At 33.7% G+C, this 144,179-nt stretch overlaps 8 protein-coding genes, 1 long non-coding RNA gene, 1 other non-coding gene and 1 pseudogene across 14 annotated transcripts; 7 read left to right on the top strand and 4 right to left on the bottom strand.

The window, feature by feature from the left end:
• LOC122291076 overlaps positions 1-2,891 on the bottom strand; it is an 8,224-nt pseudogene extending 5,333 nt beyond the window's left edge.
• An 8,377-nt stretch (positions 2,892-11,268) lies between these two features.
• On the top strand, positions 11,269-12,641 carry LOC122290721 (NAC domain-containing protein 90-like). The gene is made up of 3 exons (XM_043098330.1): positions 11,269-11,475; positions 11,640-11,932; positions 12,033-12,641. Exons 1-3 carry the CDS (start codon positions 11,322-11,324, stop codon positions 12,330-12,332), a joined length of 747 nt encoding a protein of 248 aa, XP_042954264.1. The 5' UTR covers positions 11,269-11,321; the 3' UTR covers positions 12,333-12,641.
• Positions 12,642-33,259: 20,618 nt separating this feature from the next.
• Positions 33,260-39,022, top strand: LOC122291920 (vesicle-associated membrane protein 714). Its single transcript, XM_043099968.1, has 5 exons — positions 33,260-33,394; positions 33,504-33,811; positions 35,693-35,883; positions 36,364-36,527; positions 38,612-39,022. Exons 2-5 carry the CDS (start codon positions 33,595-33,597, stop codon positions 38,700-38,702), a joined length of 663 nt encoding a protein of 220 aa, XP_042955902.1. The 5' UTR covers positions 33,260-33,394; positions 33,504-33,594; the 3' UTR covers positions 38,703-39,022.
• A 3,751-nt stretch (positions 39,023-42,773) lies between these two features.
• LOC122291919 (capsanthin/capsorubin synthase, chromoplastic-like) lies at positions 42,774-45,277 on the top strand. Its single transcript, XM_043099967.1, has one exon. It carries the CDS (start codon positions 43,648-43,650, stop codon positions 45,142-45,144), a length of 1,497 nt encoding a protein of 498 aa, XP_042955901.1. The 5' UTR covers positions 42,774-43,647; the 3' UTR covers positions 45,145-45,277.
• A 639-nt stretch (positions 45,278-45,916) lies between these two features.
• Positions 45,917-47,406, top strand: LOC122292738. The gene is made up of 2 exons (XR_006237000.1): positions 45,917-46,918; positions 47,005-47,406. It is a non-coding gene; the product is annotated as an uncharacterized LOC122292738 (long non-coding RNA).
• A 4,821-nt stretch (positions 47,407-52,227) lies between these two features.
• On the bottom strand, positions 52,228-72,582 carry LOC122291675 (translation initiation factor eIF-2B subunit epsilon). 4 transcript variants are annotated; one of them, XM_043099530.1, is made up of 16 exons: positions 72,478-72,581; positions 72,173-72,349; positions 71,250-71,480; positions 70,796-71,110; positions 69,868-69,975; positions 68,318-68,507; positions 67,941-68,203; positions 66,735-66,864; positions 65,826-65,905; positions 65,303-65,557; positions 65,140-65,216; positions 62,540-62,631; positions 56,025-56,107; positions 53,983-54,054; positions 52,852-52,977; positions 52,228-52,543 (listed from the first exon to the last, which is right to left on the bottom strand). In XM_043099530.1, the coding sequence occupies exons 2-16, from the start codon at positions 72,302-72,304 to the stop codon at positions 52,469-52,471; spliced, it is 2,229 nt and encodes a 742-aa protein (XP_042955464.1). In that variant the 5' UTR covers positions 72,305-72,349; positions 72,478-72,581; the 3' UTR covers positions 52,228-52,468. The 4 variants fall into 4 exon arrangements, with proteins under 4 accessions (XP_042955464.1, XP_042955465.1, XP_042955467.1 ...); XM_043099531.1 differs by having other exon boundaries at positions 72,469-72,570; XM_043099533.1 differs by having other exon boundaries at positions 65,826-65,896; positions 72,173-72,582.
• Positions 72,583-77,829: 5,247 nt separating this feature from the next.
• LOC122291075 (glutathione gamma-glutamylcysteinyltransferase 1-like) lies at positions 77,830-81,138 on the bottom strand. Its single transcript, XM_043098724.1, has 5 exons — positions 81,112-81,138; positions 79,763-79,948; positions 79,170-79,333; positions 78,432-78,482; positions 77,830-78,085 (listed from the first exon to the last, which is right to left on the bottom strand). Exons 1-5 carry the CDS (start codon positions 81,136-81,138, stop codon positions 77,830-77,832), a joined length of 684 nt encoding a protein of 227 aa, XP_042954658.1.
• Positions 81,139-95,724: 14,586 nt separating this feature from the next.
• LOC122292408 (mRNA-decapping enzyme-like protein) lies at positions 95,725-104,833 on the top strand. Its single transcript, XM_043100749.1, has 8 exons — positions 95,725-96,064; positions 96,267-96,307; positions 96,440-96,489; positions 96,734-96,878; positions 99,824-99,880; positions 100,721-100,847; positions 102,490-102,969; positions 104,558-104,833. Exons 1-8 carry the CDS (start codon positions 95,906-95,908, stop codon positions 104,612-104,614), a joined length of 1,116 nt encoding a protein of 371 aa, XP_042956683.1. The 5' UTR covers positions 95,725-95,905; the 3' UTR covers positions 104,615-104,833.
• Positions 104,834-109,897: 5,064 nt separating this feature from the next.
• LOC122291272 (small RNA-binding protein 11, chloroplastic-like) lies at positions 109,898-112,965 on the top strand. 2 transcript variants are annotated; one of them, XM_043098939.1, is made up of 5 exons: positions 109,971-110,079; positions 111,212-111,644; positions 112,023-112,091; positions 112,177-112,283; positions 112,447-112,965. In XM_043098939.1, exons 2-5 carry the CDS (start codon positions 111,611-111,613, stop codon positions 112,552-112,554), a joined length of 318 nt encoding a protein of 105 aa, XP_042954873.1. In that variant the 5' UTR covers positions 109,971-110,079; positions 111,212-111,610; the 3' UTR covers positions 112,555-112,965. The 2 variants fall into 2 exon arrangements, with proteins under 2 accessions (XP_042954872.1, XP_042954873.1); XM_043098938.1 differs by lacking the exon at positions 111,212-111,644 and having other exon boundaries at positions 109,898-110,079.
• A 14,772-nt stretch (positions 112,966-127,737) lies between these two features.
• Positions 127,738-128,984, top strand: LOC122292452 (F-box protein At2g27310-like). Its single transcript, XM_043100813.1, has one exon. It carries the CDS (start codon positions 127,788-127,790, stop codon positions 128,820-128,822), a length of 1,035 nt encoding a protein of 344 aa, XP_042956747.1. The 5' UTR covers positions 127,738-127,787; the 3' UTR covers positions 128,823-128,984.
• A 7,649-nt stretch (positions 128,985-136,633) lies between these two features.
• Positions 136,634-136,705, bottom strand: TRNAQ-CUG. The gene has a single exon. It is a non-coding gene; the product is annotated as a tRNA-Gln (tRNA).
• Between the last annotated feature and the right edge of the window lie 7,474 nt (positions 136,706-144,179).

Genomic DNA, 144,179 nt, shown 5'->3' with positions numbered 1-144,179 from the left:
AGAATGTGTTTGAGAATGGTAAAATTGGCCAGTTTACTCAAGCTAGAGGTACTCCCCTTATTTCCCACCTTATATATGCGGATGATATTGTTATTTTTACTAATGGTGGGAAGAATTCTATGAGAGGGTTGATGGAGGTCCTTAATCTTTACGAGCATTGGACGGGTCAAATTATTAATAAAAATAAAAGTGCTATCCTTTTCTCTAAAAAGATCACTGATCCAAGAAAGTCCTATATTCTCTGTATGACTGGTTTTTCAGAATGATCTTTTCCTTTTAAATATTTGGGTGGTCCTATTGTGGTGGGTCGTCTCTAGGTCTATGACTTTGGTGAGTTGATTGGGAAATTTAATAAGAAACTTGCAAGGTGGAAAATGAAAATGCTCTCTACTGGTGGCCATGTGATTCCTTTACGTCATGTTTTATTGAGCATGGCCACTCATCTCATGGTCTTCCTACATGTTCCTAATGGGGTGTATACGGTGTTGAACAGGATTATGAGTTCCTTTTTTTGGAGAGATTTTGAAGGGAAAGGTAAGCAGAAGTGGGTGGCCTGGAAACATATATGTCATCCTACTGAGGAAGGCGGTTTGGGTATTCGGGACTTTGAGGATGTTCAGAGGGCTTTAAATATAAAATTTGCTTGGCACCTTTCTCAGGGTCAGTCTTTGTGGGTAGATTTCTTTAGAGGCAAGTATGTGCAAGGTAGTCATTTATCCCTCTTGAACCCTAATAAGGAACTTCGTTTTGGAAAGCTATTGTGCATTGTATCCCGGAGGTGTTAAGTAATTCTAAGTGGCTAGGGAAAGAGGGAAATGTCTCTTTCTGGCATGATGATTGGGCGGATGGTGGTCCTATTAGTGACCATTATCCGGTCCTTGAGAGACCTTTGCTTAGAATCAAAGGGTGTTGGCTTGATAATGGGTGGGATATTCCCCTCTTGGAAAGACTAGTCGGTCAACTAAAAGCCCTTGAGTTATATCAGTTTTTGGCTACAAGGAAGGATGAGCAGGATATCCTTATTTGGCTAAGGGACAACAATGGAAATTTTTACTACTAAGAGTGCTTGGGATTGTATCCATGTGAAAGCTCCTTCGTTACCCTGGGCCCATTGGATTTGGCATACTCATATTCCCAAGAAAATTTCTATCATGATGTGGAAGGCTTATCATAATTGTTTGAGTGTTGATGATAAGATCAAGAATATTGGCATTCCCATTGTTTCTAAATGTAATTGTTGTGCCAGGGAACATATGGAGGATACGTGCTTTGTACTGGAGAATTTGCTAGACAAATTTGGCGTTTGGGTGCAACCCATTTAGGTGTTCATATGGGTGTTTTTCAAATGTGGAAGGAGCAAATTAATTAATTTCTAGTTCCTTCGTGCTGGTAAGTCTTCTCAGTTACGGATTATCTTGGTATTCTCCCTTCTATCATATCTTGGCAGCTTTGGGATAGGCGTTGTAAAGCTCGAGTTGAGGATACGGTGGATTTAACTTAGTCAGTTTGGCATGTTATTAAGCTGGGGATTCATAGGATTATGTCTTTATTTATGAAAGTATCTAGAATCTCTAAAAACGATGTTGCTATTTTGCATAGGTTGGATATTCCAATTTTAGCTCCTAAGCCCAGGCAAGCTCGTGTGGTCAGATGGAATCGGCCTCCTCAGGATTGGATAAAACTTAATTCTGATGGTAGTAGCTTAGGGAATCCAAGGCCAGCTAGTGCTGGGGGGGTTATTCGTGATAGTCTTGGTAGGTTGCACTTTACTTATTCGGTGTTCTTGGGTCAGGGGAGCTGGAGGTTTAAATATGGATTGGTCTTCTAGTGATATTTTACCTGGCCAGCTCCGAGGTCTACTTTGTATAGATAGAATTGGTCTCCCATATTTTCACATTTCGTAGTCCCTGGTACATTTCTCACTTTATCTGCTCTTGATCTTATTATGTTTGCTTGTTCTATTTGCCGGTGCTTAGTGGCTTTGTTTTCTTGGCTTTGGTCTTGGTTTTTGCCTTGTGCATTAAGTTGGTTTGTCGATTTAGGCTTGTTAGAAGTAGTTTTTCTAATGTTTTTGGTTGGTTTGACACTTGGTTTTGGGTTAGTTCTTAGCGCTTATCTTGTAAACTCCCAAGTGTTATGATGTTATCACAGTATTCCTCCACTATAAGTGAGGGCTTATTAATAAAATTGGGACGGCGCCGCTACGTGAGTAGCTACCAGCTCTTCTTAAATAAAAAATAAAAAACCCCATAAACGTTGTATTAAAAATAATACCTTTAGCTAATTGGAGTTGTTCTACAAGGCGAAGAAATAATTTGTACCATTCACCTTTTTGGTCTTGAATTGGGTCCATTAGATCTCTATTGTTAATAAGTATGCATACAAAAAAATTTCTAAGGTTCTGGGAGGTCTCTGTACTCGCATGAGCCTATCTTGTCCAGCTTTGGCAAATGCAAGAGCAATGACAACGCCATAGCATTTGAGGGGAAGAAAATGTATGGAGGGACCTTGAGTTCCTTGGCAATATTCAGTGCATCTCTAGCAGAATGATCTAGGATAACAATAACCAAACGAGTAGTTTTAGCTAAGAACTTCGACACTTGGCGAACATAGGCTAGAAAACGAGTCATGGTGAGGGAGACTTGGATTCCGGGCAGCACTCCGGAGACGTCTTCCAAGCTCACTGGACAAAGAAAGACACGGTCTATGCTGGCGGGGAGACCCTCGATCAGGACGCCTTTAATGGCATTGGATGGAATCCCAGTTGTGGGTATGAAGCCTGTGACACGAACATTATGGTGAAAAGCAAGTCGCTTGGCAAGCTGAACTATGGGGATAAGGTGACGCATCCTTGGGCTTGGTAGAATAGCTATGTGCGATTCTTGTTCCATGGAGAATAACTCCTTGTTTTGAAGAGATGGTGTTATGAAGAGACTGACTTATTGTAGGGAAGAGCTCGGAGTTCTTTCTGTGTTGGGTGTTTTCTATTTTCTTGTGGAATATATATATATATGCTTGCATAGTACCAAGGATAGAAAGGTAGACGTGTACTGATAATTGTTTCCAATTGTTTTCTTGAGGTCCAAGCTTGAAGATGGTCTAGAGGAAAAACATGTTAGAGAAAGATTGAAAAAGCTAGCTCGTGAGAAGACAATACGATGATTTTAGTTTATAAAATGTCTACATACGTTGATACTAATGGTAATGACTTTTTCTTTCCTTTTAAATTTCCGAGTAAGATGGCAATAATGATTCTAGCTTAGGGATTGATTCTGAGCGATTATTGTCCCATCAATTTTTAATGCTTCATCACAAGTTCTCGATGAAAAATGCAAAGATCAACTAATATTCGTTAGAGTTTTATTACATATAAACATAGTGACGTATTAATCTGTATATTAATACTTATTTATTCATACTTAAAATTTAAATTAATACTGTTTTTAATAAAATCTACTTTTTGACTAATCACATCACATTAGTACACGAATTAATATACAATTATACTTGCAACTATATTTTTTTTATTGAATATCTTAGACAAACTATACAACAAAAGAAAGGACGGTGCTACTCCCATATAGGGAGTCCACCAAAAGATTTACCGAACAGGTAAATGGGTTTTTATCCCTTTTGTTTCAAATATTTTTTTTAAATTCACTAAAAGATTTTAAAAAATAAATAAAATTCATAAATTCATAAAAAAGATTTACTTAACTATTAAGTTAAAAAATTAAAAAAAAAAAAAAGAATAGGTTGCCACCATTTGTGTACCAAGCAATTCCCTAAAAGAAATAATTAATAGGAGATATTATTTTTTTATATTTATTTCTATTTCAGATTTTGTTTATATTTTATATTATATATTTAATTTTTAATTTATAATTTTTAATTTTTAAATACAATCTAATTCACTCAATCTTATATTAACCATCTGGACAACAATATAAATTTTATTCATTGATTCATGTAAATTTTGGTTTATTTTGTTCTGCATATGATAAAAGTAGTTTTATACGTAATTAATATGTGAGCTATAAGTAGGCCTTGGAACAGAATATTGCAGATCGAAAGCCATTAAATATGTTGTCTTTGAATCTTTCAATTGTAATATTATTTATAACAATATTCGTTAAAAAATTGTACGGCCGTTGTTTTGCAAAGATCCGTCCAAAATACGTGCAAGCTAAGCATATTTAATGGACCTTCGATCTCATTCGGTCAACCTCAGTCCCCCCATTACAAGGGATGGAATGAGTCTAAGATAATGAGTATGTACGTCAAGTCTTATACCACATGAATATATATGACATTATATATCTTTTCGAAAGTAACACGTAATCTTTCAAACTCATGAAAAGTAGTATTACCAGATCTATAATACAAACGAAAAATGCTACATATCATCCTACACTACATACTTTATATATTAAAATATTATTTTTTATTATTTTTTATTTTTTATTTTATTTTATTCTTATTAAACTAATTAAATTATTTTATTTATCATCCACACACTACATATTTATTATAGAAAAAATGAAAAAAAAAATTAAAATAAGTGTAGTGTGTGAAGTGTGAGGATGACAAATAGATTTTTTCAATACAATAATAGCACCAACCAAGAGTGGGAAAAATGCCTCTTTTTGTTTTATGGGAAAATGGTTGGCTAACCGTTGGTTTCTACCGCTGTGAGTTTCTTATTTTTTTATTGTTATTTTTTTACTTAATGATTAAGTAAGTATTTTTTAATAATATTATGAATTTTTTTATTTTTTTAAAATATTTAAATATATTAAAAAATATTAACAGCACTAACAAGAGTCCAATGAAAGTTCCAAGTGGTGGGAGTCGCACCGCCCTTTTTTAATACTTGAGAATATAAATGCACAACAACTGTATGTTTTATGATACTGCGAATTTTCTTTTAGAAATAATTCATGGGTCATATATTTATACGCATACATATTAATTAGAATTTGAGAGCATTCACATCACATTTTTTATAAAATTTCTTATAATTTAATTAAAAAATACATTTCTTAAAATTTTTTCTTAATTTTTACTCATCTTTCAAAAGCCTGCTGCATCTCATTCCTATCATTTCTCTATTATATTAAAATAAAATTGTTCTATTCTTTCTTTATTACTTTTTTCTCTTACTTTCATTTACAAACTTAACTACTCAATATTTTCGTTTATGTTTTGAACTATTAATCTAGTGAATATTTTAAACAAAAATTTAAATTATTTTTTTGTGGATATGATAATATTTTTAAATTTTTTATTTTTGTAATTAATTAAATTATTATTTAAAATTATAATAAATATGAGTATGAAAAAAAGTATAGATGATTGAAAAAATATTTATTTTATATATTAAAATAAAATATTAAGTAAAATATGGAAACTCACTTTTATTTCTTAAATTTTTTCTCTAAAATAAGAATTGTGAAGAATATTTTGATCAAAATCTTATAATAAATCTTAAATTATAGAAATCCGATTTTCGGGGCACCGAATGCTCCGACAACGTATAGAAAAAGAGAGTGCAAAGGTTAAAAAGAGAAAGCACGATGTTACCGTGTCGGAGGATTTGTACCAAAAGTTGTGACCGAGAGTGACTTTTTGCGGTATAAATGTTATAAAACAACAACAAAAACATAACAAAAAACTATCATTGATGACAACTGTCGGTACAAAATTTCGAACAGCGTAACATTATTAAAAGAAAAAGTATAATTTATAAACTAAAAAAATACTTTTTTTATAGAAAAATTTAGTTATAAGTATAATTATGTATTAATTTTTAGATTAATTTAATATAATTGATCAAAAAATATATTATATTTTATTAAAAATAATATTAATTTAAATTTTAAATATAAAAAAATTAAAATTAATACGTAAATTTAGTTATATATAATAAATTCTATTTTTTTATTATTGTTTAAAAAGAACTTTAAATAAAAAAGGTAAAAGGAAACAAAAACTAAAAGAACTTGACAAAAGAGGAGGAGGGTCACAAAAAGAAAAAATATAGTTATAAGTATAATTGTGCATTACTCTGTATATCAATGTGATGTGATTGGTTAAAAAGTAAATTTTATTAAAAATAATATTAATTTAAAATTTAAATATGAAATACGCAACTGTATTTATATATAACAAAAATCTTTTTTATAATACATAACACAATCTTGTTTTAAAATAAAAAATATTTTTATAAAAATGATATTATTTTATAAAAATATTATTATTTTAAAATATATTGTAACTTGCAGGCCTAGAGTACTCTTACTTTTTGGTAGCCGTGTTGAGAAAAGATCTAAGATAAAGTCAGTGCCAGTCTGCCAGATGGGGTTTTTGTGGGGTACGTTTGGGAAAGCACGTGCTATGACTTGTCACTTGCCGACGTAAGCAGTGAGCAATATTTTAGGGGATGGTTGAAGAGGAAGACCGGACGTTGCTGGAGCCTGGGGGCAACTCAAGCGTCATGTTTGGGTTTTATATAGCGTGAAATCGACATTAGACATGAGTTGTTTCCACTTTGTATCACAACAGTGAAAGGAATCAAAAAGTCTTCTCCCTTGCTACTTCCTATAAAAAATAACGGGTGATTGAGGTTTTTTTAATAAAACATTTTATGTATAATTACTTTTATATAATTTTTATGTATTACATTAATATAATTAACTGCTAGCATAGGACATATTTTAACTTGAGAAAATGCCTTATAAATTATTTCTTTTATTATAAGATAGAGTTGAAAGATCACATTAAAATCTAATATTTTCTTGAGTCTATTAAGAATATTGTTTGGATATTGAGAATATTTTAATATTTTTTAACATACTCTACTATTATTTATTATTTTATTATTATTTTGTACTTATTTATTATTATTATTTATTATTTTTTTATTATTATTTATTATTTTATTATTATTTTTTACTTATTTTTTCATTAATATTTATAACATATTTCAACACTTTTCAACTTTCAAATTCAATATTCCCGACGACTTGGTCATGACGTTGGTATGGAACACACGCATGCCTAACTACTACTGGTGATTATGAAATGCCACATGAGATAAATAGGCAGAAAATATAAAGAAATAAAGCAAGAAAGAAAAAGACTACGTGGCATTCGAGTATTCCACATAATTGTTTAACTTTTAAACTCGTTTTGTTTTCAGAAAATAGTGAGTGTGATGTTTATCTAATTTTTCTCATCTTACATTACGTCTCTTGCATTTTCAACAACTTCATAATTCTTATAAATGCATAGACTTTTAGTGGGGGTTTAAAGACTTCTTCAAACTTCTTAGTATTGGACCAAGGTCTTCGACTTTTTGGATCTTAAATGTGAGAGAAATGGATAGAAAAATCTAGTTATAAATATAACTACACACTAATATATATATATATATATATCAATCTAATATGATTGATAAAAAAATAAATTTTATTAAAAATAGTACTAATTTAAATTTTAAATATGAAAAAATCAGTATTGATATGTAGATTAGTACGCAACTTTATTTGTACGTAACAAAACTCGAAATAGATATACAAAGTAAATTGTAGAACTTTTGGACGTTGTTTGGCTGTAAGACTTAACTAAAATTAACTCAGTTTAGTCTAATTTTAAACTAAGTCTAATATCTAAATACATAACTCTCAAATTACTAAACTCAAATCTCTTTACATATGAGACTCACAATTTTTTTTAACTCAATACTTCTTTATATGTGAAATCCACAACTTTTTTTTAACTTTTTATAAATAGTACTAAACTCATATTAACATCTAAACACATCTAAACTAATTTTAGATGAGCTTTACATAATTAACTACAACAAATCAACTCACTATTATTTATATAAAACTCAACTCAGTTCAATATTTAAACGCAGTTTGTCTATATTGTAGTACTGCACAAAATATTTATATCTACACTAATAAATATTGTAGGTCCTGTTTTATGCATCTATCTTTCTTCCGCTAGAAACCCTCAAATTCCAATATCTTGAAAGAAATATTTTAGCGTCACTTAGCATGTACATGAGGTTTATATCATTGCATAGCACATTAATTAATTAATTAAGAGCTGCAGTTTGTTTAATTATGAATATTGCCATATATAATTATTTCAAATGAAATGTTGTCTTTAAAGGTAAGAGGAATAATCCTCAAAACAATTTCAAAGGAACTTCTTAATATGGATTAATTAATTAAGGACGAAATGTGGATTATTTGTTAAAGGAGGCCAAGGCATAAATAAGAGAATATATTAATGTTTTTTCTCATCAATCTAGCTTTCTTGATTGCTATTAATTACTTTTTATAAATGGATTATAAATATTATTTAATTATTTAATAAAACAATTATAAATTTAAGTGGGGCCTTGTCACTCCGATTCTTTTTCTCTGTACTTATTAAAAAGAAAATGATACAGATATAACTATTTTTATAATTATTTATATAATTATATTTTAAATGACGAGTATTTTTATAAAATAGTATAGAAAATAATATCATTATTTTTTTAAAAAAAATCCCTTAATAAAAATGACAGAAACAAAAATAATATAATAATTAAAGCCAAAAGCACGATAACCTAAGCAATCAATTACTTTCTCAACTTTGTAACAAATTAGATCTTGATAAAAGGGCATTGATGGAAAGTAGTGTCGACGTTTTACAAAGACCAGAGAATTTCTTTCCTACGTGAGAAAGTCTGGGCTTAAGTTGGTTCTTCTGCATACACCACACGTCGTGATATGGTGAATTTGGTTTGACCACCATGTCACGGTTCCTCACTTAAGTCGGCTCAAAACTCATCTCTCTCCCCTCAACACGAAATCGTGCCTGAGAGCCATTCTCTCTTTTTTGAAACCAGACCCATTCTCCTTCTTTATTCACGTTTCCTCTCTTCCGATAGCCCATTTTGGGTTTTGCAACTATGGTATGGATTTATGGATGTGGTGATAATTGATAGTTTCGCTTCTGCAACTATGTTTTTCTTCCATGGAAAAAATTTTACTTTTCAAGTTATTGTCATTTTTAGAAATAAATTTAACAAAAAACTGGATAGACGACAGATTTCGACATGAAGAAATGCTTTCAGCAGGTATCTTCTCCAGGAGCCCTTCTTCACACAGTACCTATTTGCAAAACCTTGAACTATGGAGGTTAACTTGGAGGGATGGAAGCGTGAACTGAAAATGTATTTGAAAAGAGAAACTGAGATGCGACGCGGACAGGACAGGGAAAAGGGAGAAAGGGAAATGAAATCTGAAAAGAGAAAAAAAATTTACTATACACGAAAAAATAAATAAATAAATAAATAAAAGCCACGTGAGTGGTATGTGGTGTGGGCGGAAGTGGGTTTAAGTGTAGACTTACTCTTCCTACTTATCGACTTTTCACTAGACAATTCACCATGCCTTAGAAAAAAGTATTAAAATCATGTGATACATGAAAGATTCATTTTAGGCACATTTTTCCTTTCCTAAACGTTTTAAATTTTAATTAAATATCTCATACATATGGTCTTAGCAGTTGTCTTAAATGCATGTGGGGATTATGAACTATTTTCCTACCGTATTAGAGTTTTCTTTAGGCATTAGACAATGGGTAGGCTTACATCCCCCGAAAACTCACCGAAAAAAGGTTAAAAGAAAAAATTATTTTTATTATTTTTTATATTCTTAAATATTTTTTTAAAAATAAAAAATTTACAATATCATTAAAAAATACTTTCTTAATCACTAAGGTAAAAAAAAATATATCCGGTACACAAATTCGAATCCCAAATTTGGGACCCAAAACATTTTTATTAGAAAATAGACATGCCAACATTTTCGTAATATATTTAGGATTATGTCCCGAATTGGACGGAGTTAATGCAGTCTTATAAATAAATAAATCTATATGCTATATAATTTTTAATGTTTTTTTTTTCATAAAAGTCACATTACCATGATACCATCCTCCAATTGTGTTATCTTTTAATAAAAAAAAATAATATTTTCAATTAAGTGAAACAACTTAAACTAATCAAATAAAAAAATAATATGTCTAATTAAATCAGTTAAAAAATAAAACTATTAAATGAAAAATAATATATTTAATCATGTTATTGTTTTTTTAATTAAAAATTAGCAATCTTTTAGTTTTCAAGATGCATTTCTTTTAAAGATGAGAATAAACTTGAGAAAGAGTATAGAAACATGACTAGATTTGGTTTGGGAACACATCTCATCTCATTTTATTTCATCTTAAAATTTATAATAATTCTCTTTTTAAACATTAATCAAACACAAATACTTTTTAATTTCATTTTAACTTTTTCATCTAATTAATACAACTTTCTCAAACTTTCAAACAAAATAAAAAAAAAAACGAATCAACTTTTTCATATTCGAACAAAAATAATATTAAAAAATAATATTATAATAATAGTTTAATTTTATAATATTTTTATTCAACTTAACTCAAACTATTTGGCTATTAATCATAAATCATATCACTACTATCTACAGATTTCTTATCTTATCTCATCTTATTTCCTGGCCTAACTCTTTTATTACCGGGTTACTCAATTCTTTTCTTGTACAAAGTGAATCTAACTAAACATTTTTATACATCTTTAAAACATCTAAATATATTTAAAGTGCTTTAAAAATTAAAAAAAAAAAATTATTTTAATTAAACATCTTACCTCATTCTGTCGTATTTGCGGGGTTTGCGGCTAGTTTAACTTAAATTTAGACGACATTTTAGTTTTATGTACACTTTTGTGTGCAATCTTCACACACTTTTAAAAAAAAAAAAAAAAAATTATAGCTAACTTTAAAATATAATTTTTTTTATATAAATCTCAAATTTATATATTTTTATTTTTTAAAGAGTTCGCAGAAACTGCACACTCCAACTATCATTTCTAAGTTTATTGGTTATCAACTATTCGAGCATGAAGTAGAATTAAATATTCAGTTCCACTTAAAGAAGCCTGAATTGGGGGAATCACAGGGAATATTGAGAAGGCTGACTGGTTCAAAAGAGGATATTATTTGTTTGCAATTTTCTATCACTAATAGGGAAGAACAATAGAGGACAATAATACAATTTTCTACGCTAACCGCGTGGAAGTTTCTCACCAGCCAATCTGAAACATCCAGAGCTCTTTTTCTCAACCCACTAGGCAAGTCTCTCTACCCCACGCATTCATTCTGCCCCGGCTCTATATATATACAAGCTCATTCCAATTACAGAGACAGTGTCAGAAAGAAAACTAGAAGCTGTGAAGAATGGAGACGCCTTATCCAGGTTTTAGATTCTACCCAACTGAAGAAGAGCTGGTTTCCTTCTACCTTCGCAACAAGCTTGAAGGGAAGGGACCAGATGTGCACCGGGTTATTCCGGTCATCGACATTTGCGACGTGGAACCTTGGCACCTTCCAAGTAGATATCTCTTCCAGCAATTCTTTCAACATTGTATTCATTTTTTTTATTCAGTTTTGATTGATCATTTGAGGTTTTTAATCGAAGTGGGTGGTTAAAAGTGTGTTCTATGTTTGAGCAATTCTGTTATAAGTCTGCTCATTTCTTTCTGTTATGTGATGCAGAGCTTGCAGGTGAGCTGTGTCAAGCAGATACAGAGCAATGGTTTTTCTTCACGCCAAGACAGGAGAGGGAAGCTAGGGGAGGAAGACCCAGCAGAACTACAGATTCTGGGTACTGGAAGGCAACAGGCTCTCCTGGCTACGTGTATTCATCGGAAAACAGGGTGATTGGTGTGAAGAAAACCATGGTTTTCTATAAGGGGAAGGCTCCTACAGGAAGGAAAACCAAGTGGAAGATGAATGAATACAGAGCCATTGAAGAAGAGATCAACCCAGATAGCAGAGCCATTCCCAAGGTATACATAACACCTATCAACAGTTTGTTGGGCTTCTTTCTTCAATTACCAGCACAATTTCCAAATATTGTATCTTATTCCAATATTTATTTTCCTGTAGTTGAGGCACGAATTCACTTTGTGCCGAGTGTATGTGATCTCGGGAAGCTTCCGTGCATTTGATCGGCGCCCGGAAGTGTCAACAATAAAGACACAGCATGTCAGTGGTGGGGTTGGGGCTGGCACTGGGGCTGCAAGTACATCTCAGAAAGCCACAATGGAGGAAAGAACAAGTTCATCTGAAACTTCTTATTCAGGAGGAGACCTTCCTGATCTCCCAGAGGTTGCAGGAAGTATTAACTGGGATATAAATGATGGTTTAGAATCTCTATTGGAATGGGACCAAATAGATTGGCTCTGACCCAAGCCATGTGAAGATCTGCAGCCCTGTTGAGCAACACTAATATTGTCCTAGAAGTTGAGTACACAATTAGCACTAGAAAAGCTTACTTTAGATCTAATAAATTCTTTTTTTCTTTTATTCATGAAGTGACAGAAGCGTATGTAGGAGTGTAAATTTTATAACATGAGAATTAAAAATATCTGTAAGAAAACTGAAGCTAGAAATGAGAAGCAGGGTGAAGCAAGTTTAGGAGTAGCAGAGCTAAGTTGTCAATTACATTCAGCTTTAATTAGTCTCAAGATTGCTCATTGACAACCTTTTCTCATTCCTGTTGATATTGTCCCTTTAACTTTCCAAGCACAACTTCTGAACCTGGAATAAGCAAATAAGATGTCGTCATATTCAAAACCAACTAAACGGTGTGTTTATATATGTACATATACACACCAAAACAGAAAGGAAAATAACCTGGAGTAAGCAATAAGATTTCATATTCATAATAAGAACGATTTATCTCACGTGTAAGTATCTAAAGAAATATCGCATCTAATGCTTTCAAATGTAACTGTTGGATCAAATGATACAGGTGTATATTTCTCTTTTTAAAACATATTGTAGACCAAGTCAACTAACTAAATCACAAACCATTCCTAGGTAGTCGTGCTTGAGCAGAGTAAAATGAATCAAAACTTCATCATTCAGGCATAGATCTCAAGATTGCTTTTGCCGTCAACATCTTAATTCACCTGCATCCCTTGTTTGCTTCTGTGAAAATGATTGTCATCTTCAGTTGCATCAATTAAAACTTAACTTGGCCAATGTACAAGCATGCGATCTGCAGCTACTTTCATCTTAGAAAATTCATTATATCTGTCTTCATGGTTGGCATGGTAAAAGCAGAAGAGAATAAGATTTGCGCAAGATTCAAAAGGACATCAAGCAATAAAACTATAGTTAAACTGCCCACCTGTTGGAAAAATATAGTTGCAAGCATAATCTGTGCACCAATGTGATGTGATTAGTTAAAAAGTAGATTTTATTGAAAACAGTATTAATTTAAATTTTAAGTATGAATGAATCAGTATTGGTACACAGATTAGTACGCGACTGTGTTTGTATATAGCAAAACTCCTTTGACTTTGCAAACTGAATTACCAACAATTCCAATTTGCATCATAAATAGCCTATATCATTTATTTGCACATTCAGTTAAAATTTGGCCATTTAAAAGGAACAAAAATTAGCCATAAGAAACAATCTTACTGGCAAGATCTAAACTGATGATGCAAATTAAAAAATATTGGTAGTTTAGGGTGCAAATGGAAATTTGGTATCTTGAAATGTGAAAAATAGGAGGTAGATTATGAATAAAAAGGTTGATTCCCCCCCCCCCCCCCCCCCAAAAAAACAAAAAAAAAACACAAAAAAAAAAAAAAAAATTAGATAAAATATAAACGAAGCCTCTGTGCTGTAGTTTGATACAAAGAAAACTACTTACTATCTGATTTAGATGGACAAAAGGGTAATGACTGGGTCCACAGAATAGTTCTCCAAGTTTTGGGATTCATATACTTATTTTTCCTCTCAATCTATATAACTAAGGGTAAGACAATATCATAATTAGTTATGCCATATGTTGGGATAGTAGGCATCAGAAGAGTAGATCTAGACATATGTCCCCATATTGTTTTCACATTTAAGTTTCTGCAGGGAGAAAGCCGTCTTGTTTGCAGGAAAACATAAAACACTGATTACGATTCCTGAGAAAGTGAAAATACAAATCAATAAGCTTCTTTCTTTATTGAAGAATTCAAATCTCAACAGTTGCGGCATTGTATAAATAGCACCAGTGTTCTATTACATTTCCAACTAACGGTTTGGTAGTCAATTCTCTTTCAGTAATAACAATATGAGCCTTTTTTTCAAAAGAAAAAATGGTACCTAGAAAAGTGAATGCATGTTCCAATGGAAATAACAATTTCATTGGAGAAGCAGCAAAAACTGGATATACAATTTTCTCACGCACTGAACATACCTGAGCATAAAGAAATGGCAGCGACAGAAAGCTGCCTTTTGCTGGAAAACATAAAACATCGATTATGGTTCTGAGAAAGTGGAAATTCAAATGAACAAGCTTCTTTCTTTATTGAAGAATTCAAAACTCGACAGTAACAGCACCATACGAATAGCACCAGTGTTCTATTACATCTCAAGCTAATGGTTTGTTAGTCAATTCTCTTTCATTAACGGAGTTAGGTATAATAATAACAGTGCGATCCTTTTTTTCAAAGGAAAAAATGGTAAGTAGAAAAGAGGAGATGTTTCCAATGGAAACAACAATTTCATTGGAGAAGCAGCAACAACTGGATATACAATTTTCGCATGCATTGAACATACTTGAGCATAAAGAAGAAGAGCCAATAACATAATTGCAAACTGAAACTGCAAGAGATTTAGGGAATAGAGTACATCCTCAAATCTTTGTTTGCATTCACACGCAGAATTCGACGACATAGGTAGTGTATGCGACTGGTTTTAACTCAAACTCTGGGTAAAAATGATAATATCATGTTACTCATGATATCCATACATAGAGCAAATTAACTCAAGAAGCTAGAATTGCTGAGGTAGCAAAGTCAAGCTGCTTATCACATTAAACAATGCCAAATTGTTAATTAATCTTAGCAAGTCTCAAGCAACTGCAAAGTCAAGAGAAGAGTAAAAGGAATTCTAATTGAAATACAAGCAAGGAAGGGATTTTTTTTTTTTCTTTATTGAGTAAAGGTAGTGACATGTTTAAATGATGTCTAAACCAACAAATTTATACATAGACCATTCGGATACAAACTTCAATGAATTAAGTTTTTGTCATAATTAAAAATGAAGTCAGAATTGATGATTGGTGGTGTATTAGGATCAAAACAAATCCTGCAGATGTAAATGAAGCAAACGCCTTGTGAATAGGAATGTAAGACCTCACATTGGACATGAACAGTGAATTATATGAGTTAGTTAGTGATTACTTACAATAAAAAAAAAAAGTCATCATGGTTTATATTTCTTTGTCCATGCAACAAGAATCTATTATATTGACCAGGGGAAACTAATGAGTGGATTACCTCTTTTGCCATCCATATAAACTGTATATCACTATGAACTCATGGTGACATACAGTTGATATTGCAATTGCCCATGGTGGATTAGTTGTTGAGGCTGTGTTGTGTTTCAGGGACACCCGTGGCTCATCACAAGGTCAATTACTCCATACAGCCTTTAAAGCTCCAACTCCAACATTAGTCCTACCCCTAATACATTGGCTTTTAATAAATCTAAACTCATGCCTAACAATTAGCACCAAGCCTTATCCACCTCAAACAATGACTCAAATTTCTGGAAGTTGAGATATGCTCTTTTTCTTTTTCTTTTTTATAAGTAAAAGATAAATATTATTGCTCAGAATATAATGGGCATGACCCGTGTACACAGGAAGTATACATAAGATATACCTAGATACATTCTATGCTCGAGGAATTAAAGATAAAAAATCATGAACATTGTCCCCATTTAGTACAATAGCAGAGAACCAAAGCATTAAAGTTTGAAAACAGAAGTTCTTTAGCTCCTCCATGTTGCGTTCCTTGTTTTCAAAGAAACGCACATCTCTTTCCGACCAAACACACCACATGATACATAGTGGAATCATCTTCCATACTGCTGCTACTTGTTGGCTACCTTGTAACTTCCTCCAACACCCCAACAGATCCACCACCCTCAAAGGCATAACCCATGCAACATTGACCCTTTGGAAAATCTCGTCCCATATCTCCCTTGTGACCTCACAATGTAATAGAAGGTGGTCCACAGATTCTCCATTCTTTTGCACATATAACACCAATCCATCACTACACACCCCCTCTTCCTCAAATTATCAGTGGTCAAGATCTTCCCAAGAGCCGGAGGTATGCTCTTTTACCAAATTATGAAGTCTTCATTGAAATTTAAATCCCAGGAGTGTACTGCCTAAGTTCACAAATGGTATTACAACATGGAAAATATTCTTGACCATTAAAAGAGCATATAAAGAGTCGGAGAGAGTTCTTAGCATTAGCCACAAGGAAGCATAGTCTAGCAATTTTTTAAGCTCGTTAATTTTTTGGTTCTTATTGCAGTTCTTTTTTAAAAGAAAAACATGTGCCGCTTCTAACGATCTATTCTTTAAGTAACTGATCCATGCTGCATGTACTAATATGTCATTGATCAAGTTTTGTTATTCGTGATTCACCAGTTCTATTGCACTAAAATAATTAGTAATACGTTTACATTATCTACATTATAATAGTTATCTACTTATCAAAAAACATTTTAATAGTTATCTATTATTCTACATTCATAAATATAATACATTAATTATTTTGCAACAGAAAATTAGCTGAATGTTCGTGCATCATTGAGGCTAATACCTCACCTCACAACATAATAAAAGCCTTCTCATACTTTCTCCATCTAATACACTAAAATCACATTCTGTAGACAGTAAACTACCAAGAGTTCTCTTGGCTGACCTGTAGTAGCCTCCAGCAAATCCCAAGAATAAAACCTCTCTCTTTGGATCAATTTACATTGAAGTCATTTTGGATTTAGTTTCAGTATTGGTATGCATATTCATTCCACGATAGTTCCACTTACCAGCTCAGCATTTGCCTAATATTATTGGGTTCTTCTGCGGGACAGCTTGCTCCATTATTAATTTCACAACCATATAGGTATGTTCGCTACTAAAAGACCACTTGTGTGTAATGAATTTAGCTACCTTGTATAAAAATCTATAGCTATTTACACAGAAAGGATTTTATCATTTTCCATACTGTAGCGGACAACCAAACCACGTTCCTTATCTACCTAGTGTTGGGACCCATAGCTTATTTCTAACAAATGCATTCTAATTCCAATTGAACTCTGATATAAGTAGTTAATGAATATAAGTTTCTTGTTCAAGCAATAGCACCTTATGGACCAATTAGCAGCGCAAATCCCTGAAATATAAGCACCAGGTGAAAAATTGGTGGAGCATTTAAGAATGACGGCATGTCTAACTAATTAGACAACTATTGCCTTCCGGTCTTCCCCTCCGTGCACTTTCAGTGCATTCATAGTTCCAAAAGTCCCTTTTTTCTCGAAATCTCCATTGGTTCAAAACCAAAATGTAGAAATTTAAAGGGGAAAAAACAAAAAATGGAGAAAGGAAACGAAGCTTTCCCAGCGTTATCATTGAGCACTTTCGTTTCGATTTTGCCTCACACAATTCAAGAATCAAATGCATTCAGAAAGGCAGATGTAAGATAAAGAATAACAAGCCAATGCGTTGAGAGTTGGAAGTAGCGAGATAAATTTATGCGGAATAACGACGAACCTTTGATCTCTTGTCGCCATTTCTGCAACTTCGAATCTTGTATTTACCGAGGTGGGGGCAGAAGGGAAAAGGGACAGAGAGATACGGCATTTATCATTATTCTTCAAGAATGAGATTGATGTGGCTGCAGAAATTTCGTTTGGTTAGCTAGTTCAGTCCAGCTGACGAGTCGAGTTGAGGAGGAGATACATATTTTGAATAGTAATAAATAAATATTATTATAATATAATTTTTTAAAATTATTTTTATATTAAAATTAAAAAAATTAAATTATTTATTATATTTTATATTTTATATAAAAATTTAAAAAAATTATAATAAATTAAATTAGATGAGTTAAGATTTTTTAATTTTTGATAACCAATTCGAATCATTTCAACTCATTTTGATAATCAATTCAAGTGATTAAATCAATTCAGTTTAATTTATTTCATTTAATCATTATAATTTTTTTAAATTTTAATATAAAATATAATAAATAATTTAATATTTTTAATTTCAATATAAAGTTAATATTAACTTATCTCCCATGGCCGGCCGGCTTGACGCTAACAGCACTGCTTCTCTACTGCAAAATAATTAATAATATGTCAAAATTAAGGCTTAGATTTGGATTATGTAAAATACTAAAATCAACGTAAATATCAAGAACTTAAATTTAATTGAGATCAATTTAATTTAATTTAATTTAATTTTAAATTGAATCTAATATTTAAACAACAATTCTCAAATTATTAAACTTATCTCGACTCAAAATCTCTTTATACATGAGATTCATAACTTTTTTTTAACTCAACACCTCTATATGAGGGACCCATAACTTTTTTTAACTTTTTATAAATATATCTAAACTCATTTTAACATTTAAGTATATCTAAATTCATCTTAGATGAGTTTCATAAAACTCATTTTACCATCTCAACTTATTACTATTCATAAAGAATTTAACTCATCTCAATTCAACTCAACATCTAAACGAGACATAAAATATATGCTTCTGTATATTTAATGAAAAAATTGATTTATAATTTCTACACATCACATATCATATTTTTTTCTTATCAAATATGTGATATATAGATGATAAATAGAAAATTTTGATTAGTTTAAAAAAAATAAAATCAGAAAAATAAAAATAAGTGTAGTTGTGGAAATGATGAATAGAAAAAATCATATTTAATATACACTATTAAACATTTTCTATTATTTCTTTCTTTTTCCTAATATTTCTTTATACTTCATACATTTTTTAACTTGAAAATTTTATAATATTATTAGAACATCTTATTTTATTAAAAGAAAAATAATCGTATTAAAAACTTTTCAAAACATGTTAAAAGATAAAAAGTTCACAAAAGTCAAAACATAAGATGAATGAGTTCTTTTCATCTTTTTTTTTTTTTTTTTTTTTTTTTATTGAGTTACTGTATCATTTTGGAAACATAAAGATATTTTGTTTACCTTAATATATAAAAAATACTGAAAATTTTGAGAATATTATAAATATACCGATAATTAGAAAAGTATTTAAAATGAATAAATAATATTTAAATGATATAAAAAAATTAGATAAGTTGATATATCATATATTATAAAAATACATTAGTTAAAATAAAATAAAAATAAGTTTTAATAATATATTTTTAAAAGAACAATATAAAAATCATTAAGAGTTTCCCTTGTTGATACAAGGCTCCAAAACTGTGAAAGTTATAATTAAAAATTGAGTTATTATATTTTTTAAGTTTTTGTAGAACACATCATTTATATCACTTAAATAATAATATGTGATTTATAAGATTTAAAATTTAAAATTATCTTTTTAAATTAAATTATAACAAATAAAAATTTAATTACATGTGTTGTATTTTTCTTAAAAATAACAGTAAATAAAAAGAAAGAATGATATAGCGGGGGAGAAATGCAGCAATTAGGGAAATGCTAGTCCTCTAGATGGGATTTCCCATAGGTTTTTTTATATTAATACTAATGATTAAATAAATATTTTTTAATAATATTGTGAGTTTTTTTATATATATTTTTTTAAAAATATTTAAAAGTATTAACAAATATTTAAAATAAAATAGTGACGAAACCCCATGTGAAAAACCACTCAAATAAGAAAGTGGCTTAAGAAATAGAAAAATATAAATGTAAAAAACAATTTGTCAATGAGAAATGATATTTGCAGTCGTGGTTGTATAAGAATCGTCGGTCTTTTTGAAAAAAAATGAATTAATACGGGACCCGCATGGAAAAAAATTAACTTTTTTAATCGTGAACTCCACTCTTTTTCAAAGCGATTGCGCGGTGTTTACACACTCCACAACTGTATGTAACATTACTCTTTATCAATATATCATAGTGTTCATGAGAAACAAGGTTAATAATGTAAGGAGATGTTTAAGAATGAGATAAGATGAAAAATCTGTGAATAATAGTGAAATTTTTTGTGAATATTATTGAAATAACTTGAATTGTTATATTTTATGGGATTTTAAAAAATGAGAGCGAAAAAGTTGAAGAAAATTATTATAAAATTAAAATATTGTTATAGTATAAGTTTTTAATATTATTTTTGTTTTAATATTTGAAAATGTTGAATTATTTTTTGTGTTTTGTTTAAACGTTTGAAAAAGTTGTAATAATTAAATAAATAAATTAAAAATTTGAAATTGAAAAGTATATGTATTTAAATAATGTTTGGAAATGAAATAAGATGAGATAAAATAAAACAATCTCATCTTCCAAACAACCCCAAGTTTTACCTCCTCGACACATGACTTTAGATTTATAACCTTACCTAAGGCCTTGTTTGATTATACAAATCATTTTATCTTATCTATTTATTATAATTTTCTCAAATTCTCACATAAAATATAATAAACAATTCAGTTTTTTCAAATCTCAAAATAAAAATAATATTAAAAAATTATATTCTAACAATATTTTATTCAACATTCATTTCATCTCATATTTGTTGTCTTCCACACTTCATCTTTCATTCTTTCTACTGCTTAGAGCATTAGTAGTGACCTAACCAAAATTTAGCCAAAATTTAACTAGAAAATTCACTTATATAAATTTAGCTAGTCACTTTTTAACAACACCAAATAATAAACTTTCCAAATCTATCACTATTCTATTAAAATATTAGTTTTGACATTTTCATTTATTTTAATTATAATTATAATTTGATTACTTATTCATTATTAAAAAAAGTATACATTAATTTTCTAACTTTCATATTATTCCAACAGATATAATTTTTTAACAATCTTTTATTTACAACAGTCATATTCTTTCAACTAATATATTTTTTCAACTGTCATATTTTTCCAACGGATATATTTTTTTAGCCTTATTTTTTCGAACGGCTATATTTTTAACAACTATATTTTTCCAACGAATATATTTTTTTAATGACTATATTTCTCCAACGGTTATATTCTTCCACTATAAAACATAACATTTTTTCAACAATTTCATTCACTCTAACTCAAATGTTTTTGTGAAACTTTGTTTTTCATTTTCTCCTAATGGACTGTTCACTTTTTCACAAAATGGCACTTATAGATTCAGATTCTGATTAAAAATTTGAGATAACGAGATAACTTTCTTTGAAAGAAGTAAGATCAAGCTCATGTAGTTCTTCTAAAAAATCACATAGGTACATTAGGTGCAAGTGATTGCAAGCCCACGAAAATTCTTTTCGTGACTATTTTGTTAATCCTCCAATCTATTCCCACAAATCCTTTTGAAAGATTATTCGAGTGAGTCGTTCTCTATTTTTTCGTATCTAAGTTTTGGTAGAAGCCCATGAACTTTATTCTGTCTAAAGACGAGATGGTTTTAGAAGACTTGGTTTTTCTTCCCTTCAAAAAATAACAACTGTTCTGAAAATGCTTGCATATGGTGTCACGACTGATTTTATGAATGAATATTTAAAGATTGGAGAGACTACATAAGTAAGAAGCTTAAAATTGTTTGTCGAAACAATTATTTTAATTTTTTCTGAAAAGTACTTAAGAAAACTCAACAATGATGACATTGTTAAATTATTTGTAATTTGTGAGAAACGTGGATTTCCAGGTATGTTAGATAGCATTGATTGTACACATTGGAAATGGAAAAACTGCCTAACTGTTTGATATGGTATGAACTCTAGTCATATTCACAAATCAACAATTATTTTAAAAGCAATGACTTCTTACAATTTATGGATTTGCCATGCTCTTTTTGGATTACCAGAATCTCATAATAATATAAATTTACTTGATAGATCATTTATATTTTTTGACTTTACTCAAAGGCATACTTAGACTGTTAATTATACTATTAATGGTTATAACTATGCAATGGAGTACTATCTTACTAATGACATTTATCTACAATGTGAAACATTTGTTAAAACTATCTCAGCTCTCCAATTAAAAAGAAAAAATATTTTGTTGTAGCCCAAGAATTCGTAATGAAGGATGTGGAGTATGCTTTTAGTGTGCTTCAAGCACGATTTGTTATAATTTGTGAACTTGCATGATTTTTTCACATTGAAACACTTTTATGAAGGCATGCGCAATTTTATATAATATAATCATTGAAGATGAACAAGCGAACGATGGATCAAAATAAGAGTTCAGATAAGAATAATTGATAGAAAGCAGACATCATCCAATATCAACTAACCCTGCACCTGAGTTTAGAAAGTTCATTCAATACCATCCTACTTTAAGGATAGAAAAATCAGTTGTTCAATTTTTCATTTATATCATAGATTAAAAGCAATTTGAAAAGTTTAAGGTTTACTATTTGATTGATTTGACTTGTCTAGATACTTAAGTCTTAATCGTAACTATTGAGTAAGTTTTTACAACTATGAACATTGTTAAAATAAGATATTGAAATAAAATGAGAATGATTGTTTTGGAGATTATTTTGTAGTGAATATTACAATTGATGGATTTTTACTCAATCAAAGAATCACAACTTGAATTAGCATACTATTTTACCTTTTTAATACATCCAAACTTGTTCACAACATATAAAGTGCCACCTCATTTTTCTTTTTTTTAAAAAGTGAACAGTCGACGCTTGACACTCCTTGTTCTACATCCATCCCCTTTTTACTCTTGGCCAACGTCCTCTTCTTCACCAATCCAACACCCCTGCAAGCTATAATCAAGATGGAAAATCTTGTACCTCTCCCTCTCTCTCTCTCCAACTTTTCCACTTCTATTCTCTATTTGCTGTTAATTTATATTAATTTTTTACAGGTACGAAAATGAAAGTTTTTTTTTATTTTTTATTTTTTAATGTTGGATTAGAATATTACATCATATCATTGGACGAGATTATTCAGTTTACTTAACCCAATACTCAGTTTATTCTTGCTTTATTGATTGATGGTTGTCTCTGTTTGATTGATGAAGATGTGTATTACTGTAGGGTTGATGAGAAAGAGTATGCATGAAAAGAAAAGAGACTGATTTTAAATTGGGGTTAAGCTTTGGTTATTTAATGCAAAAATGTCAAAACTGCACGAATTTGTGGGGCCTTGTATCAAACACTTTGTTTGCCACCCTTGTATTCTTGCTTCCATCGACCATTGTTATCCTCTTTAGCCAACATGTTACAATCAGCACAACATAGATCAGTTCTACCAATTCATCAATCATCCTCGTTTCAATCACGACACATAATTAACTTTCTTACAAATGGCGACGACGACGGGGGTTGGAAAAGAAAGGGAGGAGGGAGATGGGAAGAGGGGGAGCAGCAGGGATAGGAGAAAAATAAATTAAAACTATCGGAGGAAGAGAGAGAGCAAGAGAGGGACAAATAAAAATGGACTTGCCACTTCAATTTATAGAATTCCTTTGTGGCTCTAATATTTTCTTATAAGAAATGATCCACCTTAAACACTTACTCCATTTCCTATTTCTATTATTAATGAGAAATTATATAAGAAAGTATTACACTATATATACTCACTTAATTAACAACTTATATTTCATTTTTACCATTTTATTTACGTACACATATTTAAGAATTAAAATAGAAAGGCAAAAATAACAAATCACCTATTGTTGATTAATTGGAATTGTGTGAGGTAAGACTTGCATGTAAAATTTCTCATTATTAAAACTATAATATTAGCTTCCTTTGGAGGAAAAAATAATAATAATAACAACTTTTTAAGAATCATGCGAGAGCCAATTGAAAATTCAAACTTGATCCTTTTATGTGAAGAAAATGAAGACAATTCTTTGTTTAGTTAACATTTTTTCAAAAAGTTTCAATATATTTTTGAAAAAACCTTTGCAAAAACCAATGCAAAACTTATTTTAAAAAATTATTATTCAAACAAATTTTCAACTATATCAATTAACTTTTATAAATTTCAATACAAAATATTTAACATAAATTTATTTTAATTATCTTATTTGCTTCCATAAAATTCAATAAATATTACAAATATATATTTTTTTAAATTCTCAAATATTTTGAACAGAGAAATTATAATTATAGTTTTAGTCTCTTAGGGTGTATAAGTTACGTACTCTCTTTGAAAAAATTGAATAAATCTAAGAAACTTATGTCAAGACCACAAAGACTTTTATACATTTTTTTATTGAATAGTGTAAACTTTATTTTTTTCTATTTTTTTTTAAAAAATTTAAATTTACAAATTTATTAAAAAAATACTTCATTAATCATTAAATAAAAATAAAAAATAATAATAATAAGAGAATTTGGTGCAAAATATCGGTTGAAATCCTTGATGAATCTACCATTTCTCCATCTTAAGAGCACATACAAATTTATTTTCCTAATAATAAATTCTAATTATTTTTTAAAAGAAATTACACAAAACTTATTTACTCTAAAATTATATCTGGTGTTACTTTTTTGAGCACTTCTCTATATACCCCATATGTACGAGCGCAAATGCTAATATTTTCAAGAGTTCTATTATAAACAAAATTTTGCGTATTTTTTATTATTAGAAAACACAGCGGAAAGTACCTCAAGCTCAGTTTATAAAGTTGCTCCATAAATTTCTCCAGATCGACAAATCTCAAGAGTTTCCACTTAGTGGTAAAGTGTATCACGTAGTTTAAAACTAGAGTAACACTTTAACAAATCCACAGCCTAAATACTATTTTAAAAGAGAACAAAAGAGAGATTTTCACTAACTCAAATGATTACCAAGAACCAAAAGAGGGGGGCTATATATAGCCCCTACACGGCTGGCCTTAAAGGCCAGCGTTTAAACTGCCAATAAATGGCAGTAACACATGGCCTTTAAGCCATGCATTATACAGAGTGAAGGAGGGGTCTGCCCCACGTGGGCGCCCCTCCATTTAACATCTCTCACTTGCACACAGTGGGCATAATTTCAGGTCAATATCTCTCTAATGTTCTCAATCTTATTCATACAAGTAAATAGGTCGTGCGACCATCAAGCACATTTGTAGAAAAGTGGGAGTACATACACTAAATCTCTCCCAGAGAAGACTAGCATAGTAACATCTCTAAAGTGTCTGGTTATGTCCTAGACTCATTCGATCGTATCAGATCAAACATTTTCGAAACCCTCTTGAGTTCAGAAAACTCAGAACAATGCTTGACTACCTCCAAATCATTTCAGTATGTTCACAACCTTAGTCGCTACCAGTATGTAGTGTCATAGTTTGACGTCAGCAAACACTATCGAAGATGCGATATCGAATAATCTTCTCTTTGTACTCATATTATTCAACTTTAGTCGAACCACTTTCCCAGCAATGCCTCTTTAGACAGTATTAATCATGACCATAGACAATATGCCAAAGTAGCAGATATCATAACCTCCATTTCGTGACATAGTCAAAAGTAAAGGACACTTAAAAGAAAAAAGGACTCACACAGTGAGAAAGAGGGGAACCATGTACTCACTTACTCATTTGGTCGAATAAGCACATGTAGTATGTGCTACGGTGGATTTCTCTTTCTCAAAGAGCATATGTCTATATCAATACCATACAGATCTTAGTCTAGCCGCTCTTTAAGCGTCTAACCCGAGTTCCTTCATTTGTTCGCCTTCAAGGCGTCAAAAAAGATCTCACATCTGGCTAACCACAGGCTACATAGGTTGTGGGGTAACCCATGCATAGTCCTCTCATTGGACCTCATCTTAGTTCCCACTAAAACGACATATCTTTGTGTCAACTAACTTATCTATTTGGACAAGTATCTAAGAACACAATGTCTCATCTCTACTCGCTTCTCAAGCACTAGAGTTGATCGCTAATGTGAGTGAGTCGATTTAAGCCTGTTGACATATCTTGTGTGTGAATAAGAAAAAACAATACGATAAAGATAATAACTAAATCATATTGTATTAATATCCCAAAGGAAATGTTACATTTCAATATCATTTGAAACACAAAATACATTTACAGTCTACGTAATCCTAGATTCCTAACATGAGCCTCAAAGACATCTCTTGCTATGGACTTCGTTAAGGGATCAGCAACCATGCGACTTGTAGAGAGATGTTTTAGAACCACTTCCTTTTGTATTACCATGTCTCTGATGTAGTGATATCTAATATCTATGTGTTTGGTTATTCCATGGTACTTAGAGTCCTTAGCATATGCGAGAGCAGCCGTGCTATCGCAGAATATTGTCACCGGATCTAAAGTATCCGTACCAATGTCTAAATGCTTAAGGAATCTCCGTAACCAAACAGCTTCTTGAACTGCTACATAGCAATCTATGTATTTTGCCTCCATGGTGGATAAAGCTATACATGGTTGTTTCTTGCTACTCCATATAATGGCACCATAGTTGAGTAGAAAGGCATACCTAGTGGTTGATTTACGCTCATCTAGGTCACTGCCCCAGTCGGCATCGCTGTAACCTTTTAGCTGGAAATCTGAACTTTGATAGCACAACACATAGTCTGTAGTTCCCTTGAGATATTGCATAATCCTCTTGACTGTTTTCCAGTGAGCTAGTCCGGGGTTAGATTGGAATCTACTCAATAAGTCAACTGCATAGCATATGTCAGGTCGAGTATACATCATTGCGTACATCAAACTACCCACAACATTAGCATAAGGGACACAGACCATCTTTTCTTTTTCTATTTGAGTCTTAAAACACAAATCTTTAGATAAGTTCTCGCTTTTTGCAACAGGGGTGTCAATGGATTTACATCCGTTCATTAGGAAACGTTCGAGGACTTTCTTTATGTAATTTTGTTGGGACAAACACAAAAGTTTCTTTGAGCGATCTCTGTAGATCTTAACTCCCAGAATGTATTATGTCTCACCCATATCCTTCATCTCAAAATTGAAGGATAACCACTCTTTTGTGGTGACTATCAACCATTTATCATTTCCAGCTAGTAGTATGTCGTCCACATATAATGACAACATAATGAAACTCTTCTTGGACCTTTTGACATAGACACAATGTTCCTCTGTGATTATCATAAATCCATTCGAAAGAACAGCTCGATGAAATCTGAGGTACCATTGCCTAGATGATTGTTTTAGGCCATATATTGATCGTTTGAGCTTGCACACTTTGCGCTCTTGACCTTTGACCACAAAAGCCGTTGGTTGATCCATATAGATCTCCTCATCTAGTTCTCCATTGAGAAATGTTGTCTTAACATCCATCTGGTAGAGTTCCAAATCCATGTTTGCTACTATAGCTAGAATCGGGCGAATTGAAGCAAAGCTCACCACTGGTGAAAAAGTTTCCTCATAGTCTATACCCTCATGTTGGGTATATCCTTTCGCCACTAAGCGAGTTTTGCACTTATCTATCAATCCATCCGACTTGCGTCTGACTTTAAGAACCCATTTGATCCTAATAGTCTTACGCCCTGTCGGTAGATCAACCAAATCCCAGACTTTGTTAGTCTTCATAGACTCAATCTCATCATTAAGAGTTTTCATCCAATCATCTTTAGTAGAAGATGAAAGAGCCTCATGAATTGTCTTAGGCTCATCATCATCATGCGGAGCTACCATAAAAGCTTCCCCTTCAATCTCAAAACGACGATGGGGAATACTTTCACGTGTGCTTCTACGTGGCTGAGGTTGTTGTGATTGATTGATAAGTAGTGTGCTCCCACTAGGATTTAAGTCCTTTTTATTTGTAGGAGCTTGAAGAATTTCTTCCTCATTCTCAACTAAATTCCTTGGAGCACTTTTTTCTTGTTCCACAATCTCATGAAGTTCTAAATTCCTATCAACCTCACCTCTACTTGGAAATTCATTTTCAATGAAGTCTACATCTCATGATTCAATCTCATTTACACTTCCATCAGTTTGTTCACCTATTAACACATACCCTTTAAAGTGTTCTGAGTACCTTATAAAGATATACTTCTTCCCTCTAGGGCCTAATTTCCCATACTTATGAGAAAGATCATGAACAAAACCCATTGAACCCCATGGCTGCAAGTTACTTAAATTTGGTTTCTCGCCGGTCCATAGTTCATATGGGGTGGAAGTTACTGATTTGGAGGGCACTCAGTTAAAAATGTAGGCATCAGTCAAAAGTGCATCCCCCAAAAAGAAATTGGTAGGTTTGCTTGTGCCATCATTGACCTAACCATCTTAAGTAGTGTTCGATTTCTCCTTTCCGCCACTCCATTTTACTGCGGCGTACTCGGCATCGTTAACTGTCTTTTGATTCATTTTTCACCACAGAGCCTTTTAAATTGCTCAGAGAGATATTCTCGTCCTCAGTCAGTTCTTAGAGTTTTTAAACTCTTGTCTAGCTGATTCTCAACCATTCTTAGATATCGCCTAAAACATTCCAATGCTTTAGACTTATGGGAGATTAAGTAGACATGACCGTAACGTGAAAAATCATCTATAAAAGTGATGAAGTAGACACTTCCGTGTCTTACCCTCACACTCATTGGACCATAGATGTCTGAGTGGACTAATTGCAAACGGTTTTCTCTTAACTTTTTCCATTAGACAATGTTCACACGTGGGCAAGATGACCTTAGTGAGATTGCCTATTAGGCCTTCTCTAGCTAACCGAGTCATTCTATCTTGCCCTATATGACCAAGCCTAACATGCCATGTATATGAATCCAAATTATCAGCAGATGAAGAAAAAAAAGCAATAGATTCATTTATATTAAAATAAACCAAATCTAATATCATAAAACCGTCTTGCAGAAAAGCATTGCCATAAAACACATGGCCCAAATAAAAGGAAACATACTTATTTTCAAAAACAATCCTAAAACCAAGTTTTATTAGAGTAACAACTGAAAGTAAGTTTCGTCGGATTTCGGGAGTGTATAACACATTATGAAGGAAAAGAGTGCAGCCACCCCGCAAGTCCAGCTTGTAGGTACCAAGTCCCAGTACCTCCCCGCTAGCTCCATTCCTCACCTTGATATCACGGCTTTCAGTTGGAATCCGGCGATACTCCACAAATCTGACTCTATCTAGCGCTATGTGTTCGGTCGCTCTTGAATCAACAGTCCACAAAGGATAGGAGTGAGCAACCATCACATGACTAGTCACAAAAACAATGCGAGAAAAGTCAGAGTATACCTTCTTCGGCTTAATGCAGTCACGAGCAAAATGGACAATCTTTCCGTAGTTGAAGCACTCTAATTTTGGCTTATTTTTCCCGCGCTTGCCCCTTTTGGTGCGCTGAGAAGTTCCTGACCCCTTTTTAATTTGTCCAGCAACTACCCCATTCTTGGACTTCTTGCGCTTAGGCCTTGATGCCTTGCGTGAACCAGCATTAGTCACATAGGCTGTATGATTGGGCTTAACAGCCTCTAGACGCTCAGCCTCCAATTCCAAGTGACGCGAGACATTATCAAAGTCTTTGATATTCTCGTTATGCATTAGGTTCTCGCTCATATTCTCCCAAGAATTCGGTAGTGATCTTATCACTGCCTAGACTTGATGTTCATCTGTCAGGTTGTTTTCTGCCGACCTAAGTTCGCGGATCATAGTTGACATAGCCCTAAGATGCTGCTTCATCGTGTGGTCAGAGCGCATCTTATAGGAGTCAAACCTCATGGTTAATCCACGCAACCTAGTGTCTGAAGTTCCACCAAACTTCAATTTCAAAGCCTCCCACATGCTTTGGGCAGTGTCATAGACCTCGAACTCACGCATTAGATCATTGTGCATGCTGCTTAATATTATTATGCGCGCACACCGATTTTTCTTAGCCCATTGAGTATAGGCTTGTTGATCTATCTTGTGTTGTTCCGAGTTCCCTTCCCTGGGCACAGTAAGGGGTGTGAGATAAGACCTCCAAGACCTCTTGTTCATCTAAGACATATTGGATCTTTCGATGCCATATGTCATAGTTTTCCTCATCTAATTTCTCCCATTTATTTAAGTCGGCAATAATACTCTTAGATGCTATTTCACTACAATATACAAAGAAGAGATATTATTCACACACTTAAGAAATCTGCCGCGTCCTTTCAGGTTAGAAAAAGAATAATTTAGATATGTCACAAGATCGAAAAATCACTAGACTTCAGAATCATCTCTTGCGCCACAATATCCAATTATTAAATTTCTATTCTAATTCCCGCGCAAATTTAAAACCCAAATATGGGAGAATTTATCATCATAAATTTCAACCATACTCCCACTATCTTAAGTAGTCATCTAACTCTAGTCACATGTAAAGACATAACCTACTAAAACCGCAGTAACCTTTTGGGCCAGTCTACAAGGACAGCTACCCAGACCATAGCAACATGTTGGGCCAGTCTACAAAGACAGCCATACTACAGCAACATGTTGGGCCAGTCTACAAAAATGGTTCATATAAGACCATTATAGTTTATTTTTCTTGTTCCATCAGTGCATTTACAGATCTTACTGGGGTCACTGTAGTCTTTTTAGCTATACAATATATTTACAATTCTTACTTGGGTCACCATGGTCTTTTGGCTATACAGTGCATTTATAGTTCTTACTGAGGTCACTGCAATTCTTTCAGCCTATCATTCACACTGACAATTCTAACTAAGATTACTTAGTGGGATTTTCTATTTTATCACTAAAAGAAATAAAGACTAATGTCTAAATATTTAAGTCTAACATTCATAGATGATAAAATATTACATTTCCACATATTCAATACACACATACATGTTATTGCATTTAATCTAAAAATTAAATAAAAGATCACATGTAATATAACATTATGGAAAAAAAAAAAGCATGAAAATAACTAAATATTCACATGTAATCACATTTAATCTAAAACATTAAATAAAAGATCACATGTAATATAACAATATATCTAAGCATATACTAAATCATGCCAATTTTTTTTTAACAAAAAAAATATTATAAAAACATTTAAAAAATCTCACCTAAACCAAAGGATATTCGCAGCCCAGTGGTGCGCCCATCTCCTTAGTTTAGTAGGAGGTCTTGGGTTCAAAACCCATTGTGCCACTTCATTTTTTTTATTTTAGTTTTAAAAAGACATAACTTAAAAAACAGAAAAAACACTGAGCTGAAAGGCCCAGCCCCCCCCTTTTTTTTTTCTTTCTTTCTTTTTAAACCCAAAACATAGTGAGCCGAAGGGCCCAAGCCCATGCAAAAAAAAGATGACTTAAGTCATCTTCTTCCTCCAGCAGTTACTGTTCGCGTGAACAGTAACTACAAAACCAGCAAAAAATAGCCACCATTTAAGGAGGTCACTGGCGCCCCTGTTCGTCGGAAACAGCTTCTAGAGGAAGTTGGGTGTCACCGTAGTACCAAGCGGTGCTTGCCGCACCAATATGGTGCCCCACGATGCACGAAGCACCGTGGGCCCCTTATGGTGTGCGCGGCACCGTGGTGCACGCAGCACCATTACGGGGGTGTCGCGCGGCCCCCTTGGTGCATGCTGCACCTCCACTAACAGGTGGTGCGCGCTGTACCACTGTGTGTGGGTGGTGAGCGCAGCACCTTTTGGTGCGCGTTGCACCTCCAAGCACAGGTGGTGCGCGCAGCACCGCTGCACAGCAGCTTAGCCCACTTTTTTTTTTTAATTTATTTATTTAAAAAAACATTACAGCACCACATGTGCACGAATCACATGAAAAAAAAACACAATCACAGTTTACATGAATATGCAAAAAAGAAACTGGAAACAATTATTAAAGCTCTGATACCAATGTTAGAAAGCACAACGGAAAGTACCTCAAGCTCAGTTTATAAAGTTGCTTCACAAGTTTCTCTAGATCGACAAATCTCAAGAGTTTCCACTTAGTGGTAAAGCGTACTACGTGGTTTAAAACTAGAGTAACACTTTAACAAATTCACAGCTTAAATACTATTTTAAGAGAGAACAAAAGAGAGAGATTTTCACTAATTCAGATGATTACCAAGAACCAAAAGAGAGGGGCTATATATAACCCCCTACATGGCTAGCCTTAAAGGCCAGCGTTTAAACTGCCAATAAATGGCAGTAACGCATGGCTTAAAGCCATGCGTTATATAGAGTCAAGGAGGGGTCTACTCCACGTGGGCGTCCCTCCATTTAACATTTATATATTTTACTGATGTGATTAGTCAAAATAATTATTTTATATTAAAAAAAGTGACATAACTAGGGCTGGATTCGATCGATTTCAACTAGAGAAACCGATTGGACTGAAGTTCAGTCCAGTCTAATTTTTATAAGATCAAATTCATTCGGTCCGATCCCGGTTCAGGAGTTTTTCATCCTGGATCGGACCGAATGAAAATAAAAAAATATATATATTTTATTACTTATAAATATTATTTATATAAATAATTGTATATAGTTAATTATTGATATATCACAATATTACATAAGTATTATATTCTTTAATGTATAACTATAATATATAGTACTATTATAATATATACAATAAAAAAATTATAATATATAGTACTAGTATATATTAATATATTAACATATTATAAGAGTTATAGCATAAATTATAGTATATGCATAAATTTATAATAGTATTGATATAGTTAACCTAATATGTTAGTATTAAATTACTATAATATCACCAATTTATCACTAACCTATAATATATTAGTAATACTACTAGTATAGTAACTATAGTTATTAGTTATAGTATTGGTACAAGTCTATAACTATTTATATTTAGATCAATGTATTATTATATTCTTTAATATATAACTATAATATATAATACTAATATATATTAAAAATTGTACAATTTATTATATAATTTTCATTTAATAAATTACTTAATTTTAATTTAGTCTTTTAAATAATTTTTTTATTAATCAATTTTAACAAAAAAAATGTTGGACCCGACTGGACCGGACCCTAGGGATGTTTAGTTTGATCTAATTCAAAGAAAAAAATAGACCAAAAATTTCAATCCATCACCCCCAAATCGAATCGAACTGTTCTCATTCCTAAACATAACTAATCATGTTAATAAAATGAGTTAGAAATACATAAAATAAATACACGAAATTTTTATATTTTCAAACAATAATGACAGTGTATTCAACCCGGTTGGTTTTTTTTAAGTTTGTAAAAAACAAAACAAGACAAGACAAGACAAAAACCTCGAAAGCAAGATCACATTAGCACGCGTCCAATGTTCTCTCCGACAGCCAATCAAAATCCACGTTCCTAAACTAAGCACACAATGGACTCTCCGGTAACATCAGAGCTTCCCTGCTCCTCACCTTCAAGTTTCAACTGAAAATTAAAAATAATTAATTCGAAAACACAAAATTGCCCATTTATTGATCATTAGCTATCCACAGGTCGAATTCTTTTTGGTTTTTTGAGACCAAAATTATAGAGAGGGATTCGGATCGCCCTCTGAATCTCGAGGAGCCGCTGAGATAGAGAGGGATGGCTATACTCTACGCGGTGGTCGCTCGGGGAACGGTGGTGCTGTCGGAGTTCAGCGCTGTTACGGGTAACACGGGTGCGGTGGCGAGGCGGATCCTCGAGAAGCTTCCGTCGGAAGTCGATTCCAGGCTCTGCTTCTCCCAGGACACCTACATCTTCCACATACTTCGATCCGATGGCCTCACCTTCCTCTGTATGGCCAACAACACCTTCGGCAGTGCGTTTCTACTTCACCTCCTCTTTTTCTTTTAATCTTTCAAATATCGAAACAATTCTTGATTTTCGATTGTGGTTTTGGCTGATGGATTTTAGGATGCGGAGGGGGCTTTGGGTTTATCGATTTTTATGCTTGAAATGATAATGATATTTGATTTATCCAATTGTGTTCCAAAAAATATTTTGATCATGCAAGAATCTAATCTAAGCTTCAATAATTAACTTTACTTCCCTTATTAAAAAAAAATTAAACTAAACTTAGTTGCATTTGCTCGGGAGTCAGACCAATTAAAACTAGGCTCCGGTTTGATTCATTATGCGTTAGGAACTATTGCTTATATCTAGATTGAGCAGAATTTCTACTAAGCTCCTGTTGATTTCGAAGGAAACGGGGGGAAACAATGCAGAGTATTAGTTGTTAGATCAATTTCAGTCTTAGGGGAATGATAACATACTTTTTTTTTATAGGTAAAATAAAATTTTGTTGATAGAAGTAAGTAGGCATAGCCCAAGGACACAAGAGGTATAGAAAAATAACACCTAGATACAATTATAGAAGCCCATAAAAACAACGCGTTGAAGAAGAATCTCTTAAGTTATTGGCACCAGGTGTCCAAGAACAAAGTCTCAACTAATTCCGGGGGTGCATAGGCCCTCAGTAAGGAGTTTTCTGCAAGTACACCTCAAGTAATTCAAGGGAAAGTTCCTCAATATTGTTTGCATCCAAGAGGATTCAAATCTTAGGCCTGAAGGGAGCATACCACTCAGACCAAGGCCTTTAACACTTGAGCTAGCCCCTATAATGTGCTGTTGAAAATGCCCCCCATAATGTGTTGGCCACTACACAATGCAATAATAAGTGATCCACGATTTCATCACTTTTTTTATAGATATGACACCAATCACTAACAATAAGCCCACATTTCCTCAAAGAGAGCTACCTTGAGAGGCACCTTATATCTCCAAATGCACTTCCCAGGAAAAGTGTTGTGGTTTGAAGTTCAAACTTTGAACTATCAAAGCCTTGTACAAGGACTGAACTGTGAATCTCCTACTCCCCACATGAATCCCGATCATCCTATTCGCCTCAACGTTACCAATGTTTGCATCATACAGCAAGCTGAAAAAATCAGTGATGGCTCCTACTAGAGCTATTCATCAAGTCTGCCACCAAAGCTTCCTTATCAGTACAGGGAATAAAATCTTGAGGGTCCTATCTCCAAACCAAGGATGCTACAGGACTAGCCTGTTGAATTTTCATTTTTTGGTTTATAATTTTGAGGGATTTGAATATGCTCATTAAATAATACTAACACCTAACACCTACCACTTGCCTTTTATCAAGCTTATGTGACAAGCCAAACTGGTTCATTCTCCCTTAATGTCTTTACCATAGCCGCCCTTTCTCCACCCCATCATCTAGATCTGTAGGAACTCTCCTCTTTCAAATATCTTGGAAAATTTTCGATATTGGTCAGAGAATATCTCTTCGTGTTATGATCTACAAGTTGTTTTCAATCCAGATTTAAACAATTCATTTTATTTTTATGGATTTTCTCCTAGATTATCTCTCCATTTGATATCTTTTGTGGTATATTTGCTTCCTGCCTCTTTAAGTATTTATCATATCATCTACTTATTTATCATAGTCATCTCATTATGAGTACATTTATACTTCTCTTTTGTGTGATAAGTAATCCTGCAAGTTCCAACTTTTAAATCTCATTATCATTTAGATTTTCACATGAGAAAGATGTCAATCTATCAATTTTTTTTTAATGGTTTTTATCCCCCAACAAAAAAAAAGCTGCATACCCATGTTCCCTCTTTCCATGTTTGTCTTTTAACCATCATTTTGTGACTTATTTGTGCCTTGGTCCAGGGAGGATCCCTTTTTCTTACTTGGAGGATATTCAAATGAGGTTCATGAAAAACTATGGCAGAGTGGCCAACTATGCACCAGCTTATGCAATGAACGATGAGTTTTCCAGAGTCTTGCATCAGCAAATGGAGTTTTTTTCTAGTAATCCTACTGCAGATACCCTAAACCGTGTAAGAGGTGAAGTTGGTGAGGTAAGTATCTTCAGTTGTTTTGCAAATTGCTTTCTGTTTCTTCTTCTTATTTATGTATTCCTTTAATGATGTGTATACGGCTGCCTTTATATGATTTTCAATTACAGTGCTTCCCCAGGTTATCTACATGTAATTCAGGGTCCAATATTAATCATTTAAAGTTAGCTATTTCAACTAGTGCCTGCTTGCGACTTACAATAAAACATTGTCAACTGTAGAGCATTTGGTCAAATTGTGTTTGCAAGTTATATAAAGAAGAGAGCTTACACTTTTTACCCACAAATTACCACCTATTTTTCACTTTACACCCCCAAACTACTAAAATTTCAATTTTCACCATATAGAACTTTTTTGATTTGCACCCAAAACTACCAAAATTATGATATTGTACCCTCAGTTCTTACTTTTGTATCTGTAGTATCTATCATTTTCCTGTGGCATTTGTTTTTGTCTCACAAGCTCCAAAAATCTGGTGTCCAGATACGTACTATCATGGTGGAGAACATAGAGAAGATATTGGAGCGAGGTGATCGGATTGAACTTCTTGTTGATAAAACTGCGACCATGCAAGATGGTGCATTTCACTTCAAGAAACAATCCAAGCGCCTTCGTCGAGCTCTTTGGATGAAAAATGCCAAGCTATTGTGAGTTTCTTATACCCTCTTATCAGTTTGGATTTATGAATGCATTCATGTTCATTCTGCCTGTTGTTAGTAAAGATTAAGATCTCATTTGGTTACATAGATGAGATGAGATGAGATGAAAGTTTAAAGTTGAATAAAATATTGTTAGAATATAATTATTTTAATATTATTTTCGTTTTGAGATTTGAGAAAGTTGAATTGTTTTTTGTATTTTGTTTGGAAGTTTGGAAAAGTTATAGTGATTAGATGAGATAAGATGAGATGGTTTGTGAAAACAAACCAGGCCTAATTATATATTTATAATAGTGCACAAAATAAAAATGTTTTTCCTGTCTTTCTTTTGTCGGGTGGTTTTTTATTTGTTGTTTTTTTTTGGGGGGGGGTTGGGGGGGGGGGGGGCGCTTTAGGGGCATTATGATTTTTTTTTTTGATAAAATATAATTATATCAATACTAGAAATAGCATAGCCCAAGTATACAAGGCATATAGAAGAAAACACCTAGTAAGGAGTGAGAGATAGATACAAGGAAGTCATGTAAACTAAGACTATTGGAGTCCAAAGCAATGGTCCAAATAGAAAGGGTGTTGAAAAAGAAACTTGTAAGATCATCCAATGAGTCTACCTGATCTTTGAAGTTCAGGTCATTCCTTTCTGATCATATGCAACACGAAATGCAAATAGGCCTCATTGTCCAGAATGCTGCGATTTGAGGATTTCCATAAAGAGCTCTCTAGCTTGCAAGAAGATCAACCACCCTCTTGGGTATAACCCATCTAACTCGATGAGGTTTTGTGAAATTACAAACAATGATTCCCTGTTTCTCCGCATCTATTCTTTCTGGTGTATGTGGAGAGTAGAATCATTATTGCTGTGGCCTTATGCCTTTTCATCTTGGACTTTTGAAGCAAATCTTGGGAGCTTTTTAAGAGATTAGGCTTATATCTGCCTTGTGACAATCGTATTTTCCATTTTTTTGTTTTATATTTCTTAAAATTGTTTTGTCCTAGGAGTTGGTTGCTGTTTTTTCACATCAGAACTCTCTGTACTTATGTGTAAATACTCTAAAACAATGATTCATTGTACCTCTCCTAAGGTATTCAGTGACATGTCTATGAGCTTAGACTTGTTGAATAAGGAAGTTGAGACTTGGAGATTAGCTGGCTAAACAAATGACAATAGATTTTGTTAGGTTTTAATCATGTTCTATTATGCTCTATCTTTTATTTTACTCAGCCTTGATTTTGTGATTGAAGACATCGGAATCCGTTAGGATTAGGATTCAGTATAAGAGTCAAATTTTTATTTTTAAAGAATTTAAAAGTCCTGATTATTTTGGGATATCCTTTAGTCTATCTAAACGTCTTCTGTACTCCAAGGAGATAGATTTTGATGGAATAAAATTCTGAGAAAGCGATATTCTCTCTTTTTTCTCTGGACCATGGACTTGTCCCCTCTCTCTGGTTTGTTTTCTGCACTCCATAGCTTTCTTCTTCTTCTTTTCTCTCTGTGTTTTTGTCTTTTCACTTGCATCTTCTGGTTTGTTTATCCTTTGTTCTGCATCGTAATACATTTTAGAGAATTAACAATTAAGGACCATGCCCATAATGATCCATCATTTCTATTTTTGTTGGTGATTTAGTGCTTCCAGTCATAAAGATCACTTTTTCTAGTCAGAAGCTAGTTTAGATCCCCGAGTGTAGGTGTCGTATTTGTGTAGGACTATGGACTGTGCATCAAGAGCTAAATAAGTACATGGTGATTTTTCTAATCGTGCCTTAGACATGCCACAAATGTTATGTATTGTGTAAGAAACACTAATAACTGTTTTGTGTGCAAGAGGTTTTCCGTTTCTATTTAATAATGAGTTGTCAGCTTTTACCTGCTGCAAGTTTATTCATCAAAGAAGAATTTCTTTTATAGAATGAAGAGTTTGATTCTATTTTACTAATTGAATGCATCAAACCAGATTCGGACCATACAATGGAATTGTTGAAAGTACTTGTACACATTAATAGTTTTTGCTGCTTATAGCCTTTGGGAATTGTAGTTTTCATCATATAAACTTTTCTCTTGTTCATGACAGGGCACTGTTGACATTCTTGATTGTTCTGTTGTTGTACTTTATAATTGCTGCTTGCTGTGGAGGCATCACCCTACCTTCCTGCAGATCTTGATTTCCATTCTTGCTGGTTTCAAAGTTCAGCTGAGGTATGCGACTGATGGCTGTTTAAACGATGTCTATTCGTTTCTTTTTATAGAGGGTTGGAAGGCTTCACGGTCCTCCTTCGTAAAGGGTATTTCGAAATATAGTATCTTGGTCTGTATAGGCTTCCAGAATTATCCTGTAGCTTCTCCTGCTGTTGTTGGGCATGATGTAAATAACCAGCATTTATCTTTGGAAGCCTGATAAGTGCTGTTGAATTGTTATGCTTCGTATTTGTAATTTTTTAACAAAATGTATGAGTTGATGGTTAATTCATTATTTAGTACAAAATGTTGATCTGTTCTTTCACACACATATTCCTGTCAATCAACTAATCTTGGTCTACTCTTTAACATAACTATCCTGTCAATTAACTTATTTTGTTTAATTGCATGGTCAGTTTTGATTTCTCATTCTATTAGTTCTTTTCATTTGTGAAATGGCTATATTATACTATAGTCTCAAGACCAAGCCATTCTGGTCTTATACCTTTTGTCAAAGCTGCTTTGCTGTTACTTTCCCACTTCTATCCTTTGCATATTGTCTTAAAACGAATTAAAAAATGTTGAGATATACACGTGGTGAGATAATTCTTATGAATTATATTATAAGAGAATATGGTGGCATAAAGTCAGATTCTGCATGGGCTTTTAGGTCCCACCCCCCTCCCTTTCTTTTCTTCCCACTTCTAAATGTATGATAAATTTAGAGCATTGTTTGTGTATTTAAGTATATGCATATCTTTGTAAAGACCTAGGTTCTAGTTATGCTTATAAAAAATGAGTTAGGTTCAAGTTATACTTCATATCTCTTTTACAATGTTATGCCACTTGGAAACCTCCCCTATGATCTATCTTGTCGAACTGACCATCGGATCATATGATTTAGCATGCTGATTATGCTTGCCAAATATCAAGATTATCTAAGAATGTACAAAGTATGACTTATTCAAAAACAAATGTATGAAGTATGTGTTTCTTTGTCCATATTTAAAAATTTACTAAACAAATTAGTTTTGGTTTGGATAGCAAATGACTTGTCAAATTAAGCATGTATGATAACTGTATGAAGGACATATAATCTAATTGTAGATTTGACAAAGTATTAGCTTATCAAAATTATTTTAAGAATGTGAAGAGTTAAACCAAACACAACTTGAATCCAACCCACACCCATAGGCACACGGACACGCACACATAGAGAATAAACAAAATAGTTAATGAACAGCTCAAGGAATTATGCTGAACATTCTTGTGCCTTCTGTCCATGATTTTCTTGCACGTCATCTGAACTTTTTGTTCATAGTTGGATTTATGATTGCATAAGTTATCGGATAGCATCATATTTGAAACTTGTCATAATCATTTGATGGGGGAAAATCTGTTCTGAAATTGGATGTCGAAATTCTAATCTACATCCCTTTTGGACTGCATTTATTAAGTGAAAGTATAAGCTATCAAAATATTTCAAGTAAACAATATAACTGAAACTAGGAAAAAGAAAACAACTGTCCTAGTACTGTCATTTATTGACTTAAAAGCTATCTGTGTTCTGAAATGCATTTCTGAGAACACAAAACTTTCTAATCCTGGGATTGGCTAGCTTTGTAATTCAATAACCAATCAAATATCACAGAATAACAAAGCCTCTGTACTTTTTCCTTGTCTGAGCTTCGGCATACTTGTGTGATGATCTGGAAATTATGTCTGGAGCAATATATTGAGAATAACAGTTCACCAAAAAATTTGGGCATTGACTTGCTGAACCAAATTGCTATCTGCTTCTAGCTTAGAATTCCAAAATATTCAGTAGTGGGCTGTTTGCTTCTCAGAGTGCTATTTTCTTGAACTTCATATTAGATGGCCACTGTGAAAAGGGTTATAGATTGTAAAGATTTTGATTTTCAATTATTTTTCCACTTATAAGAATAGCTGGTATACCTTTATAAAGGTAGCATTGGACCATTTCATCTGTGTTTTAAAATTTTGATATATGCACTTGCAGTGTTTCTGTTCTAGTTCCAGTGCATACAAATATCTTAAGCGACAAGAGCTCATCATTCTTATATTGTCAGCAAATACTCCAGGGTCTTTTACTTTGCATGAATTAGGTGGGTCTACTAGAAGTTGTAATGGAATGGGGATGGTGTGGATAAGAAGAAAGATGCAATCTTCAAAATCCTAAGTTTCCACTATAATATAAAAGGGTTTAGACTGTAACTGCAAAAGAAGAGAGCTCATCAATGTTTGTTATTAGATGTTACCAAGTTTTGAGTCACTGCATGGACGGCAGGCAGTGCAGATAGACACTACTTCTCTAATAGTTTATACTATAATTCCATTATTGAAACTTTTAGTTTTACTAGATGGTGCTGGATCTTGTTGTAGTCTTGCACTTACTTCCTGGCCACTGAATTTAATATCAACTGGCATAGACTGATGCTTCTTGTTTTCGAAAAAAGCTTGTGTAGAAGTTCTAGGTCTACAAAAGGATACTACAAAAGTGAACTTACAAGTTAACGTGGCTTGATGTGAAATGTTAGATCTACTTTACAATTAAAAAAGTTTTACAATTTGATGTCTTACATCAAACTCTGTCAGTTTGTAAGCTCATTTGTGTACGATCTCTGTGTAGACCAAGCATTTCTATAAAGAGTGTCAAAACAATGCATCCATCCATTCCCACCCTCAATAAATGTTAACGTACTTCTTTTTTCAAGGTCTTCGAATTTAAATTGGACTGGGGGTTCAAGAAACTTGTGCATGAAGTTTAGGAATCCTATGCATTGGGTAGTTGAGGTGTGCGCAGTTTGAGTCCTATGCTCAGTTGGTTAGGCCTTGGGTTTGCTCTCCAATTTCACCAATTTGAGTCCCCTCAAGGCCACTGGAGGTTTACATGACCGTTAACTTCAAGGCCCCGTGGGATTAGTCGAGGTGCGCGCAAGTATACTTTTTTTTTTTATAGGTAAAATCTTTTTAATTAGTTAATATGAAATATCAAGGATACTGATTCAAGCTAAATTATCTGGAGGCATTTTCTTGATCAGAAGAAAATTAACAAAAATCAAATTGCTGAAAGACGATTTTATTCTTGTGGGAGTTTCTTTTAGTTGGTGATCTTTAGCATGCAAATGCTTACATGACAGAGTCAAGTTGTCAAATCAATAGGTTATGAGTCTTTTCTTCCTCGCCCCTCCTATCTTTGCATGTGATTGTGCTTTTGACTCTTTTGTTCTGTTTGGCATGGAGATGCTTATACAGTGAAGCCCGACTTGTCAAACAGGTTTCATGGAGATAACACAATATTGGTAAGTCTTTCCCCCTTCCCCTCGTTCTATGTTTTTTTCCTCCTCTTCAGCAGTTTAGAATCTTGAGAGAGCATAGTCAAGGCAAAATGATCTCCTCCTTTTTCTACTTGTATTCTATTCTTGATTTTCTTTCTCCACTAATGGAGGTGAATTTGAGGGAAAATCATGAACTGCTGCTAACAAGATTCAGAAAATTTGGGAAATGTTGTGAGAAGTTATAGTTCATGTAGACTTGAACGGTCCCAGTGAACTCACATCGTCTTATTATATCTCTTGCATGAGACTAGATGGACTTGTGTCCTTGCAATTGCAAGAATTTCTTTCTCTATTCTTGTCCTTTATATTCTACAGGATGTATAACTTTAAGGTAAGATGCTGCATGTTTTCTAAGATTTCAGATGTGTTAGATCTTGTGATTGTGCCGAAGTTTAAAGTGGCATAATATTTGGCTTGTTTTAATATTTTGTTTTTGGTAGGAAAGTTAACACAAAAAGCAGATTTTGTAAATTAATTCTTTGGTATTAATTTTGTCAAATAGAAAATGGGAACGAACTCGGTTTATGTTCCCACTTCCCCTGGTGTTGCCTGCAATCTTTCAAAACATGGGCATAGGAGTATTTGATACAAATACTCCAAAGTATCAAATACTCCAATGTGCAGGCCAGTTCAAGTCACATACCGGGTCTCAATAATTACCTTGTATTGTGCAGGTCGAACGGAATAGGATCTTCTCTATTTCAAGTTTGATCATGTAAAATATGGACTATTTTGGTCACTAGAATACCACTTTTTTTTTCTTTTTTTTCAATGAAATTGATCACTTGAAATCAAGAGGATCTTGCTCCAGGTCCTAGAGTTTGAAATTCATGTACCTGAGATGGAGAGATTGGATGTGTCCGAAGATCAGTCGAGACAACAACAATTAAAAGAAGGAAAAAAGACCAACTCAAACATATTCTGAACTTTTCTATTTAGTTAACAGTGGATTGGAAATTTAACCCTATTGTGAACGAGGCAAGTCCATGGATAAAAAGCTTGCAGATTTAGCTCCTTTCAAGCAAACATGGTGGTGGAGCTCAGCGGAACCTAAATGACGTGACTGTGTAAATGAACGAAGTGCCACTCCAACAATACTAAGTGGGACGGCTTCTAATCTAGTATAAAAGGCACAAGCTGTGGGGTCATGCATGCCTAAAGTGGGACAAAGATTTAAAAGTGCCCCACCCAACTACACAAAGTGGGGTGGGGAGGGGCTTCTGATGGTGGGAACATACTCAATGGGAAAGAAACTTGAACCCACAAACAATTAATCAAACCGGCCATGTTATTAGTGGTTGCTTTCGTCTGTGGACAACTGTGTAGGTAGGACAGTGATGAACATCCACATGGAGCGATATAATTTACAGTTTGTTGGACCCTCTTCACATTACAAGTATTTCCCACTATTTAATGCTTGCTCCACAAAGAGTATCGATTTTTTGGTATTGCTGAAGGATTCCTTTTTGTCCATATCGCCATTTGGTTTCTTTCATAAAATATTAAACAAATTCGCACTCTGTATTCCTTCATCTCTCTCCTTACTCCTTCACATCCTCCTTTTCTTCTTACCATGGAGACCTTTATCAGGGTGTTTTCACCACCACCTGCATTAATCAGCAGCAGCAAGTTCTTGCTGCCGCCTACCCTTTTAGTTTCTTCTCCAAGAGCTTATAAAACGTCTTCAAGAAAGTGTCGTCATGTGATCCGAAGCAGCAAGTTTGGGAACTTTCTTGACTTGAAGCCGGAGTTACAACCCGAGTACTTGAACTTTGATCTCCCATGGTTCGAACCAGCATCTGATCGGTCTCGCTTTGACGTGATCATCATTGGCACCGGCCCGGCTGGTCTTCGTCTTGCGGAGCAACTGTCATGCTATGGAATTAAGGTATGTTGTGTTGACCCTTCGCCACTTTCTATGTGGCCTAATAACTATGGGGTTTGGGTGGACGAGTTCGAGAGCTTGGGGCTTGAGGATTGCTTTGACAAACTATGGCCTATGAGTTGCGTGTACATCAATGAAAACAAGACCAAATATTTGGACCGTCGCTATGGTCGAGTTAGTAGGAAAAAACTGAAAACGAAACTAATGGAAGGATGTCTCTCCAATGGAATCATTAAGTTTCACAAGGCCAAGGTCTGGAAAATTGAGCACCAGGAGTTTGAGTCTTCCATTTTGTGTGATGATGGGAATGAATTGAAGGCAAGCTTAGTGGTTGATGCAAGTGGCTTTGCAAGCCCTTTCGTAGAATATGATAAGAGAAGGAATCATGGGTATCAAATTGCCCATGGCATTTTAGTTGAAGTGGATGACCACCCTTTTGATTTGGATAAGATGGTTCTCATGGATTGGAGAGATTCCCATCTAGGAAATGAGCCTGATTTGCGAGTTAGCAATTCAAGGTTTCCTACTTTTCTCTATGCAATGCCATTCGATTCAAACTTGATATTCTTAGAGGAGACTTCTTTGGTTTCTCGGCCGGCGTTATCATATATGGAGGTGAAGAGAAGGATGGTGGCAAGATTAAGGCATTTAGGAATTAGAGTGAGAAAAGTACTGGAGGATGAGAAGTGTTTGATCCCAATGGGAGGCCCTCTTCCCCAAATCCCTCAGAATGTGATGGCCATTGGTGGGACTTCCGGGGTCGTGCACCCTTCAACTGGGTACATGGTGGCTCGGACAATGGCTCTAGCCCCTGGCTTAGCCAATGCTATTGCTGAGTGCCTTGGATCAACCCGGATGATTAGAGGGCAACCACTTTATCATAGAGTGTGGAATGGCCTGTGGCCACTTGAGAGGAGATATACAAGGGAATTTTACTCTTTCGGAATGGAGACTCTTTTGAAGCTTGATCTGAAAGGGACTAGAAGGTTCTTTGATGCTTTCTTTGATTTGGATTCCTATCAATGGCAAGGGTTCCTTTCCTCAAGGTTGTCTTTCCAAGAGCTTGTTCTGCTAAGCTTATCCTTGTTCGGGCATGCCTCAATTCCGTCCAGGGTTGACCTTGTTACAAAGTGCCCTGTGCCCCTAGCTAAAATGGTGGGCAATCTAGCACTGGAAGCTATTTAATGACCATTTAAGTATGGAATGTTGCAGCATGTGTCTTGAATCTTGATATGTAAAAGGTTCAAATATTGTGGCTTCTTGAGTCTAAGAACAAGTTTTAAAGGCTTTGTTAATTGATGCATCTGTTATAGAAACATATATATATATATATATATATATGGAAATATATATATTTATATATATTTATGTGTGTGTTTATTAAATATTTCTGTTTCATTTCCTATCTTTTTATTTTAAATCTCCACCACACAAAATCAAGAAATCTGTATGTTTCTTTTTCTTTTTTTCTTTTAATCTGGTACTTCATGTGTGTATAAAGTCTTAAGAAAAGAGTAATACTAGATATAGTCATAAATTGTATAAGTTACACTCATTTTGAAAAAGAGTAATGTCCACCATTAAAAAATTAATTTATATTTACTTATTTTTTAAAAAGAGTGCGCGACACTTGCACACTCTATGACTGTAAATATAATTTTTCTTATATATAATTAAAAAATCGATTAAATCCTTCTATTATTCCAAAATTAATTAGAATATATATTTAATTATATAAAAGCCAAGTTTAGACTTGCTGGCTTGGCTTTCTTACTGCATTAGTCAGTTTTAAACTTTGAAAAATAATAGTATACCCCATGAGTTTGTTCTCTCGTTTTGACTACTCATGTATTTAATTTTTTTTAAATAATTTAATGGTTAAAGAAATAACTTTTAATGTATTTGTATCTTTTTTTAAAAAAAAAAATATTTAAAGATGTTTTAAAAATGTGAAAAAGGAAAGGAAAATTTAAAAATATGCAATCTTGGGCAGGCCCAGCGGTCTGGGCAACACACCAGCAGCACCTAAAACTTTTAGATGCTTAAAAACAAAAGGTCAAGCGATGCATAAGTTTTTTGAGGAGAGGGTTGGAGTCAGTATAGAGAGCAATGCCTCGTCTTCCAAATACTACGTCGTTTCGTGTTCAAGGTAAGAACTTCTTCCCCTAATTGCCCATTACGGAAATACGATGTTCTACAGTACTTCAAGTCCCTGCATACCGTGCCATCATACATCCATATTGCACGCGAATACCACCAAGATGCAGCCACATATCACTAAATATAGTCTTCAAAGCATCCACAAGCATTATTAGACTACATCAACACAGAAGGTGACGTGATCAAAGATGGAGTATACGAGTCGACACTCGGGCGTAATCAGCATTCAACCAACGTGTAATGTGCACATGGGGCCCAGTTGTTGGTTGTTTATTATTTAATTTGTTGGTTGCTTATTAATTAATCTATTAGAGTCAGAGTCCAGTTGAGTTGTTAGTTTAATTATTTGGGTCCAATAATTGTACGTGGGCATCAGGTTAAGACTTGTTCTTAATCCGTTGATTCACAGCCAAGTATTTTGGCTTAAGAATAGGTCTTCAGGTTGGGTTATTAGCTGAATATCAGCGTCGTGGTTATGCTATTTTTATGGGTTGAGTCCGTGTAATTGGGACAGTTGTTATTTCCAATTGTATTTAAGTCTTTCAAGTTAATGAGAAAAGTATCAAAACAGTTGCAATCAGTGAGTATTGGAGGTTGTGGATTTCCTCGAATTAATCCAACTTTTCCTTTCTAAGCCTCAACCTGACACAACGACGACGTTTGGAAATAGATTCTAAGTTCATCAAACTCTACTAGCGAATTTCTTCGCAAATGCAAGGAATTACAGCCACGGGCATTCTTCCTACAACTGGCAGCATTGCAATGTACAGAAAATCATTTATGGCCTCCTAAACCAGAGGTATACATTTCCCCATTCTATGACTTTCCAAATCTACCTGATGCAGTCAATGATTGGATGATGTAAAACGTATGCTGCTTGCGCAGACCATTGAGACAAATGTCATTGATATTGGAAGGTGGGACTCGTTTGGGGAAGACTCTATGGGCGAGATCGATTGCTTCCCACAATTACTTTCATGGATGGACGGACCTCAGTAACTACTCAAATGATGCACGTTATAATGTTATCGATAACATTGAGTTCAAACACTGCAAGAATAAGAAGGAATTATTAGGCTCGAAACAAAACTGGACTGCCAACGTGAAGTACGGCAAGCCCATTAAAATTGAAGGGGGCATACCAACCATTGTTCTATGTAATCCAGATGTTATGGGCCACAGAAATGAGCCCATCATTTTGTGATTGGTTTGGTTGTAACACAATTTATGCACATATATATATATATAAGAACCTGATGACCTGATGGCATACATTTCGATTCTCCATATGGAAAATCTAGATTCAAAACCCTCAATCCTCGTTCTCTCTCTCTCTCTCTCTCTCTCTCTCTCTCTCTCTCTCTATATATATATATATATATATATATATATATATAAGTGAGCAAACAAATAGGCAAGTGGTGCAAAAGGAAACTAAAATGGCAAACAAACAGGCAAGCAGTGCAATTGTGCAAATTGGAGAAGCAAACGAAAGCGGTGCTTCTACAATATTTACTATTGTTTTGTCATTAATTTGGACTATTCAACGCATATGTTTCTTTAAAGACGTCTTGAAGAGGTTCAAATGTTCCTTGATTTACCTTTTTATAGTCATTCATTTAATTCTAACCCTGTTTTACGTTCACTCTCCAATAATATTGAGTGTTCATAATCAAGCCATGGAATATTCACCTAAGGTTATAAAGCTTGACAAAGGTTCCAACTCTCTAACCTTTTTGTAGTAGCAAGGTTTCCATAAAATCCTGTAAACAACTGCTTTCCCATCATAGTTGGATGAGAGATCCATACTGAAATATTCCAATTAGTGAAAGAGTCTAGTTCCACCTCTAGTATGGAATTCCATAGTGATGCTAACCCTCCCCCCCCCCTTCCTTTTTTTGCCCTTTTCCCTTTTCCAGCCTTCACTATTAGCCACAAAACTACTATCAAAGCCTCATTTATTTATGATATGTTCCATCATTTGGATATTGAGTTGAGATGAGATGAAAATTAGATAAATATTGTTAAAATATTATTATTGTTTTGAGATTTGAAAAAGTTGAATTATTTATTATATTGTGGGAATTAGGAAAAATTGTAATGATGAGATGAAATAAAAATACTTTTTGTATCCAAACGAGGCCTAAGTCTCTATGAGGAAGAACCAGTGTGGGGACTTTGTTCTCACTAGTCGGTGAAGATCACGAACTGTCCAATGGTTTCCTAACTCCTGACAGTTCCAACTAAATCAATTCATCCTGAGTTAGACTCCTTATAGGTGTGACCTAGGACTTTTGCTTCTTGCAAACTGGTTTCTTCAACAAGCCATCAAAGGTAGGGACCTCTGCTTTCCATTTACTCTTTTCTGGTGTGACATCTATAGGACTGTAACAGCCCGCTAGAAATTCAATTGTGAAATTTCTATTGACTTTAGGAACCTCATGAAAACTCTATAAGTTTTCACGAATCCATTAATCATATACGTTTTAGTCTAACTACATAATTAGTGTTATTACTTATTATGGTATCAGAAGTGTGTTTTTTATTATTGGAGATAGTTAGAAGTGTCTAAATGTATTATGGTTTGTGCTATTAGACTCGGTAGGTTATTTAAGGTCTTATGGCATAATAACTCTTTTTCATATTTTCGGACGAAACGTCTGTTCAAAACTGTAGATATTATTGGATAAAAATATCTTGAGCTAATTTTTGTGGATATTATTGGATAAAAATATCTTAAACTAATTTTGTGGATATTATTGGATAAAAATATTTTAAGCTAATTTCGTGGATATTATTGGGTAAAAATATCTTGAGTTGATTTTTGTAGATATTATTGGGTAAGAGAGTCTTACACTTAACTCTCACTCCAGGTAAGAGAGACCTACACTCAACTCTCACTCCAGCCTCATCTCTTCCATATCTCGTCTATAAGTATCTCCAGCCACCCCTCACGAAATTATCTTCATTTACACTTTCCATTGAAAGAATAATAAACACTCTCTCTCAGACAGCTTTTAGGTGTTCTTTTGCAAGCCCATTTCGAAGCTTTTGTCCTCGTGATCGCGCTTGAGGTTTTATAAGAAATACGAAGATCGTGGTAAGTTAGCTTTTAACTTACTAGCAGTCTACTGTATATGTGTGCTAAGTAAAGGAACTACAGTGTATGTATGTGTGTTATCATATATGCCATACCATACCAAGTTATCACATATTTGTTTGTTACACAGAATTTATTCTGTCATGAGTTTCATCTGTTACATAAGATATTCTGTCATATATTGCAAGTACATGATGTTAAATATGCCATCTATTACATGTATATCATGTCATGTTCACTATTGCAAGTATGTCATGTTAATTATGTTTCCGTTACATGTGATATCATGTTATGAAATATTATGTGTTACATGTTTAAGTCATGTCATGATATAACCCTATCTCAAGTTGGTCATGTCTTTCAAGTTATGTTCAAGTCACGTTATGTTACGTCAGGGCTTCAGTCCTTTCGTATTCCAGTCACGTTTCATCTTGAATTACATTCAGTTTCGTGGGGTCCACAACAACTGTGGCACACAAAGTATGGGGTCACAACAATTGTGACGCATACACTACGTGAGACACAGCAATTGTGATGTGTAGAATACATGGAGCCACAATAACTGTGGAGTATGTATTTAACTGCATTGTGATGTGTAGAATACATGGGGCCACAACAACTGTGGAGTATGTATTTTTCATGTTATGTCAAGTTTCAGAACAAGTTCATGTCATGTCAAGTTTCAGATCAAGTTCATGTCAAGACAAGTTTAGTTCACATTTTAATTTAAGTTATGTCAATTATGCTATGTTGTACGCCAAATTATGCTTTAATTACTTATGAATTTGATTATGCATTTATGCTTTTACTGTCATCCATGTATCATTAGCCTGTGTGGAAGTTTTTTGTTAACTTGCGTAGATTTGTAATCAAATCTCACTGTGGTAGTCCCAACTACCATTCCTCTCGAATGGTAAATCTTGTTATAGGACCTAAAGGAGAATCAGGAGCTGACCAACTAGACACAGTTGACTAAGCGACGGTGCGACGTCAATGTCAATATAGTAGTTAACGTAAATTACTACTTGTACGATGGAGTTGCATCTCCAGTACTTTTTGGATCATAACCATTTTGGACCAGTGTTGTGATCTTAGTTGTTCAATGGGTCTTTATATATGAAGTATATTTTAAGCATTTGAGATATTTTCAGTTTGGTGTATAGTATTATTAAAGAAAAAATTTATCCACTACAAATATTGCATAATGTTAGATGCATGTTAGGAACATTGCATCTTATATGTCATGAACGGGGGCAAGTAACCTTGTGTTGCATATCTCGACGCTTCAAATGTCCGTCCGATCCCAAACGGAATTTGGGGGCATCACAAGGACTCTTGGGTAAAGCAACTGAAATAACACCTCTTCCTCTAGCTATTCTTTTCCACATGGGCACTCTACTAGGCTTAGAAGGGGATGGGATTTGTTTTGGTGGAATTCCTGAGTGGCCCAATTCATCATTAACAATAAAGAAAGTTTTACTCGGGTTTGAGACAGAATCAGAATTACTGATTTCAAGATTCAAAATGGAAGCAATATCCTCCCTCATTCTCATATCAGTCATATCTTGCCTATTAATAGAGAGAGGGATTTGACTTACTTGAAATTGAGCAATATCATGATATCATCCATATAAGGCAAGTCTTCCCTTGTACTAGCCTCAAATCTTCCAATTTTTAACACATTGATATGACACATCTCATTATCTTTGCCATCTTCCTTAGACTGCGCCTCATCTTCCTCCATTAAGGTCTTATTCCCTTGATCAATGCCTCTGTTACTCTCCTCACCGGACTTCCCTTGCCAATAGGGACTTTGTACTAGAATTCGATGAGCCATCATATTTTTTTAACAAAATGCTTGAGAAGGCAATAGAACAGCTCGAAACTATTGACCATATTGTTCTTGAGTATAGAGGGCTCGAGCTCTGTTTGGTTCACTTTCTACCTTTATGAGTCAAAGTACCACATTTGAAGCAGAAGTTTGGTAGCTTTTCATACTTAAACAGAATCCACACATGCTTACGACCAAAGTTGAGGCAACATCCTCTAACCAGAGGCCTTGAAATGTTAACTTCAACTCAAATTCGCAAGAATTTATCCTATCTATTCCCTTCCTGATCCACTTCCACTTTATGAACATTCTCTAACCCCTGATCCAATGAGTTGGCCTATTTCTTCTATCATAGAAGCAAATGGGAGATTATGCAACTACACCCAAAAAGATTCAAACATGAATTGGACTTCATTTGGTGACAGACTTCCTTCAAAGTCCTAGAGGCAAACTAGATGTCTATTGAATGACCAAGGTCGGCCTTGCATCACTTTTTCTTTATCAAAGTGATTTTGAAACTTCACCAAAAACCTGATTTCGCCTACTTCACATAAAGTAACCCATCCATCTGAATCCCATACCTTTGCCAGAGTTGATCCGAAAGCCTCCTTGTTGAGATTAAAGCAAGCAAACAATTTTCACCTTTTCTTCTTCAAGGACAGCCCTTCCCACATCCTCAGCCATGTTTCCTCTCTTAAAACAATTGTCTAAGAGACCAATACTTTGTCACAGTAAACACCTATTCCTTAACCTGAAAAGAGGACTATAGAAGGCTTTCATTATTATTAGATTGTAAAGAGGACTATAGAAGGCTTTCGTTATTATTAGATTGTAACAGTTTAAGTATTCAATTTTATAGTTTGTTTGTATTATTATTAGATTAATTTGTAACATTTTAGTTCTAAACTTTATTTAGATATAGTTTTGTTTGTAATTACTAATTAGTGCAGTCTATAATTTTTTAGTTTGGGAAAAAAAAAATAAGGAACCCTGATGATTTGAATAATAGTCAAAGGAAAAAAAAAATATATATATATATATATATAAAATAATTTATTACTTTGCAGGCTCCTTTACAAAAACTGGGATCCAACAGATAAGTCCATAAACCAAGCTTGCACAGTTGCACGCTCTAAATTTGTATCTAAAACCCATTTATTACATCCATCGCCTCTAATTGCCAGCAAGGTTATTTCTTCCATTTATTTGGTTGTGATTATCCGATGTGATTTAAAGCCACTGTAGTACAAAGAGAATTTGATAGGCCATTAAACTCGAAATCAAATCTCTCTCTATAAACAAGGTAAAAGACCTTCATTTATCCCCAACTCCACAGTACCACAACCCCGAAAGATGATACAATAATTCGATATCCATGACAACATATTCCACCCCCAAAATTAGATCTATGGATTGACTCACTCCTGATTTCCTTCTTCTTCTTCTCCTCCTCCTTCTTCCTCTTCTTCTTCTTCTGATGCCTCTCTCAACCACTGCAAACCATGAAACACACGCAGGAAGATGCAAGTATTATGATAATGAAACTATATCAGGTGTTCTTCTAAGAGAAGCATGATTCGTCCATCTTGATTTTTTTTTTTATTCCAGAAAAGTTGAGAAATCCCATACTGCAAGAACTAGTAATTGATTTCATTTGTTTTTTTCTCTTCTTTTTTGCTAAGTTAATTGGGTGCTACACAAGTAACAGGCAGGAGATACACCCATCTAAGTTAGTATTTGTTTCCCCTTTTCTTTAAATAAATAAATAAATAAGTAAAGGCAAAAAGGTTAATAATAATACTTGAATGAATTTTTCTGACTGCTTAACAAAAACTTTATCTGAATCATCAGCATCTTTTTTCTCATCATCCCACTTTAGCACAGCTTCTTCATGTATAATATCTTTATCATAAAGATGCCATAGAATCTGTAAAATAAAACAAAAAGGAGTTGAATCAACAGAATAAAATAAAATCAAACTCATCGACTTCACTTGGGTTTTATGGAACAAAATGAAATATTCCTCCCCAAAATACAAGGAAAGTGAGATGCGCAAAAATAACAAAGAATGTGAAAAGGTTCCATCATTTTCCAATTACATAGGCACCCTTTTTTGCCCAGACATCCAGTTATTTAGCCAACCAATTAGAGAGTTATATAATTACAGAGCTAGATACATCTATTGAGTGAAACAGCAAGGACCCAATGACCTCATTTTAATCTTAGAGATCAATTGATAACATTTTTACTATCACCCTCCGCCATTAGAGAACCCTGGCTCCTTGCCGCAGCAATCTCCACCTTATACATGGTACCTCCCCCTCCCCCATACAGATCAAGAAATGGAAAGTAGATCTTTACGGTTTAAATGATACCTTTCTTACCCTTAAACGAAGTTAACCTTAACAAAACCAACTAGTTAGGGATATCAAATTGTGTTAATGGGTCATGTTCATATCGTGTCAAAGCATGTATATTATACTATATAGGTCAACCCTAACCCGACCTGTTAAACTTATCGTGTCAAAATCTCAAACCCTAACACGACCTATTAATATAACGGGTCTTGTCATATCAACCCATTTTGATCCATTAATGAATATTACGAAATAGGTTAACACTACACAATACAACCAGTTTCAAACTGTTTATGTATGTAAATGGGTTGAATAGGCCTAAAATTAACCCGTTTGACCTGATTAAACTTAGCATAATTTTATATAAATGTTAAAACTCATCTTCACCTGGGACCTACCCATGAAGTTGACCATTTATATAAAAACGGGTGAAGTTTGAAACTTGGCATAATTTTATATAAATGGTAAACTCATCTTATGGTAGGTCCCACTTTTTTTCAAATGACCTACACAAGGCTAAGCCTACACAAATCATTTTCCAACATTATAACCATGAAATATAGAGACAAAAATACCTTTGCGAACACCGGAAAGAATTCCTTGGCAGATTCCAAACACATCTCTTCGAATGTTAGTATTACTTCTATCTGCAGGATATTAAAGAAAAATTGTTATAAAAAAACTACTACCTATATAATATTCAAAGCAATGTATTTTGTTTCTATTGTGCCAAAAACTATTACCTATATAATATAAAGCAATGTCTTTTGTTTCTATCGTGCCACCTCAATATTTTTTTAATTAATTTGATTATAATTTATTCAAACAATTTTAATTTCCTACATGCAATTTTTCTTTTTCATTGAATTGTATTTGAATGAGCCTTTAATACACAAAAGACTCTTAGGTTCCTATTCCCAAAAGACCCTTCAATTTCTACTTTCCAAAAGAACTGACCATAAATTTAAATAATTTTAAAGGACGAATTTAAAGGTCAAAAACACACTCTCTTCTTTTATCCATAACATTTTATCTTCTTTCGGTTGAACCACATCACCCATTCATGTGTTAAATGACTATAAATTAAAATAATTAATTTATTTGTAACATTTTGTCTATAACATATCATCTTCTTTCATTAAAATTAGTAATTGAAGGACATCATGTTTAAATAATTTCACACAAACAAATTATACACGAAATTAAAAATAGGATAAAGCTAAAAACTCCACAATTTTTCCCACACATTGCAATGGTATGTGACTAGTTACCTATATAATTTTCGAAGCAAGTTCTTTTATTCCTATTAAGCAACCAGATTTTATCTAATTAATTTTATTGTTTTCTTATTTCCCTTAGATTTTTATTACCTATTACACGTTTAATTTTGAAAGCATTAACCCATCATTATTATCAATCATTTTGTTTTATTTACCCATCTTCACCATGCTTAAGAAACAAAGCCCTTCATTTCACATTTTAACCATTTCTTCTTCCCTTTCATGCATTCTTTTCATATTCTCATGTGTCCCATTTTCACCCTTGGTGTGTTTTGTGTCATACAAGTTATTAATTCATGCATTTATCAATATGAATGAGTTATAATTTTTAACAAAACACAAGATAGATTACTTAAGTTTACTGATAATCGTGAATTCTACTGCTGCAAAGAAAATAAATGAAGCAATATTGGTAGAAAAATCAATAGACATCATTGTATGTCTTCACAATGACTTGTTATTTGTTGAAGCACTCACCAAAATAAGCATATACAGCTATAAGAGAACTTTCACATCTCAAATAATAGTTATTTGGAATAATTAACACTCTATTTTGCATATAACTACCAATAACCATCACATCTACAATTCGCATTCTTGAAACTATAACTATTCCTGCGCATCATGCGGGTATACAACTAGTTTACTATAAAATATTGAGATTTTTATTCGAAACCATCAAAACTTAGGGCACTTGGTGCGCTATATCAAACGACACTACATAACCAAGTTCACCCTATTCCATGTGTTAACATATCTAAAATTCAGCTGCAAAGAGATACATGTCTCTGATGTAAGATTAACACATACAAGTTTCACCAGTGAGAAATTAGTCTTGGGAACTTAAGAAACCTACAGGAACAACTATTAAACATAGTGTAATTGGCACACAGGTAAACGGCGGTGTAATGCCCAACACCTTAATTAATTGCAGATGAGGATAGAAAGGAATTACTGGAAAGAACCTAAAAGTATTTTCAAAAGCTATTTCTATAAAGACTCTTTTCTCTATAAGGAAGAAAAAGAAAACACCAAGGAAGAAATGGACACTAATTTGAGATTGTATAACAAAATGATGATGCACACCACTTTATTTACTGAAAGAAAAAGGCAAGGCTTTACAGCAAGATATAAGAACAAGAAGATGTAGAGTCCAAAAATATCCTTTCATTTTGCCCAATGAATTGACATGGGACAACAGAATAATTGAATTAATCTACAAGCAATGATCCTACAAAGGGCTCATTACAAAACAATTTTATTACAAAAGAAAATTGGATAAGTTTACTCGTCAAAGAAACACCCACAATTATTTAAAATCATTATTTTACACAAACCTGCTCATCAATGTCATTCAGGTAAGACTTCAGAAGTTTTTTCCATTTTGTAATTATGCTCACAGCATTATTACATAATTCACCTGAAAAGTAGATTAAGAATAACAGAATTGTTCATTTCATGGATCAAAAGGTAAGAACATTAACTTTTCCTACATAGATGACATCTGTTTACACAGAAGTATATCTGTAGCATTAGTAAGTATAAATGTCCAAAAAAGATAATGAGAATCATGAGCCAATTTATAATGTTAAGCAGAATAATGGCAATCATAAGGCCAACATAGCATCGGCAGTATTGAACATGGGTAGAATGTCAAAACATGCCAATATGGAAAACAGCAAAAAGAAGAGAATAGGATCTAACAAGAGTTTCCTTGAAAGTGCTAATACTTATAACCACTTTATTTTGGGCCTAAAAGGGAATTTTTTTTACACGTATAAATAAAGGGAAAAATCAAGGATCAAGATATAAATAATACACAATTGTCATGATGAAACCAAAAGAAAGATGGAAGAATTCCAACAACATAATATATTAAAAGTTCACACAGATGATAAACATTTTGGGTGGTACTAATAATATAATATGATCACTACAATGGGTTTCAAGATATATACATTAGAGATGATTGAGCATGCATACACTTTAAATTCAGAGAGGTTATTGCATTTACCCTCCATGAATCACCCTATCTACTTAGCCAAAAACTATCACCCTATTCTCACTTAACACCCATGACATTCAACCTGGTATAAAACACCCATGACATTCAACCCGGTATAACCCACACCCTATTTTAAACTTTCAGTATCAATTACACCCTCTGTAAAAACCACCCTAAATTTTAATGGAAAGACATTCTTTTTTGAGAAAAGTAAGAAGGTATATTAAAAAAGAATAGGCAAAATGCCACGTTCAGTACAAAGAATGTCCTACACTATGTAGGGTCAAAAGAAATAAGAAACTCATGTAAATTTTGACCATTAAAACTAACAGAATAGCCCAAGTACAGAGAGTTCTAAAAAAGAAGACTTTCAGCTCCTCCATTGATCTCTCTTTATCCTCGAATGTCCGTTCATTGCGCTCTTGCCACACGCACCACATAATACATATCGGGATCATCTTCCAAATTGCCTTAATCTGGTTGTTACCCCTTAGACCTGTCCAGCTAGCAAGAACCGCCACAACTATTTCCGGCATAACCCAACCCAAGTCTAGTCTACAAAAAACCCCGTTCCATAACCCTCGAGCTACCTCACAATGTAATAAAAGATGGTCAACGGATTCTCCCCCCTTCCTGCACATACAACACCAATCTACGATGATCACCCTTCGTTTTCTCAAATTATCCATTGTGAGAATCTTGCCCAGTGAAGTGGACCACACAAAGAAAGCCTCTTTAAGAGGCGCCTTGTGTTTCCAAAGCTTTTTCCATGGAAACTGAGAGGGTTGCCCTTGTGTTAGGGCCTTGTAGAAAGCACGGACCGAGAACAAGCCTTTACCTGATGATACCCACCACAACGAATCCAGAAGCTGGTTACTTGGTTTAGTTGAATACAAGAGGCTGAAAAAGGCTTCAAAAGTGTCCATTTCCCAATCTTGAGCAGCCCTGCTAAAACTGATATTCCACTGGATTTGCTCCCCCATAACCACCATGACTTCCGCCACTGATTTCTCTGTCACTTGCAACCAAGAATAATGACGGAAATAAATCCTTAAACGTACAATTACCACACCAGGTGTCATACCAGAATTTGATCTTGTTTCCCTCTCCTAAACGAAGCCTCGTATATTGAGAGAAAACCTCCCATCCCTATCTAATATGTTTCCACAATCCCACACCATGTGCTCCTCGTACTTCCTTAGAACACCAACCACCCCATAACTCCCCATACTTACTTTTAATCACCAACTTCCAGAGAGCTTCTGGTTCTCTATGGTATCTTCATAACCACTTACCAAATAGCGCCTGATTAAAGAATCTCAGTTTTCTAATGCCCAACCCCCCATTCAAGATGGGCTTACAAACCTGTTCCCACCTGACTAGATGAAACTTGAACTCCTCTCCTATTCCACCCCACAAGAAGTCCCGTTGTAGTTTCTCAATACGGAGTGCCACCCTTGCTGGAATAGGGAACAGGGATAGATAATATGTTGGAAGGTTAGATAGAGTACTCTTTATAAGCGTAATCCGACCCCCTTTTGATAAGTATATTCTCTTCCAACCTACTAAACGTCGCTCTACTCTCTCAATCACAGTATCCCAACAGAAGGCCTAGATATGTCATGGGGAGTGTAGCAATCTTACGCCCCAGAGTATTCGCCAAGTGTCTTAGACGCTGAACACCACCAATAGGCACCATCTTTGATTTGTCCAGATTCACTTTCAAGCCTGAAGCTACCTCAAAGCAAAGTAGGAGTGCCTTCAGTACTCTAACTTGGAGTTGATTCGCCTCACAAAAAATTAGGGTGTCATCTGCAAACAACAAATGAGAAATGTTAATACTACCCCCTCCTGGGGTTCCAATCAAGTAACCAGTCATATGCCCATTTGCAACCAGGACTGAGATCATTCTGCTCAAAGCCTCCATTACAATGACAAAGAGTAATGGGGACAACGGATCTCCCTGTCTTAGGCCTCGAGTGTTGTTGAAAAAACCAGTAGGGCTTCCATTTATTAGGATTGAGAATTTCACCGTAGATATACACCATCAGATCCAAGAGCACCATCTCACCCCAAAACCACACTTCCCCAAAATGTCAATCAGAAAATCCCAGTTAACATGATCATACGCCTTCTCCTTGTCTAGCTTACATATAATCCCTGGATGACCCACTTTCAATCTATTGTCCAGGCATTCATTGGCGATGAGCACTGCATCTAGAATCTGTCTGTCCTTTACAAAAGCATTTTGGAGCTTTGAAATAATCTTTCCTACAGTCTGACTAAGGCGGTTAGCAAGTACCTTGGATAGAATCTTATAGACCCCATTGACTAGGCTAATGGGGCGAAACTCCTGTACATCCTCCGCTCCCGCCCTTTTTGGTATTAAGGCTATAAAAGTGGCATTTAAGCTTTTCTCAAACTTTCCAAACGAATAAAACTCCTAGAACACCCCCATTAGGTCATCCCTTAGGATCTCCCAACAAATTTGGAAAAAGCCCATAGAGAACCCATCAGGACCCGGAGCCTTGTCTTTAGCCATTTTCCTTACCACTTCTAGCACCTCTGCCTCTTCAAACGGCCTCTCCATACGGTTGGAGTCCAAAGCTCCAATGGACTCGAACGTCAACCCCTCTAGCTTAGGCCTCCACCCCACCTGCTCAGTAAGAAGCTGATCAAAAAAACTAACCACGTGATTGTTAATCACTTGCACATCCCTACACTCTGACCCATCAATCTTTAGCATCTCAATGTTGTTGGATCGCCTATGAGAATTAGCAACCCTGTGGAAAAACTTAATGCTACGGTCACCTTCCTTTAGCCATAAAGCTCTAGACTTCTGCCTCCACGAGATCTCTTCTAATAGGATGATCCTCTCGAGCTCTACGACCAATGCTAACTTTTGGGCTTGTTCCTCCGGATTCAAAGGCCTTGACTCTTGCAACCTTTCTAGCTCTTGTATCTCCCTTTGCTTTGTTTTCTTGAGTTCCCCAATATTACCAAAGGACTGCTTGTTCCAAAGCTTTAAATCTTGCTTTAGAGCCTTTAGCTTTCCAGCAAAAACAAAACTAGGAGTACCCTGAATCTGGTATGAAGACCACCACTGTCCGACCCTATCCACAAAGCCTTCAGTTTGCATCCACATGTTTTCAAACTTAAAATGTTGCCGCCTTCTTTGAGTCCCCCCACAGTCCAACATAATGGGCCAATGGTCCGAGCACAAGTGAGGCAATCTCTTTTGCCACACCTTTGGATGGTGAATTTTCCATTCCGGTGAGATTAGAAACCTATCTAATCTAGACCACGTTTGATTATTAGCCCACATGTATATGCCCCCCGCTAGTGGTAAGTCCACTAGGTTCAACTCAAAAATGCATTCCGAGAAGTCTACCATTGCTGGACGTATTCGTCTGTTTCCAAAACACTCACCTGAGAATCTTGTTACATTGAAATCACCGCCAATGCACCAAGGAAGATCCCACCAGCTGTGTAACCCAGCTAGTTCATCCCATAGAAGTCTTCGGTCACTGTCTGCGTTAGGTCCATAAACACCTGCAAAGGCCCACATAAACCCATCGATCACACTCCTAAAAGAACATGCCACTGAGAACAACCCCACGGCCTCCTCTACTTTCTCCACCACCCGTTGGTCCCACATCACCAACACTCCACCCGAGGCTCCCTTAGCTTCCAAAAACACCCAATCGACATGAATACAGCTCCATATACTTTGTATTATTTTTTTATTGACTATTTTCAATTTTGTCTCCTGTAAGCAAATAATGTCCGGTTTCCACCCACGCAGTAAGTTTCTTATTTAAAGCCGCTTACCTGCGTCATTTAGGCCCTGGACATTCCACGAGAGAATTTTTGGTTTCATTTATTGGAATAAGCCAGCCCCTTCCCTTTTGACCTCTCCCTGCTTGAGCTACCTTCAGAATTCATGGACCATGTTAGCCTATTGAGTTCACACTGTTTCTTGGACCCCGTTTTCCTTTGTTGTTGGTGACCCACTTCGATGGCAGTGAGTAATGCCATGAATTGCTCTTCATAACCTTCACACTTTAGTCCCACCATGTCCTTTATTTTATTCACTGTTTGGAACACCCAATCTGAAACGCTAGATGAATCCGGGTACATACATTTAAGAGGAATTGGGTTCTGCACCCTAAAATCCTTCTGCCCCTCCAAGTTCACTTCTCCAATCACTAAACCCACTTCCCCTCCATGCTCATCAATCCCCTGTAAAAGCCTTTGAAAACTCTCTTCGTCAAATAGGAAGAGATCACTAACCGAATCTTCTTCTTCTCCTCCTTCACTGTGTTCCACTACCACAAGGTCACAGATCACCCCTAAGGGTCTTGCCGGACCTCCACCTTCTTCCCCTTGCCCCGTCGGCGAGTTCTGTACAGTCCCCCTAGGAGAACAACCACTCTGTGATGGTGGTAGAGTGACCAGAGGGTCTGACGGCGTGGTCTGAAGCTCCGAAAAAGCTTCTCGACACTTCGTTGCCGTTTGATGATCCACCGGCAAGTTCTGTTGCCGTCAGGTTGAAGGAAGAGCCACCGTCGGCGTCGTCTCGGTATTTTGCACAGAGATCTGCTGCTGGTTGCTCATCGTATCAACGGGATTTATGGTGGAATCATCTTCTGGTGTCAGCTGTTGGTCGGACGGCGTCGTCGGCGTCTTCTGTTGGTCGGCCGGCCGAATCTGTGGCTGTCGTGACAATGATTCTGGTGGAGGAGAGCCTCCTAACCTGGTACATCATGGGGAGTGTAGGTACGTCATGGGGAGTGTGCTACACTCCCCATGATGTACCTATTGCTACATTCTCTGGCGGAAAGACATTCAGCAAGATGAAATTATCCTTCATGCACAGCTGATAGGCTCAACTACAACATCAAGGGTATTTTTGTCCTTTTATACATATCTCTGTCAAAATTAATGGTATATTTTTGGGAGTCAAACTGATATCAGAATTTCAAAATGGGATCTGAGTTGCCTTGAGTTGAAGTTTACAGGTGTTAAGTGTGACTTGGGTGAGAGTTCGTGAGGTAAAATGTAATTAACCCAACTTAAATAATAACTAGGTTTTCAGTCATTTAAAAACCTAACTTGTGCTTTTCACACAAATGAAGAGAGAACCAACCAGATAACTAGTTACGATATGCAACACATAAATAACATGGGCGATAGAATCTGATCACCATTAGAACAATAATTGAAGAGAAGACCAACTTTATCCAAGACAAAAGACACCTACAAACAGAAAAGCCATCTGTTTTAGGGTTTCAAGACTGATTGAGCCTTGACAATAGAAGGATATATAATTAATTAAAATGAAGTAAATTAGCCTAAAGACATTGCTTCCAGGAATTTTCTGACAGTGGCTAAATTTTAAGGGAAAGCATCCAAAAGCCTCACAAACCACCATAGAAATATACTCCCAGAGAAATAAGTCTCCTTGTATGCATGCCATGTGGCCTCCAGAAGGGATCTTTTTTCCAACCAATTATGTGCTATGCCATTGGACAATTAGAAACTGACTAAGCTTCTAACAGCATGACATAGTTGCTGGTTTAGCATTCAGGTGATATAACTCAAACATAATCAAGTGATAAACTGTTTTGGAGACAAAAACATGGAACATAATGATTGGTATTGGCTACAAAAATAAAATAACAAAAAAATAAAAAAAGTTAAAACCTTACTTAATATAATGTTTTACATTATTCACTAAAAGTCAGAAAGAGGTTAGCTTTCAATCATAAAGGGTATTATTTGAAATCAAATCAGAAACAACCTCTACCTGACTGTATACATTAAAATCATGACACAAAAACTTACTAGCTGAAGTATGCGGAGTTTCTAATGCCAATTTCATCATTGAATAGAATATAGCTCCAGCACATTCGGCGAATAACTTATTGTACGACAACCTGCCATTTAAATTTGCAACAAAGTTACATAATCAGCAAAAAATCCACACTGGACACAAAAGCATTCTATCCTCAATTCAACCCAACTAAATCCACATCTAATCCACACTGTCAGTGTATAACAAACTTATCTTATTTCCATGTACAGTTTTGCAAACATAAGATTTTAGGGTTTCAATATCTTGTGAAGTAGCTCGAGATTGGCAGATTAGGTTTTAGAGATCTTTGTGAGATTGACATCTTTAGTCACTCCACATTTTCATGGAGATGTTGAACTCTAAAATACTAGTAGTTGGAGGCTTTCTAAAAAGGTTTGAGGTTTGCCTCTTTTTTTTTTTATTGGCAGTAGGTGTTTGGAAGAAAGTCCTGAAAAATCCTTGGGGGCACACAGACCCTGGGCAAGGAGTTTCTCACAAGTACACTTTGGATAATTCAAGAAGCAATTCTTCTAGTCCGATGGCCCTTAGAAATTTTTTGCGCTCAAACGTTCGAACTTTAGACTTGGAGGAAGCATACCACCAAGACCAAAGCTCTTACCACTTGAGCCCTAGGGGTGAGGTTTGTACTTTTATTGAGAAACACTAAGAGAACTTGGCCTATGAGCTTCCTTGGAAGAGTATAAGAGTGTCAACTTACCAAAAAACCTAGCATTCCTTGGATACTCCACTGCGTTGGAAAAACCATTGGCAATTGATTCTTTCTTTATAAATAATAAGACTTCATTAAAAAAAGCAATCCAAGTACACAAGAAGCATACAAGAAATACATTAATCTAGTAGGAAAACAAAGAAGATACAAGAAAATCATATAAGTGCCCATGAAAGACTATCAAATCTATCCAAACAAAGAGATGCCAAGGAAGTTTTGTGCTCTTCCAGTGCTTGTTCGCAATCCTAAAAAATGATAGCATTTTCCTCCTCCAAATACATCACATGAGACAAGCAGGGACTATTTTCCTCATTGGTTTGATTTGTGGCCTGACACCTAGCCCTTTCCAAGAATAAACAAGTTCAATAATCTTTTTGGCATAACCCAATCCAAACCAACCTGTCAGAAGAAGTTACTTCATAGTGCAATGGCAATTGCAATAGAGTAAACAATGATCTACAGACCCCCAACTACTCTTACACATGCAGCACCAATCAGCCACTATGATGGCTATTTTTCTTAGGCTACCAATGGTAAGAATCTTGCCTAGAAAGGCTTTCCAAGAAAAAGTGCAGCCCATTAAGGGGCCTTAGTCCTCTAGATACTCTTCCAATGAAAGGAATTGTGATTGTGAGATGTAAGCACATTATAGAGAGAATGGACATTGAACATCCACCCTCTTAGCGGGGGACCAATGAAGCTTGTCTACACCTCCTCGTCTCAACCCAGTAGAAAATAGTAGGTTAAGGTTGGCTTTAGTGGATTCCACGAAGGGAAATCACTAAATATCTCTGTATGGTCAGCCATAACATTCTTAGCACATGCAACATTGTACACATCAGACAAAGCTTCCTTGGTATACTGATCACACGAGAAAGGGAAAAATTTGTCATAGACAGATGTTGCATGGGTAAGTTCAGTAGTGAGACTGTAAATCAGTGTCAAAAGCATTATGGTCATGTTGTATCTCTATTTGGAGTGTCAGGTGATACCTTGAACTGTAGTATAGGTTTTTGCAAGTTGCAAAAGTAGGACTCTATCATGAGAGAAAAGTGAGACTTGGTGGGGCAGTTTCTCTTTGCATCATGCAGACAACTTGGTAGGAGAGGAATAACATACATCCAATCAGGTATATCTGAACGGGAACTTGCTTAAATCCCAGCAGTAGCTGAACCCAGATTGTTGTTTGTTCTTCCATTCTATTTAGTGGGTGGTGCAACATTTGTATCATTTGACTCAGTTTGGTTTTTAAGCATAATTCTCAGATCTTAAATAAAAACAAAGTTCTTAGATCTGCCTTTTACATTATGCCTATGAGAATGCCTGAGTTGATTCCCAATTCCCTTATAAACTTGAAACATGGAGACCACAAAAAGTGAACATGCAAACAACAATAACAAAATCAATAATTTCTTTTATAGGTAAATAAAAATATTATTGAATCAATAGAATAGGCATAGCCCGAGTACATAGGAAGTATACAAGAGGAAACACCTAAATGAAGTGTTAGGTACTAGAAATTGAAATAAGAAAGTCATGAAAACTAGCTCCATTGAAATCCATAACAGATGCCCATAAGAATAATGGACTAAATGTGAACTCACCAAATGAATAAGAAAATAGGGAAGGAGGGAGAGGATAGTTTGACGAGCACATTAGGAAAATAAATTAGTGAACCATGTTAAGATGAGAAACCTGTTTTTATATAAGTAACTGAGATGAGAAACATTAAAGTGGGAGGAATGAAGTGTAACCTTGTGGGTTTAAAATCCATAAGTTGCATAACTTACAAATTGAAAAAAAAAAAAAATGAATGATTCATATAAACAGGTGAAAAAATTACGAATAAAAGTAACATACCGCAATGAGTTCACTTCTAAGATTACATTGTCTTCTTTAATATTTTCATGCACAGCCCGTAGAAAAGTTGCTTCAACCTGCAAATGAAAATGGATCAATAAATGCTCATCCTGTGCAAAGGTGTATCTCCACTACCATCATCATTTCTGGTTGACATAATCACCTCTTTCTCAAAGTCGATAGAGTCATCTCTAGAATCTTCATTATCATCATCATCTGAATCGATGCAGTCAGGTTTCAACTCTCCTGAAGCTGGGAGAACACTACCATCTTGAGTGATCAACTCTAGATCATCTTCTGTAGTTTGCATTGCCTCAGCAAGTTTATCTGCAGGAATTGGTGCAATTGAATGCCTCCATTCTTCTTCGTGGCTTCCTTCACATATTGACCAAACATATCCAACTCCACCAGTACCAAGCTGATCAATAATAGTAAATGGTATGAGTAAATGATAAAACATATCATGCCTCGAAAGGGCCAATCCTTTTTGGGTTTTATTTGATAATTAAAAAAAGAGAAAGAGAGGGGGGGGTTGAACAAAATGATATTCATTATCATATCATGATTCATGTACCGATTAGTGACAGATCTATCACCTAAGTGATAGAAATAAGTCCAGATATAATTTAACAGTATCAGGCTAGTCCATGATCCAGAGAAAAATAAAAAGCAGTCTGACAGCTAACCTCGTCTGTAGGCTGACTTTGTTCCTCGGATAATTGGGATGACATCACCCCATTTGACTTATCCACCGTACCTGCAATTGCTGCACATAAAACAACTTACAATAATGCAAAATAGCATTTCAATAACTGTATAGTCAGCAACTAGTACAGAGCAGAAGAATTATGAGGAAATTAAACAATACATATAAGGAAGCATTTGAATAAAAAGGATCCTGCACCATCTACCATAACAAACCTGACGTTTCAGAATCCATTTGTAGTTTATTAGCAGCAAAGAATACAAATAGTTCTAATACTTCAGTCTTCAGAAAAACAAAATAAAAGTCAATTTACACACCCAGACACAGATAACTAATGATGGGAAAGCATCCCATCAAGTTTATTGTGTCTCACTTATTTTCATATTCGATGGTGACATTTTTATAGATCCAAATATTTCAAACATGTCTACAATCTTTGAAGGTGTAACTTCTAAATTTTGCTTAAATTCATGAAGTGTAAGTATCGATTTCTGTAAATATTGCAAATTTGATTCCATTCATGAATCTATTTTAGACGGGCATTAATCAATAAAGAAAGTTCCTTTTCATTTTTATTTCTTTGATAGATAGAAGTATTTATTCATCTATTCTAAATATAAATTCTTCTTTTTTTTGTGCGCATGTGTTTATAGATCACCCTCAACAAAAAAGCTATTTCCATCCAAATGTTTAATAAGCCAAGCCAACCATTACTCATCACTTCAAGGCACACCCACTTTAAGGAAGATAATAGGCTTATATCATGAAAGAGTTCTAATATGATCAGTAAACTTAAGATCCCTACATCATAATCATATCCTCTGCAAAGGCAATTGATGAGTTCTGCTACAGAAAAGTAGGTTAAGGGATGTGATGCAGTAAAAATTACATGAAGGTTCCCCGATCCCACTGCTATTGTCGGCATACTCCAGCTCCTCGTCACTATCTTGCTTAATCGGCTGTTCATGTAAAGATACCTTTGAGTATGAAGGAACAACGAATTGGTGCCCTATTACAACCTGGAGCATAAGAAATGTCAAAACACAGTACTCAGTATAGCAAACTAAATCAGAAAAGGACCATAACTTTCAATAATTGTTCCTTGTGATTGTTATTACAAAAGATATACACTAATAATATTGAGTTTAAGCATAACTGAATAAATCAGATACAAAGTTAGGTTTTATTAATTAATTTGGTTCACAGTCAGCCAATCAAGTGGATTTTTCAGCTAAAAACAGGTGCCACAACTTTAGAGTCATGTTTGCCCCAACAGCAGATGTCCATCCTTAGGTTTTTCTTGTTCACTTCTTTACGTGCTTCTACTATATTGTAACTTTAATTACTCTCCTCTCTTGTGAAGAAAATCTCCACCTTAAATTAGCTTATTTAGCTTTCATGCAACAACAAATAAGAGAACATAAATGTGCAGAGAAGATGAGACAAAAATACAAAGTGGCATTCATAATGATCAATGCAGAATTTAACTCAATGTCTAGAAGAAGAGCAAAACTTAAAAAAGAATAATAATAGCTTAATGCCCATTTAGATGGTGAAAGTGTTTCATCCTATCTCATCTCATAATTACACCTTTCCCAAATTTTCACACAAAATATAATAAACAATTCAACTTTTTCAAATCCCAAAACAATAATAATATTAAAAAATAATATTCTAACAATATTTTATTCAACTTTCATCTCAACTCACTATACAAACGGCACATAAGAGTACTCTGCTCAATCTCATAACCAAAGATGTATCAACTAATGAATTCATATCGGTTGATATCTAATAGAAGCAGACCACTATCTTGGCTTATATAGCAGAATAGCACTTTTGAAATCCCAAATCCATAAAATATGCTATCAAACATCCAGAGGGATTTTAATCCCACAACAGTATCACTCTGTCCCATTTCAAATGAGTTTATACCCTCACAACTAAAATTTTTAGTCCGAGATATGGACCTATATCAGGGTTAGTTAAGTTGGTGGCATGTAGTTTGCGAAGCAGTCCAACAGGACAACAAACCCAAGAGAATAATAATATGGCAGTTCAAAAAGGGGGAACGCAGGGTTACATAGGCACATACCTTAAAAGACAAAACTACACCAGGTTCCAAGACTGTTCCCGACTTCATAACCACTCCATCACATACTATAGCATGCATTAGCTTACAGTCATCTTCAATAGTGACATTATTCCAAAGATAAGAACCTTCTATTGAGATGTTTGATCCTATAGTACATCCTTCCCCAACAACTGAATTTGAAATTTTAGTGTTACTCCCAATTTTGGTACCAATTCCAATGACAGTAAAAGGACCAATTTCTGCAGACCGCGATTGCACCACTTCTGGGGGCAAAAAAGCCAAACAAAATCACATTTAATGTAGAAATTATAGTGCAAAATATGAAAATTTCTAATCAACTACACAGGTTTCAACCAATTAGATCTTTTGATGGTTACCTGATGCTCGATACATCCCCTGTCTCTCCAGTTTAGTGGCAGAATTCCCACCGAATTTAACATCTGGCACGAATGGGTATGTCCACCTCTGAATTATGTCCTTACTAATAGTGTCATAGCTTCGAAAGTTATCAATTCTAGCCGCATAACTCGAGTGAATTTCATGTGTGAATATTTTGTAGCCCATAATCTAATACGGTAAACAGAATATTAGAATTTTGAAATGAAAAAGACCAAAAACAAGAGAAAACTTGTCCAATTAGCAGAACATATTTTTTACTTGATTTAAGCAATTATAAAATAAAGGAAATGTTGTTCATTGTAAAAAAGAATAGTTTATGTTTCAAGTTCATTTACAATAACCCAAAATGAAGAGAGATTCTCAATGAGAAATGATATTTGCAGTTGTGAAGTGCACAAGTGCCAAGCAATCCCTTTGAAAAAAGTGGGTAAATACAGGACCCACATGGGAAGAAAAAAAAACTAATTTTTTCAATGAACCTACCCTTTTTCAAAATGATTGCACAGCGTTTACACACTTCAAGACTGTATGTAGTCTTACTCATTCTTAATAAGAACATAACCAATAAGGAAAATAAAAGATCTAAAAGCAAAAAAAAAAAAAGCGAGAATTTATCAGGCAATGTAACAACATATTTCATCAATGAAAATGGATAAAAAAATTCTTTTTTTCATTCAATGCACAAAAAGGAATGCATAACACATGCATTCGAATGGCCACTGTTTTATCCTAGATATCTACACAAGTTTTATGGACAAATGCTGCTGCAAGAAATAGAGCTTTTGTTAACATTTTCTAATCTAACAAGTCTTCATTTACAATTAAAAACATTTAAAACTAATATAAGGAGACACCTATAATGACCCAAGGAAGGCTCAAGCCATGTCTAGGCCCATTCTCCAAAAGGAATAATCAACGTTAAAATTGGAACCCTTGGAAACATTATAAAAGGTTCGAACTTCTCCCTATGAACCCTACCAAGCAATGTGAAATTCCATTCACCACCATCCTACACACAATCCGGGGTATTACAATCTCCACCCTTTTAAACCTTGGTGTCCTCGCCAAGCCATTCCATCATATAGGCACCACAGCTCAAGTCCCATACTTTTGGTTGGGTTTAGCTCTGTTACCATTCATAACAACCCAAGGAAGGCCCAAGCCACATATGGACCCATACTCCAAAATGATTAGTCAATGTTATAATTGGAGTCCCTTGGAACCATTATAAAACACTTAAACTTCTCCCATCCACAATGTGGAATCCTATTCACCACCTTCCTATATGCAATCCAAGGTATTACAACAACAATTGGCAATGGGAGCCATTATATTCTGGCACATCTGTGCGAGTATGCGTCTCTATTTATGTCTTTGCAACATACATTAACAAATTTGAAGAAAAGTGAGTGCATGTTAGTGTACCAGCATTTTTCCTTTTTTTTTATACGCAGTATACCAGCATAATATATACACGACAGTAACTAAATTAAGCTTACAGAAGATATGTATAATAAGCAATGCATACATCATCAACAAGCAATCCCTTAACAAAATGGCGCCGTAGATGTTGATAGTCAAAATTGTCTGTAAAAAGGCTGAGCACTTCTGGTGAGCAGATATCAATATAGCAATCCTACAGTGAAAGCACTAATGGTTCAGCAAAAATAATTCAGTATAGAATTATATCACTATTCTGCTAAGAGAAGAGACATTAAATGAAGTGAAAATTAATATTAATTCCATATTTTTTTTTAATTTGGCTTTTTTCTCTCAGCAATACTAATTGAAAATAAAATGTCAATGCATCAACTGAGAAAAAACACAACAGGATGAGTGTAAACATGGTCTTAACCGGTAACAATATCCATTGCCTTCATATGCATGGCATGGAGAGCACATTAAAAGCAACCAGCCATTCCTCAAAAACAGTTCACAAAGAAAGGTAGAAGGGAAGTGGGAGGAGAAACACTCCAGAATGGGTCATTCAAAGTACAAGATGCAGACCGTGTGCATTCATTGGGTAAGCAATTGCAGATAATCTTGGATTGAGACAATCCCAAGTTGTATATAAAATCACAATACAAGGACAAAGAAACACTTTCTGTACCTGCTTACAAAATTGTTACAGACAAACGTTATGACTTCAAGTGATATTGGCCACCAATGTGAATCAGAACTCAAACTGGTTTTTTTTTTTTTTCACCACAGCATTCCTTTGTTCATCATTCTATAATAAACTCCAGTTATTATAATGAAAAAACAATAACTTACTGAAAAAGCAGTTATTTATATGGAGAAAAACTAGTATTTCTTTGAAGACCAATATACAAAAGTCATGGGGAGGACGAATTTATCTCTAACAGGGAACCAGGTATTGCAAGAATAAATATTATTTTTATTTGGTATCTGAAATTGAAACTGAAGTATTTGACAGAAGGATCGAAGGAATAAACCTGTGTGTCATTATGCAAAGAAATTGATGAATTATCAGTGAGCAGCAACTTATCAAGACATATGACCCCTTTTGAATAGTCTGCCTTGTCCTCGTAATATAAAAGCTGCTTACTATTAGGATCTATTGCCATAAACAGCTCATCAGTACCAAGTCGAGATTGGCGAGTGATTGGAGAAGACTTTGACCGTTTAATAACCATGGTCATTACAGCATTAGGATCTTTCTTTTTTCTCTCCCTGTGTTCCTGAAGCACCTGAGTAAGTGACATGTTGCTCACAGTATCCCCACTTATAAGGATAAAATCTCCTTGTATCTTCAGAAGCCACAAAGGTTAAAAATTGTTACTCTTTGAAACAGGAAGTTCTAAATGCAAACACAAGTAGACCTACATTGTTTAAGAACAAATAATTGACAAAAAGATAAAAAGATTGGGAGTTGAGATGTGGGCATACCACATTACGCTCATAAATTAAGCGCAATGCATCACCGGCACTGACAGAATTGTGGGACTCTATCGTCGTGACCGAGAAGTTTGGCTGGGAAAACCACCCAGAACTCTCCAAATAACTAATCACTTGCTTGGAATGGGCACAGCAAAAAACAATAACCTCTTCAACACCAGCAGATTCAAGCCAAGCCAAGGTGTAACTAATCATTGGGACATTTACCAAGGGTAGCAATACCTTCAACACCAAAACAGTTCCGTGAGTGTGCAAATTGGTATAGGAAGAACCAAAAAACTCCATGTCATTGCCGACAGAAAATTCCAAAATAGTCGACAGAGAGAAAAAAGAACTAATACTGAAACATATCAATTTCATCAACTAACACAAAATAAAAAAATAAATAAACGAACATATGAGCAGAGAAATTCTTGGAACGTAATGTTTTTATTCTTTTGACGCACATACGGTCAAGCTTTGTCGAGCAAAATAACTCTCTTCCAAGAATCAAAAAGCAAAAGAGGAAATCAAAATCCAAAAGCCAAAACCCCTTTTCTTGTTCTACTTAGCAACAAACAGAGCACAAAGAATCAACTTTTCGAATCGATACACCATTTTATCCAAAAACGTATCAAAACAAAGATAATTTTTTATTGGGACCGAGTGTCCAAGAACAAATTCCCAACTAATGCCGGGATGCACAGTCCCTCGGCATCAAAACAAAGATATCACCAAGCTGTGTAAACGGGTTCCATAATTCAGCATCCCACATAGACCAGTAAGCACGTACATAAACACATACATGCGTATATATATACACGCACATGTGTAGCATGTATATGTATGGGTGTGTGTGTGTGTGTGTATATATATATATATATATATATAGAGAGAGAGAGAGAGAGAGAGAGAGAGAGAGAGAGAGAGAGTACTTTGGGCCGTTCGAGGGTGATGGGACGGAACTTGGTGGCGAAGCTATCAGCCAAGAGGATGGCCTGCAAAGGGACGCGTGCAAGTTCATCGGAGTCCTCTGCCCTAGTTGCACCTTTTCTCTGAGCACCCATTCCTTCTTCTTTTTCTTCTTCTTGACTCACTCACCTTCAGAAACTCTGGAAATTATAGATGCAATAATTTCACATATATTCGCACTGAGAATTGGGATTTACCAAATACATGATTTAAAAATAATGAAAAAATCCCTAGTAAAATAAAACTCAGAGTTCAGAACTCAGAAAAACTGTTAGGAGATCTTCTGGCTGTGGATCGAAGGAAGCAAAGTTCGGAACTTTAAGGGCTGAAGAGAGAGAACACCTAAGGTTGAAGAAGACATTGAACCGAAACAAGGGATTACGAAATCTATTAAAAATGATATTTGTAGTCATAGTTGTACAAGTACCGTATAATCTTTTTAAAAAAATAAATTAATATGGATCAACATAAAAAATTAATTTTTTAATCATAAACCCTACTTTTTTCAAAGTGATTATGCGGCGTTTGCACACTCCACGACTATATGTAACATTACTCTTTTCTTCTATACAACTACCTACTATACACATAATCTCCGCACTCTGCCTATGCGGCTTTTTTTTTTATTAAATGAAAATATGCAATAGCAGCCGCTTGTTGATGCCACGTAGACTTCCCATCTAAACTATAATAGAGCCGAACTACAGCAAATTGCAAATTCTGACCCTGGCCTTATATAGATCTCCCCCTTTCTCCCTACAGCCCCTCGGTCTCCCTCTCACCCTCGCAACCCATACCAGCCGCTTGCCCGCCCCTCGCCCACCTCTCGGAGCTTTCGTCGGTGTCGACCCTCTAAGAGGGATTTAGGTTTCCATGGGAAGGGATGAATCGTCCTAGATTTAGTTCAAGACCCAATTGAGGGCCAAAAATTCCAATAATGCAACAAATAGATACGTGGTCAAAGCTAAAAACTAAGAAAAAGCGTTTAACCTATGAAAATCCACTTGGTTGTTCACCTCTGAAACCATGGCAGGCGAGGTTGTGAGCTGAAACTCTAAAAGAAAAAATGCAGCAAGTTTAGATATTAACTTCAAATGGTGACGGTGATGGACGACAGTGATAAGGGGCCTGAAATGCTCCTGCAGCAGCTTGAATGAAGGAGGGCTGCTGAAGGATCATTCCATCGGGTTAAGGGGCTCTCAATTGATTTGGTGGGCTAACTTCAACTTGCTTTGAGTAGACTTTGCTTACGTGGCTTGTTCTAATTAAGGGCTATTAAGAGCACTCCAATAAGTTTTGTAAGACTCATTTTTATGTAAAATTTGAATAAAAGTAACTTAAAATCTCTCTCAACAGATCATGTATTTGGAAATTTATTTTCTATTTTGCTACAGTGTTTAGCTACATGTAGTATGAACTGTACATAAATGTCAAAATATTTTAATTATTTTTTCTCTTTTCATGTACTTTGTTTTCCACAATAGTTTCTCCCTACCTTTTGCCAGCCTGACCCTCTACCCGCACTCTATCACTCTGAAACCATGTGGCTCCATCACTCTGGCACCCTGTAAGAAAAGTTCTCCGAAGGGTCACCATTTCCGTACGGCATCAGCCCGCTTCAATCCTCCGCTAGTATTGTGGCTGCCAAGACCCACCGTTTATTATCTTGAAAGGTAAGAAATTAAAGAAAAATGTTTTTATTTTTCTAGGTTTTGGTTTTTATTTCTCTTTTTTCGTTTCATCTCTCCATTTCTCATATTGTGTGTTTTTGTGTTTATGGATGTGAGATTTGATGTTTGTTTGATTTGTATTTTGTGGGATTTTTGGGTTGTTGATATTGTATGTAGCCACTAATTTTTTGGTTGTTGATAACATCTTAAATGAGCGAGATGCTAGGATTGGTTGGAAGGGAAAAACATAGATGATCTTACTGTAGTACTATAGTCTTCAGCGAGGGTGTATTAATTCATAAATTTGGTTGGAATGGAGAGGAAAATCATGGGCATTATTGTGAATGGGTATTGAGGGAAAAGTTATGCGGATTACATAAATAACAAGAAAGAAATACAATTTTCTCTCTATATTCTATTTCAAACCTTACTAGAGCATCTATGCTGAGTAAAATTAACCTACCCCTCTACTCCAACCTCCAACATTTACTTTGGTCTTCATTTACCCCAACATGACAAATGGTTGTTTGAAGCTGTCCTTTTACAATAACGTCATTTGATGTAAAAGCTTCTGGGCAATCCAACTGTACTGTTCTTTCTAGACCACACGTACTTGCCTTGCCCCTAACTTTTGTTTCATGTCTTTTTGCAACACATGATATCTTTTCTGCTTTGGTTGGGAGAAGTAATAATATAGGATCCTTGAGTGAACTGTGAAGCATATATAATGTGTTGTATATATTAATTTCTTGGTATAGAGGATGACTGTTTATTATCGCACGATTGTAATAAAATGTTGAATTGGAAATTGTGGTTAAATGTTGAGATGACAAATCTTAATCATTTAATTTAAACAATCCAGATGTTTATAATCAGTAGCTATGTATTTTTTGAGATGCTTTAATTCTGGGAATCTCCTAATAATTCCAAAAGGACATCCATATATATAGATGGAAAAAGTAAAAAACATGCATATATAGAGCTTTATTTTGGGGAAAAGAATGAAGAATTTAGACTTATACTTGGGTAAAAAGATCATTATGAACATTCCTCACAAACATGAATGGAAAATGATATTTTTGATGAAACTTGTTCACAAAACTTGAATATTTCTTAATTTTAATGAAAAAATAGGATTACAAGGGCCTTTCTATTTTTTTTTTCCAAATACGTAGATAGAGTTGGTAGTGTATGATAGTCCACATTACCCAACTGATCAAGGCAGAGAGAGAGAGCTAGCTAGTAATTATAAATTTCTTTCAAATGACTAATTAAATTCAAAACTAGTACAAATGTCATCACGTGAGAATACTAGTGAGGGTGGACTTGAATTGTTATAAGATTCAGTATAGTTTTCAATCAATCTCTGACATAAGATATATAGCACCATTACATGCATGCTTTGATCAATTTACTTGATAGATCTCAACTTCAAATAGCATGTCCAGTTGATCATCAAGAGCTTATAATTAATTCATATAATTATAGGACTGTAAGAATGGTGTAGGCTAATGTAGCCTATAAAATATATATAGCCTCCTAATCAAATTTAGAGTTCTTCTATACAACTACCCATGTTCACTTAACCTCCACACTCCAACCTACGTGGCTTTCTTTAAAAAAAAAAATGAAAACGTGCGTTTTGGTCAAATGTTTCATTTAAATTCCCCCCCCCCCCCCCCTCGGCATTCTTCTTCAATGCCATCTTCCTTTGATACAAAAGTCTGGCCACCCCCTTTGGTGATCTTAGGAAAATAGCAAAGCTGCAATAGAAGGTTCCCTTCCATTCCTCAGAAAACCTTGGATATTTAATCATTTAACTACCATAACATGTCATAGAACTTCACATGCATTCAACCTTATTGAGTGTTGGATGTTTTTAGGAATAGAACATTCAAAGAAATGTATGAAACATCCTCCTTAAAAAGAATCTAAAAATTGAGTTAGCAAGTTCTTGATCTGTAATTCGTTTCTGGATTGCTACATTCATGGCTGCAGATATGCAAAAAATGCTATTATCATTGCTTTTTATCATCCCTTACCCCTTGAAAGAAAAGGGTAAAAATTTACATGCTGACTTTTTTAACTTGGACTAGACGTTGTATGAGAAGGCAATCTGCTAGGTTTAAATCCCATGAGAAAGAACCCACAGAGAACTTATTTGAGATAGAGTATGCTAACTATCCTCTTAGTCAATCACTTGAAAATCCGATGCATGAAGGTCCTCTTCCATTAAAATCATCAATCAAAAAGGAAGAGGAAGTAGAAATTTCACAACCACCATGAAGATCTTCAGTTGGAAAACCATTACACAAAGCTCTTAAACAGGTGGAATCCTACAAGGAAGCTCCCATTAAAATTAAAATGCGGAGGACAGAGTGATCAGAATCTTCTCATCCAAAAAAGTGAGTGAAGCCACTGTTTATAGAGCTAAAACCACATATTTGCACATCTTTTTGTGTCTGTCTGTAAGTTTATGATATCGTTTTTTATGGTATTGTCGTATCCACATTAGTGTGATTAATCAGTCATCTCAGCATTGGTCATCTACCATTGAATTGTGGGGAGTGTAGAGAATGTTATCTCGGTGTCGAACCCATATGAAGTCAAACATAACATACCAATGTAATAGATCTTTTATTTCTTGGGATTTAGAAGCTTGCGTTCGCATCCATTGTGCTTTTTATATTTGTGAAACTCTAAATATTTGTGAAATTTTATTATATATGTGTAGGAATTTGTACGTGTTTCTGTTTGCATTTACTATCTTCTTGATCATCTTGCAGTGCACAAATGGGTGCCTTTTGATCCTAATCAACTCTCTGGAATGCATTTTGGAGGTTATGGTAGAGTATACAAAGTGTGCATTAGCCAGATTGTGCCATTTGTCATTACCGAGATTGTTATGTATTAGAAGTTGTATGGAATGTATGTATAACTACTAGATGAATTTTGGTTGTTTGTAAAGAAATTTGTATAACCACTTGATGAATTTTGAAGTTACCATAGATACAATCCAATTGAGAAATTTGTAAATAAATTTGTATATGAAGTGGAGAATACTTTGAGAGGTTTCTAGTAGTGCTTTGATTAAGGTTGTATTGCTAATGAAAATATATAAAACAAGGTCTGGAAAAATATTTAGTACTAAACATGTATTAGTACATGAATTTTTCTTATACTAATGAAAATGTATAAGGCAGGGTCTTGAAAAATATTTATTACTAAAAATATTTTAGTATATGAACTTTTCTTGTACTAATGAAAATGTGTAAGGCAGGTGCTAGAGGAATTTTCCTTGTCTTTCTCACCTGTTATGAGACTTTGGGGCTGTCAGCTAAAGATCACATAAATCCATACATGAAGAAAGTTACCCCCAAATGCTACCTCATTAAACTGATAGATTCTCTATATATCCACTTAATTTGAGAGGCAAAGCCAAATGGTGGAACTATACCAAGCATGCATGTTTCCTTTTTGATGCAAATATAATCAGCTTTGAGAAAGTGGAAACGCTAGCTTTATGTAGAAAATATATATGCATGGTTGAAGATGCAAGGTATAGCCTGGTCATGTAGTAAAAAAGCATTGATTTTGGTATTCCTTGCCACATTTCAACTCTAAAAATATTGCCAACTCCAAAAATCAGTGAAAAAATTCTTCCCAATACCAAAAATCACTCCAAAAATATGCCAACTACACATGCGGAAACATGAACTTAATATCCATAATAAGCTGTCATAATATAATTCATAGAGAATATATCATACATGTTAGGATCCGATCATTCTATTTACAGTCAAAACTAACGCGATACATCTACATTCAGAACCAACCAAAAACTATTACAAGAGATACAATTCAATATAGAGCCAACAATATACATCTACATTCAGAACCAACATAAACTGCTGAATTTATATCTGCTCATCAAAAGAAAAAGAGAAATGCTAAAGGACACGAAGCTTCTCCAACACCTTGACAGTAACCCTTGCTTTCTCCTCTGGGCTCAAGCTTTGATCACCATCCTCTCGTTTTCGAACGTTTGCAATGCACTTGATGAACTCTCCAAAATTCGATGGAAGTGATGTGACAATAAGAGAAAGAACTTTTTCAATATCTTTCACATCTGCCCACTTTAAGAGAAGAGAAACATCATCCATGAGGTATTTTGCAATACCGACCCAACTCTCATTTTTACAGCTCTGCAAGAAGTTTCCAAATGGATAAACATCAGCAAAAGCAATCCATGATTTCATAAAAGCACAATTACAATCAATAGAGAGAAATAAAATTGACTCAAGAAAAGGAGATAAGGTAAGGTAAAATCGTTCAACTAGCTTATAAGACTATCCTAAATTATCTACTAAAGTTGAGAAGAGACTTGTTTAATAACCTAGGTGATTTTTTTTTCCCCTTCCTTATAGGGATGAACGAAGGAAGCATTGCCATTAGAGATTGATCGCTAAGATAGAGAGAAAAAAAAAGTGAAAAATAAAAAAATTTAAAACCATAAATAATTAAACCTATATACTGAGGTTTGTGACATATCAGGGTATAAAGTAATCCCGGCTCCCTATGAGGCCTTGATATAAGCATGAAGTACATAAAAACATTACACGTCAGTTAAAAACACATGATTGACATGAAATGCATCTTAAGACGTAACAGAGCCAATGTAATGGAAAGGATGGGGTGTTAGATAAGACTAACACAGCTAATTTTCTAGCCTTGCCTTGGAATTATTTTTTTTCTTAAGAAAAATGATCGTTTTATTAAAAAATACTCACTTATGGCGGAGGAAAACCATGGTTACAATCATCACCTTCTAGACATTATCAATTATAACCACCTTATTGCAAAAAATGAAAAGAAACTCATTTTCAACCTAGATAAGGAATCTGTCCATTGCCAAGGCACCTCTCTTTGTTCGTGGTAGCTCATTCCAGCCTTGCCTGGGAACTTAATATGTTGAAGCCAGTTTTAAACTCCTAATGAAAATTACCAACTATGCATAGAAAACCCTGATACATTCCTTTGTTAATCACAGATAATTCAGGATTTCAGTGTTTGAGAATTGGGAGTTTCCCAGTCAGTGGCATATGTTTATTGAAAATAGTTTTGCAAAACATCTATTAAGAAGTCAGCTTCTCCTCTTAATTGAATAGAGGTAGAAGAATCCAATCAATGCAGTTTCTCCAGAAAAACTGCTTCCAACATAATACATAAAAATACTTATGGTTAATTGATGTAATAAAGTTAACTGAAGAAAATTTAAGTACATTCCTACCCTCTCTGTTGTCCTGTTGATTTGTCAACATAATCCATCACTTCCCAAAGAAGTGAGAGAGGAACCCAATTAGGAGGATATTTAAAGCGTGCAACATCCAATACTAGTGTCATGTCCCTCCTAACATGGTAACCACCAATAGGCGAAAAATGACCACTTCCTGTCTACCAAAAAATTTGATAGATATTTTCATCAATTCTTTCACATGGAAAACAGTGCACCAAAATGGGATCTGTATGAGTTACTTGAGATCCCAAATAGTCGATGAAAATTTTCATAACTCATTTTTTTTATATAATAAAAGAAAAATTTTCATAACTCTTTTGTATTGCATATCAAGAACTTGAAATGTTAAATAATAATAATAATATCATTGCAATGCCTGTTCAAAATATTTATGCAAAAACACAGATCAATTCCCTGCTTCCTGTTTTTGTACATATGTGGTAGCGGGAGGTAATGCACGATCAAATTCACAACCTAAAATTTTCACTATTCAATGCACACCAATAAATATATAGGCAATCCAATAGAGAAAAAATAAAATTATGTATGGATATAATACGTAAGTAAATAAATCTTCCAGTACTTACTTGCTGGAGAGCTAATCTATCATATGATGAGATTATGTGACAATCATCTAAAATGGAACATTTCATTACATGTTTACGAAAGTCTTCAAGGGTGCTTTGGTTTGTGCGAAAGGCTTCAACTTTTGCTCTAACACAATGAGCTAAACATACGAGCTTCCCAAATGAGAAACTTCCAGCCGCTCGGGGCTGAAGGAGAGAGAGAGAGAGAGAGAGAGAGAGAGAGAGAGAGAGAGAGAGAGAGAGAGAGAGAGAGAGTGAGTGAGTGAGTGAGAAGGGGTGAGAGAGCAAAAAAATGCAGAAACTCTAAGATAGAGACACAAAATTGAAAAAAAAAAAGTACATTTGAGGATGAATCGGTCCAGCGGCTCAGGGCTGAAGGAGAGAAGGGGTGAGAGTTCTAGTTCGAGAGGGAGAAAAGTGTCTAAGACAGAAGGGACTGATTTCTACAATTCGGGACTGAAGGGGGTTTTGGCGTTGGGGTGAGAAAGATGGGGTTTTGGGTCAAGGTGAGAAAGAAGCTTCGAGTGAGAGGGAGGAGTTGAAATAATGAGAGGTTTGAGGGAGAAGAAGGAGAATGAAGGTATCCAGTCAAGTGAGAGGTCTTCGTCGAGTAAGAGGTTTGAGAATAAGAGGGAGAATGAAGAGGGAGAATGAAGTAGCTAGGTTTTCAATTTGGGTAGAAAACCGTGACGTGGTGATGAATTGGGTTTGCCATGTCAAGAGTGTGGCGTGAGGTAAGAAAACCGGAGGTTGGGTAGATTTTCTGTTTCGTATAAGGCAGTGCAGAGTAAATGACATAGTAGGAAGGCTTTGTTTATGAATTAAACAGCACAGTTTTAATGAAGGCCAGAAATGGCACAGTTTAGTTGTTTAAATGAAATTGAGTTTGCATATGAAATGCACCGTTTAATCTATAAAAAGGGTGTGTTTTGGGTCTCAGTTTATATTTTACTTACAATAGACTTTTAGGTAATTTCAATTAAAAATAGTTAAGTATCATGTCAAGGTGGGTTTGTCCATCCTTCTGGAGCTTTTCATCTATTAACTGCATATTTTTTTATAGAGGAATTGGGGACCTCAAATACCCCAAGTCGTATGAATCATTCAGGTATTTTCATCAACACTATATCATCCTCTTATTATTCATGTTTAGTACTTTCGCATACAATCTGGAAAACTAAGAGAATCCTAACAAAAACCCCAATGTGCAAGAGGGAAAGGTAGTGCTAAGCAGACCACCGTTATAGTATAGAAAAAGGAAAATTCTTCTAACACCCTGCACACCCTACAACTCACCTACGTGAATTGTCCATTTTACCCTTATTTTTAGAATAATTACATTCTTGTACCTTCTCCAACAGCTCACGAGTGGACATTTTTTCTCGTAGATCTGGATTCTAGAGATATCATTATGGATAGCTATCTTTGGGCCATTTTCAAGCCTTCATAAGTGGCCCTTGCATTTCTAGGCATATAATATCATTTGAAATTATTTCTAGATTCATTTATTATCATTTCCTCATTTGTCGAGCATACTTGTTGAGTGTGAATGGTTGATGCTGATCTTTGGCGATCATCATTCCACATTTCTTTTCATTGGATGCGTCCCATTGTCTAGGGGTTGTGCCACATCAATTGTCATGTTATGCCTTCACACTTTGATTTGTTTATCTGTCCAATAAAGCTCCACTTTTCCCATGGCCTCTAATCCATGTTTGGTTTCAATGGAAACAATATTGTCATTCTTCAAGCTCCACTTTTCTTCTTTCTTTCGGGTTTCAAGTTTATTTTTCAAAGATATTGTTAGTTCTTTGGAGTTTGATAACATTTTTTTTTTTTTTTGGGTTTTGGCTCTCATTCTCTTTCCTTTTCTCATTTTTGTTAAAAGAAGTTCTTATTTTTACTAATGGGTTTATTTCACTAGATTTGAGACACATATCTTTGGATCGTGAGGAGATTGTTGGTGTTATAACTAGAAGGATGTGTCCTAGATATGTATGCCAAGAAATTTTGCAACAATTTTGATACATGTTGTCAAGTTATTGGGAGAGATTTTGGTGGGTTTATTAAGGCCAAGGAGTTAGCCGTGCATGACCCGACAGATTTTGTTCTCTTACCATCATGCTAAGACATTCCTACTACCACCTAGGAGTGTAATCGGTTCGACCTGATTAGTTCATAGGGAGATTTTTGGATTGGACAAAAATTTCGATTCACCATTGTTTAGATCAAGACAAGATGGATTATCTCTATAGACTAGATTGGACCATTAGCTATCAGTTCGATCGACCCATTCAATCTAAATTGGCCTAGGCTAGTGTAAAATGAGTCAAATATATAAAAAATCTTAAATCACTTCTAATGTGTAGTTTTTGCCCAACTATATAAAAAAGTCCACAATTTTTATATTTTTTATATCAACTATTTAACTTTATTTGCACATTTTGTTCTTGAAAATAGCCTTAAATAGTTGAGAAAATTATCAAAATTATCTTTATCCATCCATGAGAATTAGCAGTCATCATAATAAAGTTAAAAATAAAAAATAGAGAAATTGAAATTGAAAAATGCAATATCATCCAAACTCCAAATACATAGGATCAATGATGTTAGGTTAGATGAAAATTACATAATTAACATATAAAACTACTATATAAAATAATATATATAACTATTTTTAAAAACTATAAATATACTTCGGTCTAGTCTGTTCTGGTTAAAAAAAACATACCTTAGACCAAATAGAAAATCAATATTCCATGGTTATATGGACCTAAACCAACCAATATGCTTATCAGTCTGGTCTAAACATAACCATTCAATCTGGTCAAGTTTTTGGTCCTAACCAATAAATTTACACTCATACTGTCGCCCCTTAGTTGCTTATGTTAGATCCAATCCAACTTTTTCAGATCTTACAAACCTTACTAGTCCACCTCTTTTGGAACTCTGTCACCTAATTTGAGTAGGATTGTTAACTATCATTCACTTTTTTTTGTCTATTTTTTATGGTTGTGTTTAAATGGTTGTATCATTCGGCCAGTGATATTCCAAGTAATGACAATGTACTTTGATACTCATTTTGTTTGTGGGTATATTGTTTGGATAGGGTTATCTGCTTTTGCAATTTGTCAATTTTTTATTTTTTCCTCTTCTCTTTCTTTTTCATTTTTTTGGTGCTAGTTAGGGTTCATCTCTTGAGGTTCCTTGTCAATGTTATTCTTTTTTGAAGTATTGTCCAAGGCCTTCTGTTGACGTGCTTGGGTTGTTTTTATCACCTTTAAAGGGTCAGCCAAGGTCCTTTAACAAGATGCATAGTTTTTTAGGTGCTAAACGAGGTCCTATGTTGAGAAGTCTAAACAATTTTAATAGTTGTCAAATAATTGACTAGACTCCTCTATCGCGATGCTATGCCAATCCTTATTATGTGCCAACTAGGGTTTATTGTTATGGTTTTTGGCTAGTCCTTTTTGTACGCTGACTAGGGTACTCTTTTAAAGAGTTTATTTAGTTTTTTATTTTCTTTAGGTGTCAACCAGGGTTCTTTATCGGGGTGCCTAGTTAATTTTCATAACTTTTGAGGCGCCAATCAAGATCCCTTGTCGAGGAGGAGCATGGTCAATCTTTGTCCTCTTCAAGAAAATATAGATATAATTTGAGAAGTTGAGAAAAGAAAATATATTCTTATTTAAAATTCTGACTTTTCATTATAGAAACTGCATGTTACATTAGTTTTAACTAATATTATCTCCTTAGGAGTTGGGTGTGCCACAAGTGAGGTAGCCAGATTAGGTTGTTACATCTATAGAGTTTTATTTATATTTGTTTTTTACTTATTTTTTTCTCTACTAGGTTGGGAAATACAACATTTATCGCTTTCTGGCTATCAAATTCATACACGCGCTATATCATCGCACTCCCTAGATGCCAATCTACAAGATGGACTGATGAGTGTGCGAAAGTGCACTCTATATACCCTATTATTGGACTAAAATACTAAAATGTGAATAGAAATTATAGGAATTAATGTGTATTCTTAAATTGAATTTCTATTTACGTTGGGATAATCCTAAGTAGTTTTTTTATGTCTAATTTCAGAGTTTATAAAAGAGCAAGTCAAGCCCAGTCAAATTCAAAGGAGGACATTCATGGGGTTTGAGAGCAATTTGGAAGAAAAGAAAAAGAAAAAAAAAATCACAAAATGAAACCACAAGAAGTCCAAGTCCGAAATTCGCTAGGAGACAGTCTGGATATACTTTAGTGTTTTGACTGTATCTTTTTATTCATATATCAGATTGATGCGATTCTTAATGCATTGGAAAGCTATCTTAAAGGGCTATAACTTTGTCTCTAATAAGGATTTCCAAATTCGAAATCCTGAAGGCTGTACATGGCTGCCAAGATAAGTACTAAAATTTAGGCGATTTTTTTATGCGGAAATCAAGAGGACATTAGGGTTTCTTTCTTACCCTATATAAGCAAATCATTAGCACGAAATGGAGGGGGGGAAGAGGCACAAGAGGCAGATCTGAAGAGAGGAGAAAATCACTTTCATGGTCACCGTTCGCTTCAGTTTTCTCTAGAAATTTTTGTTGTCCATTATATTTATGGGTAACTAAATTCTCAAGTAGGGTTAGGGATGAACTTGCACATTAGATGGTATTTCTAATTTATTCTTAATTCATGTATTTGATTTTCAATTGCTAAAACTCTTTTGTTTTATCATTCTCAATTCATCGTTGATGTTTTCTTCTCCGAATAATCATAGAATTTATTGTGTTTATGGATTCAGTCATGCTTTTTCTATTGAATGAATTAGTTCTTTGATTATGTTTGGATCAATTATTTATCTATATTGATTTAGTTTTTTGCTGCAATATCGCTTCCTGAGTATATTGTCGTCATTGGATTTTATCAATAGGGGTAGTAATTCACGTTTTTTAAAAGTGGTGAATGTTTTTTCAAAGGGTTACATTTGATTTAAGTCTGGTTTATAAATCTATACCTTCCGATTGGGAATTGCGGGAATTGAGTTCCTAATTGAGTTATCCAATGAATTAAGAATAATTAAAATACCAGATTTGTGCAAGGGATTCCCGACGCTCTACTGTTTGTTAAATTTGAGTACTTTTTCTGTTAATCACTTTGCTTCACTTGAATTTACATTTAAAATTAATCTTTGTTCTCTATTACTTATTTAATATTTTTTCTTTAGTTTCTTTGTTCCTCTTGCTATTCTTTTAATTTGTCTCCCTGTGGAATCGACACCCCAAAGCTGTACTACAACTACCGCGTTATTTTTTGGGCGTAATCATGGACCAAGAAATACCGCAATATAACTAGCTTGCATATCTCATTTGGTACCTAATCTACATGTGAGCTCCATGCATTGTTACAATTATGTTACTTCAATAACTATATGTGCAGAATTGATGAACTCCTTGGCCTCAAATATTTAAAATGCCCAACTCAACTCTAGTCCTACCATGCCCATTCCTGCTAGTGTGTAGGCCTTACACGTTGATATAGTGATTGGTGCTCATTGGGTGTTGTCGGCAATAAGGTTTTTTCATCTCTAATTATTCCACTATATTCTTACTTTTCCTAAATGAGAACGTGGAGGTAGTGAAAGTGGAATTCTATTATGAAATTCACTATAATAGTTGATTGCAGTACTTATTTTTCTATTAGTTGCAGTTTGAAACTAAAGTAATTGATCAACTTTGGTGGTCGTTCTCTTGACTGCTCAGCCAAGGAACACGGGCCGAACCTATAATTCATTGCTATTTTTTTTTTTTTACCTTCTTTCCATCCAAGTAGTACATTTACGATAATGAGACTTTTGTATAAAGCACCTTTACTCCATCCTCTTGTATCTTGAATTTTTGTATGGAGCACTACAGTCATTAGAAAAATAGCTTTGAACTATACTATCTTTTATTGAAAGGGATCCTACTTCCCTTCAAAGCTCAAACTCTTTATTCTCTTGTACACTTTGGTATCTTCTCATATTTTGCTCTATTTTTTAAATGTTGGAAGCTATATCCACCACTATATATCTGACACAACTAAACCATTTGCTTGTTCCCTCCTATCCTTATTACATAACCCTAAATGCCTCTATTTTATCACAGCCCAAGTTTTATGTCTTCACTTTTCAATTTCAATCTCTTTTTAGCTTGTTGTCACTTTTGATACGTGTTTCATCATTTTTTCCTTTCTTTCTTTTTTTTCTTCTTCCTCTTTGTCCCCATAAAAACCTCTTATATGTTGCCACCGCGAGCCTACCTACTAGCGTCGTCTCATGCTCTTCTGTTGATATAAGTGTTCACTAATCTAACAACCCTACCGTGAGACTTCCACAACAACTAGCAAGTGAGATTCATGCATAACCTAAATTACATTTCACAGTTTTTACTTTTCATTATGGGAGGAAAAATACTATTCTTACCGCTAGTGGTTACTGCTGAGAGTTATTACTAGGACTTTTTTATTTTTTTATTATAATTTTTTATTTAATAATTAAGTAAGTATTTTTTTAATAATATTGTCAATTTTTTTTATTTTTTTAAAAAATATTTAAATATATTAAAAAATATATGTAAAAAAATGAAAAAAGATACCCAAAACAAATAGCTCCCAACGGTGGGAGTAGCACCACCCTTATGAGAGATAGGCGAATACTATATTTTTTTGTCGAAATAAAATACTAATTCTTGCTTCCTTTAAAAAGTTTTGGAGTATAAGAGTGACGAAAACTCTATTGAGCGAACTGACATAGTCAAGTATATTTTGTCTTTACTCGTTGCAGTTTTCAACTATTGTAAGAACATCCATATTGGTTTTATCAAAATCATCTTTAAAACATTGTAAGACACATGTTTTTCAGAAATCCAAAATCTTTCTATCCATAACCCCACATTGGATTCATTAAAATAATAAAATAATATATATATTTTAATAATAATATTTTTAATTTTTTTTTCATATTTTGCAATTAAATTAATCATATGCATATTAATAATTTAAGTTGATATTTAAATTATTATTTCCTACCTAATTTTTTTCCTCAATCTAATTACACAACAAACACATTTTGCTACTCTTTCTTCTACCCAACAATCATGTATACAATTTATGAAGCCAACAAACACATCTACAATTTGTTCATCCAATAAACATATTATGCCATTTTTTCTTCTAACCAACACTCACATCTACAATTATTGAAACCAACAAACATTTCCACAAACCCTTCTCCTCTACCCAAACTTCACATATACAATTTTAAAAACTAACAAATACATTCATTCCACCATGCACAATAACCAATATTCATATTTATAATTTTTCAAACCAACATGTAGATGTAGCCAACCATTCTTTTTTTACCAAGATTTTTAATTGTAGCTAATAGTCTTGGATTAAACCTTATATATAAATCTATCCTTTAACTACTTCCTACTTATAAAAAATTAATCTTTCTTCTTCCAATTCTTCAAATCTTCTTCTCTCAATTCCCTATGGATCCCTTTTGAAATATTGATCATATGTTATATGAAGATTATTTTGATGATGAGGATATTATGATAGAAGCAATGGCCTTACATAGAGAACGACATGCAGTCGAGGGAGCATGTACTTCACATCGTCCTAATTTTCAACCTAATATGTTCATCCTACATGATCCATTGAAAGGTCATGAATGTCTTTAGAATGATTACTTTGCTCAGCCGCCAATATATTCTCCAAACATTTTTAGGAGGAGGTTTCAAATAACTTATGATCTTTTTTTACGCATACATTATGTAGTTGAGACTCATGATAATTATTTTGTTCAAATAAGAGATGCCAATGGGAGGCTTAGATTGTCTTTCCTTCAAAAAAGGACTACAACAATTAGGATGCTTGCATTGCATATAGGGTAACAATAGATATTATGAATGAGTATATAAGAATTAGAAAAAGCACTGCACAGTTGAGTATGAAGAAATTTGTAAAGGTGATTGTGTCAATCTTTGGGAATGAGTACTTGAGGTCTCCAACCAACAGTAATATAGCGAGGTTACTAGAAGTCAGACAAAGGCGTGGATTTTCAAGAATGTTGGGAAGCATTGATTGCATGCATTAGAAATGAAAGAATTGTCTTAGTACTTTAAAAGGTATGCACTCTGGTCACGTAAATGAACCAACTATTATTTTGGAGGCTATTGCGTCTTACGATCTTTGGATATGACATACTTTTTTTTTTTTTTGCCTAAGTCTCATAACAACATCAACGTACTTAATCGATCTTCTGTTTTTGCTGCGTTGGCCGAAGTTGTGCTCTTCCGTGCAATTACACAATCAATGGTCATGAATACAAAATGAGATATAATCTTGCTGATGGTATATATATTCTTCATAGGCAATATTAGTGAAAGTAATTCTTACTCCACATGGGGAAAAGAAAATATTTTACTACTTGCCAGGAGTTTGCAAGGAAAGATGTGGAATGTGCATTCGGAGTACTCCAAGATAGATTTACAATTGTGCGTGAACTTACTAAGTATTTCTAGCCTGAAATTCTAAAAGATATTATGTATGCATGCATTATCTTGCACAATATAATCATTAAAGATAAACGTCATTTATGTCTCGGGATTGACCAGTTTAGTTACGAACCCAACAATAATACTCCATTTGAACCAATTTCATGCAATAATATACTTGAATTCATGGAGTTTGTTGTGCAACATCATTGTATTAGAGATAAAGGCAATCATTTTCAACTCCAAACCGACCTTATCGAGCATTTATAGAATATGCAGGGCCACTCATAATTTATGACCTAGAATATGGAAAGACTAAAATTGTACAAAACTTATTTGATGCATGGCCACTCGGGTGCAAGGATTCTACTTGCGCTAGAAATGCACAAAACTTATTTGTGCATTTCTGGATCATGGACCAACGATTAATCAATGACCTTACTGAATGGTTTACAATATTTGATTTTTTTATACATGTGATAAAAATTAGAAATTATTTCCCACATTTGAGTGAATTTTTTATCAGTGCCCTATATGGAATCAATGCTAATGTTGAGCCAACCGAAAAAAAGTAAGTTATCATCATCTACAGTAAAAGATGCACCTCTTTAAACTTTTATTGCCAGATTTCTCTTTTTACCCTGAATGGGATTGCTTGGACTATAATATTATAATGTTGCATGTATGTTGGAGTGCTATTACAACATTCTCCTCTACTTTGTAAGAGAGTGGTAAAGAAATGATCCTCCTCAAATCGAGTGTTCATCCTTTAATAATCATAATGTTTAAGTTGTCAGACAAAATAACACATATAAGGTAGCACAATAAAAATGATACAAGGCAACACAAGAAAATGTATATAGCATCACTTTGTTTTTCCTATAATAGATCATCCAATTTAGATAAACATTTACATACAATATCAACTCTTGCTGCATGTTGCTACACCTAAACACATACTTTTTTTCTTGTTACAGGAATGCTGTATAAGGAAGTCTAAGTTGTGAGCAAGATTTGGGATCAAATGGATCTTCAAAATAATAATTAGAAAAATAATTTACTCATCAATAAGGGTAAAAAATACATGACATTAGTTAATGTATAACCAGAGCATAATTGCTATAACATTTAGATATATGATGCATGAACAAAACTGTTTGAAATATATGATGCAAAGATATATGATGCAAATATATACTCTTAGTAGATAGTCTTTTGGACAGCTGGAGATGAAGATATGTTAAAGGTATGAGTTTCTGGACATAGGCCCGGTTTGGATTCAAGAGTAAGATAGAATCAACTCATCTCCCATTGTACAGTAAAATTATCTTCAATCCAAACGTCTTACTGCAAATCACCCCAGGTGGTTTAATAACTTTCGCTAAAGACAAATTAACAAAAAGACAAATTCAACCCTCATCTATTCGTTACTTTTCATGCACATTTTTACTTTCCTAGACATAGCACAATGAGAGAGACGAATATTTGGCAAATGTCTTTACTTCTCATCTTTTTCATAAAACCTCATTTTCGCCTGAAACCCACATCATCTCTACAGGGCATCCCTCTGCAAAGAGCATGGTTCTGTATCTTGTATTGGCAAGCAAAATTTTTCCGAGCAGATTCGGCGTTTCCCACAAAGAAAATTTTCAAAGGAGAATCGAAGCATGTGTGTTTTGTAAAATCACTACCCCATTGATGTCCAAAGACAATCACCACCTCACCTATGACCTTGCGGCAACTGCCTCTACACCACTACAGTACACAACATTCATCTTGGTGGTTGGAAACTTTGGGCATTGATCATCCCACAACTGTTGCTCTATTCATGCATTAATGGTAAGTCCTGTCTAATCTACTATTTGGTGTTTTTAAGTACTTTGTAATCTCACATTAAACTGATAACCTAGTAGAGATTCCCCTACCCTAATATCTGTAGATAACCTTGTGCAGGGAGCCGAGATTTTCAAAATCTGTTTCAGGTAATAGTCAATTTTGGCTAGTTAAACGACAATTTCAACTATAAATCCATCATGCCGAAACCAATGTAACCCACTACTCGAATTCATATCAAACACTACAGCCCAGTCACCAAATCTAAGCTTATAGGTCGTTTCTCTCAACCCGTGACCACCACAGCTCCAGGACCCACTCCTTCCATGTATGTGAGGATTGTTTTTATATGCTAAGGATTTAGGTGTGGTTGGATTTTATATGCTAAGGATTTGAGTGTGGTAATTATTTAACTATTATGTTAATATGCTATGATGTGAGTCAATGATATACCTGGAAATTCAATGAACGTATATGCTCAATAAATGTATATAATTTTATAGCTTGTTGGATATAAATGTATATGCTGAATGATTTTGCTTGCTGAGAATGTAAATTAGGGATGACATTGCCATTTCTATGTGGCAATGTATACGCCGTAGTTTCATCACGTCATCTTGACATGACTTTAAAATCAAACCGAGCCATGGCTGCAATTAGGGATGATATTGTCATTTTTATGTGGACAGATAAAAATGGTGACTGAATGGCAGCATGACATGTACGTGATAAAAAGAGTGAGTGTAAGGGCAATTTCATTATTCATATTTTTAATTTTATCGCAAGTACATTTCTTATCTATTGAAGTTTATGTAATATTTATTGCATAATTTTAGTGATATGGTGTAGTTTTATTATATAATTATTTAGTGTAGTATTCATAATTTGCTATGGAAATAATATATAAAGATTTTTTTTTGGGTTGGTAATTTATTAATTACCAAATATATTTATAAATGAAACGAAATAAACATTAGTAAATAATTATTTACAACATAAATAATTATTTGCTAACTATATAATTATTTGCTATTCTATATAATAAACATGTTTATATTTGCATATGTCCAAACAAATCGTCTCGATGACCGTCCATCGACATTTCACAGGTTGTAATTTGGAAGTCTCAGTATTTTATAAATATATAATTAATTTTGTAATTATTTTCATATCAATAAATAAATAAATTAAATATATTAAATTAATTTATTTTTATAAAAATATATTCATCTTATAAGATTATTATGAAATATATTAAAAAGAATTGGATAAGTAATTTATAAATTATTTTCCCCCATATTTATAATTATACTTATAAATAAAACAAATTATTACAAATACTATGCAATCATTTATGGAACCCACATCTATCTCCTTTCTAAAAAGTTAAAACCATCTCATCTCACTTCCAATCCAAACATATAAAATTTTTAAAAACCATCTCCTCTCATCTCAACTCAATAATCTCATTATTATTCACAAATCATTTCAACTCATCTCCTAATCCAAATGAGGTCATCTTCCTAATTGTTTTGACCTTAGTAGATAGAATCAACGAATATCATTGAGTGCAACCTCATTTTGTTATTATTATCAACACTCTCTCTCGCCTTTAATAATATTTCTCACATTGCTTATTTTATAAAATATTTCTTTGTGAAAATAAAATTTATGGCCAAACAAAAATAAGATATAAATGTTCTATTTTTGTACTCTTGACAATACTAAAGCTTCAAGAATTCATTAGTAAGAAATCACATCAGTATTCAGGCTCTGTGCAAATCAAAATAGGTTTTCATGGATATAACTTACAGAATAGAGAATAAAGCATAAATAAAAAATTCATTTCATGTTTGAAAACATATGAGCACTGAATATATATGTTAAAGGTATGAGTTTTCGGACATAGTCTTCTAACATGGCTAGATCATGCTTGCTAGTTGTTTTGACCTTGGAGATAGAATTAAAGAATATCATTGAATGCAACCTCATTCTCGTTAATATTACTAACACTTGCCCCTTTAGTAAGATTTTTCACATTGCTAGTTTTGTAAAATCTATTTATAATATCTATATATATGTATATATATAATGGCCTTACAAGAATTAGATATATCTGCTTTGTTTTGTACTCTTGATGATAGAAAACCTTCCAGAATGCATTATTATGAAATCACATCAGTATCCTGGTATAAGTGCACATCAAGACAATTTTTCATGGATATAGCTTAACAGAAAAGAGAATAGAACATATATAAAAGACGTTTTTGAAAACATGTGAGCATTGAGTTTCCTCATTACCTTTGTCATTTTCTTGATGATTTTGGCACCCAGATAAAAAATGTGACCCAAAAAATCCTCATACCAGATAAGTAAAAAGTGTAGGTGCTTTGTGAATACCACACCAAGAAAAAAAATATGTAGGTGCATGCTTTCTTTCATCATTGAAAGATGACTAAATTTAATATTTTTCAAATCTTTTTTACTAGTAAATTTTCCATACATTTGATTCAAGAGATATATAGTGAGTCATCTAATCCAATTCCTTTGCTCACAGAGAACCAAAAAAAGAGAAGATTTTCCACCATATCATGTATATATGCACATGATTTACGTGATCTAGGGAGATACAAAATAAATTCCATACTCTTGAAAAACTTCACATGAAAAGATAAAAGAAAAATATAGCATTACCAAGAAAAGGAGAAATAAAATAAGAAGGTCATGAAGGACTATTAATGTAAATGTTAAGATGATTTGGATTGTCTAGAAAGATCAGCCCTCGACTAAGCCTTGGAGAAATGCAATATGGGACCCTAGACATTGAGTGATTATCATGCAATTCTAACAAAAACTAAAAGCTAATAAAAATAGACATATACCAACCAATAGATGCAAATTTGGAAAACAATTTTTGATGAAATACAGAATATGCACAGCAAGAAAGAAATAAACACTGGGGATGCCTGAGAAAGACCTAGGATTATAGAGCTTGACCATACATTATAGTAAGAAAAAACACAATACCTTTTTCCAAGTGGTTGCTTGACAATCCGCAAGATTGAGGGCACCTGAGAAAATCAGCAAAAAAAGAAAAAGAAAACCAAACTTAGTTCTATGCATGTTGGGTTGAAGCACAATAAAAACCAGTCGTTCACTGAGAGTAAAAGCCCTAATTGAGCTTGAAGTTCCATTTCTTAATTTAGGGTTGCAAGAGAAAAGAAAGGAAAAGAATCTATAGAGAAGAAAGTCATGCGAGAAAGCCAGAGCACAAAAACTCAAACTATTGTGGAGTGATCTTTGATTTTGTGTGAAGCCCAATCGGTCACGAAGAGATAAAAGAATAAAGAAAACACCCCGGGAGGAAAATAAAGTGAGAGCGAGAAATGAAAAAAGTGTCATTGTGGGATTAAATGGGAATTAAAAAAAATACATTTGGTTGGTAAACAGTAATCCTTCAAATTTGAAGGAACCCATAGTTTTACTATAGCTTAAAACCTTCCATTTATCCCTTTAGCTAATCCAATGCAGCTGTGTTTTGATGAAATAACTCATATTTCTCATTCGACTGGGCTTTTGACAAAGCTAATGCCCATGCTCTAATCCTTATGTGATATTGAATAAAAGTCTCCATTGTGGCGATTCTCATTAGGGGTGTAGTGGGTCTGATTTGGTTCGATTTTGAACAAAATTTGCTATTCGAATCAGTAATATCGATTTTGCATTTTTAAAATAAATTACGCACTGATTACGCCCCTAAACTGGTACATCCGATTTTACTGATTCCAGTCCGATTCAGTTTTTCAGTTTTAATATATTAAGTATATTAGTATTACTAATGTATTTATCAAAAGAAATATGTTGAGAATTTATCAGGTAATAAAATGTATTTAATATATATTTTATATTTGAAACATATGATCAAATAAATATTCATGTTTAAGATTAAAATGTTATGTTATAAATTATAATATATTATTTCATACATAATTATATATATTATATATAAAAAGTTATATATAATATAAAATATATTATATATAATATTAAAAATTAATAATATATATAATATTTGAACTGGTTCAGTCCAGTATTGAAAAATATAAAACCAATTCTGGATTTGATTTGACCATTTTTAAAATGAATGAACTAATTTCGAATTAAACTGGTCGAAAGTCAGACTGAACCAACTAGTCCAAGCCGATTTTTCAGTTTTTTAATTTAATTTTACATCCCTAATTCCCACACTCTAGTGAAGCAATAAGTGCTTTACTTTTATTGTCTTTCCCCACATTCATTTTAGGATTTATTTGTTTCGATGTAAAAGATTTGTTTTATAAAAAGCTATCTCAGCAAATTAATTTTAGTAGAAAATAAATACTTTATTATATTTGGTTGTTATATGAGAATACTTTCTTAAAGACGCTTTTCATTGTTTGGTGCCTGCAACTTTTTTTCGTAAATTTAAAATTTTTATGTGATAGATGTGACATTAATGTGCCAATTTTACTTCTCTAATAAGCTTTTTTATATACAAAATCGGGTTAAATACAAATTTAGTCTATGTAGTTTGTCTTAAACTCAAAATGCTCTTTGTGTATTTTAATTGAACTTTCTCCTTTACGTGGTTCTAAGATTGATCTAGTTAGTCATTATATTAAAAAATAAATTAATAATTATGTTGACGTGGCAAGTCACATGACATGCCATGAGTTAAAAAATTAAAAAAGCCTTAAAAATAAAAAATAAAAATTTAAAACTTAAAAAAATGTTAAAATAAAAACTTAAAAACCAAGGAAAGAAACACTAGAATGCCAAAAATATTATAACTTAGAAAAAGCTCAAAGATATAAAACTAAACATATTTTGAAACATCTAAAATAAAAGAAAAGGGAGGGATGAAAGATAGAGGGAGGAAAGGAATAGAAGAATAGGAAATCGACAAGAAGATAGTGTTACATGATATTTAAGAGCTAACTAGCAAGACTAGAAATCGGTTTTTGAGATTGTTTTGCTAGATAGTAGTGCTATATGTGTTTATAATTTTACTTACAATTTTACAAGATTTATTTTATCAACTTTATTTTAAAATTTTAAAATTTTGAATTTCAAATTTCATAATTTTTATTATCTCAATAACTGATACATGAAAAATTAAATTTTATGTGTTAGCAATTCTTTTTGCTAAAAAAAGAAATAAGATTTCGTTTAGTTGTACAAATAATATGAGATAAAAGTTAAAATTTAAATAAAATATTATTAAAATATAATTTTTAATATAATTTTTATTTTAAAATTTAAAAATTTTGAATTATTTATTATATTTTATATGAAAATTTTAAAAAAATTATAATAATAAGAGGAGTTCAACTCATCTTAATTATCAAATTTAGTGACCAAACGACACTAAAGGTGGGGAGTACTTGGAGTGCAAAATCTTCATTTTTTTTAACAATTATTTTTATCTCATATTATCTCATTTAATTATTATATATTTTTTTATATTTTTACATAAAATAAAATAATTAATTTAATTTTTTTAAATTTTAAAATAAAAATAATATTAATAAAATTCCATAATTCATTTGTTACGTTAGAAGGTTACCCGTCAATAGAGTGGAATCTTAGGAAACAAGCTGAGTGGTGGTGGTAGCGAACCGCAGCAGAGTCTGTATCTTCATCTTCTTCTTCGCGAATCTTTGTGAGCTCGCCCAATCTCTAGGGTTTGTGTTGTCTGAGACTCCCAATTCCAAAGGAAAAGAGAAAGATATAATACATAATGTCACAGAGCGGGAAGCTGATGCCAAATCTGGACCAACAGAGCACTAAGCTCCTCAACCTCACCGTTCTCCAGCGAATCGACCCCTTCGTCGAAGAGATCCTCATCACCGCTGCTCACGTCACTTTCTACGAATTCAACATCGACCTCAGCCAATGGGTTGGCCTCTCTCTCTCTCTCTCTCTCTCACACACACACACACACTGTTATGATCTGACGGTTAAAGGTTTAATCAAATTAGTATCCAACAGCAATGGTTGGGTCTTTAAAATACACACGCACACGCACAAAGCTCCCAATTTGTTATTTTGCGCTTGCTCTGATGTTTTGTTTTTATTTCTGTTTTTGGCTTCATTTACAGAGCCGCAAGGACGTCGAGGGATCTCTCTTCGTCGTGAAGAGGCAAGCCTTCATATAACTGTATAATTGTGTTTAGAAAATTTGGGGATTGATGTTTTGTATCTTTATTTTCTTTTCTTTTTTTTTTGTTTATCTTTACTGATAATCTTATTAACTTCCTTTCTGTCACTTCAGGAGCACGCAACCACGTTTTCAGTTTATTGTGATGAACCGACGCAATACGGGTTAGTTTCCTCTAGTGATCCTTTGCGATCCTTAATATTTAAGATTTTGAATACAAGTGCAATTATTTGGTGGTTCAAATTGATCATGGGATTATGCATTTAGTCATTAATGTTCTTAAGAAGGATTAAATTTCTCACCTTTCTGCAGGAGAATCGGTTTAGAGTCTTTCATTCCTTTTTATCTACCGTTCATAAATGTTTATCAGTTTATTTTATGAACTGAAGAACATGTTCATATGAATAGATAATTTGGTGGAGAATCTGTTGGGAGATTTTGAGTATGAAGTCCAGGTTCCATATTTATTATATCGAAATGCAGCACAAGAAGTGAATGGTATTTGGTTTTACAATGCACGTGAATGTGAAGAGGTTGCAAATCTTTTCAGCAGGTAAAGTTTGTTTGTTTGTTTGTTTTTTGGTTTCACATTTCCTGTGAAATTCATAATCTCGTAACTTGTTGTTAATTGCACATAAATAAAGAGCTATGTTTCACTTCTGAAGTGTGTCACTTTATTGGACCTTTCTATAATCATTGCTTAAAAGAATATCCTTGATGGAGATCTGACGTAAGCTGTTCCATCATTTTATGGTGGTTGGAAAAACTGTTGCACTTTCATTGGTGCCATCATCAGCTTGAGTGTTCTGTATGTGTGAGGATCATGGTTCGGCTGCTCATCCCAAAATATGACTTCATTGTGATCATTGATCCATTGGCCGTTGTTGGCCATGTTTCTGCATGTAATTAACTAGCATCCTTCTAGTTGGTAGAAGATCTATTTGATGTTTTATGATTTGTCTTTTTGTCTATGTTATCTATGTTCTATTTTAATTTCATATGTTTGCTAAAATCACATTCTATATTAATAGGCTATGCTTGTGGATTACATTTCATTTTGGCTTTAAAGCCATTTTCCCAATAAAGTAATGACTTAAGTCCAAAATTGCTGGGGTTTTATATCTGTGCAGCTTCATAATTTGGTATTCATTCTAGCTTCAGAACTAGGTATTATGTGCATCATATCTTATTTTCTTTGAGTTTATTATTTATTTGTGGTATTATCCAATTATCCATCTTGGATCTGTTTAGTGGAGAGAATAAAGAGGAAAAGTATGTTCACAAGTAATTTGGTGTATGTGAAGTAAGATATTTGATTATTTCTGTGTGTTCTTTGTTTAACTGCGATTGAAGGTGAAGAACACTTTTTTCCCCAATCCCTGAATGAAAATTAGACTAAAATCATTTGGTTAGTAGAGTGGTAATGCTTGTTATGGAGTGAGGGACTTTTGGGTATTGTGACATTAGGAATTATTTCGAAGTCATAAGTGGCTCAAAGTACCATGGAAATAGGTTTTTCAGTTTGCAGTAAATGGAAACTCCATATTAGGCCAAAGAAATATGGCATGAGTGCATGGGTTTTGGTATACTTGTGTGACATCTGATCAGGAGCATGGCAAGGTTGTAGGAATTTTCATGAACACAACTGCTATGGTGCATGGTGTTAGTTGGGACGCTCTTACTGGACACCCAGTGCCAATAAAAAAAAGATGTAGCATGGTGTGCGGTCAAACCTTGATGCGATTAATGAGTATTATTGAGTGGGGAGTTAGATCCTACAGATGATTCCAAATTTATTATGGCATTCTGTTTAGAGCAAGTTACAGTAATTTTGGGATTATTGCAATTTACAAAAACATAGGTTTTCTTTTGGGTCATCCCCATGTAATGTTGTTGGAAATTGGGCTACTTTTATTTTTGCATTTTATACAACAAAATTAGGACATTTAATATGCACATCCTTGATTGCACCCGATATGTAGTGGTTTTTTAATTTACTGCACAGATTCAGATTATTTCGTGCTTATTCTACTAGGAAATAAAGCTTCAGACGAAAACAAGGGTTTTATACTTTGGTGGGATGACTTTTGTCAACACATAGTGTGTTGGAATTTTATTTGGTTGATTTTTCATTAAGAAAAATGCATCAAGAAAGAAATTTGTTATGGTTTTTCACTGAAGTGAAAAAGGAGATACTTCATTTAAGAAAGATTTAGTTTTCGTCAATTTTACCCTGGTAGTTGGAATGCTGCTTTCGAAGCTGGGCCATTTTGTACCTATCATGTTAATGCACATCTGTTAGTACTTGTATGGGTTACATGAAAAAACTGCTAGTTTTATAGAGAGGATAAACTTCTGGGTGAAGCCCATTCTTGGAAACTTGTGAGTAGAAAACTGGGTGAGAAAGTTTCTGAAGTTTCATTTTCATTAACAGCTTTCTTTACCAGCCTCTGAACTGTTGATCTTGTGGCTTTCAATGAAAATGTATATCCAACATTGCTAGGAGGAGGCTAGAGGAACTAGATGGTTGACAATGCTATGCATTCAGTCCTATATATAAAGGTGCTGTATACGTCTGATTTATTCTATTAAATGGATCTCAGATAAAAGTTACTGTGGATTATTAATGAACTCAATTTAAAAGGTTCCAGTGGATTGTACATTGCTAGTAACTGTCGATGAGAGGAAAGGAATTAGCATCTCGTAATTTGGTCCTCGTGATGAGAAGTTATTGTAGCTTATCATTGTTATGACCTCTGAGAATGGTTTGAGTTCATTGATGTGCTTTCATTGCATATATTTATGAATGAGAATATAGGTATAACTATGTTGCATATATTCTGTTGTAAGTGAGTTGTATCCTTATTGTGTCTGATACTTTTTGGATGCTTCCTGATAGGTATCAAATTTTTAAAGAAAAACATAAATCATGAATACAAACATAGGAAGGGTTCATGACATGCATTTTGAATAATTTACAAAATAAGAAATATTTTTACATGATTAAGTTGATTTATCAACATTTATCAATTAAATATTTAATTGTGCATCTATTCACATATGAAGATGCACGCTCATATTTAATGAATTTATATATTATTATATATGCTCAAGTGTATTTAGTTATCATTGTATCTCTATCAACATTTTGAAGAACACAGTTGCTCAATTTAACAAGTCAGCTGAATGGCTACAGAGCCATTTGCTAGTGGCTCTGGATAACTTACTGTGACTCAGGGCCCCCGACATCATTTGCTTGGTTTCAACTGAAATATACACATTATATTTATTTCTGATAAGTAATTTAATCTCTGCACTTTTGATCTTACTAAAAAAAAGATAACATGTAGATTTCAGTTGAGACCAAGCAAATATATTGTGATGCATATTATCTATCTGACAAAGAACTTGTGATGCATAGATTTGTTTCACTATTTTAGTTTCATTCTCCTACCCTTTTATTATTCTTTTTCATAATCTTTTCTTTTATGCTTGCAGGATACTTAATGCTTACTCCAAGGTGCCTCAAAAGTCAACAGTGCCTTCAAACAAAAGGTAACAAGTAGCATTCTATTCCTTTTTTTTTTTTTTTTTCCCAAATAAGTAATGTAATTTTATTAGATGAGCTTAAGTACACATGAACTATATAGAAGGATACACCCAAATAGCGAGAAGACAATAGAAGCAAAATTATTTTTAACCTGGAATTAGAAAGCTTGACGACGTTTTAATATTTGTAAAGACGTTTTGTTTTATTGATAAAAAAAATATTTGTAAAGAATTTTTGTTGTATAAAACTTATTCATTTGACTGCCCTTTCTGGTCTCTATATCATGGCCTATGGGGCAGTCTTATAGGATCTTCCACAATGTATCATTTAATATATTTACATTGTTTAACGACTATGCCAATTGTGTTTTCAAAATTAACAAAAATGTATTATAGTAAACACTCTGGTTTTCGTTTTGAGCTTCTTTTTTTTTTTTCCCTTTGTTCTTCCCCCTATCAAAACTTCATCTTTTCATTTTGATACGTTACGTATTTCAGATTGCTGCCCAGTTTTTACATCTGTGGTTATCCTTCTAGTTTTCAAGTTTCCTAGTGGCACTTCCCGGATCGGAAATCATGTTTTATCTTCTATGAAATGTGTAATAAATGCAGGTCCAAAGAACCTTAATTTTTAAAATTCTTATATCTTTGTATGTGGGAATAATCAATGTTGTGGCCTAAAAGTCAATAAAAAATTCCACTTGTTCTTCATTTTACGCAGCATTATTTATTCTTTTCTTTGGCTGACACCCTTGACATTCATTCATGTCTACCTGTTCTCTTCTTCTATAGATTTTTGTTGTAGAAAATTCAAAAAATAAATGTTTTGATTATTTCTCACTACAGTGAATTTGAAGAACTAGAAGCAGTCCCAACTATGGCAGTTATGGACGGTCCTCTGGAGCCACCATCATCTACTGCCTTCAACGCCCCTGATGTTCCTGATGATCCTTCCTTCGTGAACTTCTTCAGTGTATGTAGCTTTAACTCTGCCATTGTAATTTATAACATATGTACAATATCGTAGTCATAGTTGGAGTCGGAGCATGGAGTTGGAGTTAGTCCGATGACACCTCAGACTCCGATAGAAAGATAAAAAAAAAAAGAAAAGAGAGTCCAATTTCAACTCCAATTTGTTGGAGTCGGAGCAGAGTCGGAGTCAGATTTTTGCTCAGCCCTAGGAGCTGGACACTATATCCTACTCTTGGCAATTTCATGTAATTGAGTTAAGGAGTTTCCTAAAATGTTTCAAGATTTTCGGCAGCCTTGTAGTGTTGAAACCCTAGGATTGTATTTTTTTATTGTCACCGGGTATTTAGTGACGAAGTCCCAACTAATCCCAGAGGTGCACAACCCTTCAACAAGGAGTTTCCTGCAAGTGCACCTCGGGTAATCAAGGGAAAATTCCCCCATTCCGATGGCCCCAAGAGTACAAATGCAGAGTTTCGAACCCAAGATGTCTGTTTTATATGGCTTGCCTTAGGACACTACACCACCCCTTAGGGTTAAACCCCTAGGATTTGTTTCTAAAACTGGCCGTGACAGTTTTCCTGAAGATTTTTAGGTAGCTTCCTATCATTAAGCTAGAGAAAACCTTCCTAAAATATTCCCAAATGTCGGCAGCTCCGTGGGGATATGATATCTAGGTTGTTTTTGTTTGTTAGCTGTGACAGATTTGGAGAACTTGCCTTTTAGGCAGATCTACGCCAAAAACAAATTCTGCTGGCCCTAAATTCAAATCTAATTAATATCCAAAGTTAATAAACATTTAACATAAAACAATAAATAGAAAATCAAATGGCCCAACTGTCCTTAGTCTTGAGATTCCACTCCAATGTTTGGATTTTTGGCCTTGGGCAAGACATCTGGACAATGGTATCCAGTTCTAGATTTTTTTTTTTTTTGTTTTGTCTGGCATTTTACTGTGTTAGAACCTGTAATAAACATTCAACATAAAACAATCAATAAAAAATCAGTTGGCCCTTGGGCCTTAATCTTGAAACCCCACTCCAACGTTCAAAGTTTGGGCCAGGTGTGACATCTGGACAATGGTATCTTGTTCTGGATTTTTGTGCCTGGCATTTTATTGTGGTATAACCTGAGATCACGTGTTACGGTTTACAGTGGTTTTATTGTCTTAAATATAATGTGCAATCTTCTTTTGAAAGCAATATAGTTTAACAAAATCATTTGATTTTGTGCATGTTTTCTCCTCCTTTTAAGTTAAACTTTTGTCTTTATTTGATAAAAAAACCTAATGGAATTCAAGCCACAGGTCGGACATAGATCCCATGTCAATACAAGGCATGACAACAATCCCCACAACGTGGGATTTGCAATCACTTTTTTGGAAGTTTATTTGGAGATATGTAGATGCATCACACTTCCCTGTTACAGCAAGAATATCCATATCGAGAATCAACTTCTACCTCCTTTAGCCAAAATGGATACCTTAATGTTTATATGGATAACATCTTTATATCCTTAACGGTTGTCATTTATTAAGTTAAGAGATTTAAAGGTCAACCTCTGTTTTATGATCCAAAAAAGGAAAATAATTTGGGTAATTTCTTTGTAGTTGAGCATGATTGAAGCTATTGAGTACCTTTTTGCAGGCAGCTATGACTATTGGGACTGTTTCAAATGCAGTGATGACTGCACAACCTTATCAGTCCCCTGCACCAGTCCCTCCAAATTCCCATCCAGTTGGTGTTGCCTCTCCTATGGTACCAACCTTGCAAATCCCATCTCCTCCTCTGTCATCTTCTACTCCTTTAATGCCTCTCCTTTATACTACTGAATCCAACAGTAACAGCAACAGGGCCACCAATATTATAAAGCCTTCTTCATTTTTTGTTCCTCCCCCTTCCTCTTCTGCAATGATGATGCTACCTGTCTCTTCACCCGTGCCTACTGCTCCTCCACTTCCTCCAGCAGTGAGCCTACAACGCTCATATGGTGCTCCATTGTTACAACCATTTCCACCACCTACTCCACCTCCACCATCTCTTACTCCTGCGCCTGTTCCAACTCCAAACTATGGACCAGCTATTAGCCGAGATAAAGTCCAAGAAGCACTACTTGTGCTTGTTCAGGTTAGTTTGTCTGGTTGCAGAAATGTTTTTTTATTACTCTAGCTACTGAAATGTCCAGAGCCTCTTCTATAGGAATCACATTCTTATGGGGTTTGCGGTTGTAATTTTTCAGATTTTTTGTGATACCCGTTATCCTCTTTGACAGGAAATTGATTGCCTATAGATCATGAAGTTGTTATTTGACTAATTTCTGGACATTTTACATGCAGAAGAATTTGGACTGTTATGGATTACTAAATAATTAGGAGTATAATATATTTATATGGACATAAAAAGAAAACTATTTTCTAGTTGTATAATATCTATTGTCACTTTCTCAGTAAGAAAAGTTATGCCCTAGCAATAGAAATGGTTATCAGTACAGGATTTTCCTTTACTGCTGCTTTTGCTAATCTGTGGGCTACCTCGTTAGCTTCTCTCCTGATATCTAGCTTGCCAAATCTCGCCTCACTGTAGTGGTATTTTTTTTGCATCCTAAATAAGGCTTCTGAAAGGACCATCATCTGATTCTCTGACCTGTAACGCTTTCACCACTTGGCTGGCATCTTCTTCTAAAATAATTTGTTGTAGTTTGCATAGTCGAGTAGCTTCAACCATTCCTCGAGCCTCAGCTATTGTAGAATCAATGCGATAAAATAAAGGTTTCCATTTGGGTTGCCAGTACATTCCCTTCACTGTCTCTTATCACCAATCGTATACCTAGTTTACCAATCTCTGCTGGGATGGCTATAGCCCAATTCACTTTGACCCGATCATCTGAAGGAGATTGCTCAGTTCAGTAATGGTCATTTCTTTACTCTGCTCAGTTTCCCGCTTGTAATTTTCCATGGACTGCATAGCATGTTCATTGAGAATGCTAGTATGTAAGAAGGTTCTTTCAGAATTGCTTTCAATGTCTATTATTTCCAACTTTTTTCTGATAAAAGGGAAAGTAATAGGTGACGATTTGCAACAGTAGGAAGTACATGGTAAAAGCATGCATGGTACATATGTTACGTGTCTGGAAAAACAAAAACAAAACGAAAAAACGCATCAATTATGGAACTATAATGACTCTGATAGACGTTTAAACTTTATTCCATACACTCAATTTTCCCAGGTTCTTACCGATCAAAAAAAAAAAAAATCCCAGGTTCTTATGTTGCCTTTTCTGGTATTTGATTTTTAATCATTGATATGCTGCATTCTTGTTTTAAAAAGGGCTGATCACTCACCACCAGTATCTAAAAATGACATGTTTATAGATGGTTTAGATTGATCAGCTGAGTTCAATCTGACCTTGGAACTCTTTTTAACAATCCCAGAGTTAACTCTTATAATTGGCATATAAAAACCTTAGCGACATGTTTCTACGGTAAGGCGATTAGCTATGCCGTTCAATATACATGATCTGGAGGATAATTTTGCATGTTCAGCAATGGAAAAACTCTTTTCTATTTGTTGAAATTTGATGGAGATTTTTGTTTTTTCCTGTCTGTCATACTTTCACATCATGATCTCTTTCAAGTAAATCGTGGTGTACAAAACTTACCTAGTCAGTTTCAGCTGCTTTTTCCATGGTATCTGATAAATTTGGCACATGTGGTAGGATAATCAATTTATCGACATGGTGTATCGAGCTATTCTGAATGCACACAACTCGTGACAAATTGGAAGAGGCACAGACGTTGCGGATGCTGGATTTTTGCTGATTATGTAGTTTTGTTTGTTTGTTTTTCTTTATTGGGTTTGTATCTTGTAGGTGGAAGGAAGTGCATGTGATATAGAGATTGTAATATTGTATAGCAATTATCTCCAATCACCTTTTCTGCTGGTAATACATTCCATTAATATAATATAGCAAGTATATGGATATTTATTGGTTTGTGAAGGTGATAAATTTATACGAACTCGAGTCTGCCGCCGTGCTTAGCTTCATTGGTGTCAGTTGCTTAGAAAGTTAGCAAGTTGTTGATATCTCTTTGACAAACATAAAGTTCGTATTGTCAATTAGTAGGCTGTTCTCAAAACCGATCAAATGTGATCAATCCCTGGGTTTTTATGTAGTTGTAAAAAGTTCATTTCTAGTTTTTGTGCAGTGCTATGAGTTTCTCAAGTCATTCCAATAATCTAATCTATTACTTATATAATAGTAATGGAATTTCTGAAGTTCCTGTTTGCTGTTTATTGAAGCCAACTTAACATTCCATCTTATTTTCTATATTTCTATTGATCCATCCAAACCTTTTGTATCCTTTAGATGAAGAATTTTACAAAAATAAATTTACAAATTAGCGTGGTTTGATGGACTACATCAAATCTAATTTACAGGATTGAAAACATTTTCTTATCTTAACATTATAAAACATTTCTAAAGCTACAATAATATATAACTTGATAAACATTCCATAACATTTCTATTCCTTGTCATTTAGTTGGGATTCTTGACCTGCCCATTCATAGATCTCGTCACATCCTAACTTTACTGTACTCTAGAGGTGGCTAGAGAAACTGAGGGCTAAGTTGGGTATTAAAATATTTTGAAAATATTTTATTATTATTTTATTATTATTTTTTATATTCTTTTCATTATTTTTTATTACTATTAACTATTATTTAATATTTTATTATTATTTTTTCGTCATTATTCACAAAATATATGAGATTACCTAACTATCTAAATGCAACTGTAGGCAGGATTCTTGACCTTATCAGACGTAGGTTTGCAACATCCAACTTTACTTACTCCAGATATGGTTGAGGAGTCTTATAAGGATGTTTTACATTTTTCAATGTACTTTTAGCCACATCCAACTTTAATCACTTTAGGGTGGTGAGAGGAATTTCATTGGAATTCTTTCTTGGTTGTGATTATTTTATTTATTGAGACCATTAAAAAATAGTATGGCATGAAACCATTTAATATAATGAAACCTTCATAGTTGTAGGGTTGTGATTATTTCCTTGGCATGAAATAATTTAATATGCAATGCAATTGGCTATAAAATTCACATCTACCTTTAAAAAGGCTTATTTAAGTAGAAGAAACAACTTACAAACTTCCTTAACAAATGAAGTAGTGCTTGCTTGTTGTCTCGTTTTCTGTAGGGTTTTTGAAATCAAGTTAGAAAGTGTTTCTATATTAAACCTTGAATTAAAACTAAATTTTTCACAATAAACTCCTTGAAAAGATTTAGTCAAAACTTCAAGGTTGGAAAGCAAAAATCCTCTCACAAGCTGCGAAAATTGTCCTCATCAGATTAGTTGCAAGTGCTATCCCTTGTTATATTATGAGCACAAATCTCCTTCTAAGATCCATCACCAACCATCTTGATTCCATCTTCCGAAAATTTTGGTGGGGTATGAACAACCTTGAAAAGAAAAAATTTTTGCCAAAATCTTGGAAAGAAATTTGCACTCCAAAATCTATGGGAGGTTTGGGTTTAAAAACAATGCATCTCTTTAATTTGGCGTTGATTTCTAAATGTGCTTGGAGCTTCATGAATGGGTCAAACAATTTGTCAAAGAACGTTCTTTCAAGAAAATATCTCAAATCTCATTCCTTTGTCAATATTACCTCAAAACCACAAGACTCTTGGTTCTGGAAATATATCCTCAAGCAAAGAGACTTTCTAATAAATAATTATTGTTTTCAAATTAATAATGGGACTACAATGAAGGTATGGTAGGATCCCTAGATACCTACTATGCCCTCTTTCAAACCCTTTCCAAATCCATACACTACTACAATATATCAGAATACCATAGTCTCGGAGCTCATTTTGGAAGAACCAAGAAGATAGAACATTTTACTTCTAAACTCTCTCTTCATTGAAGAAACCACAAGAGAAATCCAAAAAGTTCCATTAGCCATCCACAATTTTCATTCAATTCCTGATAAAACCAAATGGATTCATCATTCCTCTGGGAACTTTTCGGTCAAATCAGCTTACGCTGCTGTTGCAAATCAAAATACAAATCAATTCCACTCCTCCGACTCAACCAACTAGAAGCAATTGTGGAAAATAAAAATTCAATATCGGTTGAAACTCTTTTGGAAAATATGTAACAATATTGTTCCTACAAAGGTATTAATTCATAGAGTCATTCCACTTCAGGAAGATGAGATCCTATGCCCTCTTTGTAAAATAGAACCTGAAAGCCTCACACACTTATTCCTAAACTGTATTTATTCCAAAATTGTGTGGAGACAACCAAACTAGCCCATTGACACTACTATTTTTTCTCATCAACCAATTCATGAGTGGATCAATAACATTATCAATCCAAACATGTTCCTGAAAATCCCAGAATCTGAGTATCATTATTTTCAAGTTTTTGCTTGCATTGCTATGGATTTCCTTTGGTTCCATAGAAATAAACTCATCCATGATCAAATACAATCCACACCCCTCAAATTTGTCGAATTAGTTCAAAAAATTTATCAGGATCATATAAGTGTTTGGACAAAGAAAGAAAAAAATTTGCCTTCTGATAATTTCTTGCGAATGGAAGAAATAAAATAAGATTCTCAAGAATTCAAGATAGTGACCTTTGATGTAGCTGTGAGGAAACAGGGCTCCACAATTTCTACTTTATGCCGGGATGCTACAAGAATAATTCTCTTTGCTAAAACAGACTAGATTTACAGCCCCCATCCGAACATAGAAGAAGCCAGAGTAGCCTTAATGGCCATTCAAGAAGTTGAAAGATTGAAATTGCAAAATATAATAATTGAAGGAGATTCCAATGTGGTGATTTAAGCAATTAAAAATTCCTCAGTTGCCTAAGATTGAATTTTATATCCCATCATCAGTGATAAAAAGTATCTCTTAAAATCCTTCACAAGTTGGCAATTAAGGAAAATTCATCGATCCTCAAATCGATGCACACATAATCTAGCACAATGGGCAGCTTCAACACAAACTTATGGAAATATCCCTTTAATCCAAATTTCTCCGTGTTTATTGCAATTTCATAATGGAAAAAGATCCACCTATAGTGTAACTTGTAAAGAGCTAGACTCACTTTTTTCCCTACTATCAATATATATATCATCTATGCTTGATTTAAAAATTTAAAAAAAGAAAAAGAAAAAAGGACCTTGAATTAAGACTTCTTACTAAAATATTATCAATCCTCATAATAAAAGACTATTTACAACTGGACCCTAAACTTTTTCTAATTGCACTTTGATCCCCAAACTTTAACAATTTGCATTTTGACCCGATTTCAACCAAACTTTATACCACACATTTACGATCTGATTCTCACTCATTCAATGACTCAATTCATTTAATACACATTTTAAAGCATCAAACACCCAAATTAGCCAAAGCATGCACTTTCATGCCCTTGAATCAAAATTCCTAATTTTCCTCTTTCAATCTCATTCTACTTTATTTATAAGCCACATACTTTGGTTTTAATAAATACCAGTTGAAACAAGGTAAAATTCAAGCTCAAACACACATGAAAGATTCGGTCTTCAAGAATAAAAAAAAGCCCAACCTTTCTTTCAACCTTGCCAAACCTTCATTACACTTTTTAAGACAAGATAACCATGAGCCTAACTTAATTACTCAAGACTTGATCATTCAACTAAGGAGTATAATCGGTCCAATCCGGTTCGATCCAGTTTTGAACATATTTAAAACTAAATTGATATATATCGATTTTGAAATTTGAAGAACCGATACTGCACTAGTTACATCCATAAATTGATACTTCCAGCTTTATCGATTTCGATCTGTTTTTTTTTTTTTGAATTTTTTGGATATACTATATATCTGTTTTTTTGATATATAGTATATTATATTATATTATTATTCATAATAATATAGTTGTTGGGGGGATTTTTGTCTTAAAGCCCAAAGGGCCTCTCAAGACCTAGCTCATCAAGGGAGTTTTACTAGAGGAACAAATATGAGAAAAATGAGGGAAGATGGGAAAAGAAAAGAAAAGAAAAGAGAGCAAAGCAATATCAGAATGACAGGAAGAAAAGAACGGAAAAGACGTGAGGAAAGATAATGTGACATAAAGGAATGGAAAAAAAGAGATAACATGGAAGACACCAACTACTTGAGGGTATCTTCACTCATGAAAACTATCCTTAGGAGGAGACATTTGACTATTCTCAACGAGAGATTTAATCATATCAATAAGCATCTCTACCCTGTCAGCAATGCCATGAATGGCATGATGGTCAACCAATTGCCTTTGTAAGGCCTCCTGCTACTTCTATGAATATTCTTGCTGCATCTTCAGAGTTGCTGCCTTGATTCCTTTCTACCATAAAAGGATCAGCCTCTCTAATAGTAATTGTAATGGATTTACTTCAAGATCCTCACAAGAGCACAATAAGGACTCACAAGAACTCAACCTAGAACATAGAATCAAGATACAATCATACAAGCAAAATCCCTTGCATTTAATTATTGGAAAAGGTTTTCGAGGGACCTTCAACCTCCTAAGTAAAATCAATCATCAACCATTCAGAACGAATACCAGTATTGTAAGTCTAGTCCTTTTATACAAGACTTTACAATGAAAGTTAAAAATGACATCATAATGAAAGTAATAATGCAGGCATAGAGCCATCTGTTCCCATTCCTTCCAACTTCAAGACGTACCGTTTCACTAAAAATAATACACACTGCATTGAACTTTCACTTCTTTTAATATCATTGCCCAAATAAAAAATTTAAGATTATATAGTGTAATTTCAACCGATCCGTTAAATATACTTTACATAAAAATAATTTTATAATTTAACGAGTCTCATCAAACCGTTTCAATTTTCTAAAATTATTTTGTATAATTTCTATGTGACTAGAATATTTTCTATCAAGAGAATAAAAGGAACGAAGAGAAGATAAATATTTAAAAAAAAAAAAAAAAGAATGAAGAAAAGATTAATTACAATTCGGACCCATAGATTTTCATATTTGCAATTTCAGAAGGGGAAGAATGGGAAACTCCCATCAAAATGAGTCTTTCTGATTGACTCTGGCAACAGCTATCCTTTACTTGTTATCACGGCGACTTTAAGGGGTATGTCCCAAGCTGGTAACATTTCTCCTGCACGGATGAACTTCTTCAGAGGATTCGCTTCCAAGCTCTTCGTCAAAGGTATTACTTCTCTTTATCTGGTAAGGTTTTTTTGGGCGTTTGCTCCCTTTGGTTACAGAGAAAATGTAGGAAGAAGAAAGGGATTCAAATTTACGCAACCGAGACCTGATGAAACCCAGTACTTCACTGACAAAACAATTCGTCTCTTTTGCGTTGTTAGATCGTCTTCAAGAAGATCAGGAAAAAAGGGATTTCTCAGTCGCCAAACAGTATATTAGGATTCATTTCTTCGGCATATAAATATATGAAACCTAGTGAAAGTTTCGGTTTGGTGTATTGCCGAGTGATGGAGCTATTAAATGTTCTAAAAAGTGCACCCAATCACTTGAGAATTAATAAGGTGTTGGCAATGCATTATGTAATCCATTGCGTATAAATTATCGCCCCGTAGACGCCATTTGCGTTGATGCAGTTGTTCAAGTCTGTCTGTATTGCTAACCCGTATGATTTGTCTCGCTGCGTATATTATGAGCACATTTGTATTTAGTGTCTGGTAGTTTTGCTTTATATCTGGCTAGTGATTCAAGTTGGGTGGTAAGGTAGAATCATATAGAGCATAAAGCAGGTTGAATCTGATCATTGCTCTTTCCCATTATTAGTGCGTATGTTATTGTTAAAGCTGGAATTGTCAGTTACTTTGAAGTGAAAATCCTGTTCATCAGAGTAGGTGTGGGTCCTTTACAGCTGCAAACGGAAAATACAGAGAAGTATAGCCACTTGTTTGGATTAGAATCCTCATCAGTGACTTCCCGGTAGAGCCACATCCTAACTTACTTCGAAAAAAATTCTTTAAGTTTCTAACTCTAAATTTAGGATTTGAAGTGTTATAAGAGTAAGGTTTGAGAAACTAAACTTACAGACAGCTCTCTGGTGCTGTCTGATTACTATGGGCTTGCTACTGATGGCACCCATTTGTGTTCTCCTGGCCTTTATGTGTTCTGCCTTGTTCATTAACTGGTTGGAGGGAATAAAGTCTAATGGATAAGAAAGTTCAATGTTTTAGCTAAAAATTTATAACCATAATAATAAAGTTTCTATGGTTTTAGGATGGAGGAGAATGCCTGTATTATATTCCTGATAGAGATCATTTATTCTCTATGTTTTACATCCCTCATATATGATAGTATTCCAGGTCTTCAAAACTTCTGCTTTTGATTCATCGGTGGAGCTATTTGGTGGCTGTACCGTGCAGTTCTCCGTGTTCTTGCTAAATTTGATGAAAATAGGACTGAAATTGGATGCTGAGGTTTAAAATGGTTCAACTTCATTCAGAATTAAGCTATGTTCAAATGCTTAAGGAGTTATATATGACTGGTAGTGAGACAACCTAGTGCTACCAGCCATATAGGCAGATTCTCATTTTAGGCCTTTTCTTTGGATGTGGAATCTCATCAAGGCAGGGCCCTTGAGACTCACTCCTAAGGAATAAACCTGGATATACAACTCAACCCACCAAAACCATGTAGAAGGTAATCTAGTAGAACTCTAGTGTGGAATCGGATCCAGGGTATCTGAATCTGCAACTCATCCCATGCCCTTTGACCACTACGCTACACACCTCACAGGTAATTTTAGGCATCTCTTAATCATTAACGGATGCTTAGAGCCATCTCAAACTATATCTACGCTGGTTTTCTTAGATATCTACACTGCTATATATCCATTGTCTACACAGTATTTAACTTATTAATGATTGGATTCATCTGATGAAGTTTTTTCAATTCCTTTTTAGCTTACTTTAATCCGATAATTCCTAAAGTGATGCTATTGCATTGTTTATAGGAAAAGAGGAGTCTATGGAATATCCTGAATCCCAGAATGCATGCACACACGCACAAAAATCTGCCCCCACATGCCAATCTTTATTCCATTCAGGATTGCCGAGTTTCCTGCTTCTACTCTTGGTTCTGTATCCCTTGACATAACTCATGAATTTGTTGCAGGTATATCTTTCTCCACCACAGAGGAGAGACTAGTGGAAGCGTTTTCTAAATTTGGTCAAGTCATTGAAGGTAACTTCTGTTCCTACCATGACAAGAATCATTTTTCCAATGGTAATTAATAATCTTTAGACATCCTGCACTTCTCCTTTTCCAGGTAAAGTAATTATGGACAAAGTTAGAAACCGATCAAAAGGTTATGGGTATGTGACTTTTGCTAAAGAGGATGAAGCCCAGAAAGCCTTGATGGACATGAATGGGAAGGCAAGATTACATGATCTCCTTCAATTTGTTCCTCTCCCAACACGCACCACCACCCCCCCCCCCCCCCCCCCCCCCCCCCCCCCCCCCCCCCCCCTCCCTCCTCTTCTCTTCTTTTCCACACTAAATTGTGAATTAATAAAAATGAAAGTGAAAAATTTTGCAGTCACTTGATGGACGCGTTCTTTTTGTGGACAATGTAAGGCCCAGTAGGAATTTCAATTCTGGCGTGCCAATAGCAAGAGGATCCCCAGTGCCAGCAGCTGATAGCTGATACTAACCTTTCAACTATTTTCTTTACACATGCAATAATGTCAACAAAGTGGGTTAATTGCCAGATATTTCTTTTGTAGCTTGTATATTTGTCATGATTCAGTAAGCATTCATTCTCACCTTGCTTCCAAACACCCCTTAAAACTTTCCATCGAGTTCTCTTTAGCAATTGATGGCAGATATACAGGAATGGGATGCAAACCACAGGAAAACCTGTATGGAGTCTTGACAAAACCAATGAACCTAAAGAGTTGAATGATGTTACATGTCTATACCTAATTAGTAGGGTTAGGTTGCATTTGTGTACATAGGACAATAAATTAGCTGGTGAATAGTGTTTTCAAGTGGATAATGCCTCTGTGTTTCCTGCCAATTTTATGTAAGTTTTGCCTTTTATGGTTGTTCTATGTTACCAAGTTTCAACTGACAACAACTGCAGCTGAAGTAAGATTGAAAAGCCGAAGAAGAAGAAGAAGATGGTTAAGGCTCAGGTACATTAGAAAAGGCCATAAGATTCTCTAAACGTAGATTATCTGTCCATTTATTTCTAAACTTCCACGATCCCTTCTCGAACCAAACATGAATCTTTCAACTCATTAGGCTATCTACCCAATTACTTCAATTATTTATGAACCTCCCTGAAAAATGCTGAAGAGTGGCACAGAAAGCCACTTAATATATACCCTATCCTCGGTCTGCTTAAGGGAATTTAGGAGAAAAGCCAAGCATCTCACTCAATAGGACTACGAATATCAAAAGGCAGCGCACGCACAAATTAGTATAGGGTACTTTCAAGTTTTTCTATATGTTTTGGAGATTGGAAGACCTTCATCTCTTCCCTTTTTATCCTGAAACAAAGAGAGACAGATGAGAGCTTGGAATCATCTTTATATTGAAATTTCTACCTCAAACTACACAGTTTTTGAAAATTAATATTCTCATATTATATCTAAAATTATCTTGAAAATATTACTTTACAATTTTAATAATGAATATTCTCGTAATACACCTATGAATATCTTGGCAGTATTCTCCTAATATAAACCCATTATTTTTTTCACCTTTCAATTTTATTTTTAATTTTTGTTTAGCTTTGTTTTTTTTTCGTTTTCTATACATAGAAAGAAATTACATTGCATTATATATTGATAGATAGTGCAAATATTAAAATATAGGAGGAAATTGCAAATAAGTACATGTAAATCTCTCTCATCCTTTTATTTTATTTATTTATTTATAGAGATATTTTAGCCACAAATGAATTATACAAAAATAATTTTATAAACTGATGTAGTTTGATGTGATTTGTTAAATTATAAAGTTATTTTTATTATAAAATAGATTTAACAGATCAGATAAAATACATTAATTTATGAGATTATTCTATGTAATTATTTTGTGGGTTAGGTATTCTTATTTATAAGATATAAAGGTGACAACTGTCCCCATTTCCATTCTATATATAAAGCATAAAACGTTTTGGTATTTATTTATTTAGCTTATCAACTGAATATCCATTAAATAATAATTCAAAATATCTAATATTTGGTGCTTAATAAATTCTCTCTCTGTCTCACTGCTAATTCGTATAGGACAAAAAATCAGCACTCTCACTGGGAAGTTGGTTTTTATTGGAAACGAATGAAGTGAAAGCTCTGCATCATGTGAAAGCTCACAAACAATTCTTTAAAAATTCTTTAATTTCCTTTATTACTAAATTCCAAGGGTAATGGTGTAAATGGCCAACTCAGACTTTTGTTTTTAAATCAGATATATATATATATATATATATTGCTGAATTTTATATTTATAATTTTATAATAATGTAAAAGCATGGCTTTCCTTGGGTTGGAAAGTCTTCTCATCCTCATTTTGCTTGGACAGCTGCAACCAAAAAAAAAAGCGACTACTTGGACCCATAATTTATAGAAGAAATCTCATTTTGTGATGGTTATTGTCTTAATCCTGGTACTATTTGAATAGTAAGTTGAAATGAGTTGGAAGCTAAACGAAATATTGTTAAAATATTATTATTATTTTGAAATTTAAAAAAGTTAAATTATGTATTATATTTTAAGTGAAAATTTAAAAAAATTATAATGATTAGATTAGTTGAAATTATTTTTGATTAGATTAGATGAGATGCGAAGGAGAAATCTCATTTTTAATTAAAAAGGTTAAATAAATTTGAAAATTAGGAAATCGTGAAAAAGAAAATTTTGAAAGCAAAATTAAAGAAGATGTAGAACTATAAATTAAAGAAACTAAAAATGGAAAAAAAAATATATATATATATCATTACATAAAAATAGAATAGTTACATTTCTCTTTAAAAAAAAAAAAAAGTCAAACAATAAAACAAAACACGTCTATATGATAAGAGTATTAGAAAAATTAAATAGAGAATAATTGAAAGGGAGAGAAAGTGATTCCTTTCACATTAGGCTATAGATAAATAAGGTCACTCGGCATTATGATTTATTATTAAATATGTGATCAAACACAAATTCAGTTTGATTTGTTTATTAAATCAGCTATTTTTTTTTATATAGAAAATAGACTTCATTTTATTTAATGAAACCGAAGTTATAATTGTGACTGATAAATATAGAGAAAAATCTAGATTACAAGTCAAATTATTGGAGCTTCTCTGCATACAAATTTCTTTATGACGGGTATTGTTTTAATTTTTATAAGTTCTCTATTAACAAAACCTTCTGAAATATGAGATTCTATAAAAATAAAAATGTCAATCTCAATTTTTTTTGAGAATATAATATTCTGTAAAAATAGATATAACTATCCATCAACCTCCAAAGGAGGAGAGGGTATCCAACCTCCAAGTCTAGCAAGAATTGTTTTCACATATAGTATTAGCCTAATAACTCAATTAGGCTATAAATTAGTTTAGCCTAATTATTTTTATAGGATTATATCAATTAGGCTATAGGCTATAAATTATTAGGCTAATATATATATAGCATTATAATGAGTAGAACGACTCAATTAGTTTAATAAGAATAAAATAAAATACAAAATAAAAAATAATTTTTTAAAAATATATAAAATTTGTGGTGTAAAATAATGTGTAGTATCCTCATTTGATACGACTTTCCTAACACATGGCACACAATAGGTCCCTCGATATTTACCAGGCATGATCCTTAGCAATTGAAACTTATGGACCAAATCAAGATTTTGTCAAACTCTATGAAATTTATAAAGGTGGCTTAAATCCAGGAAACATTATTTATTTTCCTTCAAAATTTATTAGAATGAAACTTTTGTGATGAAAATAAAAGGAAGGTGTTTTCTCTCTGGCTAGGGCCAGTCAGCCATAGTCACTCTACCTAGGGGGTTGGAGCTTCGGCTCCTTCGTCCCTCCACCTGTCTAGTCACTTTCAACTGTTTTCTATAATTTTTTCTTATTTGTTTTCTAAACTTTTGCCTGTAGCACTTTGGTGTTCCAATCTACTGCTCGCTTGAAGACCGCCACGTGCCCCTCTATTAGACTCCCTAGCCGCCGATTTGTTGAACGGAAGGAGAAAACTATAGAAAAGGGTTGCGCATATTTCTCATGCACGGATGCCTATGCTCGTGGAATCCACGCGCCATCTTGTCTAGGCGAGTCCCCTGCCACTACGCGCGGCACCATTGGGGACAGCGGCATCGGATCTTTCAAATTCAACTACCTTTTTTCCGTTTAGGGTGAAGTGTGTGTCTCACACGCCACAACAGCCAATGACAGTCTTTCGTCGGTGTATCGGCACATCTTTCAATTGCTACATCCCTATATTCCTATTTTTCCTAACTAAAGATATAGATAAACTGGTCGTGAGAATCCCCTTCAACCTGACTGGATCAACAAAAAGCAGCACACATTTCTCAACTGCAGCTTTAGGTCATAGTTTAATAATTTGTTTATAAGACTTTTATAAAACCGCTTTAAGCGACATCCCTTTAGTGGGATTGGGTGATAGCCATATTTTTTACTCCGAAACTCACTTTTTTATTTTTCTTAGTATTGCTTTTATTTATTTTAAGATGATTATTAGGGACTCCAACCCTTCTAAAATCTTGTATCTTTTAAGAGCATTCTCATCTGATTCCCCATCTCCATCCCTATAATTTAACTCAAAATCACATTTTTTTAAATTTATCTCTAAATTTTATTCATCTTTTAAAAACCTCCTACATCATTCCTCATTCATATTTCTATTATATTAAATAATATTTCTCTATTATTTTTTTATTATTTTTTTCTCTCTCTTCCATTTACAATCTTAACTACTAACTCTTTTGTCTTATTATTTTGTTTTTCAAATATCAATTTCTATTAAATTTTTTTTACGGTTTTGACTATCCAATATAGTATTTTTTTAACCAAAATTCGTATTATAAAAATATTAATTTTTTTTAATAAGTGCATTTTCTAATGTGATGGCCAAATTTTATTATTTAGTACTCTTTATCCGTTTTTTTAATGATAATACCTAGTAATGTATTGAATATAAAATTTAACTCATTTTTGTAATGGTAATATTTTTTATCATTTCTACAACGGTAACATTTTTTATCTTTTCTCAAACGGTAACTTTTTTTGTCTTCTCTGAAACGGTAACATTTTTTGTCTTATATGTAACGATAACTTTTTTCCACATAAATACGTATATTACTAACATTCACATTCTCATAAACTCTTCTTTTATTTGATCTATAAAACCGAAATTCAATAGTCTCCCCTGATTTTTCACTTCCTTCATCAAATGGCTCGTACATTCTTTCGCAAATTGTTGACATACGTATCCTCTGAAGATGATAGCGATGTTGTTCTTAATGAGGAGACTGATGAACAGTCATCAAGGCATCGTGACAATCGCCAACATCGTAAGTTTATTCGGCGTGATCATATTCAAGGGCACGAACGCCTATTTCACAATTATTTTGTTGAAAATCCAGTATTCCCTCGAATATATTTCAAATGAGATTTCGGATGAGTCGTCCCCTATTTTTCCATATTCTAAATGAGGTAGAGTCTTACGAGCCGTACTTCATCCAGAGAAGAGATAATGCTGGAAGACTCAATTTATCTTCTATGCAAAAAATAACTGCAGCACTTAGAATGATGACGTATGGGGTTACTGGAGATTTTATGGATGAATACATACGTATTGGTGAAAGCACTGAAATGGAGAGCCTCAAAAAATTCTTTGAAACAATAGTAAGTGTTTTTGCAGATGAATATCTGCGGTCTCCAAATGCCAACGATATTACCCGATTGCTTGCTGTTGCTGAGCAACGAGGATTCCTTGGAATGGTGGGAAGCGTTGACTGCATGCATTGGAAGTGGAAAAATTATCCCACAACCTAGAAAGGTATGTATTCTGGCCACATCCGTGAACCTACTATTATTTTAGAAGCAGTTGTCTCATATGATCTCTGGATATAGCATGCATTTTTTGGTATGCCCGATTCACATAACGACATTAATGTTCTAGAGAGATCTTTTATTTTCACGGAACTTGTCCAAGGGCGTGCTCCTCCAGTCAATTATACAATCAATGGCAATGATTATACTATGGGGTATTACCTTGCTAAATCCCAAGTGACGAACTTTTGTGAAGACGATTTCATCACCAAGAGGGAATAAGAAGAAAAATTTTGTGAAAGTACAAGAATCCGCAATAAATGATATCAAGCGTGCATTCGGAGTACTTCAACAATGATTTTCTATCATTCGTGGACCTTCCCGAATGTTTAAAGTGAAGAAATTAACAAATATAATGAAAGCATGTATTATTCTACATAATATGATCATTGAAGACGAGCGTGATGATAGTGAGAGTCTGAACATTAAGTATGATCAACTTGATGATGATCTTCCGGAATTGTCACGCAATAATACAACTGAGCTTACGGACTTCATCCAGAGTCATCATCATATCAGAGACATCTCGGCACATCATCAATTTCAAGAAGATCTAATTGAACATCAATGGCTATTATATTCCCAACATTAGTCAAGGTCGCGTTATATTATATTATTTTCTTTTGAATATTTTAAACTATGTTTGAATTAATCTGTTTTGTATTTGTAATTCCTTAATGTTAGTAGTGACTATATTAATCATAATTAAGTTTGGCCTCGTATTTCTTTGAGTATAATAGTGGACTATATTTGAGATAATTTATAATTGTTTCTGAAATTGTTACATCCAATTTACTTGCACAAAAATATCACAAGAAACTATCATCAAAAGTACAAAAAATTATTTTAATTACTTTTTACACATATATCATTGTCGGAAACATAAAATAACAAATACAACTATATACAATCAATCTAAATCTCGGGCATTGCTGCGTCTCATCATGATTTCCCTCTGAAGTTGCTGGAAATATAGTCGCTGCAATTCTGGCATAACACTCACATCCATCATCATAATGCGCTGATCTGATTCCTTCTTCGCAAGCTCCATTTTCTCAGCCTCCAACCTCAGGCTTACGTCCTCTTGACGGATTTTACTTTACTCTTTTTCAGCTTCAATCCTCAACTTCTCTACCTCCAACATCAGTCTTTCATCTTCAATACGTAATTTTTTTCCTCTTTCTCCTTGTCATACTCTATCTTCTCGTCCTTAAGGCGATAAAACTCTTTCTCCTCAGCGCACGACTCCTCTAAAAGAGTATGCTTCATCTTTCTGAGTTGGAAATTTTTCTCTACTTGCCTACCTTGGACCTTTCGTTTTCCTTTTTCAACTTTCCTGCCCATTGGTCGGTCCAATTCGATAGCCTCATTTTCTATCACATTCTCCGTCTTGAGATAAAAAACTGAATCCTCTATAATGGCGGAACATCAAGTTGGGGTCGGGATAGGGGACGGGGACATCTTCTTCATTCGCTTTGGATCATCCTTTGTGGCGCGCCAAATCCATTTATGTTGGTCCTTCAATAGGTGCCAACAATGCTCGAACTGGAAGCTGCATTTCTCTAATGATTGGTACATAATCTTCACCTTCTCAAACTTGCATTTAAACAAATAAAATCCATGTTAAATCGAATACGGAAAAAATAAATTACTCGTAAAATAAGTAAAAGTATGGAAATTTTATCTTGTCTTACTCGGTCATACCACTTTGATTTAACCATTCAACTTGAGCTAGTTTCATACAAAATTTATTTGTGGCCTTTTGAATAACCGACCACTGATGTATTAAAAACTTTATTGTCCGCTCATTTGTGGTTTCTTTATATTGCTGAAAGTACTTAAAGATTTTTTCCCAAAGTTAAGAGTGTTTCTGACCTGTTTCCTGAACGGCATCAAGACTACAATTTAACCATGTGGAGACAAGTAACTTGTCTTCTTCGGAGGTGAAGTCGCACCCCTAATTGATTTTCCAATCCCGATTGGCTCGTTAGGGCGTAAGGGTGGAGAGTCATTAAGGGTTATAGGAGGGGTTCCACTTTGCCCACCGTAAGTGGGATCGAGTTAAGGATCTTCATTAAGGAGGTTGGTGAAGTACATATGTCCAGGGTCTTGGGAATCCATCTCTAAAATATTAATGAAATATTAGAATAAGAAACTTTGAAATTTGGGGTTTAGTCGGGGTCGCCGGCTCAGGACCAAATGGTGACATCTAGGAAATTATTGGGCACCCACTCATGGCTACAACAAGCGGTTGCCAATACTTATTGGCCGTCTGGATTACCACGCTATTAAGGAAATAGCCAACAATTTCCTGTATGCTCACTAGGCTTTGTCATCATCACACCTGAGTTCCATTAGTTTGAGACATTACTTTTATATCACAACATAACACAAAAACAACCAAATAACATGCTAAATTTAATAATGTTAAATAAGAACATCCTCATCCGATCAATTTATATCGAATATAAATATTTAGGGGAGGATTACCCCGCCATATCAATGGGGCTCTATTAACACTTATGAGTTTACCCGCACAATAACACCATCATCACAGCCTAATAATAGCCCCCTCCCCCTAAAGATACAAAACGCTACAAATGACCCAACAACAATGTGTAATTATCATTTGGAAAGAGTAAATAAAAGTGCACAAAGCTAAAATAAAATAAATGCAGTTGACCAATGTTACTAATAATAATAAATATTCAACAAATGGTTGATCAATGATAATCAAGAGAGGGGCAATCAAGAGAGGGGCAATACATGCACAAGTTTGAGAGTGTTCAGTTAGTGTTTTTAAGTTTTGGGGTCCACGACAAGGCCAAATGGCAAGTAGCAGGTAACTGCATAATCATGGTTATGTGTTAATAAAATAAAAGAGATATTTACTTTTTATTTTTCCTCAATTAATTTGTCCTCTTTAATTGAGAAAAGACATGAGATATATCATTTTTAATATAACCCAAATGCCTTTTGGTTTATTAATACAAAACTCAATAGATATAGGCATCGTGAAAATTTCCATCCGGATTCTTTGTATTTACATAGACTAGAGTTGAGATAAAAAAGGATACTAGAGTTAACACATGATAGATTTAGAGAAAATACCAGAAAAACAACACTGAAAGTAGAAAATGCATAAAAGGAATTAATCAAGGAATTATCAATACTCAGGAGGCTTGGTAAGAAAAAAAAATTCAATGAACTCCATCAAGTTTGAAAAAATAAAGTATCTATAGCATATACCAAAGCACAGATGCCTAAAAAAAAAAAAAGATAAAGATTGAGATAGCACAACAGATGTCACGAGGCCTAAAAAATCATCATGGAAATAGTTGACATTTCCATCTCTCCAAATAACAAACAGATTCCTTTGAATCAGAAAAGTAAAGCACAATAATTCGAGCATTAAGATTTCATTTCCATAGGTAGAAATTTAAGTATTTTAATGTCAGCCAACCAATGCTAAAAGGTTACAATTAACCTCATTTCAATATCTTATGCAAAGTTTCAAGAGAATCACCACAAAAACTAACCCCAAGCTATTATACAATGGCACAAAATGTAGGAGAAAACCTACCAATAACCAAAATCAGCAGTGACCAAACATCACACAAAAGCAATGGAGAAATCCCCAAATCTCAACATCGGCACAGACCCAAAATCACACAAATAATATGATAAATTTTTACATTTCTCAAACTGTACATTTGAAATGAAACTCACAGCACAAGAAAATTCATGGAAGTGGAAAATAACCAAAAGGAATGTGTGTGTGATCGTGAGAAGCAGAGAAGGAGAAAGCTCTTACCACCGTTCTTCATCATTAAACTCTACAAACGATAAGAAAAAACAACAGAGCACATTTATATATACATTAAGTCTAAAAATCCACAAGAAAATTATATAGGTGCATTTCGGATTTTGAAGCCGAAATGCTTGGTTACAGAAGTAAGAAACACTCACATCCAGCGCTGATAGAAACATAGGAATCAGATAACTACAACAGGAACGCAGATAGAAACACAGGAGGCACAAAACCATAACGCCAACGCTGAAATCAACACAGGAACCAACTGAGAGGATAAAAAAAATTTCAAATACATGCAACAATGGGAAACCAAAGATTCAAATGCAAAAACCACAAATTGGGGCAATATTTGTAGAGATTTACCTTTGATTTAGGCGAAGAGAGGTGCAGGTGTTGCGTTGCGGGGAGGGGAGGGAGAAGAAGTTGTGGGCCGAGCTCTAAAATTGTTGGGGCGAAGTGGGATGCGAATGTACAATGAATCTCCATATATGGAGATTTATTGTAGCGCCCCTAAAATTAAACTGCAATTTAGGGATTCGGATGGAGAATGGTTTTATGTAAAAACTCTAAATATTTTCTTAAAATATAGAGATGTAGGATTGATGCGGGGCTGGATGGGGAGGCTCTAAAGATATAATTTTATATATAACATCGCTTGCTTAGAAGAAAAACAAAAACAAAAAAGTATATATATTATTTTTTCTCGCCGGAGCTGTAAGGGAATTAGGGTAGTGATATACTAACAACCTATTCACAATTTAGAAATTAACCTAAATCGTCATCTCGTTTTTAGAAAGAGAAGCTCTGACTTCTCTCTAGGAAAACAAATCTTTCTGTTTGTTCTTGCCGGAGAGGAAGGTGTGAGTTTCGGCTCCACCTTCCTCTCCATCTCGTTTTGGTTTTCTTTTTCCATTCATTTTCTACTATCTATATGTGAATATGCTTATATGGTAGTGTTTTTCTACCGGTTCGGATTTTCTCAGATCTGCAGCTTTCTAGCCATGAACAGTCGACACGCGCCCCACCATCAGGTTCGCCATCCGCCGATCTTCTGGAACGACGCGGAACCGCGCCAATATTGTCTGCGCGTGGCCCTCACGCGCGGCTCGTTTTCGCGCGTGGCTCTCACGCGCCGCCGCTCTCCGACAGCTCTGCCGGCTACACGCGCCGTACCAGTAGATTCCCCGCCCTTCGATCCTTCAGATCGGCTTGTCCTCTCATCTTTTCAACGGGCGCGTGGCCTTCACGCGCCACTCCAGAGGCGCTGCTCGATTTTTCGGCGACTGCTTTTCTGCCCTTCCGATACCAGTCTATTCGGAGTTTATCTTTACCTAACCGGTGATCTTGTGAAAGAGACTAAGGACCTCACAAACAAATATTTCAAGGTTTTCAACCACAGTGCTTCCGCTTGCACCGCCTTTGGCGGTGGCTTACCTTCAAATCGTCTTTTAAGACGATACTCTCTTTGTAGGGTTTGGGTAGAGATTAAGAAATTAGTCTCAAAACTCCTTTTTTTTCTGTTTTACCACCTCTTTTGTATTGTGGTTGTTTGTTTTGGGAAATTTGTTGGGGAACCCCACCCTCTTTAACTTGTATTATCTTTTATTTCAATGCAATATGCTTGCTTAGAAAAAAAAAAAAAAAAAAAACCTATTCACAATTTATAAATAATTTTAAATATAATAATATTTTTTTATTATATTTTAACCCATCAAATCAAAAGAAAAGTCAATATAAAATTAAAAATAATATAATTTTATTAGATAGTTGTATACAAATTATTAATAAGAAATAAGTTTATCATTTTTCAAGAAAATTAACCGGTCGACATCACGGACAGGAATGTCCGGAACTCTTTCAATACCGGTGGGAGTTACTTTTCTCTTCCCAACGAGAAGAAGCAGCTTTCCCTTTTAAATACGAAATGGAATAGATACAAAATAATTATATAAAATAATATAATTTTATATGATATATTAAATCTATTTTATAATATAATATATTATATTAAAATATATTATTTTTTTAATTTATATTTATATAATAATGTTGTGTCTAAAATATTTCTTTTTTTAAATTGTTCAATTTGATAGCTACAGCTTAATGGGATATACTTTTTTGTAAAACTTTCTTCAAAATATTACTTGAATTTAAGGATTTAAAATGAAAGATAGACAGATAAATTAGATTTTACGACATTTATATGTATAATAAAAAGTGTTATAAGACCTATTTAATGTATCTATATCTTTCTTCCTTAAAATCTTTAAATTTTTCAACAACTTAAAATAACCTTAATTCAACGTCAATTACCAAATAAATGCACCAAAATTGTCAATGGAAGAAGTTCTCTTTCTTCCACCCATTAGGTACCTGTCTCAACGAGTATGATAGAGACCATTCAGGGGATCAGGACTTCTTCGATTCAAAATTCTCCTAATATTTTTAACATTTTATTACAAGTTCATCCAACCAAACAAAAAGCTCATTTAAAATAGAAATCACATGAATAAATCGTTTTTTTGTTAAGAATATAGTGTTGCCGCCCATAAAGTTCACAAGAGCATAAATAAATATTATAGGTCCATTCGTTAAGTATCAATCTCCTTTCTATTATATAATTTCTGAAGTCTTTGAAAGAAAGAGAAAGAAAGAAATAAGAAGGAATTTGATATATATACATATATTTTTATAAAACATACTACATTAATTAATAATAGACATCACAATTTTGACTTGAAACATATATTACAAACTAATTACAATATTAATAATTTTTCAGTACATAACTTCAACTGACATGGTCTAATTCATGCTGCAAATCTCTACAGACCACTATCTAAGAGACAACACAACTATGTTAAAAATAGAGTTAACAAATCATAAACTTTGTCTAAAACGGAATAAAGGATACACTTTATAGATAAAAGTTTAAGAGACTATTTTTTTAAAAATAAATAAATAAAAGACAATAACTGAAATTAAAAATACATAAAAAGAAATGAATTACATATTGAAAAGATATAGCATCTTCAACCTTGGGGGAATTTGATATATTGATTGTTGTCCTAGAACTACATCAGCCCATGTAAATATATAATTTGTTTGTTTTACCCCCTAGAAAAAAGAACTAAATTTGTATCAAGATGGTGAGTTGGGATAAAAATATCTTATTTGTTCATGACATTGTATTCATCAGAAAAAGATATTTTTTAATTTCATACTCGAATTTGAGGGTGTCAATTGGAAGTTAGAAAGATAGTCACATTAAGTGACCCTACACGTATAAATATTTTAAAAAGAAATGATATTCGTAGATATAGAGTATGTAAATACTACACAATTCTTTTGAAAAAATAAATAAATACAAAATTTATTTAACAAAATTAATTTTTTAATAATAAACCTCACTTTACTTTAAAAAAATTACACGATATTAATATACTCTATGACTATATATAATATTATTATATTTTAAATAAATAATAAATAATATAATATTTAAATATTTAATATGTCTACCTTTCTTCTACTTAAAACTCTCCTATTGGAATAAAAATCTAAGAGGAGGTTGATCATAACTGATAAGATATTTTGTTTCGTGGATATCATAATACGTGGCATATATGCCAATATATAGTTTGATCCAAAATTCTCAATCTATCATGTCATGATGACTTTGTTAGAAGATTTTAATATGAATCAATTACTGTCGACATTGGATCCACTACCTATCATCATCTTCTTAATCAGACGTCCGGACGTGTCGCTTTTGGGTGCACGAAAATCTTCAGCAATTTAAATGTGATGCAATATTATTGGCGGAGCTGACACGTGATAAATCTGATTACATATCTTCTTCGATCCTCTATTCTAATCGGTCTAATTTTTAAATAAAACATAACGTTAGATACATTCATAAATTGTATAAAAGTTATATATTCTTTTAAAAAAAAAAGAGATATATTATTAATTAAATAATATTATTTATAATCATTTTTATATATTTATTATACACTCTATTAATATAATAAATTGTATTAATTTTTTAATATATTTTAATTCTAAAAACCAATTTATATGTCATTCGAGTCCTTGGATTGTGTAAGATTTTTTTTTAAAAAAAAAAGAAGAAAAAAAAGAAATTGCAAATCCAACAAAAGTCTCATTTTTCATAAATATGCATGGATATAATCAATCCATGAAGACTAAATAGTTAAATAAAATATTGTTAAAATATTATTTTTAAATATTATTATTATTTTAATATTAAAAAAATTGAATTATTTATTATATTTTATGTAAAAATTTAAAAAAATTATAATGATAAAATGAGATGAAACACTTTGACTATCTAAACTGGGTTGACAACCGCATGCAATAAGGTCATCAAAACTAATTAGCAAGAAATTAAGAACCTACATTTCAAGCAATTTGGTCAAGATTAATCTATTTCTACTGTAAGAAATAATTACATTAATTTATTATCTAATGCTAAAATATGTTTTATTAATCCGAGCACCAAATATTTATAAGAAAATAATAATTCTCACGTTTCTTCTTCTTTAATCAATTATTTAATTATTATTTTACCGTTCATACAACATACAAGCAGCCTTAAATCACGCCTCTAGGAAGTTGTTTAAATTAATTATAAAATTGAAAATGTAGAAAATCAGTAACACTAACCTGCAATTAGCCAAGAAAAACAAATCAAAAACATCATCTTTGAATCATGCTATCATTGATTCCTATAATTTTAAACGTGCAACTTTCATTCACTTTCTTTAAAATAATACATAAAAAAAAAAGATATTATTTTTTTAATAATGAATCTAACTTTAAAAAAATAAAATGAATATGTGAAAACTACACACCGTAGAAATATATTTAGCATTCCTGACAATTTTTTTATAAGGTTGTTTTCTATATTTTCTTGAAAAATACTAATATGCATTCTACATTTTCTTCATTATTTTGACCGTTTATATATTTTAATTTTTTTTTAATTTTTCTTTAGATAATGATTAAGAAAGTGCATTTTAATATATTGATGTATTTTTTTATTTTTTAAAAATATTTGAATAAGTTAAAAAAATATAAAAATAAAAGAAGAAAAAAAATAAAAAACTAGACGGCACACCAACTCTACTCATTTTTATTTGAGAAATATTTTAACTATAAAGAAATTATAAAAATAGATTTACAAATTAATTTAACTTGATGCAGTATATCAAATTTTAAATTAATGTTATTATAAAATAATTTTAATAAATTATAAAAATTATCTGAATTTATAAATTTATTTTTATATAATTTCTTTATATTTATAATAATTTTTTTTATTTTTTTATTTTACGTTACCAATTCCCATTAGATTTTTCTTAGAATCTTGTTACTTGTAACATGGAAGCGTGGTAGCAGCCAAAACTTGACTTTCTTTATACATCTTTTTTTATTTTTCTAGGATTTCACACCATTCTAGAAGTCAGATCTCTCATATTTTATTTGAAAAGTAAAAAGATTTTGGCGTGTATTTTCAGATATCAATCAAATCTAAAGAAAGAAAGAAATTGCAACTTATGGTTTCTGTTAACGTGTTAATCCGTTTTAATTCGGATATGTTAAGAATAAACTTTAATTCGTTATTATTGTGTCGTGTTTATGTTAGATTAACGGATCATGTAACATATTGTCACTTTTATAAAAATATATTCAAAAAAAAAGAAAATGCAAAAATACGTTTTCCAAAAAATTAAAATTCCCTCTAATTTCAGTGAACTGAGTTAATCAGAGTTTAGAAGAGAAGTTCAATGGATGTTTCCTTAAATAAAAAAATAAAAGCCTGATTAAGTACTTATAATATTAGAAGCCGTTGTTGACTGCTACATGGTTAGTTTGACTTTGACACGCTCTCTTTATAAAAGCTTCCATTCACACCACTTCCTTTGACACTCTCTCTAAACAAATCCTTTTGAAACATTTGAGCCTTATGGCTTCTTCCTCCAACGGCACACCTTTTGCTACCGTCGATCATGGCGGTGACCCGAAGATATCGTCTTTACATCCAGAAATCATCCAGACCCACATCCTGACCCTACTCGACGGTCCGACTCTCGCCTCCGCCGCCTGCGCATCGTCCCAATTGCACAAGCTCTCCAACGAAGACAAGCTCTGGCGTGACATCTGCTCTGCCGAGTGGCCTTCGACTGAACATCCTCGTGTCAGCTGCGCCATCTCGTCGTTCCCAGCCGGGCACCGTTCTTTTTTCTCGGACTCATTTCCGGTCATCGATCACCACTCACAGCCCAAGAATACCAACTACTCATCTCTCCCGTCGGTGCTGCTCTCCGCCGTCGATATCCACTACAAGGACGAGCTTATTTTGTCTAAAGTCCACGAGACCGTGACCGAGTCCGAGACTGGGTGGTTTCTCTGCTCGCCTTTCCGGGTCGACCTGCTTGACATGAAAGAGTCGGTTCAGACACAGATACGACAAGTCGAAGAAGAAAATTCGTGGCTCAAGAATCTAGGGGAGAACTTGACCTTAAGCTGGATCGTGATCGACCCAAACCAAAATAGGGCGGTGAATATTTCCAGCCGGAGACCCGTTTCTGTTCAGCGGCATTGGTTGACCGGGGAGATACAGCTCCGCTACGCGACGATCATGGCTGGGGATAGTTCGTTGACTTCGGAGTTCGTGCAGTGCTCTGTTGTAGTGACGTGCGGGGGGCAGGCAGGAAAGGAGATGGACGTGAGGGAGGTGAGCATGCTGCTGGAGGACATGGAAGGGAAGCATGTGAACGGGAGGGAGAGTTTGGTAGTTCTGAAGGCAGCCATGGAATGTGGGACGAGAAAGAAGGAGACGAGAAAAGGGGAAGGGAAAGAGAGGTTCGAAGAGTATTTGGAGATGAAGAAAGAGAGGAGTGAGAGAAAGAAGAGAAGAGAGAAGGCGATGGACATGGCTTGTCTTCTTGCCGGGGCTACTATTTTCGTGACCGTTTGGTCCTTTCTTTTGTTCAGATAGATAGCTAGGGAAATCAACCGTCACTTTTGCAGTTATTATTACATGAGAAAATTGTGGGATCCAAAGAAGTACGTGAGATGGAGAAAAAGAAAGGGACCAATGCACATTATTTAATTAATGTTATTATATATTTGATGATGTATTAATATCTTTTAACTTTGAGTCATATCTTATAATATTATATATACTTAATTTCATTTCACTATTACGTATCATATTATATTAATATATATGTGACTGTCTATAAATTATTAGGTTATTTTTTAAGATTATAATTTTAAATATCACATCATGATCTTAATATGATTGTAGTAATATGGAAAATGATAGGTACATTGACAAAATCATGTACCTATCATTTTTTAAAGATTTGTGTTTGTTTATTTTCTTGTATTTTTCTAAATGCTTTAAAAAAAGAAACAAAACAAAAAAAATATTGTCCATATACAATCGCTTGGTGGGTTAAATTTCTAGGTGGCTCTAGCATTGTCCATATCATCAAAATCTTCCCATCGCAACGTCGTGATGACAATGAAAGTTATATTAGCTATGATTCATTAGCAATCGAGGTATGAAAGGATTTGAATACACTAGCTATAAGAAGATCATAGCCATCGATAGTTTTACAATATAAGGACGTTTTGTTTTTTTGGTACTTAGAGCATTTCCATTCCATTTTCTAAAATATCAATTTTCCTAAATAATAGGGTTTACATTTAGGCCCGTTTAGTTATACAGATGAGATGAGATAAGATGTTTTAAATAGTAATAAATAAAATATTATTATAATATAATTTTTTAATATTAGTTTTGTATTGGGATTTGAAAAAGTTAAATTGTTTATTATATTCTGTATGAAGATTTGAAAAAGTTGTAATAATAAGATGAGATGAGATTTTTAGTTTTTAATAACCAATCCGGGCTCTGTTTTCTCCAAATATATGCTCCATTTGATTCTCCATTTTAAGAAAAAAAACTTAGAATGTGAACAGTGACTTTCTATATTTAAGGAGCTACTATCCATCCCCTAAATCTCTTTTTATAAATATTTTATAGAAAGTAGTGAAAGATGTAGATATAAAGTAGTAAAAATAATAAGAAAGAAAGAATAAAAAAATTATTTTAATAGAATTAAAAAATGATAAAGAATGAGATGTATGCGTTTTTTTCAAAGATATAAAATTTAAAAGATAATTATAAATGCTATTAGGAAGGAAGTGGCGGTGATCCAAAATTCTTACTAGGTAAAGGGACTGCCGGCCGGACTGCGCGCTACTGTTACGAAACCAAACCAAGTGAATAACCGACTCTAGACGAATATTCTCACTTTTTGGTCGGTACAAAGGACGGCCGGACTGCATCAGTGCAGGCTGCTCAACACCGGCCTTTTGACTTTGAATAAGGCGGCCTTTGATGATCAGTAAATATGTTCAATATCTTTCACGTTATGTTTGGTTTCTAGTGCTCTTATGGCTATTACCTTATCTCCTTTTCTAGGTGGAGTCATTTATCCGTCATTATCATATAACAGATTCCTCTTTTGGTGGGTTGGTTGGTGAGGATACCCACTGTTTGGAATTGGTTGCCATATTTCTGTTAATGCATAACTTCGCACAGTAAAAGGAACAGAAGAAAGAGTTATATATTCTCGGTCCACGACGATGATTCAAAATGAAGTTAATTATGCTGGTGATTATACAGTCTCTTGTAACCTCGCATAACTCATGGAAGAATTTTTAAATAATTAAGAGGTTGATCAAGAAGATGTCTTGCTCCTGGGGAGTCGTCATGCGCAGAGAGGTTGTCAAACTATTTTAAGCAATCTAATGCAAGCATTGATGCCGTGATCACCACCCAATTGCAGGGCCCCAAATCGGAAAGCCCATGATTGTACATCGACCCTCCCTCGCCAATGGGTTAATAACGTAACTACATGCAAACGCCGCCCTTGCAAAATGAAAAGAGATATATTTAGGTGAAACTTTTAGAATAAATATGGGGATTTAATATGTTATAAGAAATTCTTAATTCCTATATATTTGGGAAATTTATCATTGATCATGTGAGCCTGGTCATGTGAAATTATGTGATAGCTGATCCCGATTTTTCTACTTAAGTTAATCAAATGGAGATCTCTGAGTTGATTTTGGTGGTTCAATAATGGTTGTTAAAGCCGCTAGCTTAAACAATTTTCTTTAAAAAGAAGAGTGAGGAAGATAAAGTTTTCCAGTCCTGATCGCTTAAGCATATAATTTTATTAGTAATAAGAAAGCGGTTCAAAAGCTACGAAAGAAAGTCAAGCTGCTCTAATCAGATTGTGAAATTAGCAAGTCTTAGATCACATGCTTAATTTATATATATGTCTTTTAGCAAGCTAGTGAGATTTTTGTTTTGCAGTTTTGTGGTTTGTATTTTTGGTCACGTTTAATTTTTCAAACAAATTAATGGGGTTGATGAAGTAGACGAGTGATATAAAAGTGGGAAAAATAGAAATTCGGGTACGTCATGGTCCATGGAAAGTGATCAAGATAGAGAGGTGAGGAAGCAACAAATCAGGGCTTGTGCATTTAAAAATATGGCCCCCCTGTAAACTGATGAGGGTCTTTTTTTTGTTTTTTCGCTATGTCTTGTTCCCAATTCAACAATAAATTGAATTAATTCTAAAATTTTATTTATAAGTCGGTATATTGTATATATAACACACTTAAATATATTTGAAAAGCGAGACGAGATGAGAATTTTGTTAATAATAATGAAATAATTTGAATTAAGATATTTTATTGGATTTAAGAAATAAGAGAAAAAAATTGAATAGAAATATTATAAAGTTAATCAGAATATTATCTTTTAATATTAATTTTATTTTAAAATATGAAAAAGTAATATTTTTTGTGTGTTTTGTTTAAAAGTTTGGAAAAGTTGTAATGATTAAGTAATGATAAATAAAAAAGTTGAATATTTGAAATTGAAAAATGTTTGTATTTTAATGATGTTTGGGAATGAAACTATGAGAAATTTTGATATGATATGAGATCATTTCACTTTCCAAACAAGCTCTTAGTAATGTATTTATAAGATATAATTTGATTTTGAAGAGAAATTTTAAAATTTAAATCTTACAAATCAAATTTTATTATTTACGAGATACCGATTTAAGAATATGATAACTATTCTTTCCATAAAAGATATTTGACATATTTTTTTAAAAAAAATACTACAAAGAAGCCTTATACCACATACATCTACTTAATCAACATGTGATTTATTTAATTAATCTCATTATTTGAGGATGTATTATCTTTGAACTTTCAAGTCATATCTTATATTATATATACTTTCATACCCCATCTTCTACTCGATTGGGTGATTTGAAGCCAGTTGAGATTCCTAGACGCTAATAAGAAGAGCTTGAGATGACCTTCTTCTCTGCTTTCCTAGCACCTCCTTTGATGGGGTCTCGTGATCCAATCCTTCCATTTGAAGATGTTTCAGAGATGCTCGCCTCCCCAAATAAAATTACTGAGGCAATCGTTGACACGAAGGGGCAGAGTTTCCCGGACAATGGCGGGGTGTCCATTCCCCACACTTTGACCACCCCATAGGGTTATCCCCGAGTCATCCCTTGGTCGTAGACCTTAGTGAGGGGAGGGTTTCCATACCTTCATCTCCCTTCAACACATCATTCGAGCCTAAGCTTGTTTCTACGGTAGTCTTAGAAGAGCCTGTCATGGTGACCCCTCCCATAGCCGATATGGTCGTATTGAGCGAGTAACAAGCCATGGGAGTTGTTGCAACAACTCAAGTCAAGCAAGAGGCAAATCTAGGTGCCTCAGAGACACCCAAACAGGAGCCAATGGCTGATGGGGTTTCCTCAAGGGCGCTTCAGCAATGTCCGAGTAGAAGACGACGACTGGTGCCGAAGGGATGCTCAGATTGGAGCTAGTGGTTGATGTGGACACCTTGGGAACATCCAGGCAGGTGCCACTAGTTGGCTACACTGAGACCCAATCTAGCACCTAACCAAGGTGTAGGTGCTTTTTCTCAGGCTCCCTCCTCACCTCTCTGGTAGTTGGGAGGCTTGGGGCAGAACTTCTGAGCTGGAGGGGATGGTGCTTTGAGAACCAGGCTTGGCTTTGATAGGGTTCAGGCTAGGGCAATTAGTTGAGAAGCCAACAAACTTAATGATTTCTTCTCCTCAGTAGGATCTTTTCCTTTGCCATACTTCTTTCTTTTTGCTTTCGTTTTACTTCATCTAAATCTATTCGGGCTACCATGGAGTTGACCAGTTGGCCACCTTGATTGTGGACGAAAGGGGTAAGTTAGAAGAGGTGGTCAAGGCAATGCGATCGCTTTCCATCTGAGCACTTCTGGAGGTTCGCAAGGCAAATAGAGAGAGGGATGATTTTGTGGACGCCTTCATCCATGTGCACTCTAGCCATCAGCGTAAGAAAAAGAAAATTGCCAACTTCGCCAGAAGAAGACCTTCCTCCAAGATGACTTGGCTAGGTCTTAGCAAGACGTTGCTTGCTGCCACCTGAAGCAACCTCTAGGCCAAGCTTCTATAGGGAGAACGGAACACTTTGCAAGACTGATTGGCTTGTCGAGAGGTGGAGTTGGAGGAGCTTGAAAAATGATGCAATGACCTCAAGGGTGAGAAAAATAAGTTGGTTAAATAGCATAATTCATACACGAGTTCACATAATTGGTTGCAGAAGATGTACCAGGACCTCACCAAGTCTTGGAAGCATAAGGCAAAGCTCCTTAAATCTTGGGATAGGTGAATAAAGACTTTGAAGTAATGTTTTGAATACCGCACCAAATGGCGTACCGGTCAAGGTACTGGATTAAAATATTTCGGTATCGGTACCATTTCAGGATAGTCAATATATAAATAAATTATATGTATAAATATATAAAAATTATATTCTAAAATAATAGTTTATATATGAATAATTTATACATATATATATAAATTATAAATAGTCTTATATGAATTTGGGGTCAAAAAATAAACTTGTAGTTTGAAAAAATGAAAAAAAAAATGAAGGCTCAAATACGGGCCGGTATAGGTCGAAATATCAGCCGGTATTCAGACCTGTATGAAACAAGTACAATACATGTATTGGACCAGGGGCTGGGAATGAAACTATAAGAAGTTTTGATATGATATGAGATCATCTCACTTTCCAAACAAGTCCTTAGTAATGTATTTATATGATATAAATTGATTTCAAAAAGAAATTTTAAAATTTAAATCTTATAAATTAAATCTTATCATTTACGAGATACCGATTTAAGAATATGATAACTATTCTTTCCATAAAAGATATTTGACATATTAAAAAAATATATATTATAAAAAAGTCTTATACTATATATATCTACCTAACTAACACGTGAGGGAGGGACTGACTGTACCTAAGGGAGAGTGTAATGACGAGGAAGTTGCCTTTTTGTAGATTTTTGAGTTAAAAAATGTTCTTGTTTTTGCAAAATTGGACCAAAGTTTTGAGATAAATAATATCCAGCTAAACTCATAGGCTTTAAGTTTTAAAAAAAACTTTGATAAATATATTTTTTGAGAAAAATAAATACTTTACTTACAAATAAATTTTATAAAAATAAATTTATAAATTGACGTGATTTGATGTGGTACGTCATATTTATATAAAATTACTTTTATTGTAAAATAGATTTAATTTAGCTTATAAAACCACGTCAGTTATGAGTTTATTAGTTTTTGTGAAATTTCTTTGTAATTGTAACATTTTTTTTTTTAGAAAATATATTTTTCATCCTCAAACTCATAACTTGAGTTATACTTTGTACCCTTAACTATTAACCTTAGACAATTACATGTCAACCACATAATATGTGTGATTGGGAATAAAAAAACTTAAGAATGAAGAAAAACATTTTTCTCAATAGACCCTTTTCTCAATATAAGTCAATATTTTAACTTGGGTCTTGGATGGACCAAATGACTAAGTTGCTTTTAACGTGAGAAAAGTTCAAATCTTAGCATTTTATAAATAGAGAATAGAAGAAAAGACCCGACGAGAAAAGATGGAAACAACTCCAGCTACCAACAACGCAAATGTAAGATCTATGTAATAAATTAAGAATGAACTCCTGCCAAAGGAATCCTAAGATTATAGCACCCAGCTAGATAATGATGCTATTAATGATATGTTTTGCACACCGATTATAGGGCTAAATACTCATGCATACAAAAAATGTAAGGGCTAGGGAGGTGGTGAGACACCTCTGATAGGTAAATTAGTTTTATGATCCTTAGAGAAAATTTTTGTATGTAAAAGTACGTGAGAATTGGTTTGTGACCTGGGATTGAGCTTTTGTACTTCCTACCAAAGTAGGCCCATTTCCTATGTTAGGGGCATTCATCTCCCTTACAGGGTACCACACCATCATGTTCAATGCAACATGGCTCTCTTGGGTCATGTCCCATGTGGTAGGTAGGCGAGTGTAGCCACTACTGGGCGTTTTGCTAAGAACAATGCCTCCCATTGGGTTCTCCTGTCTGCATTCTGTATTTGCATATTTAATGTGATGTCATGTCCTTGTAGGTCAAATGGACAATGTTGTGTTAGAGCAAATGTCCTCCCATCTCCCATGCCAATCTTTTTTCCCTTGTGGTCTCTGGGCCCCCTTTTTGGTTTATCGCTTGGTGGCCCAATTACATCCTGGCCGTTGGGCTTCCTAAACCTGTCTAGGCCCAGTTTAATGTGAACTGAAAATATCCCTTCCAATTACCTCACAAATTTCTACCGCACGTGAGCAATGAGAATTCTCTTTTCTCATTTTCTCTGTTTTTTTTTTCATTTGTTTTTTTTACCTCACGATGCTTAGTAGTTCATAATGCTCAACAGATCGGTTGCCCATTGTGCGTACCAATACATTTTCCCAAGTTTGGGCTTGCATGTGGCGGCTGGATCCCACCCTCTCTTGTGGTGCAGAAATAGTAAGATTTGTTCCCATTGTTTCCTCTTCAGTGACACTTGTCACTTTTCCAATTGGGGTAGTCCAATCAGTGCAATCTTCTAAATGTGAAGAGTTTGACAACTAGGGCTTTTCTTGAAAAGCATGGGGCTGGGCTCGCCCACTTCCCCACCCCTCCTTCCCTCACTTCTCAGTTTTGATGAGTTACCTTTTCTAGTGTCTGAAATACTTTCTATATATAATGTGATTTAAGTTTTGCGTATTCTATTTTTTTATTTTTAAAAATATAGATAAATTTAAAATTTATATAAAAATTTCACTTTTTAGCGATAGGTCTTGCTATTTTTCAAATACTGTGTGCGAGAGTTGTATATTTTAAAACTCTATCTAACAATTTTTTTTCTAAAGTTTTCCTCCAAACTGAAAAACCTTTTCTTCCAACTCATCTATTGTACCTGGCCTTATGCTTGTGAGAAGCACGTGTTTTAATCAATGCATACAAGACAATTTTTAAATAGACAAAGAAAAAATGTGTTTATCACATGTTTAATAGTTTTATTATATATAATTATTTTTTACTATTCTTTACAAACTATACTGATTTAATTAGTTAAAATAGTTATTTTATATTAAAAAAAGTGATACAATTAATCACATTAATAAAATATATAAAAATATATAAAAATAATTGCATATAAAAATTTTACATGTTTAATAGACACTTGTTCTTTTTAAGGAGTTGTCGGAGAAAAAATCATTCTTTTGTATCAGCTTATTAAGGCCCAACTCAAGCAGAATTTAGAGCCCAATATGAAATGAAATAAATAAATAGGGGAAGAAAAACCCAAAACAGGTCCCACCGAGATTTGAACTCGGGTTACTGGATTCAGAGTCCAATGTCCTGACCACTAGACCATGGGACCACAACAGCGTATTGGATGTTAAAGTAGATTTAGACCAAAAACTAGGTTCATAGACATAGCTTCACAATTCCTCAAAAACTTCTCCTAATTTCGTTTTTAAATATTATTCACACATAATTTTTAATTCTTTTATCTAATCATTATTCAAATAAAAAAAATTATTACAACTTTTACATACTTTATAATAAAACACAAAAATTAATACAATTTTTATAAACTTCAAAACGAAAAAAAAAAAAAACAACTCCACCTCACAACATGAAGTTCAGCTACTGTACCATAACCGTTAGTGGATAAGTGATTGAAATATCAAAGTAATTAAAACTATATAAGAAACTCGCATGAACTATTCACTTGAAATTCTCGAATTCGAATATGAAATATCTTTTTCTATAAATTCATAGATAGGCAAGAGTTCATTTATAAATTGGCCCATTGTTGAGAAAACATTGAGACTCAGTAAGATGAGATGAAATTAATTGAGATAGTTTGTAAATAATAATAAGATTATTTAGTTAATATGAGATGAAATAATTTTTAAAAATTTTATATATTTAATTTAGGAAGTGAGACGAGACGAGATGAATTTAGATAATTTGTAAATAGTAGTTAAATTATTAAATTGAGGTGTGATAATTTTTAAAATTATATATTTAGATTAAGAAATAAGACGAGATAAAATGATCTATTTTATAAATATTTAGATAAAAGAGCATCTCTTCATATTAATTAAGATGAGATAATTTTTAAAACCAAATTTCTCTCTCATAATTTCTCCTCTTTTTCATCTCTTGGACATCGGGTGATGAGAAGGTTGTGGTTGGTTACGTGGCACTTGGAACTGTCCCACGTGCTTACTTTTGGGCAAATTGGCTTCGAGGGAAGGACGGAGGATTACTTTTGAACTCGGCTCTCTGTCTCTCTCACTCAGCCTCTTTTATTTGTTGATTTATGACTTCCAACTCCCTTTTTTCTCCTTTCTTATCCTCTCCATGTTTCTAATTAAGAACAACAACTATCTACAACATCTTTAATGTACCATAATATCTGTACCTCCTCAAAGTTTGTGTCTAGCTGGAAATATCAACAAAAATACAACGTTATTGTACGATGTTTTTTCATTCCCGCTCAATGCTCTTTTGAATTCTCCAAAACCAAACTACATAAATAGAAACTTAATTCCAAGCAAAAACCTCTTATGATATGATTTAAGAAAAATATTTTAATCACAAAATATTTTTAAAAAAGTAAATTGTTAAGCTGATGGAGTTGAAGTGGTATATCAGATTATAAATTAGTTAATTTTATTACAATGTAGATATAATGTATCACATGAAATTATATCAATTTGTAAATTTATTTTTATAAAATTTATTTGTAACTATAATAATACTCGTGACTTAATGGATCCGACACCATTATAGCAAATAGTTCATATTATCATAACAAATTCAAAATACTAAATAAACCGTTTATTGACACACAAAACACATCACGAGTGTGGGAGCCTGCTAATAAATTATAATTTGAGTAGTGACTTACCGACTTATAAATAACAAAACTAAGAAAACAATCTATGCAAGTTCTATACAGATGCTTTAAAAAAATAGGATGCACTTAGAAAAATTAAGGACATGTTTAAATAGTGATATGAGAATTTTTTGTTTTAAATTAAAATTTAAAATATTATTTTTTAAGATTATTATTATTTTTAAATTTGAAAAAGTTAAATTATTTATTATATTTTGTATAAAAATTTCAAAAAATTATAATAATAAAATAAAATAAAAATTTAATATCTAATTCTAGTCGCCAAGCCTGCCCTAACTCGTGATAAGTGAAGACAGACAAGTAAATTGTCCCCCACTAGCCTGGTTCCTAACTGCAGAGATTTGCAGAAGGGTGATGCTTTCCCACATATCTCCAAAGAAAAATTTAAAAGTAACGTTAGAATTCACCGAAGAAAACAGATCCAAAACATATTTCCAGCACACTAAAGAAAACAGCTTTTTCGCCCCCCTTTTTTGAAGCTAAGCCGAGTTGGAATTACAGTTTGATGCGCATTGAACAGCACGCTGCTGCTGTGGAGTTATGAAATCAAGGGCCTTTTTAGGGCCCAAAATCCAAGTGATCCTTGGACCACCATCTCTCTCTCCCTCTAAAAATTAAAAAAAATAATAATAATAATTTGAAAAAATGTACGAAAGTTTCAGAATATTGATGGCCCACGAATCCTGTATTATTCTGCCGAAAATAAGACCACGTGATTGGCTGTCCAAATTAACGGGAAAAAAATGCAGGTTGGTGGACCAACATGAATGAGGTATCCGACCAATCATGTTAAGATTTCACATGATTTTCAAATTTTAAATATTTTTTATAATTAAATATATATTTATTTAATGTATTGATGAGATCTAATAGATTTAAGGGTCAGATCTTACTAAACAAAATTATAATGTAATTTGATAGGATAAGTTATATCTATTTTATAATCCAACATATTATTAATTTTTAAATTTACTTTTATAGAATCTTTATATAATCTAAATATTTCTTTATCTAAATAGTATAATATTTAATAAGTAATACAGTCGAGAACAAGGTCTAGACTGGCTTAACATCTTCTACCAAAATCTTACCCATCTCGTAAAAAAGATCTTTCCAAGTATGAAGAGGGGGTAGAGCTTCAACTCCTCCCTCTCTCCTACACTTCAATCCTCTTTGGAATTGTTTTGCAGATGTTTTTTCTATTCATTTTCTTGTTTTTCATCTTTAGCAAGGAGATGGGTTGATATATTGCTTCCAATCTACTTACGATTATCATGCATCGCATGCGATACCATAAGACCGTTCAGTTTCTTGTCCTTCAACCTTTGGAAGAATATTGCCCAAATAAGTGGTGTGTGAGTCGCACGGGCTGCTATTATCCTAACTAAAGATAATGAGAAAAAAGAAGTGAGAGTTTTCTTCAACCAAATTAGACAAGTAAATTGCAACACAAAACAATCCACTGCAACTTTTGGTCACAATATCGCAATTTGATTTTCGAACTGCAACAAAACCACTAAAGGCAACTCGCCCTTGTGGAAAATGGAGAGATAATTGTGTTGTATTAATTGGTTTAAGATAATTGTTGAGATCTTATGCCCTTTTTACTTTTATACTTTATAACTGTTTAATATATATATATATATATATATTATGTAATAGAGCATTGAATTTTTTATAGTTATTTTTTTAAAATTGTAAAAATTATTAAGAGCATTCATATTGGGTTTTCTATAAAATTTCTTATAATTTAGTTAAAAATGACATTCTTTAAAATTTTTTCCTAAATTTTACTCATCTTTATTTTTTTTTATTACTTTTTTCTTTCACTTCTATTTACAAATTTAACTACTCAATATTTTTTCTTATGTTTTGAATTATTACTATAGTGAATATTTAAAAAAAATTAAATTATTTTTTGTGGGTCTGATAATATTTTTATAATTAATTTTTTTATATTTTCGTAATTATTTAAATTATTTTTAAAATTATTTTTTAAAACTATAATAAATATGAGTCTGATAAAAAGTGTAGATGATTAAAATTAAATAAATATAATAAAAAATATAAATGATTAGAATAAAATATTAATAAAAAATAATTTAGAGATATACATTAATTTTTCAAATATGAAAAATCACTATACCTCCCTCAATCGCTTTCCCCAAAATAGGAATAGAATGTAAAGATAATTTTAAGCATATCCTTCAAATTTCCATCAAATTATGAGAAAAAGTACCGTATGCGGTACCGGTTTGGATGCTCTAAAGGAAAGAAAAAATTGTAGAAAATGGTCGGAGACAGATGCTCAAACTAGAGTCAATTGTGGGGCCCAGCCTGCCAAGACCATGCCCGATTGAATAAAAGAGTGAGATGCACTGATGGCCTACATGTGGTACTCCGTAGAACTTCACCCATTATCCATATTCTTTCGCAGGAAAATCATTCTATATCATCTTAACTTCATAGAATTTAATCTGGTTTGGTTACACAATTAAGGGAGTGAGATGTTTTTATTAAAATTTAAATAAAATATTATTATAATATAATTTTTTAATATTAATTTTATTTTGAGATTTAAAAAAATTAAATTATTTATTATATTTTATATAAAAATTTAGAAAAATTATAATGATTATATAAAATGAGATGAGATAGTTTGATTTTGTGTAACCAAATTAGGCGAAAAATTGTAATGATAACATGAGAAAAATGGCATCTCCGAAGATTCTTGACCCTTCAAGTACTCACCAAGAATTAAAATTTTATGAGATTTTTTTCCCTTTTTCCCCATAATCCATTGTGTTTTCATGTTATATATATATATATATATATATATATATACTTAGTAAGTGGAAGTTCTTAGTCTTAGATTCGTTGCATAGTGGAGAAAAATCCAACAAGAAATTATAAATAATAGATCTAATCAAGGTGCATTTTAGTATAATAATAATGTCACTTAACTTGTTTTGTCAGTCCGCACAAATTCATTGAATTCACATATAAACCTACATTAAAAATTTGACTTAAAAAAGGATGTTTAATTTTATGGTTGCTTAATTTGTATGCATCATAAGAAGCCATTGATATGAATTTATAACTAGTTGGTGGGTAAGTATTTTCTTTTGTTTTAATGTGAGATGTCTTAAGGTGGTCCAAGTTTGAATATCAAGCTAGCTTTGATATGGCAACAGTTTGCTAACATCCAAACAAAATGCTTTAATGATACCTTCTCCTAACAATTAAGACCATTATTGAGGAAAAAAAAAAGATTCCAACTCAAATTGACCAAAAAAATAAAAGAACATTTAAAGACCATCATCTAGGACAAAAGATTCAAAATAAACTGAGATAAATATATATATATATATATATATGTGTGCGCGCGCGCGCACGCGCCCGCGCGTAAACACTTCAACAAGTTTATGACTAAAAAAGTGACGTATTTTTTAGAATTATTAAAAGTAGACAACATTTTTGACAAAAATATTTTTAATAAACTTTCGAGCACGATAAAAAAAATATGATTCAAATATTAATGACATAAGAGGACAAGGATACGATAATGGGTATAACATTATAGGAAAACAACAAGGTGTGCAAAAAGGCTATTAGATGCAAATGCACATAGCATTTTTCACTTTATTTGAGTGTCACAATCTAACTCTAGTGCCATGTGATAGAGCTGATTCATGTCCTATGGCTATATCTTTTTGTTTTGGAGTCATACAACGTTTATTCACTATTTTCTTGTCCTTTATAGTGATGGAAAAATTTCCAAAATAATGCATTCGCATTAACTCTTAAATCTTTTATCACAAACATGTGGGAAAAGTTGTATTGAAAGTATTAATGCGATAAAATAGCGATCTCATGATCAATCTCCTAAAATAATACATGTTTTAGTTTCATTAGAAAAAAATTAGTGAAGATTCTAAAATGAATAGCGAAACCACATGCTTTCACACACACACATAAATAACTAAAATGGGGCGGAAAGCACAAAAAAATAGAGAAATATGGTGCAAGAAAGTTGAGTGACCAAATAATTGGAGTCTGAGGGGACCAGATGACTGGAGTGCAACTATGTAAATAAATATGGAGGACCAGATAACTGGAGTGAAAACAAATAAAGATGACTAAGAGTACAAATTGCAAGTAAATAAACAAATAATAGAGGAGGAGAGAAAGTAAGCAAGATAAAATACTCACAAAATATCAATTGAAACACTTGTTCTTCATTTTAGATCAACAAAAATACATGAAAATATTTAGGAATTGCAATGGAAGAACAAGAAAGCGAGAGAAGAGAAAGGTTCTTAGGTTTTGAAGTTCTAAGGGTTCTTGTAATAAGGTCCTCCCTCTCAACAAAGTCAAGCCCTCTTTATATAAGCAAATAGTGGCTTACTAGTACAATCATTCTCGGGATAAACAATAATAAACAATAATTTGACTTTTTTTACCATTCATTCGACCAAAGAAAAATTATTGAAAGTAGGGGTATAGCAGCAGAAATCTCAGGCTTTGTAGGAACCAACAACAGGAATCATAGGGTCTTAAGCAATAACTGTAGAAGTGTTTTTTTAAGTTGGTGCCAACGTCAATAATTAAAATAGGGGATCAATCTCTAGATAACCTTGGAGTAGTTTCTAAATCATGTCCAAATATGTCATCATAAAGATCAGTATTATCAACAAAGGCTTCAGAGGATGCCTTAGACTCACCATCAAAATTATTATCATTGTCCTAGACGGACTTCTTCAACAAATAAATTAAATCTTTTTTCTTGAGTCATTGGAGAAAAGACTTCTTGTTGGACTTAGCATATTTACTTTATTTTTTTGATGAAGTAGGTTTTTATTTTGCTTGAGGAATAGGATACACAGACTCTTGAACCAGCGTTTTAACAATAGGAAAATTTGCAGGAAAATCTTCAATATTTCCTAGATTTGGAGAAATTAGAGAAAAATATCTGCTAACATTATCAATCACGTCTTGGGTATTAGAAAATCTATCTCACCACTTGACAAACCAATTGTAGACAAGGATACTATTTTTCTTAGCATAATTCCACTTCAAAACCCAGGGAACTTTTTATTTCTTGCAGAAGTGAAAGGAAACAAAGAATTTCTAACCATGCTGATTAGTCTTGTAAACAGCAAATTATGTAGCAACACCATTGAGTTTATCAGGAAAAATTTTCAGAATGGGGTCAAATTGTGTCCACCATCTTAGAAACCATAGAGGGAATTGTAAATTGAAATTTTTATCAAAGTTAATAAACCATGAATGAGTCATATCGATATTCTAAAATAACATGAATTTGAACCAAACTTCAATTTAGTCATAGTTTCAATAGGAAACATTTGAGTAATAGATTTTCTCGACAGCATAGGGATGGGTCCCCATTTTTCTTCAGCAATCAAGTTTAATATGTAAATACTGTGGTAGATCAAGTTGGTTTTATTAGTTTTTATCAAAAATAGTTTTAATAAAAATGGATTGTATTTGGGTGAGAATGGAGGAATAGTATTAAAAGTTATTCTTAGTATTTTTAGGAACCCACTAAATACTAGGAAAAAATATCCAAAAGCGACATTGTAGAGATAAGTATATATTGAACGACTAGGTTCAATATAGTCGTTCAATATAAAACAAGTTCTAGCAATATTACTTTTAGACATAATCACCCTTGAAGGAGAATGTTTATCAGGATTAAAAGACTGAATAGATTGATGGGATTTAGCAAGAATATTAGCATATGGAAGTTGTATAAGAGGCACATATCCCCAGGTAAAAGTATTGTTGCATTTTTTTTTTTATTTATATGGTAAAATATAGCATTCAAAACGCATATCAATTAAAACAGATAATTTAGACTAAGAATCATCAAGGAGAAATAATGATTGTTAACATGATTATA

The sequence above is a fragment of the Carya illinoinensis genome, chromosome 13, assembly GCF_018687715.1.
Source record: "Carya illinoinensis cultivar Pawnee chromosome 13, C.illinoinensisPawnee_v1, whole genome shotgun sequence".
Taxonomy (NCBI): Eukaryota; Viridiplantae; Streptophyta; class Magnoliopsida; order Fagales; family Juglandaceae; genus Carya; species Carya illinoinensis.
This window is presented reverse-complemented; position numbering and strand designations above follow the sequence as displayed.

Coding starts and splice junctions, on each gene's coding strand:
- LOC122290721 (XM_043098330.1), top strand. CDS start 11,322: ATGGAGACGCCTTATCCAGGTTTTAGATTCTACCCAACTGAAGAAGAG. Junction 11,476..11,639: donor GGAACCTTGGCACCTTCCAA/GTAGATATCTCT, acceptor TATGTGATGCAG/AGCTTGCAGGTGAGCTGTGT. Junction 11,933..12,032: donor ATAGCAGAGCCATTCCCAAG/GTATACATAACA, acceptor ATTTTCCTGTAG/TTGAGGCACGAATTCACTTT.
- LOC122291272 (XM_043098938.1), top strand. CDS start 110,004: ATGTCCCAAGCTGGTAACATTTCTCCTGCACGGATGAACTTCTTCAGA. Junction 110,080..112,022: donor TTCCAAGCTCTTCGTCAAAG/GTATTACTTCTC, acceptor AATTTGTTGCAG/GTATATCTTTCTCCACCACA. Junction 112,092..112,176: donor ATTTGGTCAAGTCATTGAAG/GTAACTTCTGTT, acceptor CTCCTTTTCCAG/GTAAAGTAATTATGGACAAA.
- LOC122291075 (XM_043098724.1), bottom strand. CDS start 81,138: ATGTCCACTCGTGAGCTGTTGGAGAAG. Junction 79,949..81,111: donor CTCGTGAGCTGTTGGAGAAG/GTACAAGAATGT, acceptor TCTCTCCTTCAG/CCCCGAGCGGCTGGAAGTTT. Junction 78,086..78,431: donor CCGGGATTACTTTATACCCT/GATATGTCACAA, acceptor AAACTTCTTGCA/GAGCTGTAAAAATGAGAGTT.
- LOC122291919 (XM_043099967.1), top strand. CDS start 43,648: ATGGAGACCTTTATCAGGGTGTTTTCACCACCACCTGCATTAATCAGC.
- LOC122292408 (XM_043100749.1), top strand. CDS start 95,906: ATGTCACAGAGCGGGAAGCTGATGCCAAATCTGGACCAACAGAGCACT. Junction 96,065..96,266: donor ACATCGACCTCAGCCAATGG/GTTGGCCTCTCT, acceptor CTTCATTTACAG/AGCCGCAAGGACGTCGAGGG. Junction 96,308..96,439: donor TCTCTCTTCGTCGTGAAGAG/GCAAGCCTTCAT, acceptor CTGTCACTTCAG/GAGCACGCAACCACGTTTTC.
- LOC122291675 (XM_043099530.1), bottom strand. CDS start 72,304: ATGGGTGCTCAGAGAAAAGGTGCAACTAGGGCAGAGGACTCCGATGAA. Junction 69,976..70,795: donor CTTTGCATAATGACACACAG/GTTTATTCCTTC, acceptor CTTTCACTGTAG/GATTGCTATATTGATATCTG. Junction 68,204..68,317: donor GGGGATGTATCGAGCATCAG/GTAACCATCAAA, acceptor TTTTGCCCCCAG/AAGTGGTGCAATCGCGGTCT.
- LOC122292452 (XM_043100813.1), top strand. CDS start 127,788: ATGGCTTCTTCCTCCAACGGCACACCTTTTGCTACCGTCGATCATGGC.
- LOC122291920 (XM_043099968.1), top strand. CDS start 33,595: ATGGCTATACTCTACGCGGTGGTCGCTCGGGGAACGGTGGTGCTGTCG. Junction 33,812..35,692: donor GGCCAACAACACCTTCGGCA/GTGCGTTTCTAC, acceptor GCCTTGGTCCAG/GGAGGATCCCTTTTTCTTAC. Junction 35,884..36,363: donor TAAGAGGTGAAGTTGGTGAG/GTAAGTATCTTC, acceptor TCTGGTGTCCAG/ATACGTACTATCATGGTGGA.